Source organism: Bombus vosnesenskii, unplaced genomic scaffold, assembly GCF_011952255.1.
Source record: "Bombus vosnesenskii isolate JDL3184/JDL3185 unplaced genomic scaffold, Bvos_JDL3184-5_v1.1 scf7180000013371, whole genome shotgun sequence".
In the NCBI taxonomy this organism is placed as follows: Eukaryota; Metazoa; Arthropoda; class Insecta; order Hymenoptera; family Apidae; genus Bombus; species Bombus vosnesenskii.
Window position 1 is genome coordinate 20,648 of NW_022883004.1, and position 144,179 is coordinate 164,826.

Here is a 144,179-nt window from a genome sequence, read left to right on the forward strand (position 1 = left end):
CTTGGAAGTTGTTACAACCGTTCGCGGAGAAACGCGGTCGAGAGGAAAACGCATCAGCGAGAGGCGTAAATTTTCGCTACGATTCTGCTAATCGACGCCGCGAAATAGTTGTTCCCCTGTTTCGATTAAGATAACAGAGGTGGTTCAATGAATTTAACAATGTATTAACAGGTTAATATAGCTTGTATATTTAAAAATAATGAATGTAATAATAAAAACGTCACTAATTATTTAGCGATGAATACAGTTAATATGTTACAGAAATTCGACCCGACCTTGCGATATCCCTCGATGTATACGATGTAACGTTTTACTCTTCAGAAGGGACTAATTGCCTTTCGATCCTTTTCGTTGCCTTCTCTGGGAAACGACCCTCACTACGCACGTATCACGTATGCCACCTTTTTTATATGTGTGAAATAACGGACCGAAATCGACGTTTCTAGAACTCGCTGCTTGGTGACACCTATGCGCTCGTCGATCCATTGTATATTTTCCGTCGGGTAGATAAGACGATCTGCCTGCGACACTGTAGGATGGAGAGCGACGATTAGAAATACAGCCTATGGTAAGGACCTTAGCTAGCAAATTCCTGTGATTTATGATGGGTCCCTAAGACTATTGCGGGGTACGCTTAAGAATGCGCGGACATTTGGTTCCCCTCTTGCCTCTAATAGAGATAGTTTCTTTCGTATTTTTGTAACATGAATTGTTTGGAACTCAGTAACGGAAGATTAAATTATTTTCTTTTATCTTTGCAGCTTGCGCGAAGTGCTCCTTGTCAGTTTTAAGATGTGACAGTCGATACGGCGCATGTTGGCTAAGTCGTAGATTCTTTTATTTTTTTTTCTTTACAAGTACTTTACAATCAATACTTGCATTGAGAATTTTGAGTAAGTTTCTCTGGCGTGGAGCAGTGGCATCGCTAATTATTTATAATAAGTTAATAAACCTGTGAACTCATTATAAGTAAGTATAGTTTATAAATAATAATATTATAAATACGTAAATATTACTTGTTAGAAATATCTAGCTGAATCTAGTGCTTAAGTCTAACGGATAGTGTTTTCTTAGCCTGAGGATCTGGTCCGACGTATTAAGCAATTTAGTAATTAGGGGGTTTCTATGTTTGTAAACTCTTTTGATCTATCTATTACTACATTTTGTTATTTCTTCTTTGACTGTGGGTATCTTGAGGTCGCGCTGTATTGCTTCGTTGATAACATACCAGGGTGCTTCTATCAGGGATCTTAGTGTTTTCAATTGGAAGCGTTGAAGTATTTCAATGTTGGGATTACTTGCTGAACCCCATAGTTGGATTCCGTAGGTCCAGGCAGGTTTTATTATGGTTTTCTTCTTCTATTTTTGACATATTTTTCTAATCCGCTGTGTTCGGATCTGCAAGTACTCAGGCAAGCCCTGATGCATTTTCTTTCGAATATGCGAATTTTTTCCATTAGGGAAGCTGATATGTTGTACCAGATTGGCAGCCGTAAGTTATAATCGGTCTGACTAGTGCTTGGTAGCATAGGATTTTTACTTTGCTGTTGAGATGTTTGAAGTATAATAAAAAATAGAATTAAAAATAGAAAAAATTGAAGTATAATAAAATCTTTTTGTTTTCCAGAATGCTTTGCTGGCTTTGAAGAGTTGAATTTCGATGTGCTGCTTGGAGTTTAATTTGTCGTCTATTTACGCAATTTTTGTGTGGTATGAGCTCCCCTTCGTTTGCTTTTTCTCTTAGTTAGAATTTTTTACAGTGTTCTTTTTCTATTGGGTCGATTTCACTTGACTTGGATCTAAACAGTACGGTTTCGCATTTGCTTGCATTGATTTTTAGTTTCCATGTATATTAGTAATCGTTAATTTTGTCAAAATGTTCTTGGAGTTCTGTTCTTATTGTTTTAGTTTTGCGGTCTGTTACGTAGAGGATTAGGTCATCTGCGAAGGCTATGGAGCGTTTATGGGTGGATGCATTGAGATTAAAGAGATTTAGTAAGCCACTATTCTAAATACTGAAAAGTAACAAAGAATTTACCGTTCCTTGTTGTAGACCGTTTTTTATGGAGAATTCTTTGCTTGATGTGTGTGAACCGTCGATCATTACTAATGTTCTGCTTGTGATCATGTCCCAGACTATTTTAAATAGGTATTTCAGAAGGTTTTTCTTAATCGTTTTGTATATAGGACCTGGCATCCAGACCGTGCCGAAAGCTTTTTCGGGATCTATTAAGCAGGGGGCTGAGTTTGGGGTTTGATTTAAGCGCGGAGATATATTTGTTAATTGCGGGGAGTCCTTGATGGCCTGGTTTAGGCCTCTTCCCTGTTTTGCTACGTCCACGAACTTTAGTCCAGGGACGTATTTATGGCTTATTTGGGCGATCCGTTCGATTTTTGGTTTTTTCGCATTGTTTATTTTTTCGTTGTTTATTTTTGCGTAGCTCCACGAGTTTAGGGATGCTTACTGCGTCTTCTTTTTTTATTTTACACTCGCCTGGTCCATGCGACTCAGTGCATTTGACGCAGCGGTAGTTGAGGTTGCAATTTTGAGCCGTGTGTCCTATCATCTGGCACTTGTGACATTGTGTTACGCTGTTTTTTTTTTTTTAATTATTTTTTCCCATTTTATCCTAATAGTTACAACGGCTTATTTTTAATAGGTTATTTGTGTTGCTTTGGGGGGATAATTGAACTATGTAAATTGGGAGCAATATGTTGTTCTCCCTTGATCTTCTCGTAAACCGCGAGACTTTTGTGAAATGGACGTCGTCTATTTGTAAAGCTTTTATTAATTTCACAATTGCATTTGGCGTTGTGGCCTCTTTTGTTGGTCCAGTTTGTGGTTGTGACTTGATAGTCTCTTGGCTTTGTTGTATATCAAATTGTATTCTTCATGGTTTCTTTTCTTTCTGCCTTTTCTTCTTGGATGTATTGCTTTTCTTCGTCTGTGCTTTCCTGTTTGTCCTCTAACCCTTTAGCCCTGGCCATCAGATTTGGCTGCTGGTTGAGTTTCCGTATCTTTTGTGCGGAAAGTCTTATGATGCTGTTAGTGTCTTTGGTTGTTTTTTGTATTATTATTTTTCGTTTAATACATTCTTTTGTTGAGTTTATGGTGGGTTCCGCCTCGTTGCTTTCGGTTTCATTATCGGTGTCTCCTATTTTTTATTTATTATTTTTATTTTATTTTTACTTATAATGAGGATAACACGTGCCGTCGTCACTCGACGGCGAAATCGGCACTCGTCCAATATAGCTGCTCTTTCGCTAAGTTCAGCGGCTTATCGCTTTACGAACGCAGATGCTACGTCCAGCCGCGTATTGGTTTACGAACGCAGACGCTAAGTCCAACGGCGTATTGCTTTACGAACGCCGACGCTTGGTCCCAAAGTAGCCCGTGCGGCGGCAATATAGTCGCGCGACCCAATATGGCTTGTTCTCTGTCCTAACCACCACAACGATTTAACTTCTCCGGACGAGAACGAGTGCACTGAGCGCGGTGTGAGTGTTGCCTGAAATAAGTATTTTCCTTATTTGTGTTTGATTGTCAAAATAATAGAATATTTAAAGAAACATAAGTGTGTGCCAAAACGAGAATGATATAATGTATGGTAATGGTAACTAAAACAATGGTCGCGTAATACTAAAACATTGCAATTTCTTGATGCTTAGAATATAGACTATTAAAAATTGATTATTGAGGAGCCGAATTGATTTCTTAGGATTACCTTATTTTTTGTGCAAATGGAGATTAGGGGATTATTTATGACTCTTTCGAATATTTTGCTTGTGTTGGGTAGGAGACTTATATATCGCAGGTTTGAGGGTGAGGAGTGATCTTCATTTCTTTTTCTTCTGTGATGGCTGTTAATTTAGCTTTTTCCCATTTTCTGGGGAAATACGTGTTGTTTATTGCATATTTAAAGAGCACTGTGTAATATCATTTTATTTTGTTGGGTAAGCGTTTATTGTTTAATTTAGAGAAAATGATTTTTAGTTGGTTATAATTTGTAAAGTACTTTATTTCTGTGTCTTGTTGTTTGTGGTTGTTCGAGGTGTTTTCGTCAGAGAATGTGAAGACTGTCTTATTTAGCGATATGTCTTGCTGTATTTCATTTTTCAGTTTATCTGTTTCTGACATAATAATTCTGTTAATTATCCTCGATCCATATGTTCGTTGTATGTGTGTGTGTGTGTGCCTTGGAAAAGTGAGTGCCGATAACATATACTTCTTCCGTTGTTTTACATGATATGAAATAACTAGACTGCATATCTTTATTGATTTTCTGTATCCCTATACCTGCTTCTTGGTGGAGGGGAGGTTTCTCTGGAGGCAGTTTGAAAGAAGGGATAGAGTTAGAGTTCTTTTGACTTAAAAATTTGATTTGTCTGTGGTAATTATCCTCGATCCATATGTTCGTTGTATGTGTGTGTGTGTGTGTCTTGGAAAAGTGAGTGCCGATAACATATACTTCTTCCGTTGTTTTACATGATATGAAATAACTAGACTGCATATCTTTATTGATTTTCTGTATCCCTATACCTGCTTCTTGGTGGAGGGGAGGTTTCTCTGGAGACAGTTTGAAAGAAGGGATAGAGTTAGAGTTCTTTTGACTTAAAAATTTGATTTGTCTGTGGTAATTATCCTCGATCCATATGTTCGTTGTATGTGTGTGTGTGTGTCTTGGAAAAGTGAGTGCCGATAACATATACTTCTTCCGTTGTTTTACATGATATGAAATAACTAGACTGCATATCTTTATTGATTTTCTGTATCGCTATACCTGCTTCTTGGTGGAGGGGAGGTTTCTCTGGAGGCAGTTTGAAAGAAGGGATAGAGTTAGAGTTCTTTTGACTTAAACATTTGATTTGTCTGTGGTAACACGCTAGCTGAGTCTTTTTAGACATATTTTTTTATTTTGTTTATCGATCTTCTCTTTTATCGTAGGAATTGTGTCGTACTTTAGATTGTTTATTTTGGATAGTATGTAGCTTTTATCTCGTTGTAGCTCGTTGTAGCTCGCTTTCGCAGTCAAGACGTTATTTTGGAAGGGTACTTCAACAATAAAACGTTTCCTTTCGATACTCGTAGCAGTATTTCTAATTTCCTATGCTATGAGTTTCTTATAAGGATAATTGACGGATTTTAACGGTCCGAGCGGGCGAGCGCCACCCTTACACAACATCGAAACCTCGCATTCATCCAGGTATCGTTCACTCTCTTCCCACGAAGGATCCTCCACACTTGGGGCGTATTCACGCAGTAAACGCCATCTTGCGGGCGAATATGCCGTTTTTCGATTTTCTTGAAAACCAATCAGCGTGTGTATTTGGAGTCCTCCGTATTGATCTTTGTTGGAGTCGCTCGCTGGAGTGGGGCCCGCCCGAGTATAATAACGGTATCGGCAGTCTCATTCGAGTATTTGAATGGTGAATGTTGATGAGAGAGTCAGCTTCCGTGCCTTCGAATCGCTAAACGTGGAGTAACGAACCACTCAGTGCTCAGAACGAATCTCTCAGTGCTCTTTAAGCGTTCGTGCAGGCGAAATCGTTTCGTCAGTCGTAATTATCAGTTGATACTTTTCAGAACTGGCTTCTTCGGTGCGTCAATATCTTCAAGCATTCGTGGACATGGCTGTAAGCGTTGGTGGAGACAGAGTCGTTCCATCAGGCTTAACGATCAGTGGACAGTCCTGTGCGAAATCTTCAGTTGTGAACAGAATCTCCAAGCATACGCGAAGGTAAGTATCATTTTCGTGAGCGCACGATTAGTAAACCGTCTCGTGCGGGTCGTTCAAATGCGCACCGACTCGCGTTCGCGAACCAGTATATCGTTAATCGTTCGTATCGTCGTACGATAATTCAGTCGCATTCGTTCAGTCGTACGTCGCGTCGCGGCATTCGCTTCATTTGCTTCGTATCGCATAATCGTCCTCAGTAAGTATTCCTAAATTTCGTCTTAATCGTCGAAAACAATTTGAAACTTTCTCATTGTTTGTTCTTTTTTTCTTTTTTTTTTTTCAGTTTTAACTTCGTCAATTGTTCTTCGCGCATTGAGTCATTTCTCTCCCTCGTAAATCTGTCACCCAAGATTAATTCGACGGGGAACGAGTTACAGAGTGCGGCATCGGCGATATCAGATACACGCGCATGTTAGACGTAATGTTATTTCTTTAACTGTTTGAGTACCAAGCAACGTGATCGCCCTGTTTAGATTTTGTGTCGAAAAGCCCAGTACATTTGAATGCTACGGACGACTGACGGTATTTCGTATTTCATTGTTATCTTAATAATTTTTATTGAACAAAGCTTGAAATATTTATAAACTAATAGTACACATATATAAAAATATAGATGTATTTCATAAAAATAAGAAATATGACGAGCGGTATTGTGCCGCTCGTTTCCCTTCGCAATCGATTAAGAGGCTATCGTGACGTTCGGGATTTTTCAAACCTGGTTTTTCAAACACCCCTGGCACTCAAACGGTTAAATTAAGTCAATATTATCATAAATAATTATTTTTCTACTTATTCTATATGATTTTCGAAACATTAAAAGATTATTATTACTCGACTATTTCAATATTGTTTACGATACTTTTTTAATTACTGTTAAACTTGTCACCACTGGTGTGAGAGACTATAAAATTGATGCGAAATAATATTTTACAGAGACTGATGAAACCGATGAGTTAGATATTTATATAATTAAAAGTTATTTCTATTTCTGAATTTTCTTTGCGAATATGTAAATTGTGCTTGAGCAATGCTGGGTCAAATTTATAGGAAAAATGTTTTAAATACTATTTTAAGTAGTTGTTGGTCTACAGTACGAATAAAATATTTTAAGTATGTAGTAAAAAATAAGCTATCTTTATTTTCACACTGTGGTATATGAAGTAAAGTATCTTATCTTTGTATTGCAGATAGTGTTTAAAATGTTTCTTAACAATGAAAATAGATTAAGCAGAAGGTTAATATCAGAATGCAAGAATCCAAAATGTTTACAAAATAAATTCATGTTCTTTTTAACCCTTCTGTATTCTTTAAGTGTATAGAGCAAAATGTTATCCGACTGTTGAAACCGACATATTTGAGAAAAAGACGTGCGATCATAGAAAATTTAGGAAACGCACTGATACAAAATTATATTATGAGACAGTAACATGGCCCGCGTAGGAAAGCTGCAAAAGAAATAGCAGAGAGCGTTATAAATACATTGGAACATTTCAAAGAGAAAATAAGAGTTTGTAAAATTTTCACTAATGCCAAAATTTTGTTTGCGATAATAGAATGTACTGGTTCTTTGCAATGAAAGTTATGAAGGATATTGTTTCGACCGTTCGCGGAGAGACGCGATCGCGAGATAGCACGTCAACGAGAGTTGTAAGTTCCCGTTACGATTAAATAATCGACGCCACGAACTGATCGATTCCCTTATTTCGATTAGGATAATAAGGGTAGTTCAATGAATTCCACAGAATTAACACCAATAAATTAACGTTTATTTTAACAACTTATCAACTAGGAAGACATAAAGAGAACAAAAAAAAATGTAACTGCGTTTGCTTGATAAGTAATGCGCGATATATGAGATGTGTTGACGGTTCGACTTCTCGAAAAGTTCTGCACGCCTTCCGATTTTTTTCCCGTTTTTTCTGGAAGGCGACCCCCACCACGTTCGGATCACGCCACATTCTTTTACGCGAGGTAAAATAACGGCCACGAGTCGACGTTTCTGGAGGTCGCCCTGCTTAATGAACCATGCGCTTGCCACTACAATGTTTGTTTGCCGGGCAGCTGCGACGATCCGTCTGCGACATTATAGTGCCGCGATCGAGAATTAAGAATATGACCTATGGTAAGCTGCATGGCGTAACAGATATAGTAACATACTACTACATTTTCCCGATCCTTTAGTTAGAAGATGAAATAAATCTTCTACCTAAATGAAATAAATCTAAAAAACGAATCTTTATATGCAAAGGTAATTTTCTTCTTCAAACTCTTACCGAATAATTTAGTTGAATGAAAGACCGCAGCAAGGTTAAGTATGAGTATTCGCAAGTAACAAGTATTATTCAATGTTTTCAGCACTTAGATTACTTCTTTGTGGGCAAACACGCAATTCTTTTTTTTTTTTTTATTTAATTTGTACTTTACAATTTATCCAGCTGGACATTTTGTTAAATTTTTCTGACTTTATTTGCGGGTGACTATCTCTAGGGGGTAGCATCTTCGACTTTGACTATTTTATTACTGTAGTGAAGTCAGTGGGGTGTTTTTTTTTAGTCTTCTTTCTATGAGAGTTTTGCTCGCTTTAGCAGCTAGCTGGTTTGGAAGTGTTGCCATTTTTTCCTTGTATTTTTTTTGAGTACCTGCCCATTTCTTCTTTGACCGCCGGTATTTTTAGGTCTTTGCATGTATTCTGGTTTCTGTTATATCATGGGGTGTTGATTAATGTTCTGAGTATCTTTCAGAAGCGACTCTGGTTTATATTTACCTGACTCATTACTGCTGTTCCCCATAGTGGTATTCCGTACGTCCAAATTGGTTTTATTATCGTTTTGTAAATTTTTAGTTTATTTTCCATGCTGACTTTAGAGTTTCGACTAGTTAGCCAGTACATCTGTCTTCTTTTTATCCGTATTTTGTCTATAATTGATTTCGTATGTTGCTTTCATGTAAGTTATGAATCTAAGTGGAGTCTTAGTATCTAACTTGCATTGTTTGTGTTATATGCGTATCATTCAATTAGATATTAGGCGGCTTCTGTTTTCGTATTTTAAATGTAATGTGGTTAAATCGACTGGGCTTTGCATTTATCATTTCATTTTTCGATTTTTCTGATACTTTCTGGTAGTAATATGACTGCTGTTTCTGGATCAGAGTGCTTGTGTTACGTCGAAGGCACGGGGAGCAGTGAAATTAAGAAATCACTGATCGTGTCCTTGCGTCGTTCGAATGATTTCGCTTAGGTTTAAACGTTTCACGAGCAAGGGAAGAAAAATTCAGACATTTATTATGTGAATTCAACAGAGTGACGGTTAAGAATGTTTGGACAGGGCGTGATATAACGACTCTCAGTTGACGACTCTTGACTCTTCGGTGGCTAACTGAGGATCAACGGCTGCGGTGCCGAAATATATTGACGGCCGTCAGCCCTGAGATGATTTTGGTGTAGGACGTGTAGGGTACCAAAGAAATACTCGGTGGTGTTTAACATTATATTTATTAACAATTCTCGCTTTCGACTCTTTACGTACCATTCTCGATTTCGACTCTACGTACAACTCCCGATTCCAACTGACGATTCTCTCCCCTCGGTTACAACTCAACCGTTTTGTTGATCCGATTCGTTTCTTTTGTCATCCGTCAATATCCCTCCTACGCACGTGTTCGTTACGCGTCCGTAATCGTTGCCACCTACGCCTTCTTCCAAATATTCGGCGGAAGGACCTTACTGATATCGATGGCTTATTAGGCCTGTCGGCACTTGCGCTTCGGTGATACCGTTAGAAAGTTTTGTTGTCGAGTGCCGCTACAGGCCTATTCAAGTTTTCCGACCCTTTCTGCTTGTAGGCAGTTGCGCTTTATCCACGTTACTATAATAGAGAACAAAGAAGCCGTTCTACAGTGTCACCTGACTAGTACAGCCGTGTCGTCCGTGAATGTTAGTATTTTGATGTTGGTAGTTATACGCAATCCAGTGAAACTAAATTGTTTTAAGATTGAAGTAGTCGAGAAAATTAGAGTATTACGATCGTGCAAGAAGAAAGGGCCTGATTTCCTATACAAAAATAAATCGAGTACGAAGTGACAAGATTTGACACACGACTTGGTTTTCTAGAAAATCAATTATGAAGTTTCGTCCTTTTTACTCGCTACTTGTTAAGTATACGCGTACCTATGTGAAGGAACTTCACAATCCATTGTTTGGGAAACGAAGGCAGGAGAAATTTTATATATCTGAAAGCACGTTTAAGAATACCATTTATCCTCATACATATATGCATGTTTTCTTAAATATGTTGTCTATTCGGTAACATGAAATAACAAAACTGATTACTTCAGCCAACGCCCATACCGCGTTGAAAGTACTCGTTCCCGTCTGATCACGAAAGTCAAGCAGGGCTGGGCACGGATAGTACATAGATGGGTGACCGCTTGGGAACTCCGTGTGGCGTTGGCTTTTTTTACCTTTCTTAACACTTAGCCAACCGACCTGGCAGATCCCCCTTTTTTACTTTACCAATTCGTTTCCTTCTTTGTTGTCGTTGTTGTTGTAAGCTATTGTTTACCTGGAATTGTTCCAAATTAATTGCTACTCTTTTCTGCTTTTATAGAGTACAATGTGTAATAAAATGCACCAATTTAGTAGTTTTAAAATTAATTAAAAAGTTACACTATCAGTTATGACTAAGTAATGTTATAGTTGAACGATATCACACTGTAAAAAAATATTAAAATGCATTATTAATGCATTATTTGCATTAAAATGCAAACTTCACGTTCAAGTCGTGTCATTTATCTTTAGTCATCTTTAATGTTTTTAATTTTACCTATATCTCTTTATACTTTTAATATATACTTTTAATTGGATGTTTTGTATAATCGATATGTGAAATCGTTAAACGAAATCATTACCGCAAAATATAATGGACTACTTAAATAATTTTTAAACTTCTTTGTTTTTCAAGTATTTCTGAATATTAGTCCTCCTTAATTAGAAAAATGCACGGTGGACAGCGTATAATTTGGCCTGTGTGGGCGCGGTGGACAGTGAAGCGTATAGCTCGCTCTGGCGCGCGCGGTTGGCTAAGTGTTAATAAGCTATGGTCGTATACATCAATTAAATATCTTTTTAGTATTAAACGATCATCACCATACGTTGTATCATTCTAGCATACACGTTTACTTATATATTCCTTTGTTTATATTTTCCGATAATGTTCCGAAATTTATTCAATATTCGGAATTCGGAATATGTCGTTTGAAAGAATGCAAAAATACATGTGCCGAAAATTGTGACACAAACCGAAGGACGATGATTCCCTGCGTGTGGCGAAAATGAAGTCGAAAATGTAAAATGACATTTTTCGCTTTGTTTTCGCGAAAATCAATTATGAAATTGCCCCTACTTAACTTCACAGTCCATTTTCTTGAAAACGAAGTCACGCATGGTTTCACATATCCTATTTATTCTACTACATAATTGTATGTTTTGTAAATACTTTTTATTTAATAATATTAAATAAGAAAATTGATTACTTCAACTAACACTCATTCCGAGCTGAATGTATTCTTTCTCGTCAGAATGTTGTGAACCCCCCAGCAGGTCACACTTCACTGGCCAAAAATACCAGGCGTAAGACTTGTTAGTGAGTTTGCCGATTTATACAGTGATATTCAATAACGCAAAGTGACAAATAATGCTCACTATAAAAAGAATCAAGAAAATAAGAGAAAGAAAGAAGATAGGCAGAATGAAAGAAGCAACCAAAAAGAAAATGCTGCAAAAATGGATCTTTCCATTTGAATGAACTTTCGATCGTTCGTGGCGAGATGCGATCTCGAAGAAGCGCGCCAGCGGGAGTCGTAAATTCCCGTTACAATTTGACTAATCGACGCCACGAATCGGTCGATCCTTTATTTCGGTTCATATAATAAGGGTGGTTGGATGAATATAACGCTGATATGAACAGGCTAATATATATTTTCAACGATCCAACAACTTCAATGTGATACAAGGTTACGTATATGGAATGACAAACTATGAATCAGTACGACCTGAGACTCGTTTCGTGTTGGCGTCTGTGATGATGTATCTTCTGTCGATCGACGGTCTTCTATTTGGCGATTCTGCTGACTTGACTTCTGACACTTGCTATTCCTTGAACTGTATTTTAACTCGAGCTGGTGTTAACTGTTACTGGTGAGATTTGACTGTTACTTGAATGTTACTGTTTGTGACAAGTCTAAAGATCCAGTATATAGATGAAGTCGAGAGCACAAGTTGACTGTTCTGTAGTGGTGAGAACACGTATAGAGATGAAGTGACTGCTCTGTAGTTACGAAAACAAGTAAAGTTCGTTCTTGTGTGATTACGGAGGAAAGCTCGGAGTGGGTGTCTTTGTTGTATGAAGAAAGTTTGCAAGAAACTTTGGGAAAATATCAACAAATACAAAGCATCAAAAACAAACGTGTTGCTCAAATAAGCCGCAAATTCATGCCGTAGTTCTCAGACATCCTAAGACAAGGAATAAGCCGAAACCAACCGTCTCCGAAAACCAACCACATCAAGCAAATTACCGCGCGCAATTGAAAATTGAAACCCAATTAAAACCATACCACAACTGAACGTAATAAACTTATCGAACCTTCAAAGAAAGCATATTCAAAGCCTTAAATGAACAACAAACACAATTAAACGAACTAAAACAATCATTAAAAACGCAGGAAGAAAGGATTGAGTCTTAACCAAAAGGAGGCTCGTTACCTAGTCATATGCCTTGGAGACACACAATTACAATTCCTTAATTTACGGGCAACTAACACGCTCAAAACCATAGACTACGATTGCGACCATAACGCTCTCGTATTCCAGATAAACAAAAATACATCTGACTTCCTAACGCTGGAAACACGGAGTGGCGGACCCAGGTACAAGTACAAAGACAAGAAAGTAGGAAATATTACAAAATCAGCTCGAAAAGAACTGCGACTTAAATATCCACAACAATGTCAACCTAACAAAGAGGCAAATCGACTCATTTATAGACGAAATAGAAAAACATGTACAAACCGCCCTTCAAGAATCCATACTAGAAATAAAACAAAAGTCGGCTTTCGAGCCCTATATCTGTAATAAAAAAAAATTACGAAACAAAAGCTTCATACCTTCCGTAATAAACAATCTAAAATAAAACTGTGGCGGATCGGTATCAACAGGACGCCGACAGGCATCAACGCGGCGCAACACTTCCCGGGCGATCCGCGGGGACCAACCGCCAACACTAGAGGGCTACGACGATAACGAGTCTAACTCGCTAGCGGTCGAATATACGAGCGATTGATACAAATACCGCACCTAGCGAGACTCCCTCTACGTCTAAGCAGGGACTACCGGACATAGCCTTACTGACGAGTACACCGGTAGTCCCGGGACGAAACGCACAACTCTCTTTTCATCCATCACAAAACTATTCCTACGATAAAAGAGAAGTACCTTTTGCACAAAATAAAGTTGTGTTTAAAACAAGAATTCGCAAACTCTATAAATCAACACTGGGCAAACAAAATAAAAAATATCTCTAAAAAGGACTCTGTTAACATGTCCCACAGAGAAATCAAATTTTCACATAAAAAGAACCAAACTCTATCTCATCTCTCAAACTGCCTTTAGACGAGAACGATTCCATTCAGCGCGGTATGAGAGTTAGCTGAAATAAGTGATTTTCTTATTTGCTTTTAATGTACAAAAAAAGAATATTTGAAAAAATATAAATGTGTGCAAAAATGAATGATATATGGTACTAGTCGCGTAATACTAAAACGTTTCTATTTCTCTATGTTTAGATCATAGATTATTCAAAATAGATTATTAAGGAAAGTAAAAAAGATTGGAAAAATAAAAAGGTGAGCACCACGCGGAGTTCCCAAGCGGTCACTCATTTAAATACTTTTTTCATCTGAACTTTCGTTATCGGACGAGAACGAGTGCTTTTTTAATTTTTAATTATAACGTTTATTGCCCAAGGAAATACATATTACATATGTTACATACTCAATAAACAAAGAATTTCAGTTGAGAATTGGCTCTAGCAAAAGTATCGTTATACTTGACGCCATGACGTAGTTATAAAATATTTGGAATAGGATTTACACGTTTTTTACATTACAGTAATTGATTGTATTAACGCTGTTCGTAAGCGGACTTTTATACAATACTGGAGACAATTCACCCAGATGACTTGATCTACCTGTTGCCACTTCCACTACGTAGAAGTCGACTCGACGCTAGTTATTGAAGTTATCGATTCCTTTCGGTGTGCTGCTGTTATTGTTTCCTTTCCGCAATAACGGACAATTATACGCGACATGGCCCTCCTCATGACATTTGAAGCCAGATAGCTTCGACGATGCGGTTGGTCGGTTTGCCTCTAGGTTTCGTATATTCTTCGCCTACTCCAATTTTATTCTCTTGCGTCACTCCACCACTTTATATCCGTAGTGCTTACAGTAGTGACACCTACTCCGAGGGTCTGATGACCTACGTCGTTTAGTTTCAGGGCCCGTCGATGAATTTTCTGACCAAAACGTCGGCTTCTCCTCGTAAGAGAAAACTCATATATATATATATATATATATATATATATATGTCGGAGATGAAACAACATCGGTCGGCGGAAAATCAATATGATGAGTGCAATCCCTTTTGTGGGAAGTTCCGTGATTACTTTATTACATATTTGGTCATGCCCCGCTGCTTTCTTGGGATTCAGGCGACTGATTGATTCTATAATCTCTGCAGAAGTGAAGGGGGTCAATAGGAGGGGATATTTGTTATTTTCGCGGCAGTTTTGGAGGAGCGAGGTTTAAATGCGTTAGATAGGTGATTAGCAAGCAGGTTGGCTGTTGACAGTTGTTGGTATGTCTGCCGTATATAGTATGTATAGTATTGGTCCTAGGACGCTTTCTTGCGGTACTCCTGCCTTGATATCCTTAATTTCAGAATATGCATCATTTATTTTTACTACGAAGGTTCTATTGTTTGAGTAAGATTTGAGTAGTATGTAGATTTGTTCTGGAAATTGCTTGTTGAATGTTTGAAGAAGTTTTTCATGGTTAACTTTGTCAAATGCTTTTTCGATGTCCATAAAGAGTGCCGTGCAATATTGTTTTGTTCCCAGCGCCTGTAAGATTTCATTGACGAGTCTGTGCATTTGTTCTATTGTGGAGTGTTTATTCCTGAATCCAGATTGATGGACCGGTATTAATTTTTCTCTTTCTATTGTTGGTTTTAGGGGGTTATATATTATTTTTTCTAGTAATTTGGAAAACGCAGGTAGTAATGATATTGGCCTGTAGGATGCAGTTATATGTGGGTTTTTGTTTGGTTTGGGTAACATTACGATCTGTGCTATTTTCCATAGTGCAGGAAAGTACTGTATTCTTAGAATTGCGTTGAATATTATCGTTGTTAGTCTTATTGCCTTTGGGGGAAGGTCTTTTAAGATTTTTCCATTGATCAAGTCAAATCCTGGGGCTTTACTTGTCTTTGTTGCCTTAATTAAGTTTGTAACTTCTTCCGCTGTTGTGCTGAGTATGGTGCAGTGTTTATCAGTTGTGTTGCTGGCATTTTCCACTTCTTCATTTGTTTGCCATCTTTTTTCTTTTTTTTGTACGTGGAGAAATCCTCATGGATACTCCGCTGTTGCAATAATCGCGTGACAGCAGAGTAGTGTCGAACTCTTACCGACTAAAACTCCACGATGACCATCCTACGCGTATGACAGGAGTGCACCAGGAACCTCTTATGAATTATCTTCTGTTGCACCCCCTTCCCGCGTCCTCCAGTCCTAATACTTCCTGACTATTGAATTGGAGATGGGGGGGGGCGATGTAGCTGCTCTAGGTCGCCTGACTGCCATCCTTCTCCATCGTCTTATCTTACAAGGGTGAGAGTTTTTCTTTCTCTCCCTTTCTGCTCGCTCGCTGTATGTCGATGACATCATCAATAAATATAGGTGGGGGAGTATGTTGGTTTGTTGGTGGATCTGCAACTTCCATGGAGTCGTTCGTGGATTCCAATATTGCGTATCTATTGTATGTGGTTATTTGGTTTATTGACTGTTCGTTCTGGGTGGCGTTTGTGTTTATTTTAACTGACTCTATTTTGCGCTTTTTAGTGTTCTTAGTGTCACTAGTGGTTTGGGGGATCTATTGCACTTTCGCCACGAAAGAGGTAGCACGGAGCAATTGTGGATTTGCTCAGGAGAGTGTCATGTAAAGTTGATACTTGGGTTGTAGTAAAAAGGCTGAGTCGTAACCCAACTACTAATTTTCCTTTATAAAACTATATTATAAATTTTAATACTTAGAAGAATAACACTGAACCGAAAAAGGGGTGTTGTACAAGAACACCAACTAGAACGAGATCTCCCCGAGCTGGGTGCAGGCTCGGCTTATATACGTTTCGGTTTGAGGGTGTTGAGCGGCGCGGTGTAGGTTATGATGTGGAAATGTGTCCGAAGGTCGGGGGTCGATATCTTATGGTTGAGATGAGATTGATGTCACAAGAGCCTGGTCGTGTTACCTGGGCCACTTTTAATCAGTTGGTCGTGAGCTTTCGAAAGTCTAGAATCCCATTCTCGTTTTTTGGATGCTACTTCGTCCGCGTAAGTGCGTTGTGGATTTCGTGAAATGGTCGAGGGTAAATTTGCTTTATGTCCGAATGTTAATTCGAAAGGTGTATATCCGGTCGAGTCGTGTATCATCGTATTGTAGGCTAGGCATATGAAATTTAAATCCCAAATCCTCGTCCCATTCTTTCCCTGAGTCTTTTTGAACACATTTTAACATATCTGCTATTACAGCGTGAGTTCGCTCCAATGATCCATTACTTTGGGGGTGGAAGCTAGTAGTTTTAATGTGTTTTATTTTGAAGACTTCTTCGTATTTTTGCATTAAACTACTAATAAAATTTTGTCCTTTGTCTGTCAGTATTTTCTTAGGTGCTGAAAATATGTATATGTAATGGTCTAACAGGGAATTCCAAATAGTTTCTGTTTGTTGGTTTTTTATAGGAACAAGGATAAGGTATTTTGTGAGTTCATCGTGAATAGAGAGTATAAAGGAATTTTCTTCAATGGTCCTAATATATCCATGGCTATCTTGTCATTGGGTTCCAATGGTGTGTCGGTTATACATGGTTCTTCTTTGAAATTATAATAATAATAGTCATTTTTGCGGTTTGACAGGTCTCATAAGTTTCTATTCTGGTTTTTATTCTGTCCATAAGGTGTGGGATACTATATTTGTCTCTGATTCTGTCGTACGTCTTTTGTATTCCGGGATGTCCTATCAAGTCATGATTTTCTTTCAGTATTTGTTCTATCTCTTCGTCACTTAAGCTCTGTATTGGCTCGTAAGCAAACTCTATGTCGTCGCGTTGGTCATTGAAAAACAAAAGAAGTCTCTTTATGTGTGCTTTGTCTTGTGCGTTTAAGTTGTTGTCTCCTATCCCTATCTTTCTATTTGTTTTAAGTACGTTTGATATTTTCTGTAACCATGCGGTTTCGTCATATGAGCCTAGATATGTTTTTGTTAATTGGAAAAAGTTGTCTTTGTTAGGTGTTAGTTTTAATAATTTTGGTATTTCTTCTGATTTTTCCCAATCTTTGAATTGTTTTAATAAAACGTCAGTTTGTGTTATCGCGTGTACTCTGGATAGGTCGTCAGCGGCCGCGTTTTCCTTTCCTTTTACGTAATCTATGTCATACTCGTATTCCTCTAATCTTAATCTCCATCGGATCAATCGGCTGGAGGGGTCCTTACAGTTGTGTAGCCATTTAAGGGCTTGGTGGTCTGTTTGAATTTGAAATTTGCGGCCGAATAAATATTGTCTGAGTCTTTTAACTGCCCAAACGATAGCTAATAATTCTTTTTCAGTCGTTGTATAATTTCGTTCAGGAGGGTTTAATGTTCTCGAAATGAAGCAACAAGGGTGCCCGTCTTGTGAAAGGATGGCTCCTAAACCTTCGTTACTGGCGTCCGTTGTCAACGTAAATGTTTTCGTGTAGTCGGGATATTTTAGTACCGGCGCTTGACATAGTCTTTCTTTTAACGTATCGAAGCTGAGTTGTGTTTTGTCGGTCCAGTGGAATGGCGTGTCTTTTTTCGTGAGTTCAGTAAGTGGTTTTGCTAGTTTTGAAAAGTTACGAATGAATTTTCTGTAATAACCTGCTAGCCCGAGGAAAGATTTTACTTCTGTTGGGTTCTTAGGTTGTCTAAAGTTTTTTACTGCTTCTATCTTCTTCGGATTGGGTTTGACTCCTTCACTTGTTACGGTATGCCCGAGGTATTCTAATTCCGGCTTTAAAAATTCGCACTTATCTGGCTGTATTTTCAGCCCCAATTCTCTAAGTCTTTGTAAAACAATAGCTAAGTTTTGGTTGTGTTCTTCTATCGATTGACCAAAAATAATAATATCGTCCAAATATACAAAGCAATGTTTGTTAATAAGTCCGCGGAGCGCAGTGTCCATCATTCTTTGAAATGTCGCTGGCGCGTTTTTGAGTCCAAACGGCATTCGATTATAATGGTAATGTCCTTGCGGTGTGCTAAATGCAGTGTACTTCTTTGATTTGGGATCCATAGGAATTTGGTGGAATCCTGAGGATAAGTCTAGGACAGATTTTGGGGTTTTGCGTTAGGAATTTTGCGTTTCCTAACTGTGATATTATGTCATCTATGTCGGGTAGTGGATATGCTTCTTGGTCCGTAAGTTCGTTAAGTTTTCTAAAATCAATTACAATTCTCCATTTGTTTTCCTGAGGCGTCCTGTTTCTTTGGTACAACCCATACTGGAGAATTATATGGAGAGTCGGAAGGTTTTTCCTAAGCATTTCGTCCATTTGTCGCCTAATTTCTGTTTTGTGGCATTCAGGGGGCCGGTAGGATTTAGTGTTTATCATTTTGTTTTCTTTTAGCGCAATTGTATGTTTAGCAAGTGAAGTGCATGGTAAGAGTTCTGTTTCGAGATTGAAGACGTCCAAATAATAAAGTAATATCTTTTCAATTGGTTCTCTGAGAGCTTTTTCTATATGTGAAAGTCTACCTAGATCTCTGAATGTAGAAATTTGATCGTAGGTGTTAGAATTTTCGATAGAATTGGTGATTTTTAAGTTGGACTCACCACCATTGATAAAGCATACTGGAGTCGGTCTTCCTTCTAGGTACACTGTCCTTGATATGGTTTGCCCAGGTGATATGGTCATAACCGGGTGTAGCAAAATAATATTATTGTCTAGTTTTAATTCGTCGTTGCAATGCTCGAATTTAAACTGTCGTAATGCGGGGAAACCTAATATTCCATCTTCTATTAGCGGAAAATCATTATCTATTACATGGAAGTCTATCTTTTTGTTAAACAGATTTATAACGACGCGTTCTGAAGTTTCGAATTCAGAGTGCCCCATTGTGAATTTCTTCATAGGTACCGGTTCTGTTCTTGATATCCATTTTCGCTTAAGCAGGTTGATTGCTGCCCCTGAGTCGACAAGAAATCTTCGTTTCGGTTGTCCGACTGGACCAAGGAGCACTGTGGGGAGTTCTCCTGTAGACTGGTGGACCAGGTGTAGTTTCGATGTGGTGTAGCACACCGTGTCGAATTCTCTCGTTTCCGAAGATCGGTGGGCGGGTGAGGTCCGGGAATTCTGCCAGGAGTTGGTGGTATGGTGATTCGCCGATGACGGTCTTGACGGACGCTTCGTCTGTTGTGGCGGTGTATCCCCTTGATGACGTCTGTGTTATCGTATCGATAAGCCTTTTGTTTCACGGGTCCACGAGCAACCCGTAGTGGCTAAGAAAATCCATGCCGATGATGGGTGTTTTGATGTCGGCTACGGTAAAATCCCACTTAAATGCTCTGCGTAGGGACAGGTTTAGGTTGATCGCGACGGTGCCGTATGTTGTGATTCGTGTGCCGTTGGCCGCGAACAGCTCGTACTCGCTTCTGTTCACGTGTCCGTGTAGCTTGTTGCGCGGGTATACGCAAACATCGGCGCCGGTGTCGATGAGGTAGGAGATCCGCGAGTTCTTGTCCGTTACGAATATGCGGCGAGATGCCAAACCGTCGTCGTTTGCCGCTTTTACGGACGGCTGGTCCCGTTTCCCGAGTTCCACGAGTAAGGGAGTGTGCACTTTCTCGCGCTTTCTCGGAACTGTGCGTGATAGTAACACAGCCCGTCTTGCCGCGGCGGATCGCGAGGGCGCGAACGGCGGCGGAATTGTGTACGCGAGCGTGATTGTGCTCGTGCCCTGCGGTGTTCATTGCTTCTTTGCTCGGCTACTAGCGCTCGTATCTCGCTCATATGGGCGTCGATTCGCGCTAACCGCTCGGTGACCAAGTTGACCAAGGCTGCCATGGCGTCGCCTATTCCGCTGTTCTGGCCAGGTGGGAGGGTTATCGTAGGTAGTCGGCCTGCGCTGGCCGCGGCGATCTGCCCTGATTCCGGGGTGGCTTCGTAAATGTTATCGGCAATTTGTATGCGGGATTCCGGATCGTTGTTCTGTACAGAGGCTAGGATGCTCCGTATGCGCGGTGGAAGTCGACCTTCCCAGACGATGAGGACGACATCGTCTGCTAACGAATTGGTGGCTAGGCTTCTGAGATCGCGGTAAAACTGAGAGGGCTTCCTGTCCCCCATTCGCTCGTTTTCGATTACCTGTCGGAGTCTCTTGGCGTCCGACTCTCCCAATCGCTTGATGAGCTCCTTTTTGACGTACGCGTAACGCCCTGTCGCCGGTGCGGCGTCGAATACGTCTCGAATTAATCTCGCGTGCGACTTGTCGAGATTCGCAATGACGACCTGGTATTTTTCTTGGTCACTCGTGATCCGGGCAGTTTCGAACTGCACTTCCAGCATCTTGAACCACAAGTCGACGTCGTCAGACCAGAACGGTGGCACGCGGAGAAGGGCGTTTATCGAGTCTGCGTTGTCCCCGCCGGCCGTCGTACGTGCGGAATGGGCGTTATTGGTCATTTCGAACTGATTTAGATTCACTGTGTTACGTTTCACGAGTACTATCACGGTCACCTCTTTCACTGATAATCACGTCGGGGTCACCACTTTGAGGTGGTATGTCGTGATAGGGTCGGAAGGAAAACTCAGATTTATTGAACGATAAATGTTTATTCACTCTAATGTCAATGAGTACACTTGACGCAGGATTCGCGATTATATTCGGTTCGCGAATGCGCGGTTATAAGATAGAGCTTGGGTAGCTACGATTCGAGATGCGCTGCGAGTGCGGACAATGATTGCGCGAGATGTCGAGAGCTTAGATAATTATTCGGCTCGAACCGTGTAAGTATAACGATCGTGATATGTTGACTCGCGGTAATAGACTGATTTTTTTGTCGCGATGCTGCTGCGGAGGAAGACTCGTTGGGATGTGTCTAAGGATGCGAAGGCATCGGATTCGTTGAGAAAAGCTTTGGTTCGGAAAGTGAGGGAAATGTACGTTAATGTTTATTGGCTAATTCGTGTTGGTCGTTGGAAAAGGATGCTAGTTGCCCTTGAGAGGGTGTTGCTAGCGGGCAGCATCGTACTTGAGAGATAGCAGATTTCTCGTGTGTCCCCGTGGTAGGTGGTCGACTTCGAGACTGATAAACAAAGACTGTTTGTCTCTTTGGAGGACCTTAGCTAAAATAAATCCTAAGATTTATAGCGGGTAGTGCCTCTTCAGCCTGCGAATCTGGTCCGTCGTATCAAGTAGTTCAGTGATTAGGGGGTTTCGGTGTTTGTTGACTTTCTTGCTATATCTGTCGCTATATTTTGCTATTTCCTCTTTGACTGTGGGTATCTTGAGGTCGCGATGAATTGTTTCGTTGGTAACGTACCAAGGTGCGTCTATTAAGGATCTTAGCGTTTTCGATTGGAAGCGTTGAAGTATTTCAATGTTGGAGTTACTTGCTGTTCCCCACAGTTGGATTCCGTAGGTCAAGACAGGTTTTATTACGGTCTTGTAGAGGGTAATTTTATTCTGTATGTTTAGTTTGGAGCGCCGGCACGTGAGCCAATAGAATTTTTTTAGTTTGTCCTTTAGTTGCTTCGTTTTATCTGAGATGTGTTTCTTCCACGTTAGTCTCCTGTACAGGGTCATTCCCAGGTATCGGACTGAGTCCCTGCTAGTAACTGTTGCATTGTTGATGGTGACCTGGGGGCAGGTTTGTTTTCGGAGCGTGAAGGTTACATGTGAGGATTTCTTTTCCTTAATTTTGAAGCCCCATTTATGAAACCACTTTTCCATGGAGTCGAGACTTCGCTGGAGAGTGGATGAGGCTATTACCGGGTCTGCGTGGGTAGTTAATAGCGTTGTGTCGTCTGCAAATGTCGCTATTGTTATCTCGTTTGATATAGGTAAGTCGGCAGTGTAGATGGAGTACAGTAGGAGTCCGAGGACACTACCTTGGGGTATGCTGGATTCTATTGGAAATGTTGCGGAAGTGGCGTCTAGGCATTTAACCATGAATTGTCTATTGGTTAGGTAGGATTTTAGGATGGAGTAGTAGGGGTGAGGTAAGATCTTTTTAAGCTTGTATAGTAGCCCTTCATGCCACATTTTGTCGAATGCCTGTTGGATGTCTAGGAAAACGGCTGAGCAATATTTTTTCTTTTCGAGTGTTTGGCTGATCGTATGGGTTATGCGGTGGATTTGCTCTACTGTTGAATGTTGTTTTCGGAAGCCGACTTGATGATCTGGGAGTGTTTTCAAGTTCTCTAGGAGTGGAAGGAGTCGATTCGTGAGCATCTTCTCGAATAGTTTAGACAAGGGTAGGTAAAAGACTGAATGGGCGATAGGAGCTGGTTTCGTATATTGGTTTACCGAGTTTAGGTATAAGGGTAATCAATGAGATTTTCCAGGCCTTAGGATAGTGTTCAAGGCTAAGGATAGCATTAAAAATCGATGTGATGAGTGCGATCCCTTTTATGAGAAGTTCCTTGATTGCTTTATTGCCTATTAGGTCGTGCCCTGCTGCTTTCTTGGGATTTAGGCGACTGATTGTTTCTATAGTCTCTGCAGAAGTGAAGGGTTCAATAGGAGGGGACATTTGGAAGGGGGTGTGCAAGTATTCAGGAACGTTCGCGGCAGCTTTGGGGGAATGGGGTTTGAATACTTTAGACAAGTATTTAGCAAACAGGTCGGCTTTTTCTATAGGGCTTCGCGCCCATCCACCTTGCGGACGGCGGATTGGTGGGATTATTTGTGGGGGGCGTGTGAGTTTCCTGGAGGCCTTCCATAGTGAGTAGTTGGAGTCGGCTGGGGGGGATAAGCTGGCGAGGTATTTTTGGAAACAGTCGTTTTTGTAATTTTTTATGGTTTTGGATACCTTTCTAGTTGCGTTGTTTAGTTTGCGTTTGTCATCCGGTGTTCTAAGACTCTTCTTAGTCTACGTTTTTCTTCTATTTTTTTTAATATGTATTGGGGATATTCTTGTTTGCTGATGGACGTCTTTGTCGGTGTGGAGAGGCGGATGGCGTTTATTATGCTCGTGTTTAAGTATTCCGTGGCTGCTTCAATTTCTTCCTTAGTTTTTAGTGTGGTTAGGGCTGAAGTTGAGTGAGTAAAGACTTCTGTAAAGAGCTGCCAGTTGGTGTGTTGGTTGTGAATGGAGCCATTTGGTGTATTCTCGATGATTGTTGAGCTGACTGTTGCTATCACGGGGGAATGATCAGAAGAGAGGTCAGCCGAGGAGTTGATTTGGACGTGTCTTGATGAGATATTTTTAGTTACGAAGAAGTCCAGAAGGTCGGGTATTTTGTTAGTGTCGGTGGGCCAGTATGTGGGTTCGTATGTGGTGAGGTAGTTGGGGTTGTTGTTTGTTATGCTGTTTAAGAGGTTTTTGCCTCTTGCTGTAACCAGTCTGCTGCCCCATTGGATGTGCTTGGCGTTATAGTCTCCTCCAACTATGAATCTGTTGCCCAGGGTGTCCAGGAAGTTATCAAAGTCTTCTTTGGCGATGGAGTGTCTGGGAGGGCAGTATACTGCTGAAGTGGTGATTGTGCCATGACAGTCTTCTATTGCTACGTTTGTTGCTTGGAGGTAGTCTTTCTGGAATGATGGAAGTTCGTAGTGCTTAATACTTGCTTTGATTATTATTCCGGTGCCACCGTGGGCCTTTCCGCTGGGGTGTTGGGTATGGTAGAATTTGTAACCATTTATTTTCAGATAGTTTTTGTCGGTGAAGTGGGTTTCCGATACGAGCATTACGTCGATTTGCTGGTGTTTTAGGAAGAGTTCTAGTTCAAGTTTGTGTTGTGCTAGACCGTTGGCGTTCCAAAGAGCTATGCGTCTTGGTTTTATTTTGCGTCGGGGCGTACTAATTTATCCATGATGAGTGTTAGTAGCGATAGCAAATTATTTATTTGCTCCGATTGTTTCTCTATTAGCTTTTCAAGCCTAGAGAAGTTGTCTGTGTTAGGTGAGTTGGGGACACTATTTTGGGAAAGATCCCTTTGGCTATTCGGGTTATTTTGGATGCCTTGTACTGCTTGGGCATAGGAGGTTGAGATGGTGATGAATTTAGTAGGACTGTGTGTTTGGTTGGTTGAGGGGAATGGGGTAGTCGTGAATTTCGGCGGGCTGGGTGTTTGGTTGGTTACCTCTTTTGCTCTGAGTTTAGGGTACCTGTTTGTGTATAGGGTTTTATAGGCTGAGCAGCCTTTATAGTTGGCAGGATGGCTTTGACAGTGGATGCATTTCGCTGGGGTTTCCGGTGATTTAATGCACTGGTCAGTGGACTAAATGAACTTATCTTCGTGCGACAAGTTGTTATCTATTTATATCTACTCAACAGTGTAATTTAAATGTTGGAAATATATAATTTATAATTCTGTGAATCACAGTGTTCTACTAACTGAATCACCCCTATTATCTTAACCGAAATCAGGAGATCGATCAATTCGTGGTGTCGATTGCTATAATGGTAACGGGAATTTACGACTCCCGTTGACGTCTCTCCTCGCGATTGCGTCTCCCCGCGATTGGTCGAAAATACAATCCATTTCTTAAGTCTCACAAATGTCCTTAAAACTTAAATTTTGGATGTTCTAGGGACATTTCTCCCGAAAGTCCTACGAATATTCTCAAGGCCAAATTTCGAATATTTTACTACTATCCATTTCGTAAATCCGAAGAATTAAATATCAGATGTTATAAGAACAATCATTTTGCGGATTTTACAGATAAGAATTTCACTTTACAGATTAAATTGAACATTTACAGATTAAACCACAGATTTTACAACCGTTTCCTAGGTTTCACAGTTAAATATTGCCATATTTTGAGAACATTCATTATAAAAGTACAAGGTTTCCAATTCCATGGATTTTTGCAATTCTCGCGAAGTTTCCATGTTTAGGCTATACACGCACTAGAAATTCTAATTTCAGGAAATAGTAATGCAATAAATTGTTTAAATTTCGATCGCGAAGAATCTGCGTCTAACTATACATAATTAGAACAAGATGTTCTCAAAAGATGTGCTGCAAGCCGAAAATAAATGATTCTCTATTCAAAAGTAGGTCCAAAATGTACAATGACAATTTTTGATACGAAGTTTTGTTTTCGAAAAAATTGCGGCTGGAGATTCGTCTAGTACGCATGCACTTGCAAGGACAATCCATTGAATGGGCTAGAACTTAGGTATCCTATTCGGCGGTACGAGCCATATGGTGGTTCCCTGTGTACTGGAAGTCGAAAATATAGAATAACAATTTTCCATATCAATCCGTTATCGTAAAATTTCTGAATATCAAGAAACGTGACTGCTTTTAGTTTTAAAACATGTGCTAATTTATTGGTACGTCTATGAGAGAACGATATAATGTGAGGTAATAGTCGTGTAATACCAAAACAATTCTTTTTTTCGATGCTTCCATTGTAGATTATTAAAAATAGATTATCAAGAAAGGTAAAAAATATTGGAAAGATAAAAAAAAAAGCCAACACCACACGGAGTTCCCAGGCGGTCACCCATCCAAGTGTGGCGGCACTTGACAGTAAACTTCCCAATAGTTTACGTCGCGTGACGCACGACACAAAGAACCTATACCTGCGGACAAGATGATTGCCAGATGTCGATACATTCCTACGGAATATTTCCAACTAGCCTAAGGACCGTTATAAATCTTAGGATTTATTTTAGCTCAGGTCCTCCAAAGAGACAAACAGTCTTTGTTTATCAGTCTCGAAGTCGACCACCTACCACGGGGACACACCAGAAATCTGCTATCTCTCACGTACGATGCTTCCCGCTAGCAACACCCTCTCAAGGGCAACTAGCATCCTTTTCCAACGACCAACACGAATTAGCCAATAAACATTAACGTACATTTCCCTCACTTTCCGAACCAAAGCTTTTCTCAACGAATCCAATGCCTTCGCATCCTTAGACACATCCCAACGCAGTCTTCCTCCGCAGCAGCATCGCGACAAAAAAGTCAGTCTATTACCGCGAATCAACATATCACGATCGTTATACTTACACGGTTCGAGCCGAATAATTATCTAAGCTCTCGACATCTCGCGCAATCATTGTCCGCACTCGCAGCGCATTCCGAATCGTAGCTATCCAAGCTCTATCTTATAACCGCGCATTCGCGAACCGAATACAATCGCGAATCCTGCATCAAGTGTACTCATTGACATTAGAGTGAATAAACATTTATCGTTCAATAAATGTGAGTTTTCCTTCCGACCCTATCACGACATACCACCTCAAAGTGGTGACCCCGACGTGATTATCAGTGAAAGAGGTGACCGTGATAGTGCTCGTGAAACATAACACAGTGAATCTAAATCAGTTCGAAATGACCAATAACGCCCATTCCGCACGTACGACGGCCGGCGGAGACAACGCAGACTCGATAAACGCCCTTCTCCGCGTGCCACCGTTCTGGTCTGACGACGTCGACTTGTGGTTCAAGATGCTGGAAGTGCAGTTCGAAACTGCCCGGATCACGAGTGACCAAGAAAAATACCAGGTCGTCATCGCGAATCTCGACAAGTCGCACGCGAGATTAATTCGAGACGTATTCGACGCCGCACCGGCGACAGGGCGTTACGCGTACGTCAAAAAGGAACTCATCAAGCGATTGGGAGAGTCGGACGGCAAGAGACTCCGACAGGTAATCGAGAACGAGCGAATGGGGGACAGGAAGCCCTCTCAGTTTTACCGCGATCTCAGAAGCCTAGCCACCAATTCGTTAGCAGACGATGTCGTCCTCATCGTCTGGGGAGGTCGACTTCCACCGCGCATACGGAGCATCCTAGCCTCTGTACAGAACAACGATCCGGAATCCCGCATACAAATTGCCGATAACATTTACGAAGCCACCCCGGAATCAGGGCAGATCGCCGCGGCCAGCGCAGGCCGACTACCTACGATAACCCTCCCACCTGGCCAGAACAGCGGAATAGGCGACGCCATGGCAGCCTTGGTCAACTTGATCACCGAGCGGTTAGCGCGAATCGACGCCCATATGAGCGAGATACGAGCGCTAGTAGCCGAGCAAAGAAGCAATGAACACCGTAGAGCACGAGCACAATCACGCTCGCGTACACAATTCCGCCGCCGTTCGCGCCCTCGCGATCCGCCGCGGCAAGACGGGCTGTGTTACTATCACGCACAGTTCCGAGAAAGCGCGAGAAAGTGCACACTCCCTTGCTCGTGGAACTCGGGAAACGGGACCAGCCGTCCGTAAAATCGGCAAACGACGATGGTTTGGCATCTCGCCGCATATTCGTAACGGACAAGAACTCGCAGATCTCTTACCTCATCGACACCGGCGCCGATGTTTGCGTATACCCGCGCAACAAGCTACACGGACACGTGAACAGAAGCGAGTACGAGCTGTTCGCGGCCAACGGCACACGAATCACAACATACGGCACCGTCGCGATCAACCTAAACCTGTCCCTACGCAGAGCATTTAAGTGGGATTTTACCGTAGCCGACATCAAAACACCCATCATCGGCATGGATTTTCTAAGCCACTACGGGTTGCTCGTGGACCCGCGAAACAAAAGGCTTATCGATACGATAACACAGACGTCATCAAGGGGATACACCGCCGCAACAGACGAAGCGTCCGTCAAGACCGTCATCGGCGAATCACCATACCACCAACTCCTGGCAGAATTCCCGGACCTCACCCGCCCACCGATCTTCGGAAAAGAGAGAATTCTCGGTGTGCTACACCACATCGAAACTACACCTGGTCCACCAGTCTACAGCAAACCGCGTCGGCTTGCAGCTGATCGACTTAAAGAGGTAAAAGCGGAATTCGAACGCATGATCGAGCAAGGCGTGTTGCGACCATCGAAAAGCCCGTGGGCATCACCCTTGCACGTAGTGCCGAAAAAAGACGGAAACTTGCGACCATGCGGCGACTATCGCGCGTTGAACGACCGCACCGTACCCGACAGGTACTCGCCGCCACATATCGAAGATTTCGCGCAACATCTCCACGGTACGCGTATCTTTTCAAAAATCGACCTAGTCCGCGCTTACCATCAAATCCCGATAGGGCCCGAGGATATCGAAAAAACCGCGATAACAACGCCTTTCGGACTTTTCGAAGCAACAAACATGATGTTTGGGCTTCGGAACGCCGCGCAAACATGTCAGCGTTTCGTCGACGAAATCACACGCGGGCTCGACTTCGTTTACGCGTACATCGATGATTTCCTCATAGCCTCGGACGACGAAAACCAACACCGCGAGCATTTGAAAATCTTGTTCAACCGTCTTAACGATTACGGGGTTGTGATAAACCCCACGAAATGCGAATTCGGCGTGCGTGAAATCACATTCCTCGGATACTCGGTAAATTCCGACGGAAGTAAGCCCCCGCCCGAACGAGTCGAAGCGATCGTAAAATTGCTGAAACCCGCGAACGCCAACCAACTACGTAGGTACCTCGGTATGATAAACTTTTACCGACGTTTCATACCGGGTGCCGTAAAAACATTCAAGCCACTTAACGACATGTTAAAAGGCGCGAAAAAGGGCAACGCGCCCATCGAATGGTCGGAACAGTCGGAAAACAGCTTTCGCGAATCGCAACGTGCTCTCGCGAACGCCACGATGCTGGCGCATCCGATACCAGGTGCGCCGATCAGCCTGACGGTAGACGCGTCCGACTACGCAATAGGGGCAGTATTACAACAACGCGCGAATAAACAATTACAACCGCTAGGATTCACAACGAAATCTTTGACCCCCGCTCAGCAAAAATATAGCGCGTACGATCGCGAACTACTCGCGATATACACCGCAGTTAAACATTTTCGACACGCCTTAGAAGGCAGAAACTTTACAATATACACCGACCATAAACCTCTTACCTTCGCTTTCAAACAAAAATTAGAAAAATGTTCACCGCGACAATTCCGACATTTAGACTACATAGGACAATTCACCACCGACATTCGATACATAAAGGGGCTAGACAACAACGTAGCCGACGCTCTGTCGCGCATCAACGCGATAGGGAAGTCGTTGGATCACCAAACTCTCGCCGTCGCGCAAGAAAACGACAACGAACTCCGCGACATCGTAAATTCCAACACAACCGCGTTACGATTAAAGAAGATACGCTTTCCTGAGCAAGACGCGGAAATATATTGCGACGTATCAAACAACATTGTAAGACCGTACGTGCCGAAATCCTTGCGACGCGATGTATTTAATTCGCTCCACGGACTTTCCCATCCAGGGATACGCGCAACGCAAAAACTGGTGACGTCGCGTTTCATTTGGCCACCCATAAATAAAGATTGCCGGACTTGGGCACGACAATGTATCCCGTGTCAACGATGCAAAGTCACCAGGCACGTATCCTCGCCCGTCGGAACATTCGGAGAATTAGCAGACCGTTTCGAACACGTACACATAGACATTATCGCGATGCCATTTTCACAGGGCTACCGATATTGTCTAACGTGTATTGACCGCTTTTCGCGTTGGCCCGAAGCCATTCCCATCGCCGACATGGAGGCAACAACCGTCGCTTCAGCCCTCCTCTCCACATGGATAGCTCGGTTCGGCGTACCTTTAAAAATAACGACCGATCAAGGACGCCAGTTCGAATCAAACCTCTTCAATGAACTGTGCCGGTTGCTTGGCATCAAGCATTTACGCACAACAGCCTATCACCCCGCGTCCAACGGGATCGTAGAGCGCCTACACCGACAACTAAAGGCAGCAATAAAATGTCACAATACGAGCAATTGGGTAGAAATCCTACCAGTTGTTCTATTAGGCATAAGAACCGCTTTCAAGGAGGACCTGAACGCGACGGCAGCCGAAATGGTTTACGGTACCGGCATACGATTACCGACTGAGTTCTTCGCACCAACGATGCAACAGGCCAATACGGAATTCGCGAACCGTTTAAAAGAGCAAATAGAGAAAATCAGGCCTCACCCGATTACGCGACACGGCGAAAAGAAAACCTTCGTGTTCCGCGAGCTCGAAACAGCACCATATGTATTTGTACGCCACGACGCGAGCGGAGGTCCTTTACAACAACCGTACGACGGACCTTACCAGGTTATACAGCGTGGAAAAAAGACTTTTACCATCAAAATAAATAATAAAAATGTAATAGTCTCCCTAGATCGGTTGAAACCCGCTTTTACTGTATCTGACGACATCGAACAACAACAATTAGAAACTAGCGCAGGAACCCACGACATGTTTATACCGGTTAAAACCACAATTACGCAAAACACCGAGCGGGCACAGCAACGCGAAGACGACTCAAGAAGTCGGTATACCACGCGCTCGGGCAGGAGAATTCGCTTTCCTGATTATTTCCAGGCAGGTTTTAAATAAGTAGCACGTAAGATCTATCAAAAAATGTATAAAACGTCATCACTGGTAAGGGGGTACTGTGGCGGCAGTTGACAGTAAACTTCCCAACAGTTTACGTCGCGTGACGCACGACACAAAGACCCTATACCTGCGGACAAGATGATTGCCAGATGTCGATACATTCGTACCGAATATTTCCAGCTAGCCTAAGGACCGCTATAAATCTTAGGATTTATTTTAGCTAAGGTCCTCCAAAGAGACAAACAGTCTTTGTTTATCAGTCTCGAAGTCGACCACCTACCACGGGGACATACCAGAAATCTGCTATCTCTCACGTACGATGCTTCCCGCTAGCAACACCCTCTCAAGGGCAACTAGCATCCTTTTCCAACGACCAACACGAATTAGCCAATAAACATTAACGTACATTTCCCTCACTTTCTGAACCAAAGCTTTTCTCAACAAATCCGATGCCTTCGCATCCTTAGACACATCCCAACGCAGTCTTCCTCCGCAGCAGCATCGCGACAAAAAAGTCTGTCTATTACCGCGAGTCAACATATCACGATCGTTATACTTACACGGTTCGAGCCGAATAATTATCTAAGCTCTCGACATCTCGCGCAATCATTGTCCGCACTCGCAGCGCATCCCGAATCGTAGCTATCCAAGCTCTATCTTATAACCGCGCATTCGCGAACCGAATACAATCGCGAATCCTGCATCAAGTGTACTCATTGACATTAGAGTGAATAAACATTTATCGTTCAATAAATGTGAGTTTTCCTTCCGACCCTATCACGACATACCACCTCACAAGTACTATCCGTGCCCAGCATTGCTTAACTTTCGTGATCGGACGAAAACGAGTGCACTCAACGCGGTTTGAGCGTTGGCTGAAGTAAACACCTTTCTTATTTGTTCCTGATGATAAAAAAATAGAATATTTAAAGAAACATAGGTGGTGTGTGTTAAAATGAGAATGATACAATGTATGAAAATGGTCGCGTAATACTAAAACATTTCTCTTTCTCGATGCTTCGATTGTAGATTATTAAAAATAGATTGTCAAGAAAGGTAATAAATATTGGAAAAATAAAAAAAAAAAAGCCAACACCACACGGAGTTCCCAGGCGGTCACCCATCCAAGTACTATCCGTGCCCAGCGCTGCTTAACTTTCGTGATCGGACGAGAACGAGTGCTTTTTTTTTTTTTTTTAAGCTGTTTATTTAAAACCCAATATACAATTTTGAATACATTATAGTGTTCACAATAAACGGTGAATTTATATAATGGTATCTTAGGCAGAGGTACCGATACGCAACGGTACTACGTAGCCATGCTGTAATATGTTGTTGACGCTTTACATTTTTCGTGTTGGATATATCTTTTGGTTTAAGCCGCTGGAGGAGCGGAGCTTCTATGTGATTTTGTTCTTACTTGTTGTTTTTGTCCTGGAAACTGGGTCGCAAAACAGGAACGAGAACGAGTGCACTCAACGCGGTTTGAGCGTTGGCTGAAGCAAACACCTTTCTTATTTGTTCCTGATGATCAAAAAATAGAATATTTAAAGAAACATAGGTGGTGTGTGTTAAAATGAGAATGATACAATGTATGAAAATGGTCGCGTAATACTAAAACATTTCTCTTTCTCGATGCTTCGATTGTAGATTACCAGTATATGTAGCGAACCGGTATATCGTTAATCGTTCGTATCGTCGTACGATAATTCAGTCGCATTCGTTCAGTCGTACATCTCGTCGCGGCATTCGCTTCAGTTGCTTCGTATTGCATAATCGTGCGCAGTAAGCATTCGTAAATTTCGTCTTAATCGTCGAAGACAACTTGAAACTTACGCATCGTTTCTTCTTCGATATTTTTCTTCGAGTTTTAACTTCGTCAATTGTTCTTCGTGCATTGAGTCATTACTCTTCCTCCTAAATTTGTTATCCAAGATTAATTCGACGGGGAACAAGTTACAGAGTGCGGCATCGGCGATATCAGATACACGCGCATGTTAGAAGTAATGTTATTTCTTTAACTGTTTGAGTACCAAGCAACGTGATCGCCCTGTTTAGATTTTGTGTCGAAAAGCCCAGTACATTTGAATGCTACGGACGACTGACGGTATTTCGTATTTCATTGTTATCTTAATAATTTTTATTGAACAAAGCTTGAAATATTTATAAACTAATAGTACACATATATAAAAATATAGATGTATTTCATAAAAATAAGAAATATGACGAGCGGTATTGTGCCGCTCGTTTCCCTTCGCAATCGATTAAGAGGCTATCGTGACGTTCGGGATTTTTCAAACCTGGTTTTTCAAACACCCCTGGCACTCAAACGGTTAAATTAAGTCAATATTATCATAAATAATTATTTTTCTACTTATTCTATATGATTTTCGAAACATTAAAAGATTATTATTACTCGACTATTTCAATATTGTTTACGATACTTTTTTAATTACTGTTAAACTTGTCACCACTGGTGTGAGAGACTATAAAATTGATGCGAAATAATATTTTACAGAGACTGATGAAACCGATGAGTTAGATATTTATATAATTAAAAGTTATTTCTATTTCTGAATTTTCTTTGCGAATATGTAAACTGTGCTTGAGCAATGCTGGGTCAAATTTATAGGAAAAATGTTTTAAATACTATTTTAAGTAGTTGTTGGTCTACAGTACGAATAAAATATTTTAAGTATGTAGTAAAAAATAAGCTATCTTTATTTTCACACTGTGGTATATGAAGTAAAGTATCTTATCTTTGTATTGCAGATAGTGTTTAAAATGTTTCTTAACAATGAAAATAGATTAAGCAGAAGGTTAATATCAGAATGCAAGAATCCAAAATGTTTACAAATTAAATTCATGTTCTTTTTAACCCTGCTGCGGTCTCCGGGTCTCTTTGTTCTTACTGCTCTCCCTTCTTTCTCTAAGAACTTCTGTGTTCGTTAAACGTATAGAGCAAAATTTTATTCGACTGGTGAAACCGACATATTTGAGAAAAAGACGTGCGATGATAGAAAATTTAGGAAACGCACTGATACAAAATTATATTATAAGACAGTAATATGGCCCGCGTAGGAAAGCTGCAAAAGAAATAGCAGAGAGCGTTATAAATAATTCGGAATATTTCAAAAAGAAAATAAGTCGATAACTCGGTAGATAACTGGTGATAACACTTAGATAGCTCGTCGATACAGAAAAATTCTCGTAGATGTTGATAGATACTAAACTCTTTTCGATTGCTTCGATTTATTTGTACTGGTCGGGAGGCAGTCAGAAAATTGGAATTCGCCTTCGTTCGACGGTTACACATATCCACCAATATTTTTTTGTTTTTCTGTGTTTGTCTTTGTGTCTTTCAGAGGGAGGGCCATGTTGTACCTCCACCTGGTGTCTGCGGTCTGTCCATTTAGGTTTTCTTCGTAGAGTATAGTTTTGGTCCCAATTTTTCTTTTTATGTGATTGATTATTGTAATATTATTTTGGTCCTGGAGGTAGTTTTTTCGTCTAGGTATAGGAAAGCTTCTGGGCTTCTGGATGTAGCCTGTTGTCAGAGTGTTTTTGTAATATGCGTTGTAATAGGAAATAGGCAACTGAAGATTAAACTGTTTTCTTTTATCTTTGCCGCTTGCGCGAAGTGGTTTCTTATTAGCTTTAGGATGTGACAGTCTATGCGGTGAACGTTGGCAGGGTCGTATATTATTTTGTTTTTTACATATTTTTCGAATCTGCTGTGTTCGGATCTGTAAGTACTCAAGCAAGCCCTGATGCATTTTCTTTCGAATATGCGGATTTTTTCCTTCTGGGAGGCTGATATGTTGTACCAGATTGGGCAGCCGTAGGTTATGATCGTAGATTAATGCTTGGTAACATAGTATTTTTACTTTGGTGTCGAGATGTTTGGAGTAGTGTAGGAGGTTGAATGATGAGATTACTAGTAGGTGAAATCGTTAATGTATTTAAAATTGTCAATACAATGTCCTAGTTGCGAAACGGTGTGTATAAAGTCGTTTGGTCGCAGTTTATAATAATCCGTTTGCGATCGCGTCTGTTTATTTATAGTAGTGGGGAATCGGAAGATTCAAATTTGTCTTTGTTTTACGGTTACGTGTAGCGGCGTCGTTGTTTTGCTCGGAGTTTGTTTATTCTTACATTATACGTAACCTAACGAACTTTATACTCCGAAGCGAAACAACACGATTTGAATCGAATTCTAACTCTTGTGCCGCTACAATAGAATAGTTTTTTTATTTTCCAGAATGCTTTATTGGCCTTAGCAAGTTGAATTTCGGTGTGCTGCTTGTAGTTTAATTTATAGCCTATGTTTACTCCTAAGTATTTTACGCAATTTTTGTGTGGTATGAGTGCCCCTTTGTTTGCCTTTTCTCTTAGTTGGAATTTTTTGCAGTGTTCTCTTTCTATTGGGCCGATTTCACTTGACTTGGGCTTAAACAGTATGGTTTCGCATTTGCTTGTGTTGATTTTTAGTTTCCATGCGCGGTAATAGTCATATATTTTTTCGAAAAGTTCTTGAAGTTCAGTTTTTATTGTCTTAGTTTTGCGGCCTGTTACGTAGATGATTAGATCATCTGCGAAGGCCATGGTTTATTAAATATTTAGTCTATTCGATAACATGAAATAATAAAACTGATTACTTCAGCCAACGCTCATACCGCGTTGAAAATACTCGTTCTATCACGTAAACTTGTGGCTTAGATGATAAAAACAAGAAGATTGAGCCGTAACACAACTATTAACTTTTCTTTTATCAAACATTGTGTTAATAAGGTATGGTCGTATACATCAAGAAAATATCTTTTTAGCATTAAACGATTATCACCATAAGTTCTATCATTCTCGCATATACGCTTACTTATATATTGCTTTGTTTATATTTTCCGGTAATGTTATATGTATTTAATATTCGGAATTGGAGAATGTACAAGTATTCTATATACGTATGTCGTTTGAAAGAATGCAAAAATACATGTGCCGAAAATTGTGATACAAATCGAAGGAGAAAATAATTCACCGCGCGCGGCGAAAATGATGTCAAAAATGTAAAATGACATTTTTCGCTTTATTTCCGCGAAAATCAATTATGAAATTGCCCCTACTTAACTTCACAGTCCATTTTCTCGAAAACGAAGTCGAGCAAGATTTTACATTTCTTCTTTATTTTCCTACATAATTGTACGTCGTAAGTATTTTTTATTCAATAATATTAAATAAGAAAATTGATTACTTCAACTAACGCTCATGCCGAGCTGAATGCACTCTTTCTCGTCAGAGTGCTGTGATCCACCCAGCAGGTCGGACTTCACTGGCCAAAAATACCAGGCGTTAAACTCGTTAGTGAGTTTGCCAATTTATACTGTGATATTCAATAACGAAAAGTGATAAGTAATGCTTACTATAAAAAAACAAGAAGGGAGAAGGAAAAAAGATGAAAAGAATGAAAAGAGCAACCGAAAGAAAAATACTATAGCAAAAATTGATCGAGGACGCGAAAAGAACGAAACCATAAATTTAGCAGATAGCTCCCCATTATCAGCAATACGAACGGAAAATAGGTTCGGCATATTGCAATCACAAGAGTCCAGCCTATCTCAGACACAGCAATACCCTCAAATAATAACAATAAAAGAATTCACAATAATAAGGAAAAAGAACAGATACGTACGGAAGAAAGTAAGTAGACACACAGCCTCTCATCACAAGCTAAAAGAGAATAAAGAATGGACGGAGAGGTATTCCATCATCCACGAAACCCTCAACGTCCCAAGCGCAGCCCAGAGAAGTGGACAACGCAGGGGGTCCATCTCCAGGGGCAATGCTACCGAGAAGCCAGACGCAACCCGGACAGGTCACCAGCCTCTACAAGGAAGAACTCTGACTCCACAGTCTCCACAAATAAAGACAAACGGCCTCCAATATACATCACCCATCAAGACTAGAGAGAGACAGTAAAACTCATTGAAGAGAGTCTAAACACAAAGTCATTCCACATTAAAGGAATATACGCAGATAAACACGTGCTATTCCTACGAAGTATACCAGATTTTAACAAAGCGAAAGAAATCCTAATTGCAGTTCAAACAGCCTTTTACGCACATACAGCCACATTGGAGAAGTACCACACGGTCTCACTAAAGGTTCTAAACAGTCGCAGAGTTGCAAGCATTGCAGATGTCGGACGTCCCCAATTGACAAAAGATTGGCGCTTCTCGACAAAAAGATGAATAAAGAATAATGTATTCCTCTCAATTTACATAATCCAAGTATCCCCACAAAGCAAAGTAACGTACTAAAAATGAACTTTGTTAAAAATTGTGTAAAACACAACTTTTGTTTGTGAACTTGTGTAAAAATGAACTGAGTTACTTTAGGATAAAATGGGAAAAAGTCAGAAGAAATGACATAACGCAATGTCACAAATGTAAACAGCATGGAACCGCACAGACCAAGCGAGTGCAAAATCAAAAATGATGACGCAGTAAACAAAAACAAAGTGCAGTGCGTGAACTGTAAAAACTACGGATATCCTGCTTTGTACAAAGGATGCTCAAAACAAATGCAAAGCATCAAAACAAACGTGTTGCTCAAATAAGCCGTAAATTCATGCCGTACTTTTCAGACATCCTAAGACAAGGAATAAGCCGAAACCAAGTCTCCGAAAACCAACCACATCAAACAAATTTATTACCGCGCGTAATTCAAAATCCGAACCCAATTAAAACCATACCACAGCTGAACGTAATAAACTTATCGAACCTTCAAAGAAAACATATTCAAAGCCCTAAATGAACAACAAGCACAATTAAACTAACTAAAACAATCATTAAAACGCACGAAGAAAGAATTGAGTCTTGACCAAAAGGTGGCTCATTCCCTAGTCATATGCCTTGGAGACACACGATTACAATTCCGTAATTTACGGGCAACTAACACGCTCAAAACAAGAGACTACGATTACGACCATAACGCTCTCGTATTTCAGATAAACAAAAATACATCTGACTTCCTAACGCTAGAAACACGAAGTGACGGATCCAGGTACAAGTAAAAGACAACAAACTAGGAAATATTACAAAATCAGCTCGAAAAGAACTGCGACCTAAATGTCCACAACAATGTCAACCTAACAAAGAGGCAAATCGACTTTGCAGACGAAATAGAAAAACATGCCCTTCAAGAATCCTTACTAAAAATAAAACAAAAGTCGGAGACGAAAGCTTCATATCATGCAAAATAAACAATCTAAAATAGAACTATTCCTACGATAAAAGAGAAGATTTAGTATTATTAAAGTACCATTTGCACAAAATAAAGTTGTGTTTAAAACAAGAATTCGCAAACTCTATAAATCAACACTGGGCAAACAAAATAAAAAGTATCTCTAAAAAGGACTCTGTTAGCATGTCCTACAGAGAAATCAAATTTTTACATCAAAAGAACCAAACTCTATCTCATCTCTCAAACTGCCTTTAGACGAGAACGATTCCATTCAGCGCGGTATGAGAGTTAGCTGAAATAAGTGATTTTCTTATTTGCTTTTAATGTACAAAAAAAGAATATTTGAAAAAATATAAATGTGTGCAAAAATGAGTGATATATGATACTAGTCGCGTAATACTAAAACATTTCTATTTCTCTATGTTTAGATTATAGATTATTAAAAATAGATTATTATGGAAAGTAAAAAAGATTGGAAAAATAAAAAGGTGAGCACCACGCAGAGTTCGCAAGCGGTCACCTATTTAAATACTTCCTCCATCTTAACTTTCGTTATCGGACGAGAACGAGTGCTTTTTTAATTTTTAATTATAACTTAATTATTATAATTTAATTATATTGTCCAAGAAAATACATAGTACATATACTGAATAAACAAAGAATTTCAGTTGAGAAGTGGTTCTGGCAAAAGTATCGTTGAACGTGACGGCATGACGTAGTTATAAAATATTTGCAATAGAATTTACGTGTTTTTTACATTACAGTAATTGATTGTATTAAAGCTGCTCAGAAGCGTGACTTTTATACAATACTGGCCTTTTCTCTTCTTTTGCCCTGAAAGTTTGGCGATAAAACTGAATAAATCGGTAGTTTATTTTTGAATTTTGTGAAGTTGACTGTTTGTGAAAGGAGGTGGAAGAGGGACAGGGTAGCGAAGAGATGGAGAAAAAATGTCATTTAAATATGTTATAATATTTACATTTATTTTACAAGTGGAGAGATTGAACGCTGGTGACGTTTCGCGGTTCTCCTTTTCTTTTTGATTTCGGTATCCAATAATACTTTTTTATGTTTTTTTGTGTTTGTCTTTTGTGTTTTTTGCAGAAGAGCCATATTGTATCTCCATCAGGTATTTACGGACTGTACATTTAGCCTGTCTTGAGTGTATTTTTTTGGTATAATTCGTTTGGAAATAGACAACTGAAAATACACTATTTTCTTTTATCTTTGCAGCTTGAGCGAAGTGATTTCTTGTCAGTTTTAGGATGTCACAATCAATGCGGTGTATATTGGCGGTGTATTTTCGACCAATCGCGGGGAGACGTAATCGCGAGGAGAGACGTCAACGGGGGTCGTAAATCCCCGTTACGATTATAACAATCGACACCACGAATTGATCGATCCCCTGATTTCCGTTGAGATAATAAGGGGTGATTGAATTTGTATAACACTGGGATTCACAGTATTATAAAGTATGTATTTCCAACACTTAGTTACACTGACGTAGAGAAATAAATAGTTGACAACTTGTCGCACGAAGATGCGATAGACATGTACGCTAGAGCAGGGCTCTTATAATGGAAATTAATGTGTCAGTGGACTTAGCACTGTGATGTGTTTAGGAGAGAAGATGTAGGTTCGACAACACCGAGAACCGACTAAAGATGTGCGTGAAGTATGCAACTCTCGCGCTATGTGTAGACTGCCGCGTTAGGCGTTAGTTGGTAGACTGTCTGTCGCTCTTGTTTTAATACGGAAGAAAAGTTCGGTGTGGGTGTGCCCCTGTGCCTAAAGAACGCGGATTCGTTGGTCCCACTTTCGTTAGGAAAAGTGAGGGTAACGAACCGCGGTGTCGATTGGTCATGACCTGCACTACTGCTCGAAGGGATGAGTAGGGAGTCTCCTACCATCGTGGTGCGTAAATGACTGTGTGCTTGAGAAAAACCTAGCTTGTTTTATTAGAGGGCTATTCGGATTTTCCTAATGGGTGCATACCCGCTTTCTCCGTGTTTTTAAATGCGACTAATAAACCCAAGGACACCTATAAAACCGACTGTTTCGAGCATATTTTTAAGCTTTAGCCATTCTTCAAGGCAATCGGATTGAAGACATATGGCGAAACAATGCAGGGAAGTGAAAGTTATGGTGGGTCCTTAGGTTTATTGAGGGTCGAAGTGACGTTACGCAGGTTGGTTGTTGTCCGGTTGCGCGGGCTGGCGTGCAGATGTTTTAGGCGGCGTAACAGGCGGTGTATATAGATTTTTTTATTTTTAACGTATTTTTTAAATTCACTATGTTCGGATCTGTGTGTACTCGAACAAGCCTTGATGCATTTTCTTTCCAATATACGAACTGAGGTGGATAGCACGTCGTGTATGGTGCCAAAGGAATACTCGGCATTTTGTTTAACAATGTATTTATTAACTCACCTAACGACTTTGTTACATTAACTGGACTCGCGACTTGTGTGAACAATTTCATCACGATTCTCTATTTCGACTGATCAGTCACTCTTCTCGGTCACAACTCAACTTATCTCTTAATCCATTTCGTTTCTTTTTGTCTCTCAATATCCTCACTACGCACGCGTTCGTTAGGCGTGCGTGATCATGGTCCCCTAAACCTTCCAAGTATTTGGCGGAAGGACCATAGGGATTTCGATGGCTTCTTAGGTCCTCTTGTAGCACTTACGCTTCGTTGCAGCCTTGCTTATGTTTCGTCGGTCTCTCGTAAACAGTCTTTCAACGGCGGTATACTATGTACCGACGAAACCCTTGGAAAGTTCTTTGTTGTCGAGTGCTGCTACAGAACTCTTTCCATTAACTAGGCTGGTAAGTTATACCTAGTTATATATACATTAGTAGTTACGTATATATTGAACAACCGTAGGTTATGATCGGTCTAACTAGTGCTTGGTAACAGAGGACCTTTACTCTGTTGTTCAGATGTTTCGAATAGGATAATCTTTTTGCCTTTCATAACGCTTTGCTTTCTTTGGTAAGTTGAATTTCAATATGCTGTTTGAAGTTTAATTTGTCGTTTATATTTAGTTTATATATCATTTTTGTGGGGAATGAAATCCCCTTCATTTGCTTTTTCTCTTAAGTGAAATCTTTTGCCGCGTTCTCTTTCTAGTGCGCCGAGTTCTCTTTCTAGTGCGCCGAGTTCTCTTTCTAGTGCGCCGAGTTCTCTTTCTAGTGCGCCGAGTTCTCTTTCTAGTGCGCCGAGTTCTCTTTCTAGTGCGCCGCGTTCTCTTTCTAGTGCGCCGCGTTCTCTTTCTAGTGCGCCGCGTTCTCTTTTTAATGCGCCGAGCTCAATTAATTTGCGTTTAAATAGTATAGTTTGATGTAGTTGGTTTTCGGAGACTTGGTTTAGCGATATTCCGTTTTTTGCGAAGTTCAACGAGTTTTGGGCATTCTTTATACAACGCAGTCCACTTTGTCTTTGTTTGCCGTGTCCTCTTCTTTTATTTTACGCTCGTCAGGTCCATGCGGTTGGATGTATTTTACGCATCGGTAGTTAAGGTTGCGGTTTTGTGAAGTGTGCGGTAGAAGTTGACATATTGTGGCATTGTATAATGTCATTTTTCTGATTTGTTCCCTTTTTACACTAAAGATATTTAGACGGTTCATTCTTAATAGGTTACTAATATTGCTTTGTGAAGATACGTGGATTTTGCAAATTGGGAGCAATATATTGTTCTCTACTGATCTTTTTGTTGAGAAGCACCAATCTTTTGTCAATTAGATATCGAATATCTGCAGTGCTTGCAGCTCTGCAAATCTTTCTGCCCCGGAGATGCTATTGTTTAGAACCTTTAGGGAGACCGTGTGGTACTTCTCCGATTTGGATGTTTATGCATAAAATGTCTTAGTTGCAATTAGGATTGCTTTCGCTTTGTTAACGCCTGGTATATTTTGTCGAAATAACATGTGTTTATCTGCGTACATTCGTTTGATGTTGGAATGACTTTGTGTTTAGAGTCTCTTCAACGAGTTTTACTGCGTTCTTCGGGTCTTGATGGGTGATGTATAATGGGAGGCGGTTTGTCCTTGGAGAAGTTGATGGCTTGTGTGTGATATGTCTGCTTCTTCCGCATTGCTGGAGATAAGGGCCTCCTGCGTTGTCCATTTCGCTGGGCTGCACCTGTGACATTGAGGGTTTCGTTGATTGTTTCCTCTTTTTTAATTTGTGATTTCCCGTCCTGAGAGCCCATATGCCCACTTGGTTTAATTTCTAGGTTTTTGTTCTTTTTCCTTATCAGTTCTAAAGTAGAGTTTGGCCTTGTGGATTCTCTTATTGTTTTTATTTGATGATGCTACTTTGTCTGAGATACGCTGGATTCTTGTGATTGTAATATGTGGAATCTATTTTTCGTTGTATTGCTAATAATAGAGAACTTTCTGCCGAATTCATGATTTCGTGTCTTTTTTTTTCGCATCTCCTGTTGTGCTCTCTTCTTTGTTTTTACTTTCTTGGCTACTTTCTGTCCTTTTCTTCCTGTTCCACCAGGTTTGACGGAAGGTTGATTTCAGCGACCTTTATGAAGAAAGTTCTTGGTCGATTTTTGCATTAGTATTTTTCTTTTTGTGGCTTTTTTTATTCCGCTTATGGAGAGTTCCGATTCATTGTTTTGGTCACCATATCCGTTGTCTTCTATCTTTTTTTCTTCATTTATTAACTTGATTGTTTTGATAGTGAGGATAACACGTGCACTATTCATCACTTTTGTTACTAAATGTCATTGAATAATTTGACACACTCACTGGCAACTCCTTGGCGTAGTATTTTGGGGGGTGGGGGGGTTACTGCTGTCCGACTTGCTCGGGTTTCGCAGCTAACTGACGACAACCTGTGCACTCAGCGCGGTATGAAGGTTGGCTGATATAACTAGTTTTTGTCCAAAAAAAATATAATACTTGAAGAAATATGATTTGGTGTAAAAATCAGTTGTACATTCAGATATATAAAAGTATGCGTGGCTTCACTTTCAAAAAAGTGGCTATGAGATTCCTTCATGTACTTGTGCACTTGAAAGATAGCGAGGATGAAGAGGGCGATGAAAGATTTACTTTGTAAATTGATTTTGTTGAACCTGAAGGTTTGTATTTAAAAATTATGATGCTGCATTTTCGACATGCTTTGCACAAGAAATAAATATGGTTTCTATCACCGAATTCAGTACTTAAGTTTGCAGGAAACTTCCCTTGTCTTCGACATGACAAATTTGGCGATTCCTCCCAGGATACTCATCATCCTCAACGGAAAAACTTCCAACCAACTCTACGGACATTTGGCAACCAAAGAACTACGGCCATACCAATTGAAGACACGAGTAATCTACGAGCCCAGGTAATATACCGATCCCAAATGTTCTCACATCACTCAACCAACGACCACATCTTCAGCCGACTCGAATTTGTTGCAACAAGTACTAGACGGACGATAAAAGACAGACAAGTTCAACCGGGCTCAATCCGCTGTGTTATGATGTTAGTATTTTGCTGTTGGTAGTTGTACGTGATCCAGTGAAATTAAATGGTTTTGAGGTGGATAGGTCGTGACAGATGCGGATGAAATACTCGAGTATAATTAACGGTATATATTTATTAACGGGTATTCTACATAATACACTTTGCGTAGAATTCGCGATTACAATTGGCCATTCGCGATTACAAGTTCGACTTCTAGGCGATGCGTACGATGCGCGATACAAGTTCGGATGATGATTGCTCGAGATGTGTTGCGGAACTCTGGTCACCTATCGCCGCTAACTACCAACTATTGACTATCGATTCGCGACTGACGTCTAACTACTGACTTCTAACGACTGACTTTCCGTCACGATGATGCCGCAGAGGAAAACTATGATAGGGTATGTCTAAGGATGCGAGATCATCGGATTCGTCGAGGAAAATTAGAAAGGAAATTAGACGAGGAAATTAGAGTATTATGATAGTGCAAGTCGGAAGGGCCTGATTTACTATACAAAAGTGAGTCGAGTATGAAGTGACAAGTTTCGACACAAGACTTGGTTTTCCAGAAAATCAATTATGAAGTTCCGTCCACTTGACTCGTTACTTTTTAAGTATACGCGTACCTACATGACGGAACTTCACAATCCGTTGTATGAAAAACGAAGCCAGGAAAAATTTTATATATCTGACTGCATGTCTCAAAATACCATTCTTCCTCATACATGCATGTATGTTTTCTTAAATATTTAGTCTATTGGATAGCATGAAATAACGAAACTGATTACTTCAACTAACGCTCATGCCGAGCTGAATGCATTCTTTCTCGTCAGAGTGCTGTGATCCCCCCAACAGGTCGGACCTCACTGGCCAAAAATACGAGGCGTAAGACTTGTTAGTGAGTTTGCCAATATATAGTGATATTCAATCATGAAATGTGATAAATAATGCTCATTATGCTAAAGCTAAAAGCAATAAAGAAAATACGAGAAGGAAAGAAGATAGACAGAATGAAAGAAGCAACCAAAAGAAAAATACAGCAAAAATGGATCAAGAATTCTTTTAGTAACACAAACCTTGGCTCCCAAAGGTCGCTGAAACTCAAACCTACGTCAAATATGGTGGGTAGGAACAAAAGCAAGAAAGTAGTAAAGAAAGAAAAGCAAGCAGAAAGCTTTCCAATAGCAAAAATGCCAACAAGAAGTAGATTCGACATATTGCTATCACGAGAGACCCCACTCTCACAGATACAGCAACATTCTCAAATAATAGATATAAAAGAAACTACAAGTCAAACCGTACCTTGGAATTGATAAGGGAAAAGAAAAAAATCTACAAAATAAAGCAAATAAACATAGAAATCACAAGTACGAGAGAGAATAATAAATAGAGCAAGAGGTATAGCATCACAAACGAAACCCTCAACGTCCCAGGCGCAACCTTCACAAATCACGCAGCGAGCCCTTCTCCAGCAATCTCGATACCGAAAAACCAGACACATCCCAGGGAGGCCACCAGCCTCTCCAGGGAAGAACGCACGGAAACAAGCACCTCCGCAAAAAGAGGCAGAAAGCCTCCAATAAACAGACTGGAAACCCCGAAGGACACTTTAAAACTCATTGAAGAGACTCCAAACACAGAGTCATTCCACATTAAACGAATACCCGCAGGTAAACACGTGCTGTACCTACACCCACGTGCTGTAACAAAGCGAAAGAAATATTAATTAATTATTATTAAAGAAAGTGTTAGCTACAGAGAATAAGAAACGCGCAGAATAAATTGAAAAACTCAGTAAAGCTTTGCGCCTAACCATGCTCACTGAAGACGAATCTGGTAGACGCTCATTTAGGACTCCTGGAACGGAAACATTATCCGACGATTTGAAAGAAGAGTCAGTTATATCAGGAAATCTTGTATCGGTACAGCAACTTACAACTGGACCGTCTCGTTAAATTCGATGGAGCTCTACGGAAAACCCGGGCGAACTACCAACAAAAGCTGCCAACGAATAAATCGAAAACGTGGGAAGAAGTGACGACATTGATATAGGAGACTTCATAAAGAATGTCAGGTACGCGAGAAGCCAATGCTACCAAAAACCATTGCTTCTAAAATTAATTCTTGTGAAGAAAATAATTGAAAGTGTTACGCCGCCTAAAACATCTGCACGCCAGCCCGCGCGACCGGACAACAACCGACCTGCGTAACGGCACTTCGACCCTCAATAAACCTAAGGACCCACCATAACTTTCACTTCCCTGCATTGTTTCGCCATATGTCTTCAATCCGATTGCCTTGAAGAATGGCTAAAGCTTAAAAATATGCTCGAAACACAGTCGGTTTTATAGGTGTCCTTGGGTTTATTAGTCGCATTTAAAAACACGGAGAAAGCGGGTATGCACCCATTAGGAAAATCCGAATAGCCCTGTAATAAAACAAGCTAGGTTTTTCTCAAGCACACAGTCATTTACGTACCACGATGGTAGGAGACTCCCTACTCATCCCTTCGAGCAGTAGTGCAGGTCATGACCAATCGACACCGCGGTTCGTTACCCTCACTTTTCCTAACGAAAGTGGGACCAACGAATCCGCGTTCTTTAGGCCACGTTCTTTAGCACACCCACACCGAACTTTTCTTCCGTATTAAAAAAAAGAGCGACAGACAGTCTACCAGCTAACGCCTAACGCGGCAGTCTACACATAGCGCGAGAGTCGCATACTTCACGCAAATCTTTTGTCGGTTCTCGGTGGTGTCGAACATACATCTTCTCTCCTAAACATATCATAGTGCTAAGTCCATTGACACATTAATTTCCATTATAAGAGCCCTGCTCTAGCGTACATATCTATCGCATCTTCGTGCGACAAGTTGTTAACTATTTATTTCTCTACGTCAGTGTAATCTAAGTGTTGGAAATATATACTTTATAATTCTGTGAATCAATTGAGTGTTATACAAACTCAATCACCCCTTATTATCTCAACGGAAATCAGGGGATCGATCAATTCGTGGTGTCGATTGTTATAATCGTAACGGGGATTTACGACCCCCGTTGACGTCTCTCCTCGCGATTACGTCTCCCCGCGATTGGTCGAAAATACATGGTCCTTCGAGCCGGATTTCGTGCCGCCAAAAAGTGCACTGACCAGTGACTATACAGTGTCGCGTGAGATCCAAGTTCCAACCACTTAGTCAACTGATCAAGGGAACCGCCATCGGAGAGAAGCACCTCCGTCGCTCAGCATCTACACGAGCCCATGCTGCATCGTAACGATTATCAACCGAATCCCAGATCAACGTCCATTTGATCAAGGAAGATCGTTCCTGTTATTAAAATCAAATATGGCCCAAGCTGAACCAATCAACACGTTACGGCGGAGACGAGGCGTCGGAGCCCGTCGACTTGCAACCATAAGGCGCGAACTCGATGAATACGAAGCGTCTGGGAAGGCAAACAGAATCTTCCTATTATCTTGCCGCAGCTCGTTCGATGAAATTTGGAGGAGGATACTCGCGGTTCAAGACGAGCTAGATGGGTTAGATGAGGGGGAAGCTGAGGGTTTCACTTCGTTATTGCAAGAGCATCGGGAGCTTGACATGCGGTTCCTAGGTCTCTTTGAACAAATATCAGCACCAACCCCGTCGACAACAAAAACACGCGATTCATGCGTGAAACCCGAGCCGACGGAGAATATCACATCGACTCGGACGCCGATCTTGTCGCATGACATGCGGACCTCATCGCGTGACACTCACAACGTGTCACCCACCCGAGACCCAACGACAACCTCGCTCACATCATCAGCATCGCAACAATCTGATTCCACGCCATCAGACGCCTTGAATCAGACAGCCGCTCAAGAGTCTCTGGATCAATAGACGGATGAAACCTTACCAGCCGACATTCCGTCTCCTACTACATTATCGCCGAAATGGAGCACACCGACGAATGGGCTGAAACAAAACACCATACTCGTCGATGTCAGTGCAGCCTACAAGGTGGACCACTTGCTCTCAACGCAACAACCCTTAGGCCTGGCCATCCATTTTCCCTGGCAGCTACGGCACCTACGGACGGCAACGACTCATACGGAGCCGAGCATCTTGGACCGAGATGCAAAATCTTCCCACTCCAGATCCAAACCTAACCAAACGGAAGGTAAGATGTCTCTAATTCTGTCTTTCGCAGAAAACTGGACCACGCCGGTCCAACCACCAATCATCATCAAGAAGGCGCGATACGAATGGGTCAGCGGGGGGAGCCCTGTCCCCCAATCCACCGAAGACCTCCTTCACGTCTTCATTGTGCAACCACACACGGATTTCACGTGCCTTTGTGAAATCGGCGAGCTGTACAACGACACCTCCTGGGACGAGGTGTCTCACGATACTTCATGGGCCGAGCTGTTTCACGACACTTCCTGGTTCGCGAACCGCAATAGAAAATCGCCAGGCAATGCAGATGACCACGGCGATCCAGAACGCAAGGAAGACAACATATCCTCAACGCACCGGACTTTCGACCGTATCTTCGAAGTCACCCTGGCGACAACGGCCTCATCCAGACTACCACAAGTCATACGGCAACGAGCATCTTGGAACGACGTGCCACACAGCTCGTCCTACCAACGAGGCAACCCGATCAAGCAGAATAAGGACAATCAGCAATCAACAAGGAGTCGGGCGGCTGCTTCAATTAACTCCACCTTTAATGAAATTTTGATCGGTGCCCTCTCAACGGGGGGAGGATGTTACGCCGCCTAAAACATCTGCACGCCAGCCCGCGCGACCGGACAACAACCGACCTGCGTAACGGCACTTCGACCCTCAATAAACCTAAGGACCCACCATAACTTTCACTTCCCTGCATTGTTTCGCCATATGTCTTCAATCCGATTGCCTTGAAGAATGGCTAAAGCTTAAAAATATGCTCGAAACACAGTCGGTTTTATAGGTGTCCTTGGGTTTATTAGTCGCATTTAAAAACACGGAGAAAGCGGGTATGCACCCATTAGGAAAATCCGAATAGCCCTGTAATAAAACAAGCTAGGTTTTTCTCAAGCACACAGTCATTTACGCACCACGATGGTAGGAGACTCCCTACTCATCCCTTCGAGCAGTAGTGCAGGTCATGACCAATCGACACCGCGGTTCGTTACCCTCACTTTTCCTAACGAAAGTGGGACCAACGAATCCGCGTTCTTTAGGCACAGGGGCACACCCACACCGAACTTTTCTTCCGTATTAAAAAAAAGAGCGACAGACAGTCTACCAACTAACGCCTAACGCAGCAGTCTACACATAGCGCGAGAGTTGCATACTTCACGCACATCTTTTGTCGGTTCTCGGTGTTTGTCGAACATACATCTTCTCTCCTAAACATATCACAGTGCTAAGTCCATTGACATATTAATTTCCATTATAAGAGCCCTGCTCTAGCGTACATGTCTATCGCATCTTCGTGCGACAAGTTGTTAACTATTTATTTCTCTACGTCAGTGTAACTAAGTGTTGGAAATATATACTTTATAATACTGTGAATCCCAGTGTTATACAAATTCAATCACTCCTTATTATCTCAACGGAAATCAGGGGATCGATCAATTCGTGGTGTCGATTGTTATAATCGTAACGGGGATTTACGACCCCCGTTGACGTCTCTCCTCGCGATTACGTCTCCCCGCGATTGGTCGAAAATACATGGTCCTTCGAGCCGGATTTCGTGCCGCCAAAAAGTGCACTGACCAGTGACTATACAGTGTCGCGTGAGATCCAAGTTCCAACCACTTAGTCAACTGATCAAGGGAACCGCCATCGGAGAGAAGCACCTCCGTCGCTCAGCATCTACACGAGCCCATGCTGCATCGTAACGATTATCAACCGAATCCCAGATCAACGTCCATTTGATCAAGGAAGATCGTTCCTGTTATTAAAATCAAATATGGCCCAAGCTGAACCAATCAACACGTTACGGCGGAGACGAGGCGTCGGAGCCCGTCGACTTGCAACCATAAGGCGCGAACTCGATGAATACGAAGCGTCTGGGAAGGCAAACAGAATCTTCCTATTATCTTGCCGCAGCTCGTTCGATGAAATTTGGAGGAGGATACTCGCGGTTCAAGACGAGCTAGATGGGTTAGATGAGGGGGAAGCTGAGGGTTTCACTTCGTTATTGCAAGAGCATCGGGAGCTTGACATGCGGTTCCTAGGTCTCTTTGAACAAATATCAGCACCAACCCCGTCGACAACAAAAACACGCGATTCATGCGTGAAACCCGAGCCGACGGAGAATATCACATCGACTCGGACGCCGATCTTGTCGCATGACATGCGGACCTCATCGCGTGACACTCACAACGTGTCACCCACCCGAGACCCAACGACAACCTCGCTCACATCGTCAGCATCGCAACAATCTGATTCCACGCCATCAGACGCCTTGAATCAGACAGCCGCTCAAGAGTCTCTGGATCAACAGACGGATGAAACCTTACCAGCCGACATGCCGTCTCCTACTACATTATCGCCGAAATGGAGCACACCGACGAATGGGCTGAAACAAAACACCATACTCGTCGATGTCAGTGCAGCCTACAAGGTGGACCACTTGCTCTCAACGCAACAACCCTTAGGCCTGGCCATCCATTTTCCCTGGCAGCTACGGCACCTACGGACGGCAACGACTCATACGGAGCCGAGCATCTTGGACCGAGATGCAAAATCTTCCCACTCCAGATCCAAACCTAACCAAACGGAAGGTAAGATGTCTCTAATTCTGTCTTTCGCAGAAAACTGGACCACGCCGGTCCAACCACCAATCATCATCAAGAAGGCGCGATACGAATGGGTCAGCGGGGGGAGCCCTGTCCCCCAATCCACCGAAGACCTCCTTCACGTCTTCATTGTGCAACCACACACGGATTTCACGTGCCTTTGTGAAATCGGCGAGCTGTACAACGACACCTCCTGGGACGAGGTGTCTCACGATACTTCATGGGCCGAGCTGTTTCACGACACTTCCTGGTTCGCGAACCGCAATAGAAAATCGCCAGGCAATGCAGATGACCACGGCGATCCAGAACGCAAGGAAGACAACATATCCTCAACGCACCGGACTTTCGACCGTATCTTCGAAGTCATCCTGGCGACAACGGCCTCATCCAGCCTACCACAAGTCATACGGCAGCGAGCATCTTGGAACGACGTGCCACACAGCTCGTCCTACCATCGAGCAAACCCGATCAAGCAGAATAAGGACAATCAGCAATCAACAAGGAGTCGGGCGGCTGCTTCAATTAACTCCACCTTTAATGAAATTTTGATCGGTGCCCTCTCAACGGGGGGAGGATGTTACGCCGCCTAAAACATCTGCACGCCAGCCCGCGCGACCGGACAACAACCGACCTGCGTAACGGCACTTCGACCCTCAATAAACCTAAGGACCCACCATAACTTTCACTTCCCTGCATTGTTTCGCCATATGTCTTCAATCCGATTGCCTTGAAGAATGGCTAAACCTTAAAAATATGCTCGAAACACAGTCGGTTTTAGAGGTGTCCTTGGGTTTATTAGTCGCATTTAAAAACACGGAGAAAGCGGGTATGCACCCATTAGGAAAATCCGAATAGCCCTGTAATAAAGCAAGCTAGGTTTTCTTAAGCACACAGTCATTTACGCACCACGATGGTAGGAGACTCCCTACTCATCCCTTCGAGCAGTAGTGCAGGTCATGACCAATCGACACCGCGGTTCGTTACCCTCACTTTTCCTAACGAAAGTGGGACCAACGAATCCGCGTTCTTTAGGCACAGGGGCACACCCACACCGAACTTTTCTTCCGTATTAAAACAAGAGCGACAGACAGTCTACCAACTAACGCCTAACGCAGCAGTCTACACATAGCGCGAGAGTTGCATACTTCACGCACATCTTTTGTCGGTTCTCGGTGTTGTCGAACCTACATCTTCTCTCCTAAACACATCACAGTGCTAAGTCCACTGACACATTAATTTCCATTATAAGAGCCCTGCTCTAGCGTACATGTCTATCGCATCTTCGTGCGACAAGTTGTCAATTATTTATTTCTCTACGTCAGTGTAACTAAGTGTTGGAAATACATACTTTATAATACTGTGAATCCCAGTGTTATACAAATTCAATCACCCCTTATTATCTCAACGGAAATCAGGGGATCGATCAATTCGTGGTGTCGATTGTTATAATCGTAACGGGGATTTACGACCCCCGTTGACGTCTCTCCTCGCGATTACGTCTCCCCGCGATTGGTCGAAAATACAGAAAGTAAGAAAAAAAGTACCCGCTTCGTTGAAATCGAAAACTACAAAGAATTATATCCCGCACAAAGGCAGAACGTTTCAATCCCAAATATAGCAACCAGTTGCCGCGACAAACTTAGAACGTCTAGACAAGCAAACAAACTAATTTATGCTATTCGGAACAAACATTTAAAACCTGCAAGCAGGAGAATCGCTATACAAGAAGAGAAAATCGACACGATAAAAACATACATCATGAACCTGAAAGAAAACATCGGACAATAAGTTTGATCGGTCAAAGCCCAGAACCTCGCGTCGGAAATGGAGTTATATATCAGAAAGAAGCAAGGAGCACGGAGACCAGCGATAATACTGGTATCACGCATACCGAACGAAGTTGAAAGAAGATTCCGACAGATAAATAACAAGCTTCCAAATGAGTGAGTGAAAGTAAAATATTCCAAGCGTTCATGAATCGGACACACAGACGAATTGTTACTTTCGAAATTTTTCATTCACCCACCATCGAGTTCTGTATACAATAATTGATCGCCGTGGAGTCCCGATTTTCGATCAATTACGGAGAAAATTCTACATCGTTCGTTGCAGTCATTAAATTACTACAACTAACAGCACTTCATCAATACATTGATAAAGAACTCTAGCGTAAGTGGAAATAATAAATTATTATCGTTGAGTCCTTTCATTGACAAAGATGGTATAATAACGGTTCGAGATGATTAACGTACGCGAAGCTGCCATCTCATACAGCTAATTATTCAAAAGCAACACGAATCGTGGATACAGCGGGATTCAGGACACATTAAACGCAATCTGGCAATCCTTTGGGTCAAACAATGGCAAAGTAGCGGTCAAATATTATAGAAATTAGGAAATATATATGTAGTATCGTGGACGAAAGGCCTAAGAAATACCTGGCGAACTATGAACAATGTCGCGAGAGCCGAGGCGCTGTCGGCTCCATCAATGCATTACCGGGTCCTTCAGGTAAATAGGTAAATAGCCGAAAAGACCTTCGTGACCCTGGCTACGAGCGTCTGTAAAACACGTGTGCGGTGGGCCCAGCAATAGACAATAGAGCGCTACAACGGCCCAAGAGGCAGTCGAAAAGCAGAGTGCGAGTCGAACAGCAGAGTGCGAGCCGAGGAGCTGTGTGCGAGTTGAGCGGAGACAGAGGTTGCGAGTGGCGTTGCCGAGAGAGTGTGGTTTGCGCTGTTTTCTGTGCGTTTGGCGTGAATAGTTCAGGTTGAACAACAATCGTCTTTTTCTGTCTGATTAACATCTCTATTGTCCACTCTTTGTAAACACATTATTTCACGATATTACATATTTTTGGGGGCTCAGGCGGGATTGGACAAGACAGAAAACGAAACGGTTTAACAGAGCTATTCGAGCTAGTTGTGAATTTACCGGTACGCGGTGCGGTAAAAGACGATATCGTTGACGGTTTAAGTTTGTGTAGTGTGAAAAATGACAAACGTCGGGGACGAGCGATTGTCGGGTGAAGAGGGTTCGACGCTGGAGGAGCTGAGGAGTAAGCTCGCGCGAATGAACCTCCCTATATCGGGTGCGAGGTCAGTGCTGATTGCAAGGCTGAATCGGGCGTGTAGGGCTGGACAATCGTATCCTAAGGGATCGACGGGCGGTGAAGAGCTAACCGGTCAACGAGATTTAGGAAACGTACAGAGAGCTGAGCGTGATTGTAACGAAGATGAAGATGTTGAGAAAATGAATACGAAGGAGTTGAAGGAGCGCCTCGCTAGTTTGGGTTTAAAAACGACGGGAGGAAAAGTAGAATTACGCGCACGGCTACAAGCGGCCATGGATGGTAACGACATATCGTCGGAAGAAGAAAGCGACGACGAAAGTGAGGATGAAGATGACAAGAAAAACGCAAGAGGATACAAGAGAGATACGCGAAGGGTGTATCAGGACCGTGATGAATATTGTCGAAGGGCATGTGTTGGTTCGACACTGAGTTTTAGAGACGTCGAAGATGCATTAGAGTCGTTTAGTGGCGACGAAGGTGAAAATGTCGAACGATGGTTCGAGTCGTTCGAGGAAGTCGCAGATACGTGCATGTGGTCGGATGGGCAGAAGGCAGTCTACGCCAGGAAGCTGCTGAAGAGATCAGCGAACATATTTGCGAGCTTCGAGTGTCATGCCAGGACTTGGCATGAGTTGAAGAGGGGGCTAGTGAAAGAATTTTCGAGGAAAGTCAACAGTAGGCAAGTTCATCAGAAACTTGAAGAAACGAAAAAGGAGAGTGATGAAGCATGTTTGGCTTACATGTACCGTATGCTCGAAATAGCCAGCCATGTGGACATGGAGGAGGAAGCAAAGGTGGAATACATAGTGGATGGAATAATAGACGATGAGAACAATAAGGCTATATTATACGGCGCGACGTCAATCAAAGAGTTGAGGAAGAGGTTAGTGATGTACGAAGAGCAGAAGAGTCGCAGAGCAAAGTCGATTGTGAAGCCGGCTAAAACCCAGAAGAACGGGAAGCCCAGTCAATCTGTAGACGCAATGAAGAAAAGAAGATGCTTCATTTGCAGTAGTGAGGATCATCTAAGGGTTAAGTGTCCGGAGAGGGGAGAAGGTGTTAAGTGTTTCAAGTGCAGCGGATTTGGACATATTGCAGCGAGGTGTACGGCACGACCGAAAGAGACTTGCGTAGTGTCAAGATCCGAAAAAGGGAAGTATGTGAAGGACGTGTCGATAGATGGCTGCAGGTTTGTCTCGTTAGTGGATACAGGTAGTGACTTTACGTTCATACGAGCGGATGAGTATGCGAGGTTAGGATCACCACCTCTGGGAAACTGCAAACTTAGGTTTGATGGTTTTGGTTCCGCTGGCAATAGTACCTGGGGCGAGTTTACAAGGGTAATGACGGTCGACGGGTACGACTTTACTGTCACCCTGCATGTTGTCTCGAATAAGGTAATGACAAGACACAGTCTACTCTTAGGTACCGATTTTTTAGACCAGGTAGAGTTACGGGTTAAACGGGGCGAAGTGACTTTCTTGCGGCTTGACGAACAGACTAACAAAGACGTGTCGGATGTGTTTAGAATTAACGTAGTAGAACAGACTGACGAAACAGACCTAACACACGTACAGGAACTGCATTATCGTGAAGCGATTCGGGATATTATTAAAGGGTATAGGCCGGAGAAGAAGAGAGACGTCGGGATAACCGCGAAAATAGTTCTGAAAAGCGACTAACCGGTAGCGCGAAGACCGCGAAGACTGGCGCCGAGGGGGAACGGGCAGCATGTCGACCAGGTTCAGAAATACCTGAATTCCACCGTAAACAGAAGCACAGGGAAGACTCCTTTTCAGCTACTGGTCGGAGTCGAAATGCAAGTCAGGGAAGAGGCGAAGATTAGAAAGCTGATCGACGAAGAGTGGGCCGCGAGGTTTGAAGAACAACGTCGCGAGCTACGTGAGGACGCGAAGAGGAAGATCGCCGCAACTCAAGAAGAGAATCGTCGAAGTTACAAGAAAAGAAGAAAGCGTGCGAAGCAGTACCGAAGGAAGGACCCGCACACACCTCGATTTTATGAAACCTTGGGTCCTAAACGCCGAAAGTGACGCATCTGATGACAGCGAGATAGAAGGCAACATCTGAGGGCAGATGTTATTGCAGGATGGCCGAGTGTAGTATCGTGGACGAAAGGCCTAAGAAATATCGGGCGAACTACAGACAATGTCGCGAGAGCCGAGGCGCTGTCGGCTCCATCAATGCATTACCGGGTCCTTCAGGTAAATAGGTAAATAGCCGAAAAGACCTTCGTGACCCTGGCTACGAGCGTCTGTAAAACACGTGTGCGGTGGGCCCAGCAATAGACAATAGAGCGCTACAACGGCCCGAGAGTGCGAGTCGAACAGCAGAGTGCGAGTCGAACAGGAGAGTGCGAGTCGAGGAGCCGTGTGCGAGTTGAGCGGAGACAGAGGTTGCGAGTGGCGTTGCCGAGAGAGTGTGGTTTGCGCTGTTTTCTGTGCGTTTGGCGTGAATAGTTCAGGTTGAACAACAATCGTCTTTTTCTGTCTGATTAACATCTCTATTGTCCACTCTTTGTAAACACATTATATCACGATATTACATATATATAGATATATATTATATGAATATGCGTCATATATAATATAATGATATATATATACATGACCTTGAAATGTTCTTGACCGCTTCATATAGAAAAATTCCAATTATGCGAAAGCCAGAATTCATTTTCGAAAATATTCAGCTGTCACAGTTTACGTGTCTCATCCTGTAAGATCTACGTATGTTATTTTAATTATAGAAAACATAATGCTGGTACATTTTCCAAGTTTCTGCGAATAAACATATTGTCTCACGAGTTAAGGCAACTCTGTACAGCAATTAAATTCGTTTTAGCTTACCTAACTGCAAAAACAGCGAAGTGCCTTTGTAAACGAGGATTGATTGTGAAACTTCCAGCAGTAGGATTCATACAGGATACATATTGTGTATTCTGAATTTCTTTTAACGTCAATTTCGTCCTGTCGTACCTAAAATTCCATCAAATTATTATTTTACGATATTAATTTACAATAGCTAAGATTATGCTAACCTACTATGAAACTGTAAAGACATCTGACTTTAACATACATCGCATGGCAAGAAAATAAAGAATATACTTTAGAATAAAAGAATAAACTTTAGATGGAAATTAAGAGTCTATAGTATGATATTGAATCTTAAAAAGTAATGCAGATAATGATAGATCTCCATTCATTGATCTCCTTAACATGTATCTTTAAATGAACGAATAAGTAGTAAGTGTTTGGTTTACTTTGAATATGTTAATATGTTAGTTAAATTTGCCAATCCAAAAAATTGTGTAAGGACAAAACTAATTGGTCCAACACGATGATTCATCTTTTTCTTCCAAGGTCGTTCTTTCAAGTTTTCAACATTATCGCAATTCCTTAAAATAAATCTGGATATTTTTAGATACGCTCATTGGTGTCTTTTATAACCCTCTGTAAACAAATGGTACTTGGGCTAAAACCGATTAGTTTAAATAAAAGTTTAATTTCATAAAATTAATCGTATGCAATACTAAGAAAACCAGAGCTCATAACTATTACAGGTCAGCTTTTAAAAATTGTGATATAAGAATTCGTCTTTGCTAAAATGATTTTGGTTACGAGTAATCAATATTGATGACAGCAATTCTTTTTTAGTTATCGATAACCATTCTAGATGACGGAAATTTTATTTTGATCATCAATAATCGTTACCAATGGCGAATTTTTTTTTATTACATTCGACCATATAAATAATGATAATAATCAGTAAGTCTTACAAAATTTAAATAGAAACATTCTTGTGCCAGTTGTTTTCAGATCCATGTGCATTACTTCTTTTTTTATATATATAATGGAAGAACGGATTGATGAGAATGCAAAAAACTATATAATCCGATTTAAAAAAATCTTGCTTATTAAACAATGTTCAAAACATTGAAAACTCGAAGAAAAATAATCTTCAAGTAGGAGAATCATCAAGGAGAACCATAATATTTGTCGTTCCGATTAACTTTGTCCTCGTATAATTCTTTTACAGATAAAAATAAGTAAGTATTCAAAAATCCAAGATAAACGAAACACCCTGTATATGTTTTTCTCTTGTCGAAAGGTGCCTTTCATTCTTACCGTGGACCGTTAATCGTATTAAATTACAACTTTTTATGAACAGAGATTGCTTTTCTAATTATGTCGAAACTTTCTATAGATAAAAATAAGAAACAATGAAAACATTCGTTTTGCGAAGAATACTAATCGTCCCGAAGATTTATTACAGCAGAACTCCATTTATCTGAGTTGCACAAAACTGTGTAATAGGATTTCACTGGCTCTCTCCATTACATTGTAATTTCTTGTTCAAATTAGGACTTAGCTGAAGTGAATGGATTCTATCGTGAGATAGTAGTTTACCAGAATAATGATGCATACTTCGATCTAATAAATAGAGTTTAGATAAATGTAGTCCTAATGTAGTTAAATTTGTCATTCGAAATAATAGTTTGACAGTAGAAAGTAAAGAAATTGAACTTTCAGCTTTAGAATTCTATCGTAATATTTACATTATACATAATATTTCTATATACCATATAAAATAATTATATATATAGTACATTATAATAATATTTATATATACCAGTGATTATAGTCAATATGCTGTCTAATGAGTGTGTGAGGTTGAACGGTTCCATATGTATCGACTTCGGGCATATTCATATCATCGATGAAATAAATTAACTTTTTCATACCAGGTGGTCCATAATTTCTACCAGTCTTTTTCTCCAAATGCTTTTCCATTATTCGTTGTAACATTTCTTGAATATGCAATTAAACTTTTAATTATGTTCTAAAAAAGAACTACATAGAAAATGTGACGATCAAGAAACACTAATGAATAACATTTTGAAATCGAGAAACAATATGTAGCTTCCTTTTTCTCTTTTATTAACACATTCGGTACGGATGGAATCTATAGTTGCCGACATGGGCGAACCTCGCTTTGGGAAATATAGTCCCAAGTCTTTTCAATCAATTGCCAACCTTTGAGACATTGTAGAGGCAGTTCATATGCCTTGTAAATAGATAAATACAGCCACAAGAGAATTTGCCTACACTAGTGATATCAGTGAGGACAGGATTTGAAATTCGTTAAGGTCCTATTTTTATGTGTGATTTTTGTAAATAATTATGATTATAACTACAATTCTGTAAATAAAATTTTACAGATCATAATAATAATTCTGCAAATAAAACTGCGAATTATAATAATAATTATGTAAATGAACAATGTAAATAAATATTTGTAAATAATAATAATAATAATAACAATTCTGGAAATAAAGAGTTGAAATATTATATGTATAGATTTTATAACCTAAATGTATCCCACAGAAATATTTTTTCCGAAACCATATTTTATATTGAAGGCTTGTCTAAACGACAAATTCCATTCCCATGTTAAAAAATGTGGTAAAAGGAACATTTTCTAATGTTAAATATCTTTTGGAATATCTTTTGAAATATAACGGCATATTGATTGATTGATTAAACATATAGAAAAAGGAAAATTCATTTCTCCAAATTCTCTTCGTCGGAAAAGCTACTACGAATGTGTTAAAAAAGTCTTACAGAATCATTTAAATTAAGATATATAGGATGCCCTATAATTAATGATCCAGTTAGAAGACAGCGGTTCTACAAGAAAAGATAAGTTAAAAATATAGAATATGGTTTTCACGTAAAACTTTTATTGACAAGTAGTAGTGGAATTCACCGTAGACTATCATAGTTTTCAACTGTTCTAACTCCATTTTCCGAACAAGTTTAATGAACTAATCATCGCAATATAATCCAAAATTAAAAAAGTAATACTTAAAATTTAAATTCAACTTAGAAAGCAACGGGTATTCGTTTCTTTTAAATCTTAGTTCAACAATTTTGAAAGGTTCTCTTTTTTAATAGTTGTATCTTCAAATGCCAATCATATTGCTTCACAGTGTCTCTGTGACAGACAATCCGCATCTGCCTCTCGTGGAAAATCAAAGCACAACGAGAGACAAAATTCAAGGCGACAGCCAGTCCGCGGATAATAACCTTGTCTACTTTGACAGACGATTGTCCCCAGTAATGTCTAATGACCGAGGTCAATCTGTATAATGTTATCCAGGAAAAAGCCCCGTAAACTTCACGTCTGCGAGCAAATATTGAAAGAATTTGAAGAACGTGTAAACGGGTAGCACGTAGCTCGGTTTAATCGTCTCTTTACTAACAGGCTTTTTTTGCTTTGATTCTCTTTCTTTATATCAACAGTTTGGAAACGCAACGGTCGACAACGATTCTCACGTTTCTTTTTCTATTTTTAAACCGATTTTTTGTAACAAGATGAAACGCAGACATGAATAGAAATATTAATTTACTGTGGCATTTGTTGACACTTACGAGGCAAATATTTGAAGGCGACGCATTGCGATGGTACATTGCGATGCATTCTATTGACACTTAGGTTTCATGATACATGTACAATGTACATAGATGGGTATCGGCGATTCGTTACCAGATGTAACTTTGTATCGATGCAGGAATCACAATACTGTCAGTTGGTAAGTAAGGCCCAATTGAGATACAAGTTTCAATGTGTAGAAGGCAGCACTGCTGTATAATTTACGGTAGATTCTCATCATTGTATTTTGTTTCTGAATCCTTGGTTAATCTTTAACCAATATATGTTAAAAAGCAGAATCACTCATACGCAAATAATTTTTATAATGGCTCGGTTCTTTTGATCCAGTCTCTTTAATAACGCGGAATTAGAAAATCAGATTCTCTCAATTAACGACCTTTTTACCCATTTCTTCTTAGTCTTTAATTATTTATTTTCTATAATCAACATATTTCCTATTATCGATAATAAAACTTGAGTGTGCTGTAATGTACTGTAGTGAATAGTACTGTATTGAATAGTAATTGATATCACGCTACTGAAAATTGAAAACAATCTGATAAAGTGAAACTTACAAGATCGATTGTTGATACAAAGAGGACAATAGAAAAAGTTGATGTAAAAAAATTTTGTTTCTTCTTTTTCAGGTTATAAGTCATATGATTTACACTAATTTTTTACCTAACCTTTTACCTTTTTACACTAAATTTAACCATTTTATATTATATATTTTCCTACTATTGGCAAGAATGTATCAGATGTGTCGAACTTTCTTTATTGGCTTAATCACACTGTCATTCTCTCCAAATCTTTCACTCTCAAGGTTGAAAACAAATAACATTCGATACAGATTGAAGTCAACCACTACATCCTTTGTCTCTAAGTGAGAAACGTAAAGTGTGAGTGAGATAGAGAAAAAACTCTCTTTGTGTTTAAAATCAATCTTGTAAGTAGCGCACCCTTTTTTTTATTTTCATTTTGCATGCTATTGTTGGGCGATTAGCTCTTTCTCAGTCATAAATAAATAAGCGTCAATGTGTATTAATTTTCTGAAAGATAGTTTAAAGCATGCGAGTGAGTAAATCTCACTTGGCTAAGGGAGCAGTGTAAGCGGCGATTGCAGGATATTCTATATACTACCCACGTGATCGAGCACAAGGAAAATTTGTTTTCCTAGTATTAGTAGAGACTAGTATAGAGATATCGTTATTATTATAGATATCGAAGTCAGTCGTTATAGATAACAATAACTTGTTAAAAATTGTTCTAGTTTATTAGATATCGAGTAAAATATTTTAAAAAAATTGTGATTTTCTGAATTGCAAAAGAAACAGTAAAAGCCACTTTTCCCAACCTTTTTTTATGTAAGCTTAAAATAAAACTTTAAAAAACGCATATTGTACATTTATGTCATATACATGCTGAAAATTTGATGCAGAAACAAGCGAGAGGTATCGGAAGTTAGATTTATTACAGGTATAAGTAGAAGGTCGTGAAAACAGTGCAAACTACGATTTTCACCATTTTAATTGTTTGTTGCTTAAAGTAACGTTAGCCCATTTCGATGAAATTTTTAGCATGTATGTTATTGTTACAAATATACAAAACATACTTTTTAAGTTTAAGTTTTTAAGGTTATGAAAAGCGACTTTTACTATTTTCTTTGCGATTTCGAATCAACTGAAAGCTTTTCAAAACTTTTAACGTGTTATGTAGCAAACTAATCCATCTAACTTTTCGAGAAAAACCAAGTCGTTTGGTTCAATTTTAAAAAAGTTATTGTTATAAAGGTTAGACGAATACGAGTGTGAGTACATTGTTGAAAAACAAAAGGCGCTTTGTCTGCCGGAACATAACCTGTCGCTATACATTAGGTTGTCCCAAAAGCTTCTTTTGTTTTATAAGGAAATAACAGATGCACAATATTTTTGGTTTTACATTATTTTATCAGATTATGTATGATCCATTTCGTTCCAGTGGAACGCATCTTGTGGTATGTAAATACAAATGTTGGGCATCCATTATTTCCTTATAGAACGGAAGAAACTTTTGGGACAACCTAATATATATGTTGTACCTTCGTCATAGAGTACACGGTAATAATAGGGCATGAATCAAATTCTGTACAGGGTGGTTGGTAACTGGTGGTACAAGCGGAAAGGGCGTGATTCTACGCGGAAAAAGAAGTCGAAAATATACAATAAAAATTTTTCGTTTGTGGCTTTGTTTTCGAGAAAATCGACTTTGAATTTTCGCTCGGTACGCGTGCGGTACGTTATAACGGATCTCACTGTAGATCGTTGTCTCGATGGAAAAATTAAAAAAAAATAAAAAAAATGTTTATTCTATATTTCCGACTTCTTTTTTCGCATAGAATCACCCCCATTCCGCTTGTACAACCAGTTACGATAATGAAGCCAAAAGCAAGGAAGCGGACCCCGCCATAAACGCAACAAAAAAAGCCACGTAAAAAAAAATTATAACACAAAAGACGACCAAGGACACCAACAGCAGTGTAATACTGACAGTACAAAAGACTCAATCCTCTGCCATACCTAATAAACAGGAACAAAAGAACATATAGTAGCCGAGAAAGCATACACCAAGAAGAAGCCCTATAAATAGACGATATACAGTTCACTAAAGTGTCGCGTTTCTCGACGAGAAAATCAAGGGAGAACAACATATTGCTGTCAATCTACATAGTACAAGTATCCCCCAATAGCAATATTGGAAACCTATTAAAAATAAATCGACTCAATTACTTTCAAGTATCACGGGAAAAAATAAGAAAAAACGACATTACTCAATGCCACAAATGCCAACGAATAGGTCACACAGCGCAAAGCTGCAACCTAAATTACCGCTGTGTAAAATGCACTGAACCGCATGGCCTAGGCGCGTGCAAAATAAAAAAAGAAGACGTAGTAACCAAAGGCAAAATATTCTGCGTTAACTGGAAAAATTACAGTCACCCCACGTCATACGAGGGGTGCCCAAACTAGTAGAGCTGCGCAAAAAGCTCAACCAAAAGATAAACAATGCGAAAAAACCAAAAGTCGAACGCATCGCCCAAATAAGCCGTGAAATAGTAAAATAGGGAAGAACACAAAAAAATTCCCCTCCCCCACCTATATTTGTTAATGATGTCATCGATATACAAACAATGGTAAAGTCCATTGAGATAGATATCAACAAAGAAGACTACAAACTTAAAATAAGCAACAACCAAGTCAAAATTCTGCCGACCAACCCAGAATCTTACAGGAAACTAACCAAGCTACTAAAAACAGTTAACGCAAACTTTCACACGTATCAACTAAAACAAGAAAGACCTTTTCGAGTGGTACTACGCAACATCCACCACTCAGCAAACTTAGATGAATTAAAATTCGAACTTTTAAAACACGGCCACGAAGTAATCAACGTTAGTAACATAAAGCATAGAATCTCGAAAGACCCGTTATCCTTATTTTTTATTGACATAAAACGAAATACCTGCCCTTAATGTGCAGGTACACACCCCACAGACCAGTGCATTAAACCACCGGAAACGAAGTGCATCCACTGTCAAGGTGGCCATCCTGCTAACTGCAAAGGCTGCTCAGCCTACAAAGCCCTATATATAAGTAAGTATCCTAAACTCTGAGCCAAAGAGACAACCACAGACCGGCTCGGGCAACCGAGGTGAACAGACGTGTGTAAGCAATCGTGCGCTCCAGTGAAGTGATTCAGAGAAGTGTTACGAATAGTGATAGTGAGGGGAAGTCAAGCAATGCAGCAGCAGATACCAACAATCAAGATTGCAACCAAAGGAGAAAAGTATTATATAAACGGGTCGGTAGATTTACCAGGCTTAAAGCAACAGGAACAAAATAATAACAATCAAGACGATATAGTTACAGAAGAAATGGAAGAGCAGTGGAGACAGGAGGAGCGCAGCCACGATAACGAAAGATGTTACTAGGACGAAAACTGGAAGCTAGCAAGGACTAGCAAAAAACGTAAAATAATTCCAGGCACAAGTGCCGCAGGAAATCTAGATACGGAAAAGCAGCGATGGCTGCAAGAATTACCACTAAGAAACCCCTTCAGCTCACTTACGGAAGAAACAGACGACGACCCAGCAACCAAAAACACAACTAAATCAATGAACACTACAAAACCACCACCAATATTTGTCGAGGCCCAGATAATAGACCCGCTTATAGATCGACTAAACGATATAAATAGTTGGGAAGAAAAACTACATAATAAAACAAACAAAACTAGAACAAGTAAAAATACAAACAAACACCCCAGAAAGTTATAGGAAAGTGATAAAAGAATTAAGGGGAAAAAATGCTATATACCACACGTACCAGCTCAAAACGGAAAGGAGCTACAAAGTAGTTATAAGAGGACTGCACCCAAAAACTAACACAAAAAAACTAAGTGACGTATTAGCAAAAATTGGCCACCAAACAAGAACTATAAACAATATGACAAGGTACGATACGAAGCAACCATTACCATTATTCTTAATAGAACTTGAACCCAGAACCAATAACAAGGAAATTTATGAAATCAAAAAAATTCTAAACACAATAGTAACAGTGGAACCACCACGCTACAAAAAAGATATACCACAATGCATGTGGTGCCAACAATACGGTCATACAAAAAATTATTGTAACAGAAGCCCGGCATGTGTTAAATGTGCAAAAAATCACTTAACAATACACTGCCCATACACAGGAAAAATAGAAGAAGTTAGATGTTATAGTAGTAACGGAAACCACCCAGCCAGCTATAAAGGATGTGAAATCAGGAAACAACTACAACGTAAACTGTTTCCACCACTTCACAATAAATCAGTCGATAACTACCAACAACGACAAAGTACCACGGATAACGAAGCAACATTGAAAGCACAAAATGAAATAAAAGCTATAAACAGAAACACAGGTCCCCAAGGAAACCGAAGCTAAGCGCAAGCAACCCAAAACATTAGACAAGCAACGCCTATAAACAATCAGAGTCAAAGCAACAACACCGGAGACGCTACAGAAATCAAAGAAATGCTCAAACAACCCATTAAAAGTACGGAGATATTAGGAAAAATGGAACGTGACCTAAACACAATACTAAGGCAACAAGTACAACAAACAACAGTCATGTTACAACTACTCGCAAACTTGCTAAGTAAAAAATAGAGATGGACATGTTGAAAATAGCAACCTGGAACTCCAATGGCTTGCAACTGCCAGCGCAAGAAATTAAAACATTTTTGTATAAAAATAATATTGATATACTACTTGTCTCAGAAACACATTTCACTCTAAAAGGTTTCATGAAAATACCATACTACACCATATAGGACACCAAACACCCCTCAGGTAAAGCACACGGAGGAACTGCAGTAATAATAAAAAATGATATCAAGCATCACCTACATAGAAAGAAAAACTCTCACCCTTGTAAGATAAGACGATGGAGAAGGATGGCAGTCAAGCGACCTAGAGCAGCTACATCGTCTCTCCACCCCATCGCCAATTCAATAGTCAGGAAGTATTAGGACTGGCTCGAACAAGAGGACGCGGGAAGGGGGTGCAACAGATGTTAATTCATAAAAGGTTTCTAGAGCACTCCTCTCATACGCGTAGGATTTTTAGGAGTTTTAGTCGGTAGGAGTCCGACACTACTCTGCTGTCATGCGATTATTGCAACAGCGGAGTGTCCATGAGGATTTCTCCACGTACAAAAAAAAAAGATGGCAAACAAATGAAGAAGTGGAAAATGCCAGCAACACAACTGATAAACACTGCACCATACTCAGCACAACAGCGCAAGAAGTTACAAACTTAATTAAGGCAACAAAGATAAGTAAAGCCCCAGGATTTGACTTGATCAATGGAAAAATCTTAAAAAACCTTCCCCCAAAGGCAATAAGACTAACAACGATAATATTCCACGCAATTCTAAGAATACAGTACCTTCCTGCACTATGAAAAATATAATAGGACAGATCGTAATGTTACCCAAACCAAACAAAAACCCACATCTAACTGCACCCTACAGGCCAATATCATTACTACCTGCGTTTTCCAAATTACTAGAAAAAATAATATATAACCGCCTAAAACCAACAATAGAAAGAGAAATATTAATACCGGCCCATCAATCTGGATTCAGGAATAAACACTCCACAATAGAACAAATGCACAGACTCGTCAATGAAATCTTACAGGCGCTGGGAACAAAACAATATTGCACGGCACTCTTTATGGACATCGAAAAAGCATTTGACGAAGTTAACCATGAAAAACTTCTTCAAACATTCAAAAAGCAATTTCCAGAACAAATCTACATACTACTCAAATGTTACTCAAACAATAGAACCTTTGTAGTAAAAATAAATGATGCATATTCTGAAATTAAGGATATCAAGGCAGGAGTACCACAAGGAAGCGTCCTAGGACCAATACTATCACACTATATACGGCAGACATACCAACAACTGTGAACAGCCAACCTGCTTGCTAATCACCTATCTAACGTATTTAAATCTCGCTCCACCAAAACTGCCGCGAAAATAACAAATGTCCCCTCCTATTGAACCCTACTTCTGCAGAGATTATAGAATCAATCAGTCGCCTGAATCCCAAGAAAGCAGCGGGGCATGACCAAATATGTAATAAAGCAATCAAGGAACTTCCCACAAAAGGGATTGCACTCATCAAATCAATTTTTAACGCAATTCTTCGCCTCGAACACTATCCTAAGTCCTGGAAAATCTCACCGATTACTCTCATCCCTAAGCTCGGTAAACCAATACTCGAAACTAGCTCCTATCGCCCAATTAGTCTTCTACCTACTTTGTCAAAACTATTCGAGAAGATGATAACGAATCTACTCCTTCCACTCCTAGAGGATTTGAAAACACTGCCAGATCTTCAATTCGGTTTTCGGAAGCAGCATTCGACAAAACTTAATTAAAATAGCCACATCTTAAAGCTAACAACACACCACTTCGCGCAGGCTGCAAAGATAAAAGAAAATAGTTTAATCTTCGGTTGCTTATTTCTAAACGATTCATATTACAAATATGCACTGACAACAGGTTACATCCCCCCCAAGCGTTTTTATACCTAGACGAAAGAAACTACCTCCAAGACCAAAATAGTATCTCAATAATTTACCATATAAAAAGAAAAATAGGAATTAAAACAATACTCTACGAGGAAAACTTAAATGGACAGACTATAGACACTATGTGGAAATACAACATGGCCCTTCCCCAAAAAGACACAGAAGGCAATCACAGAAAAAACATAAAAAAATATTGGTTTAGACCGAAACCATAATAAAAAATAACAAGAGAAAGAACCACAAAACGGCAACGCTCTAATCTCCCTCTGTGCAAAATAGTGTAAATATTGTAAACATTGCAAATATTGTAAATAATTCTACAGGACACCCATCCCTTTCCCTCTCCGCCCGCCCTCTCCCACCCCTCCCAAAAATCTCACAGCCCCACCAAAACTCGTAAGTTGTAAAGAAATTTAAAATGGAGAAATAAACTGTAATCGTGCGTAGAGAAGCGTTGTACTTCTTCTTTCATATGAATATGTCGGGTTATCATTAGGATTTGAATCACGAAATGTTTCTTCATTTGAATTAGCCATTGTTTTACAAAACAGAGAATATATTTACACGAATAAACAAGGTTTTACAAAATATTATGAATAATGAATTTTGTAAATTGATTAATATGATTGATTAACAAATGATAAATTAAATTATTAATTATATTAAAGAATAATAAGTTTTATCGAACAATAAAAGGAACGAATAATATATCTTACGAATTACTAATTTAACGAATAATGAAAATTAACGATTGATAAATTTACAAATATTGAATTTAATTTACGCTATAAACAATGATCCGGGGTTCAAACGAATCCACGGCCAACGGGAATACTTTAAACAATTTTTATAACACAAAAATACGTTTGCTGAATCACTCGGTAAATTACTCGATGTATCACTTTCCAAGGCAATCACACGAATGAAAATCTGATTAAAATCTTTTTCGTTATACGACTGCATTTGTTTGTTATATTCTCGCTGGAAACATCGAGAAGGTTCCAATCGTTGTTGCTAGGCAATATCTGTCAAAAGTTTGTTGTATACTCTTTGGAAACATCGAGAAAGATCCAAACGCCGATACTAGGCAATTTCTGTCTTCATCAAGCAAAACGTTTATCCCGTGACCGTGGCTACGTTCAGCGACCAGTTGTCACCTTGAACCCACTTTCGCTTTTCACAAATGTCAAACAATTACAAATGACAATTATTTAATTACAGTTATGATAAAATCTAGGCTAAAGCATTAAAAGGCTTCCTCAAAATTGCATAGGGAAGGCTCCAGTTTTCATTTCATCTCCGACAAATATTATCTTACATAAACTATATATACTGTGTGTGAAAAATGAATGCCAACACTCTTTGTCAATTTCGAAAATCTTTATTTTAATTGCATATTTAGTCCATAATTTAATTTATAAAATTAGATTTGTAATAGAATTGCCACTCCACCAAGAATCCACTTACTAGCTCTCTCCTTAGTTCTTAAATTGAACGTCCACACATAAGTAGGACCTCGCGATCGTGTTTTATACACAGGACATTCATACATATTCTTTAAATCTTGTTTGTCCTGTGTAATCGCCCTAATATACATTATTGGTAATAATGGAAACAATTCTTTAAATCGAGAGTCCATGATACATCCTGTTTGAACGTCCCATCGTGCACCTTCCATGTACAATCCGTTTATATAAGCGCCTTCTCTTGGTGCTGATCTGTAAAGTTTTAGTGAAAAATCTATTGTTATTACTCCGGAATAAAATTTATACAAATTGTAACTGAATTTTGTTAACGATGAAAACTAGTGAGTTTATTTAAATAAATGTACTTGAAATAAAATATTAAAAATATTTAAAAATACAGTTAAGATATCTCTATTTATTAATACTTTAAAATATTTGTATATACACATGTACACACACACACACACACGCACACGCACACGCACACACGCACACGCACACGCACACGCACACGCGCACGCACGCGCACGCACGCACACGCACGCACGCACACGCACACACACGCACACACACGCACACACACGCACACACACGCACACACGCACACGCACACGCACACGCGCACACACACACGCGCGCGCACACACACACGCACACGCACACGCGCGCGCGCGCGCGCACACACACACACACATAAGAAGATAATCGCAAATTCAGTAGCTATAAACAATATTTGTACATCATTGTACTTATTAGAGCATTTATGTAAATAACAAAAAGTGATATACAATACTATAAATAAATCAACGCTCTAAGCCTGGGTGCATGTGTACGCGCGCGTGCCTCTTCATTCTCCCCGCTCATCCGCAGTGATCTTTGTGTCATTTGATAGTATTATATACTATATAATATAATATAATAATATATATAATAGTACTTTCATACGACTACCAAAAATTGATTCTACGAAAATAAATCGTGGATTTCGCCATAAAAAGGTTCATTAAAAAATAAGGATGTGTATATACAAATACTTTTTTTCACCATTGTACATGTGCGATAAGTATACTATACCCGACATTAACATCATACAGTAAGGACAAACAAAAATAAAGGATATGTTTGAAAGAATGACGGAGTAATGTTTTTAATAATTACGTGATTTCTTCTTTGGTTTTTCGCAGTACTTCGCAATATAAACACATTTTGTCCAATGGCCATTCATTTTTGCGTGCGGTTTGTTGCATAATTGCAGTTAGGAATGATTGAGGATTGAAAAAACCACCTAGCCATACCGACGATGGTAACTACATAATGATTCGTTATGTCATTAGAATAGATTAATTGCTGAGTAGAATAAGATTGCAATAAAGTTGAATAATAATGTTGTAAGAGTTTTTAGATTTTAATGTTAATTGGCAAAAAAGGAAAATTCTGCATTTGGTACACGTAAACAATATGAATGACCCGTTAATATCGTCTGAAAGAAGATTCGTTAATATCTGGTTTGTCATCTTCTCGAATATATAATAGTTCAAGCAAAAGATTGTTTCCCAAGTTCAGCTAAAGGGCACAAAGTACAGGATATTAAAGGCGAGTATGCGAAGAAATAAAGCTGCTTGAAAATGTCAAATTTTATACTTTCCATTTTTTCTTAATGAAAGTTATTGTAATAGATTGGAGCGATGTTCTCAATTAATATGAATTTACACAAACTCAATCCAGCTATTCTGGATTCAGTTCAGGCAGATTCATATTCTATTTACTACGAATTATGTGCAGATTAATAATCTGAAGATGAAAACACTTTGATTCATATTAGTTCGCACCTAAACTTATTTTAGTTGATTAGTTGATTTAAGCACTCTTTTACAGCTTTTTCCTACCGGAAAGTTATTAAAATTTCACTTTTTATGGGTAGCAACAATCGTGTGCGTTGAACGAAGCTTTATTCCGTCGCTCATTCAATTTTCCTATGTTTATTTTACCAGTTTCAGTTGAATTCCAGGCATCAAAATTTGCCACGGATTCAATTATCAGTTTCGCAAAGTGAAACGTTTCGATATTAATAGGGCATTGTTTTATACAATAAAAAAAGTTACAATAATAGTAAGAAATAAGTAAATGTTTACGTTAAAATCAGCAGTCCAATTAGATAATTCATTTATTCGATACAACATATCCGTGAACCAACTGTTTAATCCTAATTCTGAAGGGTAAGCTCTTTTTGTCCAAGACGGCGGAACAGCATCCATCATTATATAATTTTGTAGATCTTCCATCTCAGCATTAATAGTTAATTCTCCCTATCAAAAAAAAATCACTAATTAATTGTCTGGCGTTGTGTTACAAAGCAGCATTTAAAGTTTGAAAATTCAAAAGATTATGAAACTTCCTTCATCTATCATCAATAAATTTGAGAAGTTATAATTTTTTTCTATAAGCAGTTACCTTCAATATAAACACTTTCGAATTTAATGTCACATTTCAATAGTTTTAAGTTGATCATGTTCTAATTGATTTAATGATGATGGAAGAAGTACGGCAATATGTTCCAAGAGTTGTAACAGTAATCTGAGTCGCATAGGAGAATGTCGCTTTGTCATTGCACTCATCATATGGTATAATTCGACAATGATTTCTTTCTTTCTGATATAATTAAAGGTATTTTATATAACATACAATTGGGAAATTAGGTTCCAGAAACACATATAAGAAACATTCAGTAATTACACAAAAGTCGAAACTCAAGTGTTGCAATTATAGAGACGTAGAGACTGTTCTAAAAACTGAGATCTTGGATATGCCCAACGTAGAAGAGGATAACGCGAGTGAAAGAAAAAAAGCGATTGAGAGTCGAAGCATTAAACCTAACCTCAACCTTATCCCAAGCTTAGACCTTTAACTCAAAGATTAAATTTTCTATTTTTGATTTGTGACCAATGAAACTTACCAATATGCATATTTGCTTACTGTGTAAATAATAATTAAATACGTGTTAATAAGTAAATATAATCCAAATTATTTGTTTGGTTTCATTTTTATCAGAAAGATCTCACAAATACGTTAGTAAAAGAATGATTCAGAAAGAGTAAAAGATAAAACAGTTTTACTTTTGATTTAGTATCTAGATAAATTGTCTGAGTGATATTCGATTTCCGGTACGTCAGGCGTCCCGCAGCAGGAACGACGACTGTGCAATTATGCATGGGATCCTTTTGTGCAATTATCGAATGTTTCCGTTTGTTATTTCTAAATGAAATGCACATACATTACCAGCTAAATGTTTGAAACCACTTTCTCACTTGTATCTGTATTAAATATTTCACCAATATCGTTATTAATTTGAAATTAACGTTACAGTTATTAATAGTAATTTATTTTGATAGATTTTTAACGAGAGAGTTTTCTAAGGTAACAGAATTCTGGCTCTTTTTTTAATTCTCGTGTTTTGTAAAACACGCAATAATTACAATTTTTTGACTGGTAAACATATATACAGTGTGTCCGCTTTATCGTGAGCCGCTGAAATATCTCGAAAAACACGAATGTCACGAGATGTCTCAGAAAAAATCGCATAACATGAAGAGGAACATATTATACGCTATTGTGTTTGACATTGCGGTGACCTTGAAACCTGATCTTGAACGTGACATAATTTTTAAACATAGAGATCTATCTTTTATTACTCCTATACGATAAACAATATTTATGTATATAAAAATAATATAAAAATGCAGCATTCCTACATATATCACAATAAACAGTATAACCAAAGATAATGAACAAACAGTATTGAGTATACAGTATGTATAACGATAGGGATGAGAAGTAGGAATGGAAGATAACCGGAGAGGTGACTTCCCAAGAATTCGGTACTTGCATACTATTCAGTGATTATGTAAATTAATTTAGGAAAGAAAGATTTGTGACACGTATTTTTTTTCTACAATGATTAATAATAAAACAGTTACAAGAAATTAAAAATTAGTAAGACTGAACGTTTCCGACCACGTACCGAATGTACTCAAAGAACTAGTGACTTCAAAAATCTAGAACAGTGCTCAAATATCAGTAAAGTTTTAATTTAATTATCTTAATTAATAGGTAAGTATATGGAACGAAAATGTGAACTAAAGAGTTCCTAATAACCTAAACTTTTGTTGTCAGTAATCTTCTTAATTATAGAAAAAGATTCAACTAATAATAATAATTTATTAAAATTCGCGCTTACTCTACAGATCTATATAATGCGTGCACCAAAGGTAGTGGCAGAGAGAAATTTCCTCTCTGGTAGAGGTTAGAGACAGACAGTGCGAGACAGAATAGGTAAAGTTATTTCTTAGTATATTTTCTATTACGAGCAAGCAATTCTAGAAATTTGTGGGAGATAAATCCGGGCAAAGTTTTGGTTATACATCCAGATACTACTTATATATACACCAGATCAGGTATTATTTGAAATTATCTAATTTTGTTTAATGAGATTTTTTGCTATCTCATATTGTTTCTGAGCTGTAGTTTACCCTAGTTACATCTAGTATTCTGTATGTGTCGTGCATGCGAACGACCATGTATGCGTTTGCGTAAAAAAGCATGCAGCAAAAATGTAAGAATGCATAAAACTTTGTCATTACTTTTAAGCCTAACTCTAATTCTTGCAGGGATCTTCTAAGTTCTTCACACAGTAGATTCATTCGTTCGCACTCTTGTAAAGCAACTGTGACAAATGGTGTACGATCTTCCACCTAAGAAATTTAACAAATATTTCATTAAAGACGGAAATTGTTCTGAGATCCGACTTTTTATACCCAATTTTGTCCCTCGGTCTATCTTCGATGTTAACCAGTTAACTGCGGAATTTAGTTTTCAAAATCCCTTACGGGGTGCGTAATTAAAATCAAGCAATGTCGTGTATACGCGTTGAACGCAGTTAATTGGATAAATGATGCAACGATTTTGATGAGCTTAAAATGTTTTAAATATCAGTACTCAATAATTTTTCCGTATGAGTGTATACATATGTCCCCTACAACCGCTGTTTGGCCTTAGTTTTCCAAAATTGAATATTCTGTACATTGTCAATACAATATTGAGATCCTTAAATATTGGCAATAATATTAATAATAAATATTGATCGTCTGAACGCTCCTTTAAAGATTTCCGGTTTCTTAATTACTAATTTCTATTTTAAATTTAGATTGATTAAGTAATTCATTAACATTAGTAGTAGAGAGAGACAGTGAGTACCTTGCTGTAAAGTTCTAGCATATTAAATTCTTCTGGTAGTTTGTCCAATAAGTCTTCTATTTGTCCTTTTATTTTGTCTTCTTTTGAAATATCTCCGCTTGTTGTATCGCTGGCAGTTCTTGTTAGTATACCCAATAACGTTTTAAACAAATTTTCCACAGTTTGTGTTAAAAACCCTAATAAATGTATAAAATAAATTCTTTAGTGTATCAATTTCAGGAAGTCTTTATGTTAAATCGAAAATTGACTAAAATTTGACATTATATTACGAATTCATCAATTTACGAGTGCTAAGGACAAATTAGAATTTTTTTTTTTTTATTGGACTATTACGAAACTTCATCAAAAAATGTACGTACAAATTTCTATTTGTACCTGTTGGATTATTACGAGAAATGAGTGTTTGTGCGTAGTATATGACAACAAATATTATTCAACGTATTGAAAATAAATTTCTTTATACATAGACTGCAATATAAGTGGGAAAAAGACACAGCAACCATTTATTTATATATAAATATATATAAAAGATGCCGATATTATTTTCTTTTGTTTAATAGTTCAATTGTTAAAAAGTTTAATCATTGTAAACGGCCAGTTCTTAAGAATTCAGTCCGAAATACAGACGTGTCTCCCGCAGATAAAAATTAATTACATTACGCAATTATTACAACCAGAATTATTACATCTTCTAACTTATGTTGTCTATAACCAACAGAGCCTAACAGTCAAGGGCCCAGTATAGGTTTCAAATTTTGTAACATCTCTATCTCTGGTATACATATACATGTACATATATACATATATAAAGTGCAAAATACTTTTATGTTCCTTCGGTTATAACTTAAAAACTACTGCACCGATTTAAATTGGACTCGAATCATTCGATAGAGAATATTCCAAAGATGGTTTAGTCAAAATAGTACCTATTTACTATCTTATGTTATCAAGCAACGAAAGAGAACATTAAAAGATTCAAAACGAATAAATTGCGCCTTCACTGATAACGATGAAGTTGGCATGACAGTTTTTTATTATTATTATTATACAGCTGATCATTTGGAAAATTGGCACGACAGCGAGAGATGGCCCGAACAGATCAATCGTCATTCTTCGGCTGTATTCGGGATAAGTTCGAGCGTCGTATACAATAGTGGGGAGCATAAGACTCACGTCTTACAACAAGCAAGGTAATTATTTCTCAGAACAATTGTTACTCATTTTCTTTTCGTTTTGACTTATTCGTTGCAATATTAACATTAATTAATTACTAAGGACACACATCCGGGTAAGGACCGAGGATATCAGCTAATTATAATGCTACTGTGACATCGTTCATCAATTCACGATTACTATTCTTAATCACTTCAACTCCAAATACATAAACTTTGATTCGAATTAGCGATCTCACAACATTGACTTGTATTCCTTAGTTATTATCTAATAGTGTGATATGATATTATGTCAGTTTCATTAGGTCGTTTTGAAATGTTATATATATTTACCAATTTCTGCATTGGGATGAAGTCCATACAGAACAGGACTTTCAGCAGGTAGGTAGTTATCGACGTACTGATGATATGCATCGTAATCACTATTTGGTGGTACCAAAAAATCTGGTGCAAGGTATAGTTCACCTACACAAAAAGTGTAAATTCATTTCTTTGTTAACTGTTTCTGTAAAAATTGTTGTAATGCCTTCTAATTCCATCTCGTCGTAAATTGTCGAAGCTATTGATGGTGTCGAAAAATATTTCAAACAAAAGTTCAACAATTTCGAGGAATATATAATTTGATATTATTTTTTCACGAATGGATAACTGAAGGATTTCTGAATGTTAATAATACATTTTTATGTGGAATTATATATTTTGTATTTTATTATTTGGCATTAATCGGTGCAGTCCTGAAAAGGCAAAAGAAATAATAGAATAAAATTCACACTCTGAAATGGCTGTTTTAGAGATAATTTGATTTTGATGTGTATTGCAAAGCGATATAATATCAACAATTTCGAAGATATTTGTGAACCGTATATTAATACTTTATGAAATTGTACAAGTGTACAAATTACGAAAACGAAGATACAATGTTACAATAATTTAAAAACGTATTTCATATGTACTTGTGCTAATTCAAGAATAATAAAAGAATTCTTATCATTAATCTTTTCATTAGAGTTTATAAACTTCTATAAAGTGAAAGATTTACTTTTCAAATAAAAAATAAATTGAAATTGTATTATTACTTTGAAAAATCGGTTATGTTATAATAATCATCCAAAGTGATGTGTAGCGGCATTCGACAACAAAGAACTTTCCAACGGTTTCGTCGGTACATAGTATGCCATTGTTGACAGACCGTTTACGAGAGACCGTCAAAACGTAAGCAATCGATATCCCTACGGTCCTTTCGCCAAATACTCGAAAGAAGGCGTACGTGACCACGGTCAGTACAGTAGTGGGGATATTGTGAGGTGACAAAAAGAAACGAAATAGATTGAGAGATGAGTGGTGACCAAGAAGCGTGATTGAACAGTCGAAATCGAGAAACGCGAGTAAATTATCTTTCGCTCAAGTCGCGAGTCGAGACTTGTAACAAAGCCGTTAAGTGAGAATAAATATACTGTTAAACAAAAGTATTTCTTTGGCACTCCACACGTACTACCAACACCTCAGATATATACAAAATAAGAAAAAAAAACGATTAGTAATCATTAAATAGTAAAGAATTATATGCATCTCTAAAGCAACTACATTGACATAAAGCATATCGACTTCCAGTTTGGACGCGGGCGAAGGTAACACGTGGGTAGTGAGCGCGGTGAAAAAGTGTAAAGTGAAGGGGAAAAGGAGGAGGAAGACAAAGGGGAAAGAAGAAGAGAAAGAAAAGGGTGAAAGCACGAAGAGGGGATATAAAAAAAAAGCATAAAAGAAAAAGTGTCAATAAGACAGGAGAAAGTGTGAAACACAAAGCTAGGAAAGAAGAGGTTAGGTTGACGAAAGTACAAAACTAATTAGCCAGGAAAAAGACAGATGGCGACAAGAGGCAGACCGAGGATAACGAACCAGGCCAGAGAGAAGGAAGAACGCAGAAACACGCTGGAAAGATACAGCGTGACAGAGAAGGAGGCAGTAATGAGAGTGGGCGGCAAAGAAGCATAGGACGTGAGGATGGAGAAAATAGAAAGGGGGTTAGAGGTGTTGGTAGAGCTAGTAGAGGAGACGAGGAGGGAGAAGAAGGAGGAGAGAGAAAGATGGGAAAAGGAGCGAAAAGAGGAAAGAGAAAGGTGGAAAAGGGAGAAGGAAGAAGAGAGGAGAAGATGGGAAAGGGAGAGAGACGAAGAAAGAGAGAAATGGAGGAGCGAGAAGAAGACGGGAAGAAAAAGATGGAACAGCGAGTGGGAAAGATCGAAAGGAGAGATGAAAGTTCTGGAGGGCAGAATCAGGAGGTTTGAGGAGGAACAGGGCAGGATAGAAAGGGAGAGGAGAAAAAGGAACATCGTAATAAAGGGCGCGGAATGGGGGGAGGAAAGCGATAACGGGACAGCGGCAGAATTCTTAAAGAAAAATATGAGAGTAGAGGTGGAGGTAGAGAGGACTCAGAAGGTAAGGGTGGGAATAAAGAACACAATAATAATCGCAACGCTGAAATCGTTGGAGGAGAAGACGAGGGTAATGAGAGAGAAAAGCAAATTGGGAAAGGGGATATACATAGATAACGACCTAACGATATAAAGCATATTTCGTTTCAATATTGAAAAGTTTTGATTATTGTAAGAAGTGACCAATAAAGAATTTACAAACAAAGTTTTATAGAAATAATTGTATTTAAAAATAGATTTAATAAATCGAATATATTGGAAATATAATTGTGAATTATCATATATACCTTCAACTAATTCCGTTTTCAAATATTCTACTAAATATGTCTTGCATAGTCTTCTATCCCAATCATCGGTTATGTGTCCTCCATACATTATTTCTCCAAATAAGTAACGAAGATCCTCCCAAGGTACTTTGATACTATTTTCCAGGTAATTAAATAATACAGATACGCTGATTGTTAGATCACCGAAGTTGAATGGGTAGGACTGACATAAAAGAAAATAGTTTTTTGAAAGTACATATATGTGTAAATTTAGTATATAACTTATAAGCTTGTTATAATTATATCAATTTGTTTAAACATATTTTGAATGAGAATAAACTACATTTTACTAAACAGAAAATTATTCTACAGAAAGTGTTGTTTGAGAAAATTTCCGAAAATCATTGCTAATACCATATCTAATTATATTAATATGTCGGAGATGAAAGAACACCGGAGTCTTTGGAATTTTGGATAATCCCGCAACATTGTAATCTAGAGTCTACTATAGCTATAATTAAACAATTGTAATTGTTCGAGAGTTGTGATAATGAGCTTAGGCTCGAAGCGACAGCCAGTCGCCAAAAGTAGCTGTGGTCACGGGATGAACGCTTTGTCTAATAAAGGTATGGAGTAATTCTATAGCTCTCCTTAAAAGAAATATTTGTAGCGACACGCGACAGTAAACATTCCAACGGTTTCTGTCCCGTGGCTCGCCATACGCAGAACCTATTCTTCGAGTAAGATGTCGACGCATCTCCATTGTACATGTTCAGCTAGCCTGAGGACCCGTTATAAAATCTTAAGATCTAGTTAACTAAAGTCCTTCAAACAGACAAACAGAAGATAGGGAAAATCTATTTTTCTCACGAACGACGCTGACCGCTAGCAAGTTTACCTCAACGACGGCTAGCATCCGTCTCTAACTACCAACATGGAAATGGACCAATTAACAGCAACGTCATCCCATCATAGTTTTAATCTGCAGCATCATCGCGATAGAAAGTGATTCTCTCGTGAGGTCGCATTAGAGAGTTACATAGCGTCTTTACGCTCGGTGGATATTCTATGTTTTAAAAAAGAGTTAGTTCAGTAATACTTGTACCGTAGACAAGCAAGTTGTACCTAGTTATTGAACCTCGGATCATTGTCATTAGCTTCTCGAGTATCTAATTACCATGGTTACTTGTCAAATTCTGTAATAATCATATTTGCACTAATAGATACCTGCTGTATTGCATAACAATAATGTCGAATCGAATCCAAATGAAGATTCGTTTCACGCCCCTAACCCTAATCGTAATGTGACCCCGACATATATATACAGGGTGGTTGGTAACTGGTAGTACAAGCGGAAAGGGGGTGATTCTACGCGAAAAAAAGAAGTCGAAAATAAAAAAAAAAAAAATTAAAAATAAAATTTTAATTCTATAAATTTTTTAAAAAATCTACAGTGAGATCCGTTATAACGAGACGCGATAAAGTGCACGCGTACAGAGCGAAAATTCAAAGTCGATTTTCTCGAAAACAAAGCCTCAAACGAAAAATTTTTATTCTATATTTTCGACTTCTTTCTTCGCGTAGAATCACCCCCTTTCCGCTTGTACCACCAGTTACCAACCACCCTATATATGTAAATGTGATTTCTTAACAACGATTAACAACATAGTAACAGAGAAATTTGTTTAATTGCTATTTGTGCATAGTTACGTTCTAAATTATTTAATAATTTATTATTAAAGCATATATAATTACTAAAGCAACAATTATTGAAGAATATAATTTGCAAACTTTGCTAATATCATCACTAGTAAAAAATTAGTAGCTTTTCCTAATTTAATTGCAGACTACAAGGAAGACACTTATAGTACGTTTTAAATTATGCCACAGTTGTGAGATCTATTCCAAATATGTCTTATAATTAATAAAAAAATCTGTGAAAGAGTATTAATTTTAAGTTATTACATTACACAAGATATCGTAAACATTGTTTTTGCCTTCTCTCATTGTTTCAACATTTACAAATCTTCGATCCATAATTTCTAATTTAACCTTATGATCCATTAAGATTTAAAGTTACTTACCCTATTCCATCCTTGCGCCCCGAATTTTCTACGTTCTGCAAGTACAGCGTGATAATAACAAAGTGCAAATAATATTGCTTTGAATTCGGTTTCCTTGCTGCAGGACTCCAAAGTTTCCTGGGTAAAGTTATCCAACGCTTTGTGGATGTTTGCTTGAATTCCAGATGGTGGTTCGTTCGTGATCTTTATGGCTGATTCTAGTATACCCTGTGTACAATTTAACGAACCTTAAATTTAGTAATCAGTGTTTCCTATCGACATTATCTACTTATTTATTGGCTAAAGTATCACTTATATAGTGAATTTGGGTCTATAATAGGTACCTGAGAATTTTCTTAGATTTTATTAAGGCAAAAAAACAGTAAGAAATTAGACCAGTTACTGAAGGACCTGTAATGCCGACCGCGTTAGAGAAAGACCATATTACCGACGGAGGGTTAAAGAATATAATTAGCACATGTTAACTTAATTAAAAGTGCATATTTTCTTTTGCTTTTTCAAATTATACAATTGTTTATTACCTGAGGTATTACCGATTCATGAGGATCAGGACTGGGTTCCGCACTAATGAACAATCGATAATCATCATGTGGATTCTCCGAGCACTGTTCCATCTTTTTTTCTAATGTAGGCAACCATTTCCTCACCAAATGGACATTTTGCAAAATTACCCAATGGCCTTCGTTCGCGGAAAGTTCTATGGCTTCTTCCGCTATGGGTTCTTGACCTTGACCCAGTGACACATTATGGAAATTTCTTCCTCCAAAAGTGAAACCCAATTGCATTCCCAGTTTTTCGACGTCCTGAATATTTATCGCTGTCGTTATTGTAAATACATATTCGATGTGATCACGTTGATTTTCGTAACATGTTTTTGTATAATTCATTAAGTATCGATAATTCTTAATTTTAATTGTCCTCGATCCAGGTTATAAACTGGTAAACGAAAGATATGTCATTGAAAGCAACAGAGTATAGGAAATGAGAAGAGTAAGAAGGTATTACAATTATATTGCATTAAAGAAAAATTATTAAATTTAACGCAGTTTGGTTTATAGCTTATTGATTGTTCAGGGTATGCAAGAATTATATCTCATGACTTTGATGGATGATCCTGCACCTTCAGATCGGTGGAGATTTATTAAAGAAAGATATCGTATAATAGAATTTCAGAGCTAAATTTTTTGTATTGCACTGCTTAATGCTCGTTACGAGGAATAAATTTCTGTAAAGAACCACGGGACGCAAATGAACCGTTCTTTTGGAAAATGATCTTAAAATTCCATTAGATCTTATATTGAAGTTACATTAGAAAATATTTACATTTCCCAGTTAGATAAAAACTAAATAAGGCAATATTAATGAACAAACAGAAGGTATTCCTTTGAATGAATGATAATCTACGCTAAATAGGATGAAGCATCTAACTTTATCATTTCAAACTATTACAAAATTACTTAATTTACGGAGAAATCTTTCGAATAAAAATTGAATAGCGTTGAAGAGAATATGATTTGGTAGGTGGAACTGCAGAAACGTTAACTACTCTTCGATTTCGTTGTTTTTGAATATGTTGTAGAAATCGGTATTTCAAATAACCTCTTCCTATATAAGAAGTGAATTCGCTTAGTTTCCGGGATATTCGCGAAAAACTACCAATATCACTACAGTGAATTCTGCTTCTGCAGTTGTGCAACCGTGACAGCATATGCGTTAGTTTGGTTACCGATTGCCGGTCACTTATCTTCTCTTTGAAAACGAGGGTCGGGCGAGTTTAAAGGCTGTGTGCACAACGTACACAAGCGAGGCTGCAAGAGTCTGTTATAACTGGTAACTTATAACTCAATTAAAAGTGAATATCATCAATGTATTGGCTTCAAATATTAAATAATTAAATAATTGTTAATACACAGAAGATAAGTGGCCGGCGACTGGCAACCAGACCGACGCATACGCTGTCACAGATGAACATCTATAGGCAGAAATACACTATAATTGAGCCGGTAGTTTCTTGCTAATATATTGAAAACTAAACAAGTTCACTCTTTATATACAGTATACTATAAAGGTAAAAGTTGTTCAAAATATTTCTATAACATATCCTAAAATCATAGAAATCCTTGGACTATCATATATGTAATATCGTAGAATAGATTTGAATTAGAGATCGGTTAAAATTGAAAAAACCGTGTACGTCGTCTTTCGTGGTTTGTTTACATCCAAGAGCGCCTAGTAACAGCGACGCGAGAAAGGATAAGCAGCGTCAAAACAGAGGTACTGTTTCATATTTCAAGGAGTGGCAATCGAGAGGCCAGAGTATGTGAGCCGAAAAGTGTGTATGTGTGTGAGAGGACGAGAACAAGAACGAGCACGACCGGGCAGGAGTGTATTGGCGAAGATCAGAGCGAATTGAGTCGTTGAAGAGTAGAGTCGTTAGAGGTTTCGAGTTGTCGAAGAGTAGAGTCGTTAGAGGTTTCGAGTCGTCGAAGAGTAGAGTCGTGAGAATTGATAGAGTTGTTAGAGAGAGAGAGAGTGTGTATTAGATTCGTTGTGACGAGAGTGATCAAATAACTGTAAAGTTATTTGATATAGATACGAGTATTGCATTTAGTTTCCGTTAAATATCGTTCTCTGTCCAATTTATATTTGTATATTCAATTTAATATTAATAAATTGTAAGTAATCGAAAAAAAAAATTTCTATCCTTATTTTTCGATATTACATATATTTAAGTTCGAGTTTTCTCGAGATAGTATATGTTGTAAATTTAAGGTATAAACTAAGAATCGTAAGGGTGCTGGGGAAGAGAGAAAAAGAGAGAGAGAGAGAGAGCGTGCCTTGGTGACGTCAAAGCTAAATGAGTAAAGGAGTGGGAGAATGTTGCGAGAGTTGAGGGTCAGTATTTTTTGACCTGGGAAGACAGAAGTTGTGAGCTCAGTGTGAGAATAAGGATTACGAAGATATTGTAGTCAGTTTTTGCATTGGGTATTGCTTGTTAAAATAAAACTGTACTTCACTTCAAATAGAACATCCTTTCTTGTCCTTACTCTAGACTATTTAGATACTACAGTTATATATTGCATACAATATTATACATTATATATATTATTATTATTATAAGTTAATAGTGCTATACATTAGATAAATAAATAAATAAAAAAAATCCTCTGCAAAATGGCGTTCAGTCGCGCGCGACTATATTGCACGTGTGAATAGCACGTATATATACATGTCAGAGATAAGAGGACACCGGTGCTTTTCCTCCGAAACCTCGGGTAAATCCATAAAAACATTGTAATTAAAATCTACAGTTGTAATTAAACGATTTGCTGTCACTCTACCCAATTGTATTTGTTTGAGACTTGTGACAATGAGCTTGGGCTCAAGGCGACATTAGTCGCCGAACGTGGCCGCGGTCAACGGGACGAACTCTCCATCTAACAAAGGCATTAAGTAACCCTATAGCTCTCCTTAAAAGAAAGATTTGTGGCGGCACGTGGCAGTAAACATTCCAACGGTTACTGTCCCGTAGCTCGCCACACGCGGATCCTATTCTCCGGGCAAGATGTTTACCAGATGTCGATGCGTCTCCGCAGTACGTGATCGGCTAGCCCGAGGACCGTTATAAACACTAATATCTAGTTACCTAAAATCCCTCAACAGATACACAGTCTTTGTCCCAGTTACAGGAAGACAGGAGAGACCTATTTTTCCACGAACGACGTCTCCCACTAGCAACCTTCCCCATATGGAGATTGGCCAATTAGCAGCAACGTCAATTTCCCTTACTTTCCGAACGTAGGCTATCCCCAACGAATCCGATGATCTCGTGTCCTTAGACACACCTCATCATAGTTTTCATATGCGGTATCGCCGGGACGGGAAGTCATTCTCTCTTGCGATCTCACCGACAAGAAGTTTAACGCCTTACGGTCAGTGAATATTAACAAAGAATCCGATTTAGATTCTGCGAGTACGTACGACTACCATCCCGTTGTCCGCGGATTCCTTAGCGAACCTAAGACCATTGTCACTAGTGTCGCGAGTGTGTGATCATTGTGAGTTTGCGTCAACTTTCTAACATCTTTGTGTGTGTCAATAAAAGTCACTTCAGTGGTGTAAGAAAATGGATAGTTTCAGTGAAGAATCATTACCTATCCCAAGCCCCTGCCACGAGGACGACTCGGGCCTAGACTTGGACTTTGACTCGACATATATATATGCCTTCCATATACTTTGTACTCGCAGAGTCGTGTCTTAACTTCGCGGTTGCGCGCGTCTGGTCGCGAATGGGAAGAAGAATAAAAAGTAGACTTCGTTTAAAGGATCTTGCTACGGAGTGGGGAAAGTAGTGATGCCTTTTAGTAAGCAGATTGTAAGGGACCGTACGATATTCAGCTCAGAACCTTGGAGGCCCGAAGTACTTAACAAAAAAGAACACAAAAGATTCTTAAGAACCTTCAGTCAAATTTTCTTTTCCTTTCCTCAGATAAATTTAAACAGCTCACCTAGACGAATCTTGATAAGCTTTTGGAAACTATCCTAATAGACTATAAACAAACTACTGGATTTTTGTTTCGATCGATAACACAATACTAAATGGTTATTAATAACTAATAAGCCAATGTGATATTATGTGAATAAAAAAGAAAATTAACAGATCTGTTATGCATAAAAAATGTTTGTAACTATTGATAAATTTCTTACTTTCAACGGATCAACGCCTGGAGAGAGAATGAAAAATACAGGCGTGATTGAACTGGTTTCTTCAAAGGATTTATGAAAAGGTGGAGATCTGGATTCAACAAATTTTGAACCAAGTTTTTCTTCTACGAAGCACCTAAATAAATTCACGAGATACAGTATTTTAAACAATTTAAGGAAAAAGGAAATATTTTAATTTAAAGTAATACCAAATAGTATACAGGGTGTTCCCGATATTCTTAATGCTCTTTTTTATAAATAACAGATTTGTGAAATAGACGGAAAAAAAATAATTAAGTATTTCTTATACGTGCTACGATAGGGTGAATAGATTTTTGAAATGTTATTGTTTCTACAAAAATATTATGATTATGTATGTTTTTTAAATTTATCAATATCAATATCAATTTATCAAATATACAACTCGAAGCACACACTATGGGGACCAAGAATCACTACACCACGAGGTAGAACCTTGGAAAACTACATTAGAAACACTAACCTCAATATATTATCAACGGGAAGGCGGACATACTGCCCGAGAGACCTGAGCAAAATACCTGACCTACTAGATTTTGCAGTTACAAAGGGACTAAACGCAAATAAACTAAACATAGCACCCAGCCTCGAGCTTACCTCCGTAAAAAATATTGGAAAAATAAAAAAAAAAAGCCAACACCACACGGAGTTCCCAGGCGGTCACCCATCCAAGTACTATCCGTGCCCAGCGCTGCTTAACTTTCGTGATCGGACGAGAACGAGTGCTTTTTTTTTTTTTTTTAAGCTGTTTATTTAAAACCCAATATACAATTTTGAATACATTATAGTGTTCACAATAAACGGTGAATTTATATAATGGTATCTTAGGCAGAGGTACCGATACGCAACGGTACTACGTAGCCATGCTGTAATATGTTGTTGACGCTTTACATTTTTCGTGTTGGATATATCTTTTGGTTTAAGCCGCTGGAGGAGCGGAGCTTCTATGTGATTTTGTTCTTACTTGTTGTTTTTGTCCTGGAAACTGGGTCGCAAAACAGGACGCTTCGGTAGTATATTTTTGGGTGCTGTGGTGTTTGGGGGCGGGGTGGGGTAAGGGGAGAGGGAGGGGGATATTGAATAAATAAGTTTCTTTTAAAAGAAGAAGAATTGCAATGATTACAATGTTTGCACCTGTGTTGTACGGGGGCAGAATTGAGTTTTATCGGTTTAGTGGATTTTCTCTCTTATTTTATTATGGATTCGGTATCCACCAATATTTTTTTGAATTTTTTCTATGTTTGTCTTTGGTGTCTTTCAGAGGGAGGGCCATGTTGTATCTCCATCTAGTGTCTGCGGACTGGCCATCTAGGTTTTCTTCGTAAAGTATAGTTTGGGTCCCTATTTTTCTTTTTATGTGATAAATTATCGGAATGTTATTTTGGTCTTGTAGGTAGTTTTTTCCTTCAAGGTATGGGAAAGCTTCTGGCGGGATGTAGCCTGTTGTCAGAGTGTTTTTGTAATATGCGTCATTTGGAAATAAGCAACTGAAGATTAAACTATTTTCTTTTATCTTTGCCGCTTGCGCGAAGTGGTTTCGTATTAGCTTTAGGATGTGACAGTCTATGCGGTGAACGTGGGCTAGGTCGTATATTATTTTGTTTTTTATATATTTTTTGAATCCGCTGTGTTCGGATCTGTAGGTACTCAAGCAGGCTCTGATGCATTTTCTTTCGAATATGCGAATTTTTTCCATTTGGGAGGCTGATATGTTGTACCAGATTGAGCAGCCGTAGGTTATGATTGGTCTGATTAGTGCTTGATAGCATACAATTTTTACTTTCCTGTCGAGATGTTTGGAGTGGAATAGATTTTTCATTTTCCAAAATGCTTTATTGGCCTTGGTAAGTTGAATTTCGGTGTGCTGCTTGTAATTTAATTTGTAATCTATGTTTACCCCTAAGTATTTTACGCAATTTTTGTGTGGTATGAGGGCCCCTTTGTCTGTTTTTTCTCTTATCTGAAATTTTTTGCGGTGTTCTCTTTCTATTGGGCCGATTTCACTTGACTTGGGTCTAAACAGTATGGTTTTGCATTTGCTTATGTTGATTTTTAGTTTCCATGCGTGGTAATAGTCGTCTATTTTCTCAAAAAGTTCTTGAAGTTCCGTTTTTATAGTTTTGGTTTTGCGGCCTGTTACGTATATGATTAGGTCGTCTGCGGAGGCTATGGAGCGTTTATGGGTGGATGTATTGAGATCAAAGAGGTTTAGTAAGTCACTGTTGTAGATACTGAAGAGTAACGGGGAATTTACTGTACCTTGTTGTAGACCGTTTTTTATGGAGAATTCTTTGCTTGATGAGTGTGAACCTTCAGTCATTACGAATGTTCTGTTTGTGATCATGTCCCAGACCATTTTAATCAGGTGTTTAGGGAACTTTTTTTTGTTCAGTTTGTATATGAGACCTGGGATCCAGACTGTGTCGAAAGCTTTTTCGAGGTCTATTAGACAGGCGGCTACTCGTTGTTTTGCGTTTAGAGCCCAGCAGATGTCCGACGTGAGTTTGTTTATTGCGTGGATTGTGGAATGTTTGTGTCGGAAGCCGAATTGATTCTTTGGGATTATGTTGTTTTTTGTGCAGAAGGAGGTTAGGGGATTGTTTATGGTTATTTCAAATACTTTGCTTATGTTGGGGAGGAGACTTATGGGTCGTAGGTTTGCGGGCGATGAGCCGTCTTTGTTCTTTTTTGTTATGGCTATCAGTTTGGCTTTTTTCCATTTTCTGGGGGAGTATGTGTTGTTTAGAGCATTGTTGAAGAGTACCGTGTAGTACCATTTTATTTTGTTCGGTAGACGCTTGAGTAGGGTGTTTGGGATGCCGTCGAAGCCGAAGGATTTTTTGTTGTTTAGTTTGGAGAGGATTGTGTTTAGTTGATTGTAGTTTGTGAAGTAGTTTATTTCTGGATCTGGTTGTTTGGGATTGTCTGCGGTGTTTTCGTTTGAGAATGTGCAGACTGTTTTGTTTAGCATTTTGTCTTGTTCCATTTCATTTTTGAGTTTGTTTGTTTCGGCGATGATAATTCTGTTTAGTTGTTCTCGGCCCATGTGTTCGTTTTGCGTATGTATTTTGGAAAAGTGGGTGCCGATGATGTCTAGTTTTTCTATTGTTTTGGGTATTATGAAGTTGCCCTCGGTGTCTTTGATGGTGTTGTGTATCGTTATACCTGCTTCTTGGATGAGGGGGGCATTTTCTGGGGGCAATTTGAGAGGTGGGGTGGGGCCCCGTTCTTTTGGTCTAAAGATTTGATTTATTTGTGGGAACATGTTGGCTGAGTCGTTCTTGGAGATGTTTTTTATTTTGTTTGTCCAGTAATGGTTTATAGAAATTGCGAATTCTTGTTTCAGTTGCGTTTTTATTCTGTGTAGTAGGAACTTTAGGAATTCTAATTCTTCTCTTTTGTCGTAGGAATAGTTGAGTTTTATATTGTTTATTTTGGACAGTATGTAGCTTTTATCTCGCTGTAGATCTTTTATTTTATTGTTTATATAGGGCTCGCATGAATTTTTTTGTTTTATGATTGGCACGGATTTTTGGAGAGCGATTTGTGTGTGTTTTTCTATTTCGTCTAAGAATGAGTCGATTTGTCTGTTTGTTAGGTTGACGTTGTTGTAGATCTTTAGGTCGCAGTTTTGTTCGAGTGTGTTTTGGAACTTTTTCCAGTCTGTCTTTTTGTAGTTGTACCTGGGTGTCTCGGTCTGGGTTTCGAGTGTTAGGAAGTCAGATGTGTTTTTGTTAATTTGAAATACTAGGGCGTTATGGTCACTGTCATAGGCTAAGGTTTTTACGGTATTATTTGGACGTAGGTTTTGGAATTTTAGTCGCGCATCTGCTAGGCATATGTCCAGGTATGAGCCTCCTTTTGGGTAAGAGGGTAGCTCGGAGCTGTATAGGTTTGTTTTGTAGTGGATGCTTTTATTGTCTAGCCAGTTTCTAATGAAGTTGCCTCTCGTGTTGTTTATTTCGTTTTTCCAGCTTGTATGTTTCGCGTTAAGGTCTCCTGCTATTATATAGTAGTTTTCCGGTTTATTGAGCTGCAAGAGTTCGAAGAGGTTATTGAATTCGCAGTTAAATTCTTTCTGGGTTCCGTGGGTTGCGTAGGCTGCAGTGATGAATAAATTTTCCTTATTGCTTATTTTTATTTTTATGATCGTTGTTTCTAAGGTTCTGAAACTTGTTATTTTATCAATTAGGATCGTTTTGTGTTTTATGGGGTTTTTTATGAGGATCGCTGTTCCTCTTCCTTGGCTGGCGTTCGGTCTGTCGTGTCTTATCATGGTGTAGTTTTTGAAGCGTACCTTGTGTCTTTTGTTTAGTTTTGTTTCTGAGATGAGTACCATATCGGGGGCTTCTTTATTTAGTAGGGTTAGCATACTGTATCTTTTTTGGTTTGAGATTAAAGAGTTAGCATTTATTGCGATTATTTTCAGACGTTTTAGGTTAAATTTATGTGTTTTTTGCTGTAATTGTTGGTTTGGCGTGTTTTGGTTATTCGTCGTCTGTGCTATTGAAGGTGTTGAAGATGGCGTCGAACCTTTCTTCGTGCGTTGATAGGGTGTTTTTTATTTCGTTTAATTGCATTTGTTGTTCTTTTAACGCTTGGAGGATACCTTTTTTAAAGTCTTCGATAACGTTTATGATGTTTAGATGGGGGGAGTTATCGGTTGTGATTGGGCTTTGGCTTGAACGCGGATCTAAGTTTGCTGATTGTGGGAAGATTTTGGTTATTTGATTTGGTGTTGTTTGCTGCTTCGCTACGTCGGAGAACTTTAGTTCTGGGATGTATTTGCCGCTTATTCGGGCAATCCGTTGTGTCTTTGCTTCTTTGTCTTTTTTGATTTTGTCGGCTAGCTTTTTACGAAGCTCTACGAGTTTGGGGCAACCTTTGTATGACGCGGGGTGTCCGTAGTTTTTGCAGTTGACGCAGAATATTTTGTCTTTGGTTACTGCGTTTTCCCTTTTTATTTTGCAGTCGCCTGGGCCATGGGGCTCACTGCATTTAACACAGCGGTAGTTTAGGTTGCAGTTTTGCGCTGTGTGGCCTAGTCGCTGGCATTTGTGGCATTGAGTTATGTCATCCTGTTTTTTTATTATTTTTTCCCATTTTATCTTGTAGTAGTTAAAATGGTTTATTTTTAGTAGCTTGCTTATATTGCTGTCGGGGGATAGCTGTATTATGTAGATTGGGAGCAATATATTGTTCTCCCTTGATTTTTTTGTCGTAAATCGTGAGACTTTTGTAAACTGGACGTCGTCTATTTGTAGAGCTTGTAGGTCTGTGAGTATTTCTGTTTCCGTGTAGCTATTGTCTAAACCTTTTAGCAAGTATGTATGGTGTTTCTCTATTTTGGGTGTGTATGTGTAAAAGGTTGTGTTCGCTGAGAGGAGTGTTTGCTTCGCTTTATGGAAGTCGGGTAGGTTTTGGAGGTAGAGTGCGTGTTTACCTGCGTGTATTCTTTTAATGTGAAATTGTTTAATGTCCGCTACTTTCTCTATGAGCGTTACAGTGTCCTTGGGGTCTTGTAGGATTATGTTGATGGGTGGCGGCCTGTTGTCTCTTGTGGTGGGTGGGGTGCTCGTGCGTTCCTCCGCGGAGCATCCGGTGGGGCGTCCGTCCGGTGCTCGGTCCCCCCTTGGCGGTGTTGGAGGCGCCGGGCCTCCTGGGTTGTACGGTGGGGTGCGTCGCCCTTGCTGCGCCGATTGTTCCGGTGACGTGGTGGGACCGTGTCTTCCCGTTTTGCCTCGTAATGTTTCGATTTTCTTTCTTATTTGTTCTAGCGTTGATTTCCAAGTGGAGTAGCTTGATGGTCCCGGTTGTGGATGGGGCTCTGGTTCAGCTTGTAATATGCTGAATCTATTTTTTGTTACTATCGCTGGAGGCGAAGTAGCTCTTGTGGGCTTCATGTTTTTGGTTTCGTTAGCCTTTTCTTCTTGGTTGGGGTGATGATCTACAACTGTGTTTCCTGGGACGGTTGCTAGACTTTTTGCCCTGGCAACCAGGTTAGGTTGTGGGTTGAGTTTCCGCGTCTTTTGCGCGGGGAGTCTTAGGATACTGTTGATTTCCCTGGCTGTTTTATGTATAATTATTTTTCTCTTGGAGGCTTTTTTCATTGGGTCTACGGTGGGTTCCGTTTCGTTGCTCTTGGCTTCATAATCGGTGGCTTTTATTTTTTTGTACAGTTTTATTTTGTCTTATCTTATTTTATTTTCTTTTTGTTCTTATTTGTATTTATGGAGATGATGTCGATGCCGTATTTTTCACTTTTTTGTCACTATTTTGTCACTTGGTCCTTCTACTTTAGTGGGTATTAGTCTACTCCGACGCGCGCTCCGAGGGGTCCGTCCCGCTCGGTGGTCGACAGTCGACTCACGAGAACGAGTGCACTCAACGCGGTTTGAGCGTTGGCTGAAGTAATCACTTTTCTTATTTGTTCCTGATGATCAAAAAATAGAATATGTAAAGAAACAGGTGTGTGCCAAAATGAGAACGATATAATGTGAGGTAATAGTCGTGTAATACCAAAACATTCTTTTTTCTGGATGGTTAGATTATAAATTATTAATAATCGATTCTTAAGGAAGCCGAAGCTTTTCGTTTTTAGAAGCCGAAGATTTTCTTTTTTAGAAGCCCAATTGATTGTTTAGGATTACGTTATTTTTTATGCGAAAGGAGACTATAGGGGGTTATTCATGACTATTTCGAATACTTATGTTGTGTAGGATACTTAGAGGTCGCAGGTTTAAGGACGAGGAGTGGTTTTTATTTATTTTTTTGTGATGGCTGTTAATTTAGCTTTTCCCATTTTCTAGGGAAGTACGGTTGATTGGTAATCTGCGACACTCACTTTCGCAGTCAAGAGGCTATTTTAGTAGACGGTAATCGTACACAATCTGGACAATGATTGGATACTAATGAAACTCTTAAACAAATGCTGAAACTGTCATTACGGCCGAAACAGGTTATGATGATTGTATGCTGTACATAGATAGCAGATGATGCACTCATTAACCTGGGTTTAAGGAATGTGCTTGATAATGATAGCTCGTAATGGCTCAATAAAAAGGACATTAGAATAAAAAACGACGTCGCAGAAATTCTATAGGAATAAGATGATTCAAGTAAGATATAAGTGAAAAAATAAATTCCTAAGATTTGTAATGTAACGTGAAGTATCGAATGAGTTAATATGACAGGAACATACCTAATCGCGTAAGTCATACGATCCAGTCTAAGACATCTCATAATGCATAATCTTTGCAGAGCAGTTTTATTTTTCCAATCTTGTGGGAAACTTTCTCGTTCCGGCGTATCTGATTCTACAAACTTCTTCCATCGTTTTGCAGCACCTTCTATGTCTTTTTCTAAATTTTGAAAATCCTCCATTTGGCTCAAATATTTAATCCCTCCCCAACTGACGTCTGTTAAAAAGTCTACAGGACTTGTTAACTCGGGAATATACGGAAATCGTAGTAGGAAGTCAAGTTCTGATTGTGATATTTCCTTTGCTTCCATAAAAATCTGAAACAAATAGAATTATTCGATGTGACGTTAGTCGCAAGAAAAATGCGATATGTAGTGTTGCAAGCTACCCTCATATGATTTAGTTTATTCCAGGAAGATTTTTTTGGTAAACTTTGCACTTCTATGCAAAATTTTTCTAATCAATATACTACGTTATTTATCGCTATTTTAACGTTCTTTTTCTTTTCTTGTTAGAAGTATCTAACCGTTTGGTTTGTATTATTGAACTCGATTATAAGATTAATAATAAATTATGCAATTATACCAATTATAATTATCACATCTAATATAGTAGAGTAAAATAGTATATAGTACAGTACATGAGATTCCATACAATTGATAATGCAGTAAATAAAAAGATCATATTAACACCTATCCTATGGCACCAACCTGTTTGTCAAGTGCAGGCTAATTGTTCAGAAGACACGATTTTTTGGCTGATTCGGTAATTAAAAGAAAAAGATATTTGGTGGAACAAAGACCCTATTGATGTGATAAAACAATAGATTCGTTGAAAAGATATTTCGATGAAATCAATAAATTAGTAAATAAATTGATAAAATGATAAAAACAATATGGAATTTTTAATATCCACCAAAGTTTATTTAATTTAGATTCCATCAAATATATATTTTTAACGTATATATATTTCATTATATATATCTATATTCGATGTTCAGTAATTAGTATCAAGGATATGTTGCAATGTAGCTAATGGAAGATGGTTGTTTTATACAAATTACTAATACGAAGCGTATAAGTAATACAGTAATTACTAGGTATAAGATAGGAATAGTGACAAAACAAAACCAAGAAAAAGAAATCCCTTGGATCTGGCAACACGGATGGCGGGTTCCACAGATTGAGAACCGCTGATCTAAATTATAAAATATTTACCTGAATGGTCATTTGACAAAGGAAGGTCAATTTATCGGCTTCAAATAATCCTCTGCTTGTATAAATGAAAACTAGATAAGTGATGCTATCCATTAAAAGAGCCACGCGCTTAGCCAAATCCTCCGAAGCTACTGCAAATCTAATTGCGTTTAGAAAGACAACGCTGAAAGCTTTCAAAGAAAACTGATAGAGCATATTGATCTTGTTCAAATCGTTTAAAACGAAATATAAGAGGCTGGCTCGAGCCGCAACAGGACGATAAATTTCTCGAGCCTCGTCTATCTTTACAGCAGTCACTCTAGCTTCAGCTACTTTTATTTCTATTTCCGCAGCAGTTTTTTTCGTGGTTTCGAGATTGATCACGAGATCGACGTCGCTTAAAATGTCTGGCCCAGCAGTCGATAACCTTTGAAAAGAAACACAACATTATGTCATGATATTTACATTTGTAAACACACACTGACATTATTTGTCATAAGACAAATTTTGAAAGTTGAGATATAACAGTTAATATCTTTAATTAAAAGATTTTGATTACGAGTGAAATATTATAAATATTAAATAATAGTTAATAGTTATTCGTAATCACAACAATTAAAAATTGATACTTTTTAATCACTTCATTTTTGGAGATTTCTTCCAGATCTATTAATAACTGGCTACCATTTAAATGAAAATTAAATTTTAATGACTTTTTCCACAAAATGTTTAATATGCGGTACTTGATACTATGATGAAGGAAGGTCAGCAACCCCTATTCGATATACGTTAGACGACTTGGAAAAAGAATATGTCCCATTTAAAGAAACCCATAGCGAATTAGACGAGACAGACTATGGGCAAACAATAGAGGAATACCTTAACCTAAAAGCAACATTTTATACCTGTAAAGAACGCGCTCGAGATATAATTAAACAGACAAAAATGCGGATAAGAGAGCCAACAGATAGTACGCTAATCTCACTGGGCACACCATATTCGGTTCCAGCCGACAATGAAATAGCATTATTAAAAAATCAGCTATGTACATTTTCGGGATTCTGTGAAGGTTGGCCAAGGCTCGCGGTGCAATTTCGCTTCATAGTACACGAGAATTTACGTATTGACGACTGTAAGCGATTCATTTATCTCCGCCCTTGCCTAATACAGGATGCTAACGCAATAGCATCATTAGACAATAGAGTCATAAATTATTCGATAGCATGGGAGATTTTACAAAAGAGATACAACGAAATCGTAGTCAACCATTTAAAGACATTGTTTTATATGGCTCCTTTACAGCGGCCTTTACATCGTACCAAGACCTATAATCCTATTCAAAGAAGATAGAAACTCATTATAGAGTCTTGTAGGCGCTCAAACAACCGACCGCGGATGCAGTGCTGCTCTATTTGCGTACATCCAAGTTAGATCGCGAGACCGAGTTAAAATGGAAGGAAAGGATAGTAAACACACCCTTCCCAATAGTCGAAGAACTGTTCAAATTTTTAGACGGTCGCTGCGGGATGTTAGAACTTACAGCATCATCATATCAAACACTATCACACTCTACAACCCGTCGGGATAATTTACGTTACCGGAACAAGACGGCATACGCAAACTGCACGAATCCAACCGGACTCCAAACCAAACATTCATCTCACAGTCTCGAATCACGTGCAACTTTTGTAATAGATCTCATGCCTCGCGATACTGCAAGAAATTTTTAACAACGTCCGTACCCGAGCGATCAAAACTAGTGAGAGAAAAAAAACCTTTGCTTCAATTGTCTGTGTAGCACACACTCTGTTGAAGAATGCCCAATGGGTAGCTGCACGCCGTGCCATACACGGCACCACAATCTCCTGCGTTCGAATATGGGTAATTCATCGCAGTCAGCTTAAACACATCTAATATGTCATTTGTCCCATGTACTCCCAACTGTTATCTTGTCGATTTTCTATCAGCAAGTTGGCAAAAACCATAGCCGAATACAGAACTCTGTATGAAGGATGGAAAATGTTCATAGATGTTAGAATTTAACATATTCATTCCATAATCGCACTTTTGTAAATCCATATCTCATCAAAATGTACTATGCGCAATTACATACTTCTTCACAATGAAAACTTTTGAATGTGACCGTTCAAGGGGGACGGTATGTTCGAGATTTTGGCCGCCACCTAGTTGATAATTCGCAACACATAGGATACCACCTAAAATTGTATCATATACCTACCTGTGTAAAAGATCATCTTCCAATCTCTTCAAGGTAATTTTGAAGGTATTTTGTTGAGTAGTTAATTCCGCTTTTTTGGATTCTAAATCAGGTCTTTCAGCTTTCACAACGTCACCCAGAAGTTGTTCCTCCAAACCATCTTTTGTTACAGTAAAGTTGATAAGAGTAGTTTGAGCTTGTATCTCGGGCTTATAATGAGGATTAGCTAATTTCGTTTGTAGAATTAGCCGGAAACGAGGGTCATAATCTACTTCTTTGTCCCAAATTTTTATCGCCCTTTATAGTAATAAAAAAGTATATATAAAATATAGAGTATATAATAGTTATAGTAAGAGAGGGAAGGGCACAGGTGGAAGCAGAAAACGGACAAGAACCGTTAACAGCAGACCAAATCGTGGAAGAAAGAGGGAAGAAGGAAACAGAGGAGAGAGAGAAAAGGATAAGAGAATCGAGGTATAATAGGTATTACAGTAATATAGCAAGAGAAGAAACCCCAAAGTACCTAGAAGGGAAGATGAAATGGAAGGAGAGAAGCACACTCTCCAGATTTAGATGCGGCAACGTAGCTAAGGCAAGGGAGCACTGGAAAGAGGAGGAAGAAAGAAGGTGCAGGCTGTGCAATAAAGGAGAGGAAGATATGAGACATATCCTGGAAGAATGTAAGGTAACAGGGGGACCAAAGGGACTGGAAGAGACACTAAAGGAGACAGGAGAGGGGCTAGCAGTGCTGAAAGAGATAATGGAGAAGAGAAGAGATTACAGCTAGATTCAAAGGCCAAAGAACGACAGGCAGAAGGGTTAGAACAAAATAACGAAGTGCAATGTAACATATGTCGTATTACAAGGTAGCATAAGTGTACTGTAAGGTGATTTATGTAGTAATGTCAGAAAGTATGTAAACCGGAAGTCGTCCAAAACCGAAAGGCAGGGACTATGTTTAATAAATAATAATAGTTATAGTAATTATATATTACAGTAATTATAAAATAAAATAAAGAAAATAAATAGAACAATTCAAAAATAAGATAAATGTAAATAAGTGTTCCAAGTATATAGAGTCATATGTGCATCTATTACAAATAATTTAAGTTTTGTTACTATTTCTGATTCATATTAATATATACTGCATAATATCTCAAAGTTGGTATTAAACAGTCTCTGGTTATTATCATAAAACCATTATACATATTGAATCGATCTCTGTACGCACGACTACATCTTAGATGCATCTTATTGTTAATTACGTTTTACATCCTATATATATAAACAAATCATCATGCTTTCTAATTGTTAATTCAAACAATAAAGCAGATAATTAAGTTAAAAATTGTAGCGGTCCATGGCCGTAAAAATGCCCGTAGAAAGGTCCAGGGTCCACTTGGCCTGCGAAACGAACGACTTACAAAAAAAGCTCAAGGGCCTTCGACAAGAAAAAATCATTTCCCTACCCCGGAAGAAAACTTTTTCTTTCGGGGACCACGGCAATCTACCATCTCAAAATAAATGCTCGATTGTTGTAGTGTGCGGTAAAACTACTGTTTAGAGGACCTACCACCAATGACCTTGAGATATGTTATCAAGGTTACTTTTCTGAGTGATTTTCAAAAAGTTTTAGTCGCTGATCTTGCCGCTCGTCTGTAAAAATTTTGGCAAACGAGGCAAAAATTTTGGGTCAATAATTTTGTAATTCCACCAAATGCCCAAACTAGACAAATAACTGAAAAAAAAATAATTTTGCTTCACACGAGTTAAGGTTAGAGTTAGTATTAGAGTTAGGTTGTCGTCACGCCAAGGAAGTTCTGGGTCCTCCTCGGACGTGCACAATGGCCCAAGGGATAGCGTTGAGAGGGGAGGTCCCTCTCAATGACCAAACTAGACCTGATGCCTGAGACTTAGGTTAGGGTTAGCAAACAAAATCGAACCCAAACCTAATGTTAGTCGTTAGACGAATATAAATGTTTACATTAACTTTAAAGATATAGATTGAGAGGTTTATTCAATATTTAATTATTCTAAAGAGAACTTCGAACTCATAATTTCGAAAATTGCATTTGCGCTAAGTTGTTTCTGTTTCATTCGTCTCAGTCATATCATTTTGTTTCGAAATTGTATGGGGTTTGCTATATAAAAATCTTCGTTTTTTCCAGGACTACGATCGTTTAACGTCTCGAACAGAGTGCATGCTACTCGAGACCATCCCCTCCACAACATATCCGAAATTCAACAAAATTGGAGTTGAAATTCCCATTTGTGCATAATTACCGAAATGATAGTTGCTGACATCGTTGACCCAGTGATGAACAATGTCAAATTTTCTCACATTACAACGGGTCATGTTTGCTGTTTAACAACATATTTCTTTGGACTTTATCAGAAAATGTGTAATAATGAATAGTTAAATATGACTTATTTTAAATAAATTTTAGTATGATTATATTAATAACTTTTTAACGAATAACAAGCGATAGCTAAAATTTTTTAATGGTCATTCAGAACGGTGACCTTGATAGCATATATGTATGAAGGTCAGAATCATTAAAGGTTCTAAACAGCAATTTTATCTAATATGAATTTATGTTACAATAATAATATATATAGGCAAGTACCTTCCTTTTTTTATTAGATCTCTCTTTATAACAGGATCTAAAATGGGGTCGATGGCTTCCATGATATTTTCAATTAAAACAATTCCTCCATTCGCAATGGAAATTTCAATTAAATATAAATAATTCGGTTGAGTAAGTCTCAGCACTTGCAAATCTTCACCATATCGATTTTTTATCCATTTTAATCCTTGTAATTGTGGATCTATCATTAGAGGCCATCTCGTTGAATTCATTAAAATTGTTGCATTTTCCGAGGACATTTTGTCTGTAGGTAAACCTTAACAAACGATCAGTATTTCGTTATAATGATTTATTATTAAAGTTAAATATAAAAGCACAATTAATTTTTAGATTTTTAACTTTTATGATGATTCGATCGTTATTAATAGTATATTGCGCTTTACGCGTTATAATGTTAATGCGCAGCATTAATCGATGTAGTTCTGTACTTTGTACATAAAAACTGTAATTAAAAATTGTTATATTGTCCCAGCACCTTAAAAACACATATATTAGTTTAGAAATCATTACAATTCGAGATTTGTTAAATTATTTTGCTGTTGTTTACACTACTTGTCTACGGATTTTTATTCAAATTCATATTTTTGAGAATATAAATAAGAAGAAGGAATCTCGATAGAAAATTATTTTACCTATCAAGTAATATTATAGAAGACATTGTACTTTGGATATTTTAAGTATTTCTTTATATTATGTGTATTGGAGCTAGAAGTGTGCTCCAATTGGTAGCTGTTAATAATAGATGGCAAATTGTAATTATAAATATATTTCTAATAGGACATGCGCGGCGGATTTAATGACTCCTGCGGGCCGCGCGTATCATAAATTTCTATCAGACCCTCGAGGAATTCTCCCGCATCCTTATAAAGGTCCCTTCTTCGATGTCAAGACAGCTTTTGCCTGTCATCGCAAACAGAAGAATACTGCTCCCGACCAACTGTTCAGCGATGTGCCACTTGAAATAGGTATGTACAGAGGGTGTGTATTAAAAACTGTAATAATTCAGTGCAGCGTAACTTGGTCTGAACTTGACTGAATTTTGATTGGCTTAGCTTCAGTGCACCTCCAGCTTTACTTTAGAACCTCGAAGGAATTTAGTCTCTTTATAGAGAGATTTAACATGTACATGTGACTTTTCAGCCAATAAGCCCACTTATCTTCGTAATTGCATTGAAAGTGGCAGTGGAAGTAGGAATAATCTCCCTTCACTTAAGGAATCTCTTCAGCAACCTCTTGGTTGTGAGCCAAATATTCTCATATTTTCATTTCAACGTAGAATGTGTAATACTATTAAGTTGCTGTTGCTACTTTGTACATTTGTTGATTTTTTGTTGCTTAAATTGTTCACGAAAAGGAGATTTAAATCAGTACTGGGAGATATTCAATATTTTCATTAAAATATTATATCGATGACTCTAATATCTCGAAGAACGTGAGAAAGATTTTATAAAGAAAACAGAATATCTTTTTGTGTATGATATTATTTGTCTATTTGAAACAAAAATAGCGTTTTCCCCTTACATTTCTTCCTATCATAGAAATCGACTGATCGTGAGATGTTTAAGGTGTTTCAGTTACACGGGGAATTATGTATCTATTCTATAGCATCACGTTCAAATGATAATAACTTTTGACATTAACTAAGCTGTAGAACGTATAAATGTATTCACCTTCGTTGTTCCATTGTGCAATTTGTGCATCGTCTGTCAATAAAGCCAGTACATCCAATTCAGTAGTCCTCGGTATTTTTACTTCCAAATTTTCCAGAAACGGTAACCAATTTTCGTACATTAAGTCAGATCTATATTTTCGAGTGAAAGAACCCATATATGATAAAAATGCTGTTACAATCAGCACATCCCCTGGTACCGTTACACACGAGTTCGTCAAACTAAAAATTTAAATTCATTAAAATAATCTTATTTCTATCGTAGAAAATAGCAAATTTTATGTCATAAGGATAGTAAATATTCTTAAATCATAGGTCATTGTACGCGTGTTAAAACGTTCTACTAGATTGTAAGAAAACACATCATTTCATTTAAAAAAACAAAGTTGACCTTCATATGATTTCTACAAGCCCACCTATGAAAGAATAATTTGCATCAAATTATGTTTTTCCTATCATTTCTCTATCATCTTTCGTATCACTAATAACAGCCCAGATATTCAAGTTACCTGTGTTAGGTATACCCTGTTTTTAGTTCACCCTGTATAGTATCTATATTTATACATATATATGACACATGCATATTTATGTATATTTATTTTATGTATATCTATTTTTGTGTATATTTTAATACATATATGATATATACATAAATAATAAATACCGTTCTATATTTGTCAGAAAAATATCATTAACTGTGAAAATAATCATGTTTATATTAATGTGAAATATTTTAAACATAATATATAACATACAAAAATAGGAAATGAGAAATAGTAGAATCTGACCTTTCAACCTCCTCGGTCCACCGAATTTTTTCGGATGCTAAACCATTTACTAATCTATTTGCAAGGTCAATTGTTAAAGCAGTAGCGTCAGCTTCGTCTTGACATTTTTGTTTCTCAGCTAAAGCTGCATTCATCCTTTCTCCTAACACGTCCAGCACTTTTTGCAACTCCTAAAGTAATGGAATTAGAAGTAATTAATTGAAATGAATAATAATTATCCTAAAAAGTTATTTCACATATATTTTGCTACATAATAATTAATAATAAGGAACTATATCATTCACTAGGTCATTTTATCTTATTTGCTAATTCACACTATGATTTCTCTGTTATATCTTTTCTTGCATTTTCAGATAGAACATACTTATGTAAGCAAGTATACTCTTCTATGGTTTGCACATATGATATTGTTCCCGTCATTTTTCCGTTTATAAAGGTATCCCTTGTTATTAGAGATGGCATGACCTGCTAGTTGTAAATCATGATTTTATATGTCGGAGATGAAAGGACATCGGGGTCTTTCATTTGGAATATTTGGGAAAGTCCCCAATACTTTAGTCCAGACTTTTTATTATATCTGTACTTAAATAATAAAACTGAGAAATATTTGTTTATGATTTAATCCAAGTATGGGTGCCCGAGATTTATGACGGTGAGTTTGGACTCGAAGTGACATAACGGGTCATAACAGAGGTATGGTACAATTATATAGCTCTCCTTAAAAAACACAAAGACTGACCCATGGGGTACAGAAAGGTACGAAGAGGAGTATTCAAGGGCAGTTCCATTTGGACTGAGATTCAGTCAGATAAGTTCTACTTGTACTGTGGACAAGTACGTTGAGACATATCCGAATTGTGGATCAGTAAGTTAAGTTCGACTTAGACTGTGGCAGAAATCGCATACGTCATCCCGTTTACCGTGGATTCGTTATCGAACCTAAATTCATTGATTATCTAATCGCCGCTATTACTTGTTAAACTCTGTAATAATTACATTAGCATCAGTAAGATATCATTTATCATACATAACAACGAAGGCCAATTCACGTGGTGATTCATTATACGCCCCTTACACCAATGATATGTCGGGTTTATATTAGAATTAGGGTTAGGGGCGTGAAACGAATCTTCGTTTGGGTTACACGTTGTCGTTATGCAATAGAGAAGACACTGACTAGTGCAAATACGATTATTATAGAACCGGACAAGTAACCGTGGTAGTTAGGTACTCGAGAAACTAACGACAATGATCCTAGGTTCAATAACGAATCCGCGGTCGACGGGATGATAGATGAACGTACTCACAAAATCTAAGTCGGACGCGTAATATTCACTGGTCGTAAAGGGTTACTCCTTTCATCAATGAGATCGCGAGCGAGAATGACTTTCCCGTCCCGATGATGCCACAGAGGGAAACTATATTGGGGTGTGTCTAAGGACACGAGATCATCGGATTCGTCGAGAAAAGCCTTCGTTCAGAGAGTAAGGGAAATTGGCGTTGCTGCTAATTGGTCAATCTCCACATCGGTGGTTAGAAAGAGATGCTAGCCGCCCTCGAGGGAAAGTTGCTAGTGGGGGACGCCGCTCGTTGAAAAATAGGTCTCCCCTATCTTCCCGTAGTTGGGACAAAGACCGTTTGTCTGTTTGAAGGACTTTAGTTGACTAAATCTTAAGATTTATAACGGGCCCTCGGGCTAACTGAACATGTACTGCGGAGACGCATCGACATCTGGCAATCATCTTACTCGAAGAATGGGGTCTACGTGTGGCGAGCTACGGGTCAGAGACCGTCCAGTGTTACAACTATTTCGTTTTTAAGGAGAGCTATAGAATTATTCCATGCCTTCCATATACATGTCGGAGATGAAAGGAAAACCGGAGCTTTCCCTTTGCAATTTTGAGGAAGCCTTCTAATGCTTTAGCCTAGATTTTATCATAGCTGTAATTAAGCAATTGTCATTTGTAATTGTTTGATATTTGTGAAAGCGAAAGTGGGTTCGAGGTGACAACTGGTCGCCGAACGTAGCCACGGTCACGGGATAAACGTTTTGCCTGACGAAGGTGTGGATCGGTTGTATTGTTCTCCCTAGAAATCACATAGAATTGTACTTTGGAGATGTCGATATAATGGGACACACGTTGTATTAGGAATCAAACTCCAGACAGAAACTGCCTAGCAACGGCGTTTGGATCTTTCTCGATGCTTCCAAAGAGTATACAACAAACTTTTGGCAGAAACTGCCTAGCAACGGCGATTGGAACCTTCTCGATGCCTCCAGCGAGCATATAACAAACAAATGCAGTCGTCAAATGCTACAGAAGACTTGGCATGCGACTACTCCTGAGGATTTCCGTAGTAAACGCTTTGATGGTTTACAAAATTGTAGCAAGGAAGAACATAAATATTAGAATATTTAGACAAGTATGAGTTGCAAAATTATTAGGGTTGTCCGAAAATATAAGAATCCCCATTTTCGACGGAGTCAACATAGTATCGCCGTCCGGAAAATGACTTCCGGAAGAAACATTAAATGCGCACGCACTTATGTTATGCAAATAAAGGACATCGAATGGATCGGACAAAGACATAAAAGAATTCGAAGAAAACAACAACCTATTATCCAAATTGTTCATCGAGGGTAATCAATGCTGTATACTTCCTAGAATTAGGATGAATAGGGATTTGAAGAAATCCACCGGCCATGTCCAGAATAATAAAATATCTCGCTTTTGCAATCTCGCGACTTGATCCGCAATGAGGGGTAAAGGATACCGATCCGCGACCGTATATTTATTTAGTTCTCGAAAATCTACCTATCATCTATCTGAACCATTGTTCGCCTTCACAGGGCTCGCGAACGGTGAATTACTAGGCTTTATGATTTTTGGCTGTAATTAAGTCGCTTGTTCTCTCACGTACTATTCTGCGCTCGCGAAATCTATTAGGACTCCTTGTACGGCGATGTTAGAATCCATTAATTGTACTTCTAACTGGCCTGTATTTTTTGTACGAGTACGTAGGGAATCCATAACGGATGAACCTCTGAATTTTCGAAAAGAAAGATTAATCGGCTTTTATCACTACCACGTACCTCATTGTCAACTTCATTAACATCGATCTCGTTTTCAGCGGTTTTATTACAGGCATTAATTATTTTTGTTTTACACATAGCGAGGCTATTTTGTGTAACATTACGTCAAAATCTTGGCTTAAAATTTAACGAGTAATCGCGATATCGTATTGTTAAATAACTATCAGCGAAAACATGAAAGGTTTATCTCTAACCACCGATACCTGCAACGGACAAGATTTGAGCGATACGTTTAGTACCGATATTTCTTATTCCTCGCATTACTACTATATCAATCGTTCTTTTGCCAGAAATTCTCAAGACTACGGATTCTTTAATTAGCGAACACTCGGCTCCGAAATCGGGGTAAAATGGAAACGACTCACCCGGATGGCTTGATCTACCAGTTGGCGCCTCCACTACGTGGAAGTCAATTCGACACTCGGTATTGAAATTATATTCAGGGCACTGCTTTGTAAAGGATTTTCCTCTATAATTAGATTGCTGGCTGTGCACCATGCAGCGGAGTCGAAAAATTGTTAGGTTCCACACTCGATTTTTGCACTAGCGACGGAATTAACTCGCGCACGATGGTCGTAAGCTCTTGCACTGTTATAACCGGCACTGATCCCACTTCTGATGTCGGGTTTACATTAGAATTAGGGTTAGGGGCGTGAAACGAATCTTCGTTTGGGTTACACGTTGTCGTTATGCAATAGAGAAGACACTGACTAGTGCAAATACGATTATTATAGAACCGGACAAGTAACCGTGGTAGTTAGGTACTCGAGAAACTAACGACAATGATCCTAGGTTCAATAACGAATCCGCGGTCGACGGGATGATAGATGAACGTACTCACAAAATCTAAGTCGGACGCGTAATATTCACTGGTCGTAAAGGGTTACTCCTTTCATCAATGAGATCGCGAGCGAGAATGACTTTCCCGTCCCGATGATGCCACAGAGGGAAACTATATTGGGGTGTGTCTAAGGACACGAGATCATCGGATTCGTCGAGAAAAGCCTTCGTTCAGAGAGTAAGGGAAATTGGCGTTGCTGCTAATTGGTCAATCTCCACATCGGTGGTTAGAAAGAGATGCTAGCCGCCCTCGAGGGAAAGTTGCTAGTGGGAAACGCCGCTCGTTGAAAAATAGGTCCCCCCTATTTTCCCGTAGGTGGGACAAAGACTGTTTGTCTGTTTGAAGGACTTTAGTTGACTAAATCTTAAGATTTATAACGGGCCCTCGGGCTAATTCAACATGTACTGCGGAGACGCATCGACATCTGGCAATCATCTTACTCGAAGAATGAGGTCTGCGTGTGGCGAGCTACGGGGCAAAGACCGTCCAGTGTTACAACTATTTCGTTTTTAAGGAGAGCTATAGAATTATTCCATGCCTTTGTTAGACAAAGCGTTCATCCCGTGACCGCGGCTACGTTCGGCGACTGGCTGTCGCCTCGAGCCCAAGCTCATTATCATAACTCTCGAACAATTACAATCGGATTGAATAACTACAATTGTTCAATTACAGCTATAGTAGACTCTAGGTTACAATGTTGCGGGATTATCCAAAATTCCAAAGGCTCCGGTGTTCTTTCATCTCCGACATATATATATATATTTATATATATATATATATAATATATTATAATATATTATATGTTATATATATATTATTATATAAATATATATATTTATATATATATTATATATATAATATATATATATTTTTATATATATAAATATATATATATATAATATATATAAAAAATGGAAAGAGAGAGAGAGAAAGATAATTGATAAGAGAAATAAAGAGAGAGAGAGATAAATGGATATTTAATTGAATATAATTATTTATATACCTTCTTATAACTTATATATACAGAGTGGTAGGTAACTGGCGGTACAAGCAGAAAAGGGGTGATTCTACGCGAAAAATAAGTTGAAAATATAAAGTAACAATTTTTCGTTTGAGGCTTTGTTCTCGAGAAAATCGACTTTGAATTTTCGCTCGATACGCGTGCACTTTATCACGTCTCGTTATAACGGATCTCACTGTAGATCGGTGTCTCGATGGAAAAATTAAAAAAAAATTTTTTATTCTATATTTTCGACTTCTTTTTTCGCGTAGAATCCACCAGTAGTACCACCAGTTACCAACCACCCTGTATATTCATTTTGTACTACACCTTTTGAAACGGAAAAATAATTCCAAGAGAAATCGTACAATTTAAAGAAATAATAAAGAAAATTATGATTAATATTGATATAAGTATATATATCCATAATGCCAAAGCAAACATGATAAATGTTATACATGTTCATCGAAATTATGTACTTTTATAATATAAAAATTTTCGTTATATATATCTATACGTCATGACAAGCAATGAAATGAACATTAATTTACCGCTAATCGTGTCCTCAAAGCATTCAAGTGATCCATAGCAGCTTTTAACTCGGCATTAGCTTGTGCAAGTGCAGCTCTTAATGGTTTCACTGTTTCATTAATATAATGGAAAACCATTATATTTCTCACCCAACTGCAAAGACCTGCAGCGGCTTGTGACTTTGAATAAATAATCTCTGGATCAAAATCTAAAAGTATGATATAATTATCGTTTCGTTAACGTATATCTATATGCCGTATATCTATAATATGTGATGTAATATTAACTATCTTAATATACGAGGATCAGCCGAATATAAACCAGACTTTGTTTTTAACTTTATATTTTAGTAAAATATTCCAGAAGGAACACTTTATACACGATCGTGATCGTAACTTTTTTATATGCAGTCAATTTATTCACTGTGATCGTAATTCTTGATCCTGATTGAATTATTTCTTATAAAATACTTCAGTACAGCTTGCACAAAAATATCTGCATATAGTATTAATTTAAAGTTACGTTACCGTTTTCTCCATTTAATGTAAATTTACTTTATTTAATAATAAAAATGTAAAATAATTCAATCTTTGTTTGTCTTTATCTCATATCAGTATCTTAAAGAGTAAAGTACTAATTCTTCCTCTCGATTTCAAAATCGTTTCATATCGTTAATATAAAATATACAGGTTATGTGATGCGTGTAAAAAACAGTTATGTTCTCTTCCATCGGCTTCATCAGCAGTGATTACAAAAGATCAAGAAGAATCTTTTGATGAAAAATCATCGTGATTGAGAACGAATGTGACGAAATCATTTATGGTTCACAAATAACAGCTCTTGCCTTCTGTAATATTGGTGTTCACTAGAAAACGATTTATGCCACTCACTTGGTTTCTTGATAATGTTTTGTCCCCAAACTATAATAGCAATCTATGTAAAATTTCAGTGGGTTTTCTGCCTTTAACGGTTAAAAACTTGATAATTATGTGTCGTGCAACGGAAAATCGTACTGCTTTCTCGCATATTGTGCCATCTACTGAAGAAACAATAAATGGAGCACTACATGGAGTGGAAAGTCAGGTATGCCACATGCAGTCCGGTTAATATTTAACAGACCCTCGTATGCATCAAGTATATAAATTAATTCGATGTAGTCTTAAATAAAATATAAATTTTATTTATATATCGTATAAAGTACGGACAATCACCAGACGAATTTCTACAATTTGCTTTAATTTAAAAATTTACTTTTCGATCGAATGCTGGATTCCGGAAAATTTTACAATTTTGGATAAAATAGGATAATCAAGTCACCTGTAATTTGTGAAATTTACTTCCAAAATTTTATTTGTTTTACCATCAAGTTTATGACTGTTGTGGAAGAAAGCTTATTAATATGAATTAATAACTTATAGATTGTGAAATTTAGAATTTAATAATAATATTGGTTTAATTATGCAATAAGGCTCAGATGTGGCATGATTTTCTACATTGGAAATTGCTTCGTTTATAACTTTTGCGACACGAGGCGGTTCTTGTCGAAGCTAAATCACCCCCTTTCGTTTCGTTTTTACTATTTGAATGTATGTTTAAATTATATAAACGTAAACAGCATTTATTTAAAACTATTATAAAATGAGAAGGTATTTGTAAATTTAAAGGCAGTGTTACGCCGGGCGACTCTCTACCTGGCCCAGGTCATACACCCCGGGCCAGACGGATACCAGATGTCCCGTTGACGTCTCTCCTCGCGATTACGTCTCCTCGCGATTGGTCGAAAATACAGACAGTATAAAAGTTAAAAGTAAAGGCATCGAATTAATTTATACACCAAATAACACAATTAATTTTAAATGACATTTTTTAGTCATATTCTATCAGTATGTTCTGTAGAGGTAAATAAAATACAGTGTTATATAAATATATTTAAATTTTCAGTAGAAATTCATATATAAAATACAAAGCAATATTTATCGATCTCATATTATTAGAATTTTTTCTGTATGCACATTATATATATACGGTACCATATTTCCAAGCTAAAAGTAATATCAGGAAAGCGAGTATTAATAAACATAATAAAATAATATGAAAAATTGATGATTGATTATTTAATCTTATCTTACAGTAATACGAAAAATTCTTTGGAAATAGTTGTAGCAATATACATGTATACGTACATACTTATAACCACCGTTAAGATTTAATCTAGTGTATTCAAGTAGTGTATACACAGTAGAACCTTGTTTATCCGATTAGGTCGGTGGAAAAGAAGGCAGTTCGGATAATCGAGCAGTTCTGGTAATAAAAATGTACTACATACCAAATCTCTCCAACTTTTCTCATTGTTTGCAACATTACGATTCAAGTGAAATTATAAAATTTCAACTGCTACTTCTCGACATAGTATTTATTTTGAATAAATACAAGTGACTACATATATTAGCAGATATACACATTATACAGGGTGGTTGGTAACTGGTGGTACAAACGGAAAAGGGGTGATTCTACGCGAAAAAGAAGTCGAAAATATAGAATAAAAAAATTTTTTTTTAATTTTTTCATCGAGAAAACGACCTACAGTGAGATCCGTTATAACATACTGCACGCGTACCGAGCGCAAATTCAAAATCGATTTTCTCGAAAACAAAGCCTCAAACGAAAAATTTTTATTCTATATTTTCGACTTCTTTTTTCGCGTAGAATCACCCCCTTTCCGCTTGTACCGCCAGTTATCAACCACCCTGTATAAAATCCGATTGCACATATTACGAGGTTACCCTTGATCCTAGCTCGGATAATGCAGGCTCAGGATTCATTTGTTTGGATAAACGAAGTTCTATTGTATATTAATTTTATTGACTTCATTAATTTTACTGATTGTAAATTACTCAATTTTACAATTTTACTGAATTGTAAAATAGTAGTGTATTAAAATTTATGAATTACTGCCCACCTTTGTTGTTGATATAAGGTTGGATAGCCTTGACTACTTCAGGATGAATGTTCTCTTTGTCGTAATTTCGAAGTTGCGAGAGGAATGTGTCAACATGTCCCATCATCGCTTTGCACGCTTTCCAACTTCTATCTTTTGGAATTTGACCTCTGGGGGAAAATAAAACTAAAACAGCTTGTGCCACCATCGCTACTTGTTCCGGTGGCGTTCCAAAGGATTTTAGTTCTGTCAAGTTGTTCTGAAATGTAGATAATAATTTTGTGAAATATCCGGAATAAAATCTAATTATCGGGGTTTTTTTTTTATTAAAATAGCTAGAGTTATCAAAATCGAGATTTTCAAATGTAAATCATGTCTTTTTGAAACTACATATATGTTTATGTACAATCGATTGTAAAAAGATTCCGACACTGTACAATTTTAATTTCTAATTCTAATTTTCTGTAAATGTACCAAGGATCAACAAAAATGTCTTATACTGTGTTACTGCACTATATAAAATGTAGACATAATTTACTCTTCCTCGGTATTTATTTTGATATTTCGACAACTATCAATAATAACTCTAATAATTAACTTTACCTATATAGTGTGGTGTAACACAATGTAATATATTTTTGCTGTTCTGTTTTCGATGTGAGGTGGATATAATCAAGTAAGGATGTATTCAGAGTGGCGAGTGTAAACGTTATTATGATATTTCCTTATATTTTCTATCATTTATGATTTGTTTGTAAGTCTCAGCTATTCCTCTCAATAAAACATCCCTACAATGTATCTCGATGTTCTTTCAACATTGTCGCCTCGATTTTGATAATTATGGACTATAAAAATCTTAAATTTCTCAAGATAAACCTAGACTTTTGGTAATATCAAATTGAATCTGATGTTAATAAATTCTATATTGGTTCGTATATATTTAATTATTCTGTCTTATCATGTTTCAATGTCAAGAAGAGGAAATTAGAAAGAATATTTATACATATTAAATATGATGAATAGAAATATAAGTGCCATAATTGAATCTGTCTTTCAAACAAATGTCTTACTTTATTTAATGTGTCAAGAGCAGCTTCAGCTTGTCGAACTGCAGGCTCTGCTTTTGCTAAATCCTCGTCGCATCTCCTTTGTCTCTCTGCTACTGTTTCTTTTATTTCGGCTACCTTTGCCTCTTCCTCGGACACTGTACACAAGTTTTTTACTCAACGCGTGACAATTTTCTATGTATTTCTTAATTATACCGTTGCATAATGTAATATACATATCAATCTCAGCAAACTTTGGATAAGTACTCGAAGGATCGAGACCCAAGCAGGGCACTTATCCAATGGAGACATCGATTTCAAGTGTCGATACGGCTTGCAATTTTGGTAAACATAGAAAAGGATAGCGTATGCGAAGATCAAGGAGGTTTGGGAATCGACTTGATAGAAAGAAACATATCGAAACATTAATGAGATAATACTAATGCAACGATGAATCTTTGTTTTTCATTTTCATTGAACTACTTTTTATTTTTATTGAGTTACTTATTATTATTATAATGCGAATTTTGTTATTATTATAATAATAACTATTTTTATTTTATTTTTGTTAAATTACTTTTTATTGAACCTCGACCAATGTAATGAGATCTTTCTGATTAGGATGAGATGAAAGACGATATAATTTGGTGCATATTTGCTTATTTAAGGACTCCAACTTATTTTGTTTTGCCTATTAAATGCGATCGGAAGTAGATATATCGTGTTTACGCTTATTTTAAACAGAAAAATCTTACAATTTATAAAAAGTCAAATGTAAGAGTGTTTCATCACTGAATTAGTAGTATCTGAAAAACATTCGGATTCGGATTAAATTATGCTACTGAGTTTCACGAGGTATTGGAAGACATCTTGGAAGGAATTCTCCTTAGCGCTGGGGATAACAACCGGGTATTTACAGGCACTTATCCAAAGTTTGTTGTGTATTATATATATAATAATTAGGTTATTAATACGTGTATAAAAATATAAATGTCAACAGTCTTCTAAAAATTACACTAATAATTTTTTAAGTAATACTTCTTATCAGAAAGAAAATAAAAATAATTTGGGACGCATGATCGGATTTAAGAAGCGAAACAATACCAATAGCTTTTTCCCCTTCGGCTTTAGTATTCTCTGCTCGGACTTCGGCAAGAATTTTATCTGCAATTTCATTCTTCTTTTTTAATTCGATTTCTTGGGCTGCTAACACCACTCTTAATTCGCTTACCTATCGATTAACGTTCATATAACCTTGTGTAAATTTACTAAATCAATTAAGTTTTATATTAATATAAACAGTGGTTCAAGCTTTGTGAAGTTTGCTATGTCTCTTATCGTTGAATATACGATAAATAATGAGATTACTAACGTTCCAAATATCTTGGATTCCATTTTGGATAGATGCATTTGCGTATATTAATACTTGCAAATAAAAAAAGTTAAATACATAACGAAATTATTAATATCTTAAATATAATTTGGCAAGATAAATAATTAACGATTTGTTTAAGGCTGGTCAGGTGTAAGACATTGTTTTTTCAAAAAGTTTTATTAGTATTTTAATTTGCTTAACATGAGCGGATAAGGCGCTTAATGATACGAAATAATTTAATAAATCTAACTGAGATCAATAATCTGGAACAAGAACAAGATAAATTTAAATAATAGACGTCTTTAAGATACACATCAGTCTCAATTAATTTCTTGAATTCATCTATGCATTTATTTGCGATTCTGATGAATCTGGTCATTATCGTATTATTATTTCTCTGCTGAAACATTTGCTATTTTTTAAAAGCCCGAATATTTTAAACATTAAACTTAAAATTTAAATAACATTAAAGCTTCCAATATTGTTTGTTTAAATGACAATTAATGCATCATAATGAATTTACGCACACGTAAACAATAATAGAACAATTATCATTTATCGAACAATTAAGGAATTCTTTTTTGGACTTTGAAAGAAATTTTTAATTTTGTTGGGATCTACAGATTTTTAAAAATTTTAAACTTACACAATCACATACTTATTGCCAAAATATATTTACGTTAAGAAATAAACTATTTGTGCTTAATCTATTTATTTATTTATTATTCATCTTTCATAGCTAAGACTCTACGAACTGGTTAGGAGTTCTACAACGCCAGTTATAACTAAAATCTTTGATAGTTTAAACTTCTGAGAATTTTATATATTTCTATCATTCGTTATTTTATATATTTAATTTAATTAGTAGTACTGTGAAAATGTTTTTCAAGTTAATATGCAATGTGTCTTCGAAATTCGTGAACTGTCAAATATATTATAAAAATCAAATGTTATTTAATATTCTGTCTATATAATATAGTACTACTATAACGAATGAAGTTATTACTTGGCCAGCGCAAGATTCCAGCTTTTCCAGGCCGTTTTTCAATCTCTCTATCATCGCTTTTACGTCGTAGGTTCTTTCCACAAGCAATTTCGAGTACAAAGAAATTTGCTCCAAAAACGTTTTTGGAGTCGTATAGTTGTATCTTCTCTCGTTTTGTAAATAAAGCGAAGATATATCATTAACGCTAGTATGCACGTATGACATGAACAAAGAAGCTGATGGCTTGTATTTTTTTGGAAGGTCTTCTAATTCCTGCAATCAGTAAATATCACAATGATAAACTTAATAGATGAAAATAAAATAATATCAGGAAGACAGATTAAGTTTATTCATAAGTAATAATCGAATGAAGCGATTACGAACCGTTTATTTTGAAAGTGGTGTAAGTCCATTTTTGGGAAAAATTAGGGAAACGACAAATTTACATATACTTTAGTGTGATTTTTCTTATTTATAAGCAATTTATAATTTAGATTTAAAAAATGTTTAAATTTTAAATTTAAAAATTATTAAAAATATAGACTAAGAAACTTGTTAACTTTTTTAAATTTAGATTTTAAAATTACTAAAATTAATAATGATTTATTTTGAAAATAGTGTAGGTCTATTTGTTGTAATCTATAGGCTGTCCAAACGGCCATGGTATCAATAATGACAAACAAATGATAGCGAATGGAATTCTATCCTATTTATTGCACATAGTATTGCGCGTGCGAATGTGAACAAGTTGTTTAAATGCGATTCAGTAATGTACTCGTAAATTATTATTACATATAAAATGTTATGAAATTAATAATAGTTTTATGTTTATACCTTTTCCAAAAATCACCTTCTATCGTCTTTTCCAAAAAATAATACAGTACAAATAGCGGAGATGCGATATAGAGATACCCTTGATAAATTGATTTTATAAACATTTCAATGTAATAAATAATCTAATAAAATGTAAAATATAATATCTGTTTTCATTCACACTGATGTCTTAACATAAATTAAATTAACTAAATGACTTATTAAGCTTTATAAAGAATGTGCTAAATTGTCTTACTTCTAAGAACCTGGTGGAAACGGATCTCAAAGCATCCTGTGGCCAGCTTTGAAACCAATTGATCGAAGTGTTGTTTACGATTGCTGGAAACTGTCTAGCCCTGTTTCGTAAGGTTGCACCAACGGGAGAAAAGCAAAGAATGCATTTTAACAAATTTCGAACTCGATTGATGAAAAATTTCCAACAATTTTCTTTGGTGTCCATCATGCCGGTTTGTTTTACCTACGACATAATAAAAGGTCAATATACCATATTAGAATAAAAATTGAAGCAATGCATAAGGCAAATATATAATAACTGCATTGAAATTCCTCAGTATTAAAGATATTACTTATACGAGTACCAATGCACGGGGCAAAGTTTAGATTCAGACTATAATTAAATTATAGTTCAAACTTTAAAAATATAAAATTGTTGATACAGAACATTCCGACATAATATGATACAAACGCGCCACACTGCGAGAAACTGGATGAACTCGACATACAAAATGCTATCTGAAAATAATTTACACATCACTGACGCAGATATAACCGCAGCTGTGCAGAATAAGTCCAACGTTTCGTTGTAGACAATGAAGAAATTAGTCATAAGGAAGGTACTGCAATTTTGAATCGTGTTCTTCGGTATTTGAAATAACAAGAAGGCGTACTTAGCCTAACAGAAAGTTTAATGATGGTGAAAAGTTGGCATGATGAAGCAAAATTGTAAATGTAGAATTGAAAAAATAATTTATTATGTTCTAAATAATTGTACTATAAATGAAAAAAATGATTATATTATCAAAGGAATTACATCTCTTAAAAGTAAGAAGCTTATTTTGGAATAGAAAATGCGTTTTTATTTATTTTCCTCCGAGTCTCGATTATCCACTTCGATCACGATTTATCCGGACTGTTTGTTCATCGATTAAGCCGGTCAATCAAATGCTGTATATGACATGTAGTTATAGTATTCGTTTTTTTTTGTTCTATCAACGAAACTACTGCGCGGCGAACTAAAAATTTTATAATATTCGAAATACTACAACTACTTTATTCGTATTGCTGATATATATCATCACATTTTCACTCTTAATATGAGGTATGTATACTATGTTAGGTTATCTTTTATGAAGACTTTGTTGCCTCAAGGATCTGAGGTAAATGCCTTGTGACTCCTTATAGCCTGCTTATCAAAAGGGATCGCTGCTATCCGCACTCCGTGGCGGGATCCTTCAGAAAGATTCTCCATTCTTTGGCAATGCTACATGGGGCCACTTGTCATCCACAAACTATTTTACGCATTCTCTAAACTGTAAACAGCCATATTCGGTGATATGGCTATGAGGTGTCGGTACAACAGGCTCGGCAACTTCTAAACGCCGGTTATCGACTTTCCAAACATTAGCCTGCTTCCACTTGCGACTAGTCGCGCGCAATTACAAAATCTATTGTCAAATATGGTACAACTTCCACTCGCATTGTCTTGACTAACATTAAAACCATCGACAGTTACGACAAAGTTATTTCTACCAGAACTAGTCAAAATGACTGGTCTTTAGAAAATACATACTAGCAATAGAATATTTTTATACTTATTGATTTATTATATTCTTACAAAAGGAGTTCATGTTATGCAGTGCATTTTTGGTATTATTAATTCATTTGGGACCATGATTCTTAAACGAGGATTGGCACATTTATAAAATTGTAGAATCAGTCATTTTGACTGATGTCAGCATCATGATCGATCCGAAATTTTTCTGATAATTGACACCATCATATCGAATGATACGTAGTAAAATTTCTAAAAACGTGTGGGAAATTGTACAAAACGAGGAAATTGGTTAGTTTGGGTTCGGGACAAGTACCAGTTATTTTGACTGGTATTGGTATAAGTGGCAATGGTACAAAATTATTTTGAATTTGAATACATAAAAGAAAAAATAAAAAAATAAAATTCATTACATTATTCCTTTAGTTGGCACTACAAAAATCATTACATCATTTGCAGAAGAAAATGTAACATGAAGTAGAAATTTAAAAATAAAATTGTAGATCCAGGCATTTTGACTGGTATGGTAGTTATAGTGCCAAGGATCGCACACAATTCCAAAGTATATGGAATACATACGTGCTGTACTTAGATTCAAAACAATCACGCGCATCTGAACGTCATTTTGTGTTTAGAAGTATGAGTGCTCAGTAAGGACATTTTAACGACGTTTACGACGTAATACACTATCTCTGTACTTGTACTTTTTTTTTTTTTATATATTTTACGTGGAGGAAATCCGCACGGACGCCAGGCCGCTTCTGGGGAAAGCGGCGTAGTAGTATCGGACTCCAACCGACTAAAACCTCCACGATAACCGTCCCGGCTGCGATCGATAGCACAACTTTTTATGGGTTCAATATACTCAGTTATACAAAAGTTAATACCGAAAATATTTGCTTGTCTTTTTATATGTTATGTATAACTCATAATCAACTATATGGAAAGAGCATAAATAGAAAATTATATTTGTGCACAAAAGAGTGCGCCGTAACGAAATTTTGTAAGGTTGATTGCCAATGCATAATAGTTATAGTTATAAGACATTACCGCGAAGAAAAAATAATTTGCATAACAGGAATAGATCGTGATCCAAATATTGCATAGAAAGTGTTTTGTTTACAAATAAGAAAACGTACCTCAGTTCTTAAGGCGTTCACGATATTATCTACCTCATCATCGGCGAATAATTCGGAGATTTCGCCGAAGGCGAGCATATCGTTTATAAGTACCAGAAATTTTTCATCGGCGATATGAGAATCAGTCATCACGAAAGTTATTCCGATTCCTTTCAATCCAGATTTCAGATATAAACCTGATAAATCCCCTCTTAAATCAGTCATCGAATAACCTGTTCGTAATTGTATCTGAAAAACCTAAAATGTAAAGGACTTTGATTAATTTTTATGTAAAGAGATTGCTTACATGTTATGTATACGTGTTGATATTAATTTGAAACTAATTAAAAAAAATTTGATCTATGAAAGTTCACAGTTAGTTTTTATTCTCCATCTATCTCACATTCTTCAAATAGCAGAAATTCACACAAAATTTCACCTCAGGACCATTAAAAAACTATTTAAACATCGTTTAGGATACCTTCGTTTCAATTAAAAAATAATAAAATTTGATCTCTCCTTTGCACTCTTGTTATATCTGTTATGTAACAATTCCTTATTTAATATTATTCCAGTACTATCAAATTCTAATTCTCACTTTACCTGAGATTTTAAGGAACATGACAAACTATGTAGGTATAATTTCTTCAGTTACTTTTTATCATAGTAATGAATTTTTCTAATATGATTCTATTTTTATTAGGAATTCAAAGAATATATTGTATACATGTAGTTCTTTGATGAAAACTACGAAAATAAGGCAGTAGTCAGAGAGAAAAAGAGCGATGTTATTGCTCGTAAATCAACTGATTTAACAATTAATATTCAATATATATACAATTTATATATTCCAATTTAAACTTAACTTATTGATGAGAGATGATATAAACAAAAAAAAAATGAATATATTATGGTTTAGGCTACAGTAACTACTAGGTAGCCAACAATTCTAGTGTGAAATAATTTTCACTGGATCTATTGCTACAGAAAATATTGCATTACCTCTTATCTGCCTGCTCGTCATATATTAATAATGATTAGAGGCAGAAGATATGTACGAGAGTAAGAAAAAAATTATCCGCACTGTCGCTGTAGAATTTATTTTAAGCTATTTTCAGAAATGACATACCTCATTTTTCTACATAATCGTCCAGCTTTTCAATACACTTTGCCTATCTGTTAAAGAGCTTTCGCATTCCTTCATTAAAAAATGTTTTCTACTGAGCTGCGTGTCGTGCGTGAATGCAGCGCCGTACTCGCCTCTTCGTCAGTTGTTTCGGTACCATCTCGTATAAACTTTTCGAAACCTAAGTCTATCGCGGAGTATTGTATAAACAGAGTCATGACTGATTCGCAAATGATTTGCCGTATCATTCAATGTCACCCGTCTATTAGACAGCATCAGTTTACGTGCACTTTTAATGTTGTCAGTCGTGGATGTGGACGACCTTCCGGTTCCTTTTTCATGACTGACACCTATGCTACGTTCTTTGAACTTCTGTATCCATTCAAAAATACTTGCTCGCGACAGAACGCTTTCTTAATACTGTGCACAAAGTGTTCGCTAAATATCGGCACCAGACACGCTCTCCAACCACAAAATACGAACCGTTACATGCTGCTCTTTTTTCGTACAAATCACAAGTGGGGCATCCACAAATGAATTGACGTAACACGTTCAAACCTGAACAGCATTGATTTAAAAGATAGTGATGTTATACGAAAAGTGCAGATAGGACAGTACGGCCAACAGAAGTTCTAAATATAACTGGAATATAACTGAAGCGCGGACAAGTTTTGGCTCGCTTTCCCCATACACACATAATTATTATATTTTAATTTTTAATGTAACATAATATTGAATGACATGATAATAACTATGCGCGGTCTTAGGTTTTGAGTTATGTACAAATGTATGTTTGGTAATATATATAAATAATAATAAGTAGTACTAATCTAATTTACGATACACTTACAAAATCGCATGAAATAAGAATTAAGTCATACTATCGTTACGAGCAGCCCCATGGCAGCCGAATATTAATCTAATCTAACCTATAACTCATTGATTTATCTTTTTCTACTTATATCAAAGATAATTAGCATCAATAAGTCAAGTTTAGGTTGGGATATGTAAAACTATGACCACCCATGTGCCAGAATGAAATGTAACGAAAACTAGATTTAATTGAAATTTTTTGTAAATATCTCGGAAACGAAGACTGAGCGGCGATTATGTGTATCGAAAAATGTTGTTTAGAATTTTGATCTTGATAATATATTTTTAACTCGTTGAAATTTTCTAGACGTATAATTACCTTTACTGTTCTATTACTTTGTTAAGTGTTCACTTTTTACATTTCTTTCATAATAGGTAAATGTTTCACTTTTCGTGTCTGAAAAGGTGGTGATTTTTATGGAAAATTCGCACAGGTAATCAACTTTTCTTAAAGATAAGGATTAGTTAGAATTGCATGGTGTTGGGAATTTTACAAATAATTATTGCAAAAGTACCTCTAAACCTGCGATGAAAGACGCAAGGCTAGAAAGAGACTGCTTTCCGCTTCCTCCAACACCAACAAGCAATGCGTTTCCTCTTGGTGACTCCAGAATGCGATTTATTTGACAAACCTGGTACATAGCATCTTCGAATAAAACCAGATTCATTGCCGCTACCTACTCCAAGGTAAAAAAAATATATATTCGATTAGAAAAAAGAAATAGTAACATATATAAAAAATTAGAATATTCCAATCAGAATAAATATAGGTTTTACTTGTTTTATCAATTAATTTTAATTCAAAAAACGTATAAAAACATCTTACTCGTGAATTAGAAACTAATTTACATTAAATTTTAATAATACTGCTATATACAATATACAATAAGTTCTTATGTTATCTATTTTTACAATCGAAGGGTGCAAAAAAAGTTGTGTGGAAAACGTTTCATGTACCAAAATATTGTATGTAAATATTGTTTATGTATAGCGTGTAATCTATATGTCAAAATTAGCAAGTATGTTGTAAGTTTTATATTATCCATAACAAAAGATCTAAATTTAATCTTGTAGTAATGTAGTAAACAGAATAAAAAACTGTCTTTTACATCTGAATGTGACATTATTTCGTTTGTCACATTCTATACCGAAGGAACGTTGATTTTAAGCTATAGTCAAAAGATTTCCATAAGGTTTTCATAATTTCGAATGTTTATTTTTAGAATGACTATGATTTCTTTTATTGTAACATTTGACAAAACTATTAACTTGAATATTATTTATATTTTTTATATGATATATTATATAATTTATATTTTAAATATAAATTATTACCAGTTCGTTATAATTAACCAGAGCTTCATCTAGTAACTTGGTCAATTGTTGCCAATCTTTTATTGGCATATATTTTGGTTCACCGATTCCTTCCGCAAAATGACAATATATTATTGGTCCAGCAAAGACAATATTTTCGTCGATTTCCTGTCATAATAAATGATATTATTAAATTTATCATTATCAAAAATGAAATTAAGAATATACGTAACAAAGACCTATTTACTTCTCTTTTATTTATAATAATTAATACTACTGACATTTTTAAACTTACAGAAATATTTTTGCGAAGCGACTCCTTCAGCAATTGCTGAAAGGCTTTTACATCTTCAGCACTGATTAATTTATCCGAATACACTCTTGTTGCTTCGTGGACGTACAATCTGATCAAATGATTTCCAGTCGGAACAGTCTCACCGTGTGCAAACAGTATGCCCTTAAAGAAAGAGTAAACCTTTTTTATATCAAATATTTATTATTAAATATAATATTAAATATTTTTTTAAGAGAGTTAATTGTAACGTCACGTGATTTTTATCTCAATAAGTTGAATCTTATGGTAACTACTTCAGTTACCGACTGCGTTCGACATGTATACACGTCAATCCAAAACTTTATTTCGGTGCGGTTGACGTGTATACTTGTTGTGTAAAATAAAAAATTACCATTTGCTATAAAAACTCAAAATTTATATAATACTTTACTGCGTATATCGGCTATTCCCCGAATTCTTTTGTGTATTTTATTCTATTATCTTTTGGCAATTTTTCAGTTTCTAATGACAATAACCTTTTCAACGATCAATGAATTGTTAATTTTGTCGTCCAACGCAATTCCAATTCCCCCGTGAAGATTTACTGAGGAGACAATATTTAGTAAATGTGGAATAACAAATATACGTAACGAATATTTCCGGGCACACGAAAATCCGCAGGCATTAAGAGATAGTTTATGCAGAATGGTACACCACCACATTCTACCAAAGCGCACCCTACCAGAGCACTTGACCAGCTGTTTTGGAAACAAGTAGTTGGTCGAGGAGGATCTATGCTTCGACCTGTCAGTCCTAAGATTTAAATCCCCTCTATTTTTAATACTGGGGATACACGAAGACACGATACAGTAAAATTTTAAGAGAACAGTCAGGCTCTGTTTACAAGAAAACAAAGGACGTGTCGAACATCTGTTGTAAGTTGTGTCTTTTGTGGACACTCGCAGCCGAGACAATCGCGGTGCGTGTGTGATTTTGTTGTGGACGATCCCTACGACTTATACGAGATAAGCTGCCGAAATATGTATCGTTCAGATTGAGGATCACCAGATCAGAAAGATCTATCTATATTAGATTTCAAAATTATATTGGATAAGCTAAATAAGATAAAATACCATAATGACCAATTCAGCGGAGATAATGATGCGTATAAATATAAACGTAACAAAATCCATTCTTTTTTTTTATACGTGGGGAAATCCTCATATCCACCGCGCTTCGCACCCACCCACCCATTTTACGACATAGTCAAATGTACGCTTGTTCGAAGAGTAAATTTTGATTTACTCGGAGATAAAGCTTCCTATGGAAAAATATTATTGTACTAACATCATCAGTTTGGAAACACTTTACACAAAACGGCATATTAATTTTAATAGGTAAACTGCAGCAAAGAGCGATAAATTTCTATGGTTTTAATTAAGCTTTTGTCATTTTAATTACTTGCTTTGTTGAAATAAATCTTACTTGAAAGATGTTTGAGAGATCACGCAGATTAAATACGTAATGAAATTTGACTGCTGTTGGTAGGAATGTTGTTGAAATTTTGTGGTGACAGTACAATGCTGCATTTAATAATGATTCTGCAATTTTTATCAGCGCTAAGTTAAATTTGTTGATAGGATTCATCAGGTGTTGTTCTAGCATTTGGCTGTAGATCAATATTAAATTGTCTTCTGTTGGAAAACTGCAATAGAAAGAAATTTTCAGTTGATAGAAAAAGATTTTTGTAATAATAACTTAATATAAGTTATATTTCCAGAAGTTCTATATACATATTCTATATCATATACAGGGCGATGCACGTAAATCATGACACCTGAATATTTTTTTTTATTATTATTTAATTTGTACTTTACAATTTGTCCAGCTGGATACTCGTTAAAATTGTCTAGCTTTATTACTATGTAACACGTGGATGGCAGCCCCCAGCAAGATACCATCTTCCAGTTTGTTTATTTTATTTCTTTAGCGAGATCAGTGGGATGTTTTCTTTTCAGTCTCCGTTTTTATATGGGTTTCGCTCATGTCAGCAGCCAGCTTATTTGGAAGCGTTGCCGTTATTTCCTTGTTTTTTTTACGCACCTGCCGATTTCTTCTTGGATCGTTGATATTTTTAGGTCTTTGTGTGATCCTCGTTTCTGATATACCACGGGGCGCTGACTACTGTTCTGAGTATCTTTTTTTTTTATTATTATTTAATTTAAACTTTACAATTTGTCCAGCTAGACATTTGGTAAATTTTTCTCACTTAATTGGTAAATAGCCATGTGGATGGCTACCCCCAGTGAGGTACCATCTTCGAATTTGATTATTTTATTTCTTTAGTTTGTTAGGTTATGTTCTTTGTGAGATCTGTTGGTTGTTTCCTTTTTAATCTTCACTGAGTATCTTTGAGAAGCGACTCTGGTTTATTTACCTAACTCATTGCTGCTGTTCCCCATAGTGGTATTCCGTACGTCCAAATTTGTTTTATTATCGTTTTGTAAATTTTTAGTTTATTTTCCATGCTGACTTTACAGTTTCGACTAGTTAGCCAGTACATCTGTCTTCTTTTTATTCGTATTTTGTCTATAATTGATTTAGTATGTTGCTTTCATGTAAGTTATGAATCTAAGTGGAGTCTTAGTATTTAACTTGTTTTGTTTGTTTTATGTGCATGCCATTCAATTGGATATTAGGTGGTTTCTGCTTTCGTATTGTAAATGTAATGTGGTTAAATTGACTGGGGTTTGCTTTTATCTTGCAATCATTTTTCTATTTTTCTGATACGCTCTGGTAGTAATATGTCTGCTGTTTTTGGATTAGTGTGCCTGACTAATACAGCCGTATTGCCCGCGAATGTCAGTATTTTGCTATTGGTAGTTGTAAGAGTGCTGATTTTGGGAACGTTTATGTACTTGGATTTCGGCCCTCTGAAGGGATTGTCGCCGTGCGCCAGTCACAAGTGGCTATCCTGTTATTGTCTTTTTGGCCTGGGACACTAGCTGATGGCTGTGACCTGTAGGATGTTTGTCAAACGTAGTTATTCTATTATTGTTTTATAATCCTGTGACAGGGACACAAAAGGAATGTAACTTTACCGAATTAAATTTGCTAAAACAGTTGTGTGATGTAACAGCTAAATAGATCTGGGATCCATATATCTTTAATCGTTATACAAATAATTTCATTATTTGTATTACTATTATTGATATTTATGATCTTTTTTAAATACATAGAACAAAGATGAGCTTTCAGAGATTAATGTCTTCTTATTTAATTTCATTATTCGTATTGTTATTGTCGTAATTTGTGTTCTTTTTTAAAAATACATAGAACAAAGATGAATTTACAAAGATAAATCTTTTTAAGAATAAACAGGAAGTAAGTAACTGTTCTATTATCCGAAAATTCCATTATCCTAACATCGTTGCCTCCTAATTAGTTCGGATAATTGAGATTCTGCTGTGTATCTTTCCAACTGCAATAGTATTGGAATATTTTTTATTTGCGATGTTCAGAACTATAACAATCTTAAGCACATGTTCAAAATGATAGCTCCTCACTTGTGAACATTTCGTAATGCTGCGACAAGAAAATAATCGCATCTTACTCAATATTTCTGGTGTCACAGCAGCACAACCTTTACGTATCTTAATTTTCTGTTACCTGGATTAATCTTACGTGACTATAACCGTTAAATAATTACATTTTGATGTCGATTATTCTCAGATTGCACCGTACATCCAAAAGCCGTTCGTTTCATGTTAAGTTTCTATCCTGAACATTTTATGTCCATTGTGAACATTCTCAAGATGTTCGCAAAACTTAAATTTTGCATGTCCTAGCAACATCCATGTTACGTTGCCTAAAACATCTGCATTCCACCTCTCGCGACCGGACAGCCAACGGCCTGCGTAACGTCATTCCGACTCTCAATGAACCTAAGGACCCACCATAGCCTTTCCCTTTCACTGTACAAGGTTTCTAATTCCATGAATTTTTGCAATTCTCGCAAAGTTTCCATGTTTAGGCTATACACGCACTAGAAATTCTAATTTCAGGAAGTAGTAATGCAATAAATTGTTTAAATTTCGATCGCGAAGAATCTCCGTCTAACTATACATAATTAGAACAAGATGTTCTCAAAAGATGTGTTGCAACCGGAAAGTAAATGATTCCCTATTCAAAAGTAGGTCCAAAATGTACAATGACAATTTTTGATACGAAGTTTTGTTTTCGAAAAAATTGACGCTGGAGATTCGTCTAGTACGCATGCACTTGCAAGGACAATCCATTGAATGGGCTAGAACTTAGGTATCCTATTCGGCGGTACGAGCCATATGGTGGTTCCCTATGTACTGGAAGTCGAAAATATAGAATAACAATTTTCCATATCAATCCGTTATCGTAAAATTTCTGCATATCAAGAAACATGACTGCTTTTAGTTTTAAAACATGTGCTAATTTATCGGTACGTCTATGAGAGAACGATATAATGTGAGCTAATAGTCGTGCAATACCCAAACATTTCTTTTTCTCGATGCTTCGATTGTAGATTGTTAAAAATAGATTATCAAGAAAGGTAAAAAATATTGGAAAGATAAAAAAAAGCCAACACCACACGGAGTTCCCAGGCGGTCACCCATCCAAGTACTATCCGTGCCCAGCGCTGCTTAACTTTCGTGATCGGACGAGAACGAGTGCTTTTTTTTTTTTTTTTTAAGCTGTTTATTTAAAACCCAATATACAATTTTGAATACATTATAGTGTTCACAATAAACGGTGAATTTATATAATGGTATCTTAGGCAGAGGTACCGATACGCAACGGTACTACGTAGCCATGCTGTAATATGTTGTTGACGCTTTACATTTTTCGTGTTGGATATATCTTTTGGTTTAAGCCGCTGGAGGAGCGGAGCTTCTATGTGATTTTGTTCTTACTTGTTGTTTTTGTCCTGGAAACTGGGTCGCAAAACAGGACGCTTCGGTAGTATATTTTTGGGTGCTGTGGTGTTTGGGGGCGGGGTGGGGTAAGGGGAGAGGGAGGGGGATATTGAATAAATAAGTTTCTTTTAAAAGAAGAAGAATTGCAATGATTACAATGTTTGCACCTGTGTTGTACGGGGGCAGAATTGAGTTTTATCGGTTTAGTGGATTTTCTCTCTTATTTTATTATGGATTCGGTATCCACCAATATTTTTTTGAATTTTTTCTATGTTTGTCTTTGGTGTCTTTCAGAGGGAGGGCCATGTTGTATCTCCATCTAGTGTCTGCGGACTGGCCATCTAGGTTTTCTTCGTAAAGTATAGTTTGGGTCCCTATTTTTCTTTTTATGTGATAAATTATCGGAATGTTATTTTGGTCTTGTAGGTAGTTTTTTCCTTCAAGGTATGGGAAAGCTTCTGGCGGGATGTAGCCTGTTGTCAGAGTGTTTTTGTAATATGCGTCATTTGGAAATAAGCAACTGAAGATTAAACTATTTTCTTTTATCTTTGCCGCTTGCGCGAAGTGGTTTCGTATTAGCTTTAGGATGTGACAGTCTATGCGGTGAACGTGGGCTAGGTCGTATATTATTTTGTTTTTTATATATTTTTTGAATCCGCTGTGTTCGGATCTGTAGGTACTCAAGCAGGCTCTGATGCATTTTCTTTCGAATATGCGAATTTTTTCCATTTGGGAGGCTGATATGTTGTACCAGATTGAGCAGCCGTAGGTTATGATTGGTCTGATTAGTGCTTGATAGCATACAATTTTTACTTTCCTGTCGAGATGTTTGGAGTGGAATAGATTTTTCATTTTCCAAAATGCTTTATTGGCCTTGGTAAGTTGAATTTCGGTGTGCTGCTTGTAATTTAATTTGTAATCTATGTTTACCCCTAAGTATTTTACGCAATTTTTGTGTGGTATGAGGGCCCCTTTGTCTGTTTTTTCTCTTATCTGAAATTTTTTGCGGTGTTCTCTTTCTATTGGGCCGATTTCACTTGACTTGGGTCTAAACAGTATGGTTTTGCATTTGCTTATGTTGATTTTTAGTTTCCATGCGTGGTAATAGTCGTCTATTTTCTCAAAAAGTTCTTGAAGTTCCGTTTTTATAGTTTTGGTTTTGCGGCCTGTTACGTATATGATTAGGTCGTCTGCGGAGGCTATGGAGCGTTTATGGGTGGATGTATTGAGATCAAAGAGGTTTAGTAAGTCACTGTTGTAGATACTGAAAAGTAACGGGGAATTTACTGTACCTTGTTGTAGACCGTTGACGAGAACGAGTGCACTCAACGCGGTTTGAGCGTTGGCTGAAGTAAACACCTTTCTTATTTGTTCCTGATGATCAAAAAATAGAATATTTAAAGAAACATAGGTGGTGTGTGCCAAAATGAGAATGATACAATGTATGGTAATTGTCGCGTAATACTAAAACATTGCAATTTCTTGGTGCTTAGAATATAGACTATTAAGAATTGATTATTGAGGAAGCCGAATTGATTTTTTAGGATTTTATGCAAAAGGAGACTAGGGTTTTATTTATGACTCTTACAAATATTTTGCTTCTGCTGGGTAGGAGACATATTTCGCAGGTTTGAGGGAGAGGAGCGGTCCTTATTTTTTTTTCTTCTGTGATGGCTGTTAATTTAGCTTTTTTCTATTTTCTGGGGAAATACGTGTTATTTATTGCATATTTAAAGAGCACTGTGTAATATCATTTTATTTTGTTGGGTAAGCGTTTATTGTTTAATTTAGAGAAAATGATATTTAGTTGGTTATAATTTGTAAAGTAGTTTATTTCTGTGTCTGGTTGTTTGTGGTTGTTCGAGGTGTTTTCATTAGAGAATGTGAAGACTGTCTTATTTAGTGATATGTCTTGCTGTATTTCATTTTTCAGTTTACCTGTTTCGTAGATAATAATTCTGTTAATTATCCTCGATCCATGTGTTCGTTGTGTGTGTGTGTGTGTATGTGTTTTGGAAAAGTGAGTGCCGATAACTTAGTTTTTCCGTCATCTTACATGTTATGAAATAACTACACTTCATGTCTTTATTGATGTTCTGTATCGCTATACTTGCTTCTTGGAGGAGGGGAGCTTCCTCTGGAGGCAGTTTGAAAGAAGGGATAGAGTTAGATCTTCTCTTTTATCATAAGAATAGTTGTATTTTAGACTGTTTGTTTTGGATAGTATGTAGCTTTTGTCTCGTTGTAGCTCATTGTAGCTCGCTTTCGTAGTTAAGGCGCTATTTTACAATGGTACTTCAATAGCTAGAACGATTCCCTTCAACATTCGTAGCAGTATTTTTGATTTCCTATGCTATCAGTTTCTTGTAAGGATAATTGACGGATTTTAATGGTCCGAGAGGTCGAGCGCCACCCTTAACCAATAAGCCTCGCATTCATCCAGGTATCGTTCACGCTCTTCCCGCGAAGGATTTCACGCAGTAAACGCCATCTTGTGGGCGAATATGGCGTTTGACGATTTTCGTGAAAACCAATCAGCGTGCGTATTTCGGCTCCTTCGTTTTGAGCCTTATTGGAGTCGCTCGCTGGAGTTGGGCCCGCCCGAGTATAATAACGGTGTCGGCAGTCTCGTTCGAGTATTTCAATGGTGAATGTCGACGAGAGAGTCAGCTTCCGTGCCTTCGAATCGCTAAACGTGGTGTAACGAACCGTTTCAATCTCTCAGCGCTCTTCAAGCGCTCGTGCAGGCGAAATCGTTTCGTCAGTCATAAAGATCAGTTAATACTTTTCTGAGCTGGCTTCTTCGGTGCGTCAATATCTTCAAGCATTCGTGGACATGGCTGTAAGCGTTGGTGGAGACAGAGTCGTTCCATCAGGCGTAACGACTTGTGGACAGTCCTGTGCGAAATCTTCAGTTGTGAACAGAATCTCCAAGCATACGCGAAGGTAAGTATCATTTTCGTGAGCGCACGATTAGTAAACCGTCTCGTGTGGGTCGTTCAAATGCGCACCGACACGCGTTTGGGAACGAATGTATCGTTAATCATTCGTATCGTCGTACGATAATTCAGTCGCATTCGTTCAGTCGTACATCGCATCGCGGTATTCGCTTCAGTTGCGTCGTATCGCATAATCGTGTGCAGTAAGCATTCGTAAATTTCGTCTTAATCGTCGAAGACAACTTGAAACTTAGGCATCGTTTGTTCTTCGATATTCTTCGAGTTTTAACTTCGTCAATTGTTCTTCGCGCATTGAGTCATTACTCTCCCCCGTAAATCTGTTGCCTAAGATTAATTCGACGGGAAGCAAGTTACAGAGCGCGATATCGTCGATATCAGACACACGCGCATGTTAGATGTATCGTTATTTCTTTAACCGTTTGAGTACCAAGTAGCGTGATCACGCTGTTTAGATTTTGTTTCGAAAAGTCCCAGTACATTTGAACGCTACGGACGACAGACGGTGTTTTTGTATTTCATTGCTATCTTAATAATTTTTATTGAGCAAAACTTGAAACATTTATAAATTAATAGTACAGATATATAAAAATATAGATGTATTTCAGAAAATAAAGAAATATGACGAGCGCTATTGTGCCGCTTGTTTCTCTTCGCAATCGATTAAGAGGTTATTTTTTCGACCTTGGTTCTTCAAAGACCCCTGGGACTCAAACGATTAAATTAAGTCAATATTATCATAAATAATTATTTTTCTACTTATTCTATATGATTTTCGAAACATTAAAAGATTATTATTACTCGACTATTTCAATATTGTTTACGATACTTTTTTAATTGCTGTTAAACTTGTTACCACTGGTGTGAGAGACTGTAAAATTGATTCGAAATAGTATTTTACAGAGACTGATGAAACCGATCAGTTAGATATTCATATAATTAAAAGTTATTTCTATTTCTGAATTTTCTTTGCGAATATGTTAACTGTGCTTAAGCAGTGCTGGGTCAAATTTATAGGAAAAATGTTTTAAATACCATTTTAAATAGTTGTTGGTCTGCAGTACGAATAAAATATTTTAAATATATAGTAAAAAATAAACTATCTTTATTTTCACACTGTGGTATATGAAATAAAGTATCTTATCTTTGTATTGCAAATAGTGTTTAAAATGTTTCTTAACAATGAAAATAGATTAAGCAGAAGGTTAATATCAGAATGCAAGAATCCAAAATGTTTACAAATTAAATTCATGTTCTTTTTAAGCCTGCTGCGGTCTCCGGGTCTCTTTGTTCTTACTGCTCTCCTTTCTATCTCTAAGAACTTCTGTATTCGTTAAACGTATAGAGCAAAATTTTATTCGACTGGTGAAACCGACATATTTGAGAAAAAGACGTGCGATGATAGAAAATTTAGGAAACGCACTGATACAAAATTATATTATAAGACAGTAATATGGCCCGCGTAGGAAAGCTGCAAAAGAAATAGCAGAGAGCGTTATAAATAATTCGGAATATTTCAAAAAGAAAATAAGTCGATAACTCGGTAGATAACTGGTGATAACACTTAGATAGCTCGTCGATACAGAAAAATTCTCGTAGATGTTGATAGATACTAAACTCTTTTCTGTTGCGTCGATTTATTTGTCTGGTCGGGAGGCAGTCAGAAAATTCGAATTCGTCTTCGTTCGACGGTTACACGTAGCGGCAACGCTGTTTTTGCCCGGAGTATTTTTATTCTTATACTACATGTGTCCTAACGATCTTAATACTGCGAGGCAAAACAACAACATGATTTGAATTGTCCTTTACTCATGTGCCGCTGCAAAAGTTATTATGAAGGATATAGTAACATACTACTACATTTTCCCGATCCTTTAGTTAGAAGATGAAATAAATAAAAACGAATCTTTATATGCAAAGGTAATTTTCTTCTTCAAACTCTTACCGAATAATTTAGTTGAATGGAAGACCGCAGCAGAGTTAACTATGGGTATTCGCAAGTAACAAGTATTATTCAAAGTTTTCAGCACATGGATTACTCCTTTGTAGCCAAACATGCAATCCTTTTTTTTTATTTAATTTGTACTTTACAAGTTGTCCAGCTGGACATTTTGTTAAATTTTTCTGACTTTATTTGCGAGTGGCTATCCCTAGCGGGATAGCATCTTCGAGTTTGACTATTTTATTACTGTAGTGAAGTCAGTGGGATGTTTTCTTTTTAGTCTCCTTTCTATGAAAGTTTTGCTCGCTCCAGCAGCTAGCTGGTTTGGATGTGTTGCCATTTTTCCTTGTATTTTTTTAAGTACCTGCCCATTTCTTCTTCGACCGTTGGTATTTTTAGGGCTTTGCATGTATCCTGGTTTCTGATATATCATGGGGCGTTGACTAATGTTCTGAGTATCTTTGAGAAGCGACTCTTGTTTATTTACCGGACTTATTGCTGCTGTCCCCCATAGTGATATTCCGTACGTCCCAATTGTTTTTATTATTGTTTTGTAAATTTTTAGATTATTTTCCATGCTGACTTTAGAGTTTCGACTAGTTAGCCAGTACATCTGTCTTCTTCTTATCCGTATTTTGTCTATAATTGATTTAATATGTTGCTTTCATGTAAGTTATAAATCTAAGTGGAATCTTAGTATTTAACTTGCTTTGTTTGTGTTATATGCGTATCATTCAATTAGATATTAGGTGGCTTCTGTTTTCGTATTTTAAATGTAATGTCGTTAAATAGACTGGGCTTTGCTTTTATCTTGCAGTCATTTTTCTATTTTTCTGATATGCTCTGGTAGTAATATGTCTGCTGTTTCTGAGTGCGTGTGTTACGTCGAAGGCACGGGGAGCAGTGAAATTAAGAAATCTCTGATCGTTTCCTTGCGTCGTTCGAATGATTTCGCTTAGGTTTAAACGTTTCACGAGCAAGGTAAGAAAAATTCAGATTTTAGATATGGTGGCAGAATTTATTATGTGAATTATTAATTATGCGAATATTATGTGAACAGGGTGACGGTTAAGAATGTTAGGAGAGGGTTTGATATAACGACTCTCAATTGTCGACTCTTGATTCTTCGGTGGCCAACTGAGGATCAACGGCTGCGGTGCCGAAATATATTGATGGCCATCAGCCCTGAGGTGATTTTGGTGTAGAACGTGTAGGGTACCAAAGAAATACTCGACGGTGTTTAGCAGTATATTTATTGACAATTTTCACTTTCGTACTCTTTACGTACCATTCTCGATTTCGATTCTACGTACAACTCCCGATTCCAACTGACGATTCTCTCCCCTCGGTTACAACTCAACTGTTTTGTTGATCCGATTCATGTCTTTTGTCATCTGTCAATATCCCTCCTACGCGCGTGTTCGTTACGCGTCCGCCACCGTTGCCACCTACGTCTTCCAAATATTCGGCGAAAGGACCGTAGTGATACCGATGGCTCCTTAGGCCTGTCGGCACTTGCGCTTTATCGCCGACATTGTGTGTGTGTCGGCGATCTGTTCGCGTTACTATAATAGAGATTAAAGAAGCCGTTCTACAGTGTCACTTGATTAGTACAGCCGTTTCGTCGGTGAATGTTAGTATTTTGCTGTTGGTAGTTATACGCAATCCAGTGAAATCCGGTTTCAAAATTGAAGTACGCGAGAAAATTAGAGTATTATGAAGATGCAGGACGAAAGGGCCTAATTTCCTATACAAAAATGAGTCGAGTATGAAGTGACAAGTTTCGACACAAGGCTTGGTTTTCCAGAAAATCAATTATGAAGTTCCGTCCACTTGACTCGCTACTTTTTAAGTATACGCGTACCTACATGACGGAACTTCACAATCCATTGTATGGAAAACGAAGCCAGGAAAAATTTTATATATCTGAATGCACGTCTCAAAATACCATTCTTCCTCATACATGCATGTATGTTTTCTTAAATATTTTTTTTTTTTAATGATGTTTATTTAGCTCAAAATGAAGTTTTAGATACATATTGGTATTTACAATAAACGGTGAATTTTTGTAATGTGTTAGGCAAAGGTACCGATACGCGGCGGTACGACGTAGCCATGCTATATTATGTGTCGGCGCTTTACATTTTTCGTGTTTAATACTGTTTTTGGAATAGAGCTGCTGGGAACGGAGATTTTATATGGATTTGTTATTCTTTTAATTTTTTCTGTCCTGAAAACTTGGTCGCAAAACAGGACGCTTCGGTAGTCTGCTTTTTGGGTGCTGTGTAACTTTAGGTTTTTTTTAAAAAAAAAAAGAATTACAATAATTACAATGTTTGCACCTGTGTTATACGGGGGCAGAATTGAGTTCTATCGGTTTAATGGGTTTTCTCTCTTATTTTATTATGGATTCAGTATCCACCAATATTTTTTTGTATTTTTTCTATATTTGTCTTTGGTGCCTTTCAGAGGGAGGGGCCATGTTGTATCTCCATCTAGTGTCTGCGGTCTGTCCATCTAGGTTTTCTTCGTAAAGTATAGTTTGGGTCCCTATTTTTCTTTTTATGTGATAAATTATCGGGATGTTATTTTGGTCCTGGAGGTAGTTTTTTTCGTCAAGGTATAGGAAAGCTTCTGGGGGGATGTAGCCTGTTGTCAGAGTGTTTTTGTAATATGCGTTGTAATAGGAAATAGGCAACTGAAGATTAAGCTGTTTTCTTTTATCTTTGCCGCTTGCGCGAAGTGGTTTCTTATTAGCTTTAGGATGTGACAGTCTATGCGGTGAACGTTGGCAGGGTCGTATATTATTTTGTTTCTTACGTATTTTTTGAATCCGCTGTGTTCGGATCTGTAAGTACTCAAGCAAGCCCTGATGCATTTTCTTTCGAATATGCGGATTTTTTCCATCTGGGAGGCTGATATGTTGTACCAGATTGGGCAGCCGTAGGTTATGATTGTAGATTAATGCTCGGTAGCATAGTATTTTTACTTTGCTGTCGAGATGTTTGGAGTAGTGTAGGAGGTTGAATGATGAGATTACTAGTAGGTGAAATCGTTAATGTATTTAAAATTGTCAATACAATGTCCTAGTTGCGAAACGGTGTGTATAAAGTCGTTTGGTCGCAGTTTATAATAATCCGTTTGCGATCGCGTCCGTTTATTTATAGTAGTCGGGGGGGGGGGGGGGCGGAAGATTCAAATTTGTCTTTGTTTTACGGTTACGTGTAGCGGCGTCGTTGTTTTGCTCGGAGTTTGTTTATTCTTACATTATACGTAACCTAACGAACTTTATACTCCGAAGCGAAACAACAACACGATTTGAATCGAATTCTAACTCTTCTGCCGCTACATCACCCCCCTACCAGTGATAATGTTTTTATTGCATTTCCAAAGAAAGTCCCCGTGTTTAATACTTTATGATGTCTAACCGAAACCTGCTGTAGCCGATCGGGAAAACGGACTCTTCGGCCAGACCGCGTAACGTACCTATTGCCAGTGTTTCCTTCGTTGCTTTCGTTATTACTATTTACGTCGCTTTCGTTGCGAGCGTTCGTTTGTTCTACTGGAATAAGCATGTCACGGGTTTCGGCGGTTTTCGCTTCGAGATCCTCTGATACTACAAAGGCTGGCTTTAGCCGGTCGACGGAAACCGTTATATCGCGACTGTTGACATTGATACTGTACGTTTTCTCGCCTCTTCGCGTTACTCTAAATGGCCCATCGTAAGGCGGCTGTAAAGGGCCTCTAATTGCGTCGTGTCGTAAAAATACATAGGGGGAGACTCAAATTCGCGGAAAGTGAATAATTTCTTTTCACGGTGTTGTATAACGGGCTGAGACTGGACTTTCTCCATTTGTTCCTTGAGCAGGGTTGCGAATTCCGAGGTGGCCCGCTGCTTAGTTGGTAGAAAGAACTCTGCGGGCAAACGTATGCCGGTGCCGTATATCATCTCGGCTCCCGTTGCATTTAGGTCCTCCTTTATCGCGGTTCTAATGCCTAATAACACAATTGCCAGAATTTCGACCCAGTTGCTCGTGTCGTGGCATCTGATCGCCGCTTTAAGCTGTCTATGCAGGCGTTCTACCATCTTATTAGACGCAGGATGATAGGCCGATGTCTGTAGGTGCGTGACGCCGAGCAACCGGCACAACTCTTCGAACAGACGCGATTCGAATTGGCGTCCTTGGTCGGTTACACGTAGCGGCGACGTTGTTTTGCTCGGAGTTTGTTTATTCTTACATTATACGTAACCTAACAAACTTTATACTCCGAAGCGAAACAACAACATGATTTGAATCGAATTCTAACTCTTGTGCCGCTACAGTAGAATAGTTTTTTTATTTTCCAGAATGCTTTATTGGCCTTAGCAAGTTGAATTTCGGTGTGCTGCTTGTAGTTTAATTTATAGTCTATGTTTACTCCTAAGTATTTTACGCAATTTTTGTGTGGTATGAGTGCCCCTTTGTTTGCCTTTTCTCTTAGTTGGAATTTTTTGCAGTGTTCTCTTTCTATTGGGCCGATTTCACTTGACTTGGGCTTAAACAGTATGGTTTCGCATTTGCTTGTGTTGATTTTTAGTTTCCATGCGCGGTAATAGTCATATATTTTTTCGAAAAGTTCTTGAAGTTCAGTTTTTATTGTCTTAGTTTTGCGGCCTGTTACGTAGATGATTAGATCATCTGCGAAGGCCATGGTTTATTAAATATTTAGTCTATTCGATAACATGAAATAATAAAACTGATTACTTCAGCCAACGCTCATACCGCGTTGAAAATACTCGTTCTATCACGTAAACTTGTGGCTTAGATGATAAAAACAAGAAGATTGAGCCGTAACACAACTATTAACTTTTCTTTTATCAAACATTGTGTTAATAAGGTATGGTCGTATACATCAAGAAAATATCTTTTTAGCATTAAAGGATTATCACCATAAGTTCTATCATTCTCGCATATACGCTTACTTATATATTGCTTTGTTTATATTTTCCGGTAATGTTATATGTATTTAATATTCGGAATTGGAGAATGTACAAGTATTCTATATACGTATGTCGTTTGAAAGAATGCAAAAATACATGTGCCGAAAATTGTGATACAAATCGAAGGAGAAAATAATTCACCGCGCGCGGCGAAAATGATGTCAAAAATGTAAAATGACATTTTTCGCTTTATTTCCGCGAAAATCAATTATGAAATTGCCCCTACTTAACTTCACAGTCCATTTTCTCGAAAACGAAGTCGAGCAAGATTTTACATTTCTTCTTTATTTTCCTACATAATTGTACGTCGTAAGTATTTTTTATTCAATAATATTAAATAAGAAAATTGATTACTTCAACTAACGCTCATGCCGAGCTGAATGCACTCTTTCTCGTCAGAGTGCTGTGATCCACCCAGCAGGTCGGACTTCACTGGCCAAAAATACCAGGCGTTAAACTCGTTAGTGAGTTTGCCAATTTATACTGTGATATTCAATAACGAAAAGTGATAAGTAATGCTTACTATAAAAAAACAAGAAGGGAGAAGGAAAAAAGATGAAAAGAATGAAAAGAGCAACCGAAAGAAAAATACTATAGCAAAAATTGATCGAGGACGCGAAAAGAACGAAACCATAAATTTAGCAGATAGCTCCCCATTATCAGCAATACGAACGGAAAATAGGTTCGGCATATTGCAATCACAAGAGTCCAGCCTATCTCAGACACAGCAATACCCTCAAATAATAACAATAAAAGAATTCACAATAATAAGGAAAAAGAACAGATACGTACGGAAGAAAGTAAGTAGACACACAGCCTCTCATCACAAGCTAAAAGAGAATAAAGAATGGACGGAGAGGTATTCCATCATCCACGAAACCCTCAACGTCCCAAGCGCAGCCCAGAGAAGTGGACAACGCAGGGGGTCCATCTCCAGGGGCAATGCTACCGAGAAGCCAGACGCAACCCGGACAGGTCACCAGCCTCTACAAGGAAGAACTCTGACTCCACAGTCTCCACAAATAAAGACAAACGGCCTCCAATATACATCACCCATCAAGACTAGAGAGAGACAGTAAAACTCATTGAAGAGAGTCTAAACACAAAGTCATTCCACATTAAAGGAATATACGCAGATAAACACGTGCTATTCCTACGAAGTATACCAGATTTTAACAAAGCGAAAGAAATCCTAATTGCAGTTCAAACAGCCTTTTACGCACATACAGCCACATTGGAGAAGTACCACACGGTCTCACTAAAGGTTCTAAACAGTCGCAGAGTTGCAAGCATTGCAGATGTCGGACGTCCCCAATTGACAAAAGATTGGCGCTTCTCGACAAAAAGATGAATAAAGAATAATGTATTCCTCTCAATTTACATAATCCAAGTATCCCCACAAAGCAAAGTAACGTACTAAAAATGAACTTTGTTAAAAATTGTGTAAAACACAACTTTTGTTTGTGAACTTGTGTAAAAATGAACTGAGTTACTTTAGGATAAAATGGGAAAAAGTCAGAAGAAATGACATAACGCAATGTCACAAATGTAAACAGCATGGAACCGCACAGACCAAGCGAGTGCAAAATCAAAAATGATGACGCAGTAAACAAAAACAAAGTGCAGTGCGTGAACTGTAAAAACTACGGATATCCTGCTTTGTACAAAGGATGCTCAAAACAAATGCAAAGCATCAAAACAAACGTGTTGCTCAAATAAGCCGTAAATTCATGCCGTACTTTTCAGACATCCTAAGACAAGGAATAAGCCGAAACCAAGTCTCCGAAAACCAACCACATCAAACAAATTTATTACCGCGCGTAATTCAAAATCCGAACCCAATTAAAACCATACCACAGCTGAACGTAATAAACTTATCGAACCTTCAAAGAAAACATATTCAAAGCCCTAAATGAACAACAAGCACAATTAAACTAACTAAAACAATCATTAAAACGCACGAAGAAAGAATTGAGTCTTGACCAAAAGGTGGCTCATTCCCTAGTCATATGCCTTGGAGACACACGATTACAATTCCGTAATTTACGGGCAACTAACACGCTCAAAACAAGAGACTACGATTACGACCATAACGCTCTCGTATTTCAGATAAACAAAAATACATCTGACTTCCTAACGCTAGAAACACGAAGTGACGGATCCAGGTACAAGTAAAAGACAACAAACTAGGAAATATTACAAAATCAGCTCGAAAAGAACTGCGACCTAAATGTCCACAACAATGTCAACCTAACAAAGAGGCAAATCGACTTTGCAGACGAAATAGAAAAACATGCCCTTCAAGAATCCTTACTAAAAATAAAACAAAAGTCGGAGACGAAAGCTTCATATCATGCAAAATAAACAATCTAAAATAGAACTATTCCTACGATAAAAGAGAAGATTTAGTATTATTAAAGTACCATTTGCACAAAATAAAGTTGTGTTTAAAACAAGAATTCGCAAACTCTATAAATCAACACTGGGCAAACAAAATAAAAAGTATCTCTAAAAAGGACTCTGTTAGCATGTCCTACAGAGAAATCAAATTTTTACATCAAAAGAACCAAACTCTATCTCATCTCTCAAACTGCCTTTAGACGAGAACGATTCCATTCAGCGCGGTATGAGAGTTAGCTGAAATAAGTGATTTTCTTATTTGCTTTTAATGTACAAAAAAAGAATATTTGAAAAAATATAAATGTGTGCAAAAATGAGTGATATATGATACTAGTCGCGTAATACTAAAACATTTCTATTTCTCTATGTTTAGATTATAGATTATTAAAAATAGATTATTATGGAAAGTAAAAAAGATTGGAAAAATAAAAAGGTGAGCACCACGCAGAGTTCGCAAGCGGTCACCTATTTAAATACTTCCTCCATCTTAACTTTCGTTATCGGACGAGAACGAGTGCTTTTTTAATTTTTAATTATAACTTAATTATTATAATTTAATTATATTGTCCAAGAAAATACATAGTACATATACTGAATAAACAAAGAATTTCAGTTGAGAAGTGGTTCTGGCAAAAGTATCGTTGAACGTGACGGCATGACGTAGTTATAAAATATTTGCAATAGAATTTACGTGTTTTTTACATTACAGTAATTGATTGTATTAAAGCTGCTCAGAAGCGTGACTTTTATACAATACTGGCCTTTTCTCTTCTTTTGCCCTGAAAGTTTGGCGATAAAACTGAATAAATCGGTAGTTTATTTTTGAATTTTGTGAAGTTGACTGTTTGTGAAAGGAGGTGGAAGAGGGACAGGGTAGCGAAGAGATGGAGAAAAAATGTCATTTAAATATGTTATAATATTTACATTTATTTTACAAGTGGAGAGATTGAACGCTGGTGACGTTTCGCGGTTCTCCTTTTCTTTTTGATTTCGGTATCCAATAATACTTTTTTATGTTTTTTTTGTGTTTGTCTTTTGTGTTTTTTGCAGAAGAGCCATATTGTATCTCCATCAGGTATTTACGGACTGTACATTTAGCCTGTCTTGAGTGTATTTTTTTGGTATAATTCGTTTGGAAATAGACAACTGAAAATACACTATTTTCTTTTATCTTTGCAGCTTGAGCGAAGTGATTTCTTGTCAGTTTTAGGATGTCACAATCAATGCGGTGTATATTGGCGGTGTATATAGATTTTTTTATTTTTAACGTATTTTTTAAATTCACTATGTTCGGATCTGTGTGTACTCAAACAAGCCTTGATGCATTTTCTTTCCAATATACGAACTGAGGTGGATAGCACGTCGTGTATGGTGCCAAAGGAATACTCGGCATTTTGTTTAACAATGTATTTATTAACTCGCCTAACGACTTTTTACATTAACTAGACTCGCGACTTGTGTGAACAATTTCATCACGATTCTCTATTTCGACTGATCAGTCACTCTTCTCGGTCACAACTCAACTTATCTCTTAATCCATTTCTTTTCTTTTTGTCTCTCAATATCCTCACTACGCACGCGTTCGTTAGGCGTGCGTGATCATGGTCCCCTAAACCTTCCAAGTATTTGGCGGAAGGACCATAGGGATTTCGATGGCTTCTTAGGCCCTCTTGTAGCACTTACGCTTCGTTGCAGCCTTGCTTATGTTTCGTCGGTCTCTCGTAAACAGTCTTTCAACGGCGGTATACTATGTACCGACGAAACCCTTGGAAAGTTCTTTGTTGTCGAGTGCTGCTACAGAACTCTTTCCATTAACTAGGCTGGTAAGTTATACCTAGTTATATATACATTAGTAGTTACGTATATATTGAACAACCGTAGGTTATGATCGGTCTAACTAGTGCTTGGTAACAGAGGACCTTTACTCTGTTGTTCAGATGTTTCGAATAGGATAATCTTTTTGCCTTTCATAACGCTTTTCTTTCTTTGGTAAGTTGAATTTCAATATGCTGTTTGAAGTTTAATTTGTCGTTTATATTTAGTTTATATATCATTTTTGTGGGGAATGAAATCCCCTTCATTTGCTTTTTCTCTTAAGTGAAATCTTTTGCCGCGTTCTCTTTCTAGTGCGCCGAGTTCTCTTTCTAGTGCGCCGAGTTCTCTTTCTAGTGCGCCGAGTTCTCTTTCTAGTGCGCCGAGTTCTCTTTCTAGTGCGCCGAGTTCTCTTTCTAGTGCGCCGAGTTCTCTTTCTAGTGCGCCGCGTTCTCTTTCTAGTGCGCCGCGTTCTCTTTTTAGTGCGCCGAGCTCAATTAATTTGCGTTTAAATAGTATAGTTTGATGTAGTTGGTTTTCGGAGACTTGGTTTAGCGATATTCCGTTTTTTGCGAAGTTCAACGAGTTTTGGGCATTCTTTATACAACGCAGTCCACTTTGTCTTTGTTTGCCGTGTCTTCTTCTTTTATTTTACGCTCGTCAGGTCCATGCGGTTGGATGTATTTTACGCATCGGTAGTTAAGGTTGCGGTTTTGTGAAGTGTGCGGTAGAAGTTGACATATTGTGGCATTGTATAATGTCATTTTTCTGATTTGTTCCCTTTTTACACTAAAGATATTTAGACGGTTCATTCTTAATAGGTTACTAATATTGCTTTGTGAAGATACGTGGATTTTGCAAATTGGGAGCAATATATTGTTCTCTACTAATCTTTTTGTTGAGAAGCACCAATCTTTTGTCAATTAGATATCGAATATCTGCAGTGCTTGCAGCTCTGCAAATATTTCTGCCCCGGAGATGCTATTGTTTAGAACCTTTAGGGAGACCGTGTGGTACTTCTCCGATTTGGATGTTTATGCATAAAATGTCTTAGTTGCAATTAGGATTTCTTTCGCTTTGTTAACGCCTGGTATATTTTGTCGAAATAACATGTGTTTATCTGCGTACATTCGTTTGATGTTGGAATGACTTTGTGTTTAGAGTTTCTTCAACGAGTTTTACTGCGTTCTTCGGGTCTTGATGGGTAATGTATAATGGGAGGCGGTTTGTCCTTGGAGAAGTTGATGGCTTGTGTGCGATATGTCTGCTTTTTCCGCATTGCTGGAGATAAGGGCCTCCTACGTTGTCCACTTCGCTGGGCTGCACCTGTGACATTGAGGGTTTCGTTGATTGTTTACTCTTTTTTAATTTGTGATTTCCCGTCCTGAGAGCCCATATGCCCACTTGGTTTAATTTCTAGGTTTTTGTTCTTTTTCCTTATCAGTTCTAAAGTGGAGTTTGGCCTTGTGGATTCTCTTATTGTTTTTATTTGATGATGCTACTTTGTCTGAGATACGCTGGATTCTTGTGATTGTAATACGTGGAATCTATTTTTCGTTGTATTGCTAATAATAGAGAACTTTCTGCCGAATTCATGATTTCGTGTCTTTTTCTTCGCATCTCCTGTTGTGCTCTCTTCTTTGCTTTTACTTTCTTGGCTACTTTCTGTCCTTTTCTTCCTGTTCCACCAGGTTTGGCGGAGGGTTGAGTTTCCGCGTCTTTTGGGAACCTTGTGTTGCTAAGAAAATTCTTGGTCTATTTTTGTAGTAGTATTTTTCTACTGATTGCCCTGTTTATGGGAGGTTTCGATTCACTGCCTTGAGCACCACTATTTGAGCGAAACAATTGCGTTTAGAGCAGTATGAGCGTTGGCTGAAATAACTAGTTTTCTTATTTGTCTTTGCTGGCCAAAAAGATAGAATATTTAAAGAAACATAAATGTGTGCAAAAATAAGATTGATATAATGTGAGGTAATAGTCGTGTAATAGCAAAACATTTCCTTTCCTCGATGCTTAGATTATAGATTATTAACAGTTGATTGTTAAGGAAAGTAAAAGAGATTGGGTAAATAAAAGGAAGCCAGGATCAGACACACCATCCAAGCAGCCATCCAAGTACTATCCGTGCCCGGCGCTGCTTAACTTTCGTAATCGGACGAGAGCGAGTGCTTTTTTTTTTATAATGTTTATTGACCAGTAGATAAGTATTGCATTTGCTGTGGCGTTTCCAATAAACAATGAATTTCGACATAGCCGACATGGCCATACAATGTGTGTCGAAATTACATTTTTTAGCGTTATAATTTATAACTTTGATTTAAGTCGCTGTGGAGCGGTGCCTATATACGATAATTTTTCTTCCTATCTCATATATTCCTATATTCAATTATTTTATGAGGTACAGCCATTTTTGTGACGCAGCATCTGCTTCGGTCCGACCGGAACAAATGAACAGTAGACGGTAGACGTTGTCCGAGCAAACTTGTCTCAAAACTTTAAACGCGTTTTTCTCGAACCTACTTTTTTCGAGTTGGCGTGCACGATATTTCAAATTCTAATGAACCGGTTTATTTTAAATTTGGTCTGAATATTCCTTATATACTCCTCTATCGTCCGGATCACGCTCAGCTCAAAATCTTTAATATTACTATTTTTTAAAAGTTCGGAATTGTCGTGTCGTGTAATCAAGTGTGGCCTGATTTTTTCTATTCGTTCTTTTAAACGATTCCCGTATTCCGAGTTGGCTGTTGCTTAGCTGGTACAAAGAATTCTGCTGGCCACCGTATGCCGGTTCCATAAACCATTTCGGCTGTCATTGCATTCTGGTCCTCCTTTATAGCAGTTCCCATACCCAATAAAACAATTGGTAAAATTCGTGACATTTGGTTGCTGCTTTCAGTTGTCGATGCAAACGCTCTACCATCCGGGTTTAGGTTAGGTTAGCTTAATGCCGAGCAGCCGGCATAATTGCTTGAATAATTTTGATTCGAATTGGCGTCCTTGGTCAGATGTTATTTTAAAAGGCACGCCGAAACGAGAAAGGAGGGCCGAGGCAACTGTTGTCGCTTCCATATCGACGATGGGAATGGGTTCGGGTCAACGCGAAAAACTGTCGATACACATTAGTTAATATCGGTAGCCTAGCGAATATTGCATTACGATAACATCTGTATGTATATGTCTAGTCCTCCTGCTATCCGAATATTCCAACGGATGAGGATACGTGTCTGGTGAGCTTACATCGCTGACACGGGATACATTGCGGTGTCCAGTTTCGACGATCCTTGTTTATCGACGGCCAGACGAAACGTGACGTCACCAGTTTTTGCGTGGCACGTTTTCCTGGATGGGAAAGTCCGTGGGGCGAATTAGATACGTCGGGCCGCAAGGATTTCTCTACGTACAATCGCACAATGTCGCCTGGTACGTCGCAATATATTTTTACGTCGTGTCAGGGAAACGTATCCTCTTTAACCGTGTAGATGTTTATGTGAAGAGGATGTAGGTACTTGAGAATTAATGACGAGATTACTCGTTGTTGTAACCGTCGAATATATTTAAATCGATAAGTAAACGTGAGTCGTTGGTACGAAGTATAAATCGCAAAATAAAATCGCGGAATAAATACTCGTAAAGGATCGTCGCGTAACTTGATAGACGCTCGTTGTTCGCGATCGTGTTCGTTTATTTGTATTGGTCGAGGGAGAGTCGGAAAATTCAAATTCGTCTTCATTCGACAGTTGCATGTAGCGGCGACATTGTTTTGTCCGGAGTTTATTTGTCATTTTGTTTCATGCGTCAAGGCTAATTCAATGTCCTGAGGCAAAACAACAAACACGAGTCGTTCTCGACTCGCGTCGTCCTTTGACTCCTGTGCCGCTACAACGGTAACCGGAGTTGACGATGTCGCTTAGTTCGTTGTCGTTTCCTTGCGCGGCGGCGAGAGTTTGATGACTCACAAACTTCCCTATCGCTTCGATACGTGACAAAACGTCGGCCACGTTATTATCTAGTCCCTTTGTGTATCGTATGTCGGTGGTGAATTGTCCGATGTAATCAGTCGCGGCGAACGCATATGTAATGGTATATGTATGGTCCGTAAAAATTATGAAATTTCTCCCTTCTATGGCGCGTCGAAATCGCCTGACCGCGGTGTACATAGCGAGTAGTTCGCGGTCGTACGCGCTATACTTTCGCTGCGCGGAATTCAAAGGTTTGGTAAGAAAGTTTAACGGCTGCCAAGTGTCGTTGACACGTTGCTGCAGGACCGCTCCTAATGCATAGTCGGATGCGTCTACCGCGAGGCTAACGGGCGCGCCAGGTATCGGATGCCCTAACGTGGCGTTTGCGAGGGCGCGTTTCGACTCGCGGAAACTAGCTTCGGATTGCTCCGACCACTCGGTGGGCGCGTTGCCCTTTTTTCCCCTCCTTGTAACAGGCCATTGAGAGGTTGACAAATTTTTGCGGCTCCCGGTATGAAACGTCTCTAAATATTCTAATATTTGTATCCTTCCTTGTTGCATTTTTGTAAACCGTTTACAAAGCGTTTACAACAGAAATTCCCAGAAGGAGATGAATGCCAAGTTTTCTGTACCATTAGATTCCTTTTCTAAGTGTGATGGCAAATAAAATAAATAAAAAAATAGGAGTCATCGATAATGAAGCAAAAAGGAAGGAAACGAAACCCACCTTAAACTCAATAAAAGGAGCCATCAAAAGAAAAATAAATTCGCAAAAAACAGCCAAAGAAATCAACAATAGTTTAACACTTTCCGCGCAAAAGACGCGGAAACTCAACCCACAACCAAACCTGGTTGCCAGGACGAAAAGACTAGCAAACATCCTAGGAAACACAGTTGTAGATTATCACCCCAGCCAAGAAGAAAAGGCTAAAGAAATCAAAAATATGAAGCCCATAAAAGCTATCTCACCTCCAGCGGTCACAACAAAAAACAGATTCAGCATACTACAATCAGAACCACAACCTCAATCGCAACCGGCACCATCAAACAATTCAACATTGAGTTCAACATTAGAACAGATAAAAAAAAACGAAATGTTAGGAGGCAAAATGCGAAAACACAGTCCCACCATATCGCCAAAACAATCAACGCCGCAGGGACGGCAGGCCTCATCGAACAACTCAGAAGGCCCAGCGCCACCAGCATCGCCAGGGGGGGCACCTGACGGACACTCCACCAGACACACCGCAGAGGAGCGTACGGACGCCCCAACCACTACAAGGGAATAAAAATCGCCGCCTATCAACATAACGTTACAAGATCCAAAAGACACGGTAACGCTTATGGAGGAAGTATCCAACATCAATCAATTCTGTATCAAAAGGATACACTCAGGTAAGCATGCTCTCTATCTCCGAAACCTATCCGATTTCCACACGGCGAAAGAAACACTCCTTGCAGCCAACATAACTTTTTATACGAACACACCCAAGGTTCGAAGAATTGCGTTGAAAATCGATATGATGAGTGCAATCCCTTTTATGGGAAGTTCCTTGATTGCTTTATTGCCTATTAGGTCGTACTCCGCTGCTTTCTTGGGATTTAGACGACTGATTGATTCTATAATCTCTGCAGAAGTGAAGGGTTCAATAGGAGGAGACATTTGGAAGGGAGAGGTATTCAATAATGTCCGCGTTTATTATGTTCGTGTTTAAGTATTTCGTGGCTGCTTCGATATCTTCATTAGTTTTTAATGAAATTAAGACTGAAGTTGAGTGATTAAAGACTTCCCTAAAGAGCAGGCAGTTGGTGAGTTGATTATGAATAAAGCCATTAGGTGTATTCTCTATAATTGTTGAACTGACTGTAGCTATCGGGGGAATGATCAGAAGAGAGATCAGCCGAGGAGTCGGTTTGGACGTATCTTGGCGAGATATTTTTAGTTATCGTTCGAAATTCATGCCTCTAGACCAGAATACCCCCTTAACGCTGCAGAAATTACGGTTGCAGTATTTCTGCGTGTGACCGTACCTTTGGCACCGTTTACATTCCACTATCTCTTTCTTTATTAAAGGAGGTTCGATTTTTACTACCGAGTTCATTAGTAGAGTTATGTTATAGATTTGTTTGTTATTTGGTTTTTGTTTTA

General features: G+C 38.0%; 1 protein-coding gene and 1 non-coding gene across 5 annotated transcripts; one reads left to right on the top strand and one right to left on the bottom strand.

The window, feature by feature from the left end:
• Window positions 1-10,072: 10,072 nt before the first annotated feature.
• LOC117237459 lies at window positions 10,073-10,191 on the top strand. The gene has a single exon (XR_004494006.1). It is a non-coding gene; the product is annotated as a 5S ribosomal RNA (ribosomal RNA).
• Window positions 10,192-68,135: 57,944 nt separating this feature from the next.
• On the bottom strand, window positions 68,136-119,608 carry LOC117237448 (dynein beta chain, ciliary-like). Of its 4 annotated transcripts, XM_033501421.1 has the most exons (27): window positions 119,479-119,608; window positions 119,049-119,210; window positions 118,775-118,921; window positions 117,955-118,116; window positions 115,462-115,698; window positions 112,787-113,008; window positions 111,739-111,990; window positions 110,462-110,588; window positions 109,382-109,515; window positions 108,333-108,570; window positions 105,394-105,581; window positions 99,908-100,077; window positions 99,121-99,341; window positions 97,430-97,706; window positions 94,824-95,099; window positions 92,606-93,011; window positions 91,389-91,705; window positions 84,152-84,284; window positions 79,966-80,247; window positions 79,445-79,651; window positions 77,382-77,583; window positions 74,996-75,127; window positions 73,491-73,666; window positions 72,878-72,988; window positions 70,373-70,546; window positions 69,399-69,547; window positions 68,136-68,492 (listed from the first exon to the last, which is right to left on the bottom strand). In XM_033501421.1, exons 3-27 carry the CDS (start codon window positions 118,841-118,843, stop codon window positions 68,198-68,200), a joined length of 5,157 nt encoding a protein of 1,718 aa, XP_033357312.1. In that variant the 5' UTR covers window positions 118,844-118,921; window positions 119,049-119,210; window positions 119,479-119,608; the 3' UTR covers window positions 68,136-68,197. The 4 variants fall into 4 exon arrangements, with proteins under 4 accessions (XP_033357312.1, XP_033357313.1, XP_033357314.1 ...); XM_033501422.1 differs by lacking the exon at window positions 72,878-72,988; XM_033501424.1 differs by lacking the exon at window positions 69,399-69,547 and having other exon boundaries at window positions 68,270-68,492.
• Between the last annotated feature and the right edge of the window lie 24,571 nt (window positions 119,609-144,179).

Coding starts and splice junctions, on each gene's coding strand:
- LOC117237448 (XM_033501421.1), bottom strand. CDS start 118,843: ATGCCAATAAAAGATTGGCAACAATTGACCAAGTTACTAGATGAAGCT. Junction 115,699..117,954: donor CTTTCATCGCAGGTTTAGAG/GTACTTTTGCAA, acceptor TTTACATTTTAG/GTTTTTCAGATACAATTACG. Junction 75,128..77,381: donor GAAAACGGAATTAGTTGAAG/GTATATATGATA, acceptor CTTTTTGTGTAG/GTGAACTATACCTTGCACCA.